General features: G+C 44.9%; 5 protein-coding genes and 1 pseudogene across 5 annotated transcripts; 3 read left to right on the forward strand and 3 right to left on the reverse strand.

Annotated features, from left to right (window-relative positions):
* Positions 1–13,665: 13,665 nt before the first annotated feature.
* Positions 13,666–22,150, reverse strand: RPUSD4 (RNA pseudouridine synthase D4). The gene is made up of 7 exons (XM_054592810.1): positions 21,913–22,150; positions 21,393–21,558; positions 19,700–19,901; positions 16,505–16,598; positions 16,280–16,424; positions 15,057–15,154; positions 13,666–14,606 (listed from the first exon to the last, which is right to left on the reverse strand). The coding sequence occupies exons 1-7, from the start codon at positions 22,099–22,101 to the stop codon at positions 14,367–14,369; spliced, it is 1,134 nt and encodes a 377-aa protein (XP_054448785.1). The 5' UTR covers positions 22,102–22,150; the 3' UTR covers positions 13,666–14,366.
* A 142-nt stretch (positions 22,151–22,292) lies between these two features.
* Positions 22,293–62,458, forward strand: FAM118B (family with sequence similarity 118 member B). Its single transcript, XM_054592655.1, is given in 9 exon segments — positions 22,293–22,343; positions 40,722–40,791; positions 40,793–40,815; positions 44,266–44,518; positions 54,420–54,647; positions 56,303–56,431; positions 57,722–58,007; positions 61,647–61,706; positions 61,955–62,458. Coding segments are annotated over 8 exon segments (1,056 nt in total). The 5' UTR covers positions 22,293–22,343; positions 40,722–40,728; the 3' UTR covers positions 61,969–62,458.
* A 304-nt stretch (positions 62,459–62,762) lies between these two features.
* On the reverse strand, positions 62,763–68,489 carry LOC129086204 (signal recognition particle receptor subunit alpha). Its single transcript, XM_054592658.1, has 14 exons — positions 68,263–68,489; positions 67,566–67,649; positions 67,110–67,273; positions 66,767–66,924; positions 66,359–66,509; positions 66,081–66,234; positions 65,814–65,905; positions 65,615–65,733; positions 65,386–65,472; positions 64,930–65,102; positions 64,631–64,844; positions 64,083–64,246; positions 63,900–63,998; positions 62,763–63,763 (listed from the first exon to the last, which is right to left on the reverse strand). Exons 1-14 carry the CDS (start codon positions 68,377–68,379, stop codon positions 63,635–63,637), a joined length of 1,905 nt encoding a protein of 634 aa, XP_054448633.1. The 5' UTR covers positions 68,380–68,489; the 3' UTR covers positions 62,763–63,634.
* Positions 68,490–68,681: 192 nt separating this feature from the next.
* LOC129086334 (signal recognition particle receptor subunit alpha-like) lies at positions 68,682–74,407 on the forward strand. The gene is given in 15 exon segments (XM_054592797.1): positions 68,682–68,908; positions 69,522–69,605; positions 69,898–70,061; positions 70,247–70,404; positions 70,662–70,812; positions 70,937–71,090; positions 71,265–71,356; positions 71,437–71,555; positions 71,698–71,784; positions 72,067–72,239; positions 72,325–72,538; positions 72,923–73,047; positions 73,049–73,087; positions 73,172–73,270; positions 73,407–74,407. Coding segments are annotated over 15 exon segments (1,905 nt in total). The 5' UTR covers positions 68,682–68,791; the 3' UTR covers positions 73,536–74,407.
* A 155-nt stretch (positions 74,408–74,562) lies between these two features.
* Positions 74,563–114,993, reverse strand: LOC129086336 (protein FAM118B-like). Its single transcript, XM_054592798.1, has 8 exons — positions 114,967–114,993; positions 96,496–96,591; positions 92,672–92,924; positions 82,523–82,750; positions 80,739–80,867; positions 79,164–79,449; positions 75,466–75,525; positions 74,563–75,217 (listed from the first exon to the last, which is right to left on the reverse strand). The coding sequence occupies exons 2-8, from the start codon at positions 96,582–96,584 to the stop codon at positions 75,204–75,206; spliced, it is 1,059 nt and encodes a 352-aa protein (XP_054448773.1). The 5' UTR covers positions 96,585–96,591; positions 114,967–114,993; the 3' UTR covers positions 74,563–75,203.
* Positions 114,994–115,208: 215 nt separating this feature from the next.
* On the forward strand, positions 115,209–121,060 carry LOC129086312 (pseudouridylate synthase RPUSD4, mitochondrial-like; annotated as a pseudogene).
* The last annotated feature ends 2,712 nt before the right edge of the window (positions 121,061–123,772 follow it).

Here is a 123,772-nt window from a genome sequence, read left to right on the forward strand (position 1 = left end):
CAAAAATTAATTCAAAATGGATCTAAATGGAAGAGCTAAAACTAGAAAAACTCTTAGCAGAAAATACAACCATAAATCTTTGTAATCTTGGTTTAGACAGAGGTGTCTTAGATATAACACCAAAAGCACAAACAAGAAAAAGGAAAATAAATTGGGCACTATCAAAATTGAAAACTTTTGTGCTTCAAAGGATACCATTAAAAAAGTGAAAAGACAACCCATAGAAAGGGAGAAAATATGTACAAATCCTGTATCATCTAAGAGACTTGTAAATAAAGAACCTATAACTCAATAATAAAAAGACAAATAACCCAATTTTAAAATGAGCAAGGGATTTGAATCAGCACTTCTCCAAAGAGGACAGACAAATGGCCAATATGAGCACATGAAAAGATACCCAACATCATTCGCCATGCAAAAAATTCAAGTCAAAACCACAATGAGATACCATTTTGCATTCACTAGGATGTCTAGAATCAAAAAGACAAATCATACCAGCGTGGGAGAGGATGTGGAGAAACTGGAATCCTCATGCACTCTGGGAGGAATATAAAATGGTGCAGCCTCTTTGGAAAACAGTCTGCTGGTTGCTCTAGCCATGAACTTGGGCTCTTGGCTTTCAGCGCCCTAAACTTTAGAAGAGTCTCAAAGAAAGGAAGGGTGACCGCAGTCCCTATTGCCGGCAGACCGGCTTGGTTTAAGCGCGCTGCGCTGGGTGATTATTGAGGGCCACCTTTTGTTCTCAACAGGGCCTTGGTTTGGAGGAGACAGTCGCTCCCTTATCCAAAGGGAGGATGGCCATGGCTTCCTGGGGGTGAGGAGCCCTTCAGGGGTCCCAAGGCCACCGCCTGCCTGCGGAAGGGTTCACGGGAATGTTGCTCAGTAGTAACACGTAGCTATTTGACTGCTCGGGGATGGTACCCTTAACCCCTGCGTTGTTCAAGGGTCCACTGTATTTACCACCTATTTGAAAAGTGTTTTTATTAAACACTTCCTATGAACCAGGCCTGCGCAAGGTCCTGGGGATGTAGCCATGAACAGGCCAGGAGTCTCCGCCCCGTGGGGCTGTCTTGAATCATAAAGTCTCCAGCCGCCCTGGGGCTACAGCACGCAGTGAGACCATAACCTTGGGCTCCTCTGCACTGGACACCTCGGTGTTAATGGTGGCCCTCGCACAGGTCAACAGGGCGATGGGACAACCTCTGCTCCACAACAGAGCGTTTTCAAACCTTGAGTCTGTATCCCCTGGGGCAAGTTATTTTATTTCCATCCCACTTGTGAAGGGCAGGGAATGCTATGCACCTGGCAGAACTGTATGGAGGGCCCAGTGGGTCCAAGACAATGGTTGTTAAATTTGCTGAGTTTGAGAATCGTCATGAAGCCAGGGCATGTCCAGGTAGCAGATTTCCCAGCAGCCTTTGGGCCAGGCTGAAGGGTCGGGGGAAGAAGAAACCAGTGCAGGGAGAACAACTGGCCCCAAGTGGCTTCCGATTGCTTCTTCCCCTCTTCCCTTTCCTTTGCTGATCAGTTTGTAGTTTCTGTACCCACAGAAGTTTCAGGCAGTTTTAACAAAATGAAAGTAACTTTTTCATGGGGGAGGAATGGGGTGGGGATGGTGGAGCCGAGAGCTGGGAAGGAGGTCAGAGTCCCCAGATAGTTTAGGCATCTTGAGGGGCTGGATTCCCTCAGGACCCTCCCAGGGGCCCAGTGAGGAAACTGAGGCCCAGACAGGACAATGGAGTTCTGAGGGGTGGAGGCAAAGCCAGACCCCGCTTCCAGACTAGTCTCCTCCCCGCCACTGCACAGGGACCCTCACCAGGAGGCCTTCCCTGGGACCAGCCCTGCCCAGGAGGCCTGGAGCCAAGAGATAATGTGAAATACCAACTGTGGAGCAAAGGCAATAAAAACCTCTTTTTAGGGAAAAAAGAATCACCAAGGAAACTTTAAAAAAAACACACAGATTTCTGTGTCCTCCAAACCTACTGATCCAGACACTCCTGGGACAAGGCTGGGGAATTTGCACATTTAGAAGCCTCCAACCTGCTGCTCCCATTTTCCAAAGCTCTGCGAGGGAGAGTGGAGGTGCAGGGCTCCAAGGAGCCCCGGGATCCAGCCTCCTCCCCTCCATGCCCAGGGCGGGGTACCGGGCCAGCGCTGCCAGCCCCAGGCTGCGGTGGGTCCCCTCCGAGTGAGGCAGCTGCCGGCAAGCTCCAGATGAAAGGCCAGACAGACAGGAGGGGTCAGAGTTCACACAAGTTGCTCCGCCTTCTGTTTCATTTACAAGTGGCAGTCACCTCATTAAACCCGGTCCCCCCTCCCCCACAGCCCCCCCCCCACCCCGCAAGCCCACCGGCCCCTCCTCCCTTCAGCCCCGGCCAGGTGTCAACCCAGACCCTTGGTTGGAGAGCAAGGCAGACAGGTGACATCCTGAAGATGCCCACCCACACCCGCTTTGGCAAGTCCAGGCCCCCAAACCAGCGCAGTGCCTGATGCGGACAACGTGCTCCACAAAGGCTTGCTACCGTCAAGGGCTCACAGACGCGGGAAGCTGGCGTCCCCGCAGCCATAGCACAGCTTGTCCTCGGGGATCAGCGCTGTGGCCTCCAGGCCGAGGCCTGAGGAAGTGGAGGGTGTGGGGAGGGACCCAGGCGCCCAGAGCGACTCCTGGCAAACGCCAGAGATGTGCTGTGAGCCCTGGGCTGGCTTTGCACCTCCCGGATCCCGGGCACCCTCCCCTATGAGAGGGAGGCTACTGAGATGATCCAAGGGGGTCGACCGTCCGATTAAAGAGCCCCGTTTCGTGACTGGCACGCGGTGGATTTTCAGGAATCATTCCTCCCAGGGCCCACAGGGGGCAGAGTTGAACAGGGACACACACATCGCACAGAGGTAAGTGCGTTTGATGACTGCGTGGCGGCGAGGCCCAGACTGTCACGCCACGTAGAGAAGGACCTATGGTCATGCAAGGGTGGGCGGCTGTTCCCCAAGATACCAAGGGCTGAAGAGGGGGCTTTAGCCAAGCCAAGGGGCAATGGGGGTGCAGAGAGAAGACACACAGAGGGAAGGTGAGTGAGGTGTTGAGCAGGGACAGGGCCAGGCCACGTTTGGGGTCTGGGGACAGAGGAGGTGGCGTGACAAATGAGTGAAGGGAGCAAGGTAAGGGCCTGAAAGAAGGCAGCTGAGGGAGCCCTTCTGACTAGAGGGCACGGGGACTGGTCTGGAGACGGTGGCAGAGCCCTGCACTTGTGTTTGGGTTGTATTACTTGGTGGAGAGATTATGAGGGATTAAGGCCCCGCCCACCCCCGGCCACAGAGCCTCCGAGTTCCAGGAGCCAGAGAAGAGGGCGCCATTCACTCTACCATCTCTGTGGAGGCGTGCCCTGGCTGGGACAAGCGAGCCTGCCACTGGCCTCTGCCAGCGAAAGGGAGACAGGATAGAGGATGCGGCGGAAACTGCCACCCAGAGGACAGAAGGGACACTGACCCAAAGGAAAGAGCCCGTAAGAAAGACCAAGCGAGCCCGGCCCTGCCAGGAGCCCTCCTGCCCAGCTGCCTGGGAACCAGCAGCGCTGAGTGGAACCTCTGGCTCGAGAGGAGCCAAATTAAAGACAGGGAATTTCTGGATGTTTGATACTGGGAGGTGGCTTGCCCACTGCTGCAGTGACTCTGACTATGAACGACCAGGTCAGGCCCTGACTGGTGTGGAGCATCGTCCTGCAAACGGAAAGGCCGTCGGTTCGATTCCCAGGTGGGGCATGTGCCTGGGTTGCAGGCCAGGTCCCCAGTAGGGCACATGCAAGAGGCAGACAGTGAATGTTTCTCGCGCACATCCCTGTTTCTCTCCCTTTCTTCCTCCCTTCCTCTCTCTCTAAAAATAAATAAATAAAATCTTTTAAAAAAACCCCAAACACCAGTAACATGCCCTTTAGTCACCAGCTGAGGCTGATTGGGAGCCCCAGGCTCCTGGTCTCCCACAGTTCTGGGCACAGCAGCCTCTGCCCCACCACAGAGCTGGGCTTCCTGGTTTCTCCCCCGCTTGCCCCCTCACCTGCTAGTTGGAGGCCAAGATCCCTGCTCTCTCTTCAGCCCCATCCCTTCCTGTCCCAAGCCCTGAGCTCCACATACACCCCACTAGTTGCAGACCTAACAGTAAACCTGCCACTCTTTCCTGGTGGGGGGTACCCTTCCCTTCCTCCTACCTGGCGATGCCCCGATTCAGGCTGCACCCACACTTCCTCGTGGTCCCATGGCACCCTGTACACATCTGGAACGTGGGCTCAAGGATGGGGTTGCAGCTTCCTCTCTGCAGCCACCACTGCCCGGCACAGGCCCGGGTCCTGCCGGTGTCGTGAAGGGAGGGCAGGCGAATGGTTATGACCGTCACGATCAGATGCCACTGCTCGCCAGTTACTCCGGATGGGCTGCTCTTCATCTTGGTCTTTGTAACCAGACTGCACACCCCTTGGGTGCAGGGACTGCACGTTGAGCTCCAGATGCCCCTGTCCCAGCTCAGATGCTTGCTGACAGGAGGAGGAGTCCCTGTCTTGCTGTGTCCCAAGGGACTTGCCTGAATTCTCTGAGGCGTCCTCAGGGCCCTAAGCTCCTGGGGGCCAGGAAGGTGCAAGCTCCACCTGGGGCTTCACCCCTTTGCGGGGACTACAAAGTCAGTGAGGCCCCATCCTGTTCCCCAGACCCTGGCCTGGAGCTCCCCTGGTTGATTTCAGAAGGAGGAGCAGAGTTGGAGAACTGGTGCCAGGGGCACTTTTCTTTGAAAAACACTGAGCTGGTTAGAGGAGGCGGAGAGCCGTTCACACGCCTGCGTGCGTGCGTGTTTCCCGCTGAGAGTGCCCCAGGCGCCATCGAGGGTGAGGCCGTCTGCAGCTGTGGCCCTGTCGCCCCCCCTGCCCCCCGCCCCCTACAGTGGCAATCACCTGGCCTTATGGGCTTTGGAATACGACGGCCTGGGCCCAGGGCCCAGCACCTTGGTCCCAGCGCTTCCTCACCAGACAGCAGCTTGAGCCCCGAAGGCCGCTGCTTGCTGAGGGAAGTCAGGCCGGCAGCCCCGGAGGCCATGGCTGGAGGGAGCCCGAGGGGTTTTCTCCCATCTCTGGCTGGGCTCAGCTCCCGCCAGAGAGAGGGGTCCTCCCAAGACAGGGCCCGTGCATGGCTCTGGATGTCACCGGGGCATCCTACCCGTGACAATGTCTCCCACCAGCTCACACCTTCCTGACTCCAGCTTCTGGCACCTGGCATGACGCCCCGCAGAGGCTGATGGGGAGGGTAGGACAGGGCCAGTGCCAAGACAGTCAGTGTCACCTGCATGGCCTTGAAGCTCGTCCCGGTCCTCATAACCCGGGACAAGCTCTCCGGGGAAGCTTGGTGTCTGTCCCCGAGAGAGGGTGACGTGGGAGGGCAGGGGTGGCAGGGGGGAGGCTGAGGAGGGTCACAACGTTTCAAAGCCCGAGTGTGAGGAGGCAGGACAGGGACCGAGTCCCCAGGAGGAAGAGGCTCACAACCATCGCTGGTCAGGTGCACACAAAGGCTGCTGTGTCCCCAGGTGCCCACGCCCCACCCGGGGCGGGCGCTGCTCCCTGCTCTGTCAGCGCTGCCTCTCCAGGTGTCCGGGGCTGCCGGCCTCGTCGGTGGTGGCTGGGGCAGGATGGCAGCACGGACAGCTCTCACCGCAGCCCCCGGACCTCATTCAGGCCGGGGAGGCGAAGACAGCTTAATTCCCTGTCCAAGACACAGGCCTGCTTGCCAGAGAGGGTGTGGGGCCACGGCTGAGCACCCCCTCCCTAAAAGGTGGACACGGGGAACAAAGCTGCCGGTGTCCCCCATGCCCCAGGGCTCTGCCCTCTGCCCCTCCTCCTGCACCAAATAGCAGCAGCCCTGTGGCAGCTAAATTGCCCAGATGAGTGATGCTGGGTGCTGAGTGAGCCTGCTTGGGTTGACAGGTCCACCCTAACCCTCCGATCCGGGGACAGGGAAAGGAACCGATGCCAGATCGTGGGGTTTCCTTAGCCCTGGTAACCTGGGCTTTTGGGCCTCAAATCAGGAACCAAACAGCCCTGGCTTCGTGAGAGCACCTTCCAACAGCCCCACACTCCTCAAGGACCGCCGGTCCTCAGGGCTGCGGTGATGCCTGCTCTCCACCACGCCTGCGCACTCCACGGCCGGGGCCGCGGCTTGGGGCGTCTGCCCCATCTCCCACTTCCACGTCCGGGGCTCCAGCTCCACCCCTGGTGGACAAGGCAGCCTGGGAAATACCTGCGTTCCCACCACCACCCTGTCCTCAGGGCAACCTCCTGAGTGACCTCGGGGCTCTAGCCACTCAGGCATGGCCTGGCCTCCCCAGGCAAGGCCGCCTCCCACCCAGCTCGGAGGTCCAGGCTTATACACCCTGGGGAGGATCCACCTCCCCGCCCTTTCCTGCAGTGGGGATGGCTAGTCAGGGCAGCTCCGCGTGCCCTGGAGACTCTGGGAAAACACCCTCAGGGCCCAAGGAGCCTAACCGAGGCCCGCCTCCTCTCCAGAACAATCGGTGGGAATCTAAGACTGCCTCTGAGACCGGGCAGCGCCCTGGCACCACCGATGAGGATGTGCTCTCAAATCTCAGCCCCTCACTCCCGAGCTGCGGGCTGCTGGGCCAGCGGCTGAACTCTAAGGTCCTGGGCCCTGAAATGCTCCCTTGGTGGAACTGCTGGGAGGGTTTGACAGTATCGTCCAGATGGGACACAGCACGGTGCCCATGCACCGTAAGGGCTCAACACAAGGAAGTCGCGGTGCCCCACGGTCCTCCTCAGTAATGGCTGCTGTGACCACCCCCTGCCCGCGCGCGGGGTGGGGGGCGGCCCCGGTGCTGGGCAGCGCAGAAAGACCCTGTGCTCGGGGCTCTTCCGGGCCGCTCTGCCTCCAACGCCAGGCGACACTCGTGAGGCGGAGCCACATGTGGAGTTACTGCGCTGTCCTCATCTGAGAGGCTGGATTTGTGGGGTCTCCGCAAGGGGCGGTGGGCACTATTTCTTCTCCCAAACCAGTCATCTCGGCACAGTCAGATTTGGGGGCCTGCGACGAGAAGGGATCTCAGAGATTGTCTTGGCTGGAGCCTGAGGTCGCAGACGTCGTTTCATCCCAAACACCTTACAGGTGAGGGCCCGAGGCCCAGAGAGACCGGGACCCAGCCCGCCAGCGGCAGGAGGAAACCGGAACCTCCCCACTGACATGCCGCCCCCGTCCCAGGCACTCACCTCGCCCACGCTTCCCTTCAGGGCTGCTGTGTGTCGGAGGACACCTGGGACATCTTTGTTGACCTCCAGGACACCTGGGTCCCTGGGGAAGTGAAGGTTAACAAAAAGACTCCAAAGGTAGGCAGACTTGGGCCAAAACCTGGTTCTGCTGTATAACCACATGAAACCCCAGGGATCTAGGTCCCGCTCTGGGCCTCGCGGCCCTCATCCGTGACACAGGGATGAGCATGAAGAAGAGCCGTCTAGTCCCAAGGCCTGATCGGAGCTTTAAATTAGCTAATACGTCGAAGAGGCTCGGCCTGGGCAACAGCTGTGGAATATTGAAGTTGCCGGTACATTCTGTTCCTGGAACCCCAGTGTAGGTGAGAAGAAGGGAAGGGTCAGCTTTGGGTGTGCTCAGTGGCCCTCTGTCCTGCTTTCTTTCCTTCTTTGCTTTTCTTCCCTAGTCCAGAAAAGTAGGGGGATAGGGGAAATCTGGTTTATAACTTTAGGGGGAAAAAAAAAAGAAACAGGGAAACTTCTGGAAAATTCTGCAATGTTAGACAGGAAAAAGGCCAGACTCCCGGCTGGGCCAGGATGAGCTGGCAGCCTTTCAGGCCTGGCTCGAGCAGGCCCTGGGGCGTGTGCGCATGTGCATGCCTGTGTGTGTGTGTGTGTGTGTGTGTGTGTGTGTCCCAGGATGGCCAGGAGCTCAGGGGGACCAGTGGCTGTCCCCCTACCTGTCCTCTGACTTCTGTCTCCTCTTCCCCTCCCTATTCCTCTCATTTTCTCCTCCCCCACCGGGGTAGTGGGGAACCCCAGGGGGTGGTGAGCTCCTTGTGTTAAGCCCTGGCCGGGCAGCTGCCTGTCAGCCATGCAGCTGAAGGTAGAGAGACCTCAGGGACCTGAGGCCCCTCCCCTGAAGCCCCTCCTGTCACTGAGCCTCTGGATCCCAAAGGGAAAAAACCCTCCTCTCTGATGCTCAGAGCTGGGTGTTTCACACATGGAGTGAATACCACGTGCCCCTTAGAATGAAGGTGATGGCTTGCCCCCACCCCAGGGGCTCCCTCGCCAGCACCCCTTGTCCCCAGCTGCCCCCCAACCCTGTCCCACGTCCCCCTCCAAAAAGGTATGTGAGCGGGCGATGGGGTCACAGGCAGGACACAGGCCGGAAGTTTGGGGCCAGGAGAGATCAGAGATGGCCTCAGGAATGGAAGCACTGGAAGAGGGGAGAAGACAAGCTGGCGTCTTCGTGGACGGAGATCTCTGATGGGAGAGGAGATTGTCTGGGCAAACCTCCCCCCGGCCCTCGCCTCCTGCTCCCTCGCTGACCTCACGGCTCACATCAAAGTGGGGACCCCTTCCCCTTGCTCTGCTCCCTGAATGGGTCCAAGTCATCACTCCTGGTTTTTTGAAGCTGCTGATGGACGGACGGTAACAGCTCCGAAGCGCTGACAGACAGGTCAGCACCGGCCCTTGCCTGGCTCCCTGTGTGGGGGAGGCTGCCTTCCCCCTTCCCTGCGCCCCAGCCTCTCAGCCCCTCAGGACAGCCTGGTTAGTGTGTGTCAGGAAAAGGGGGCTTGCAGCAGCCCTGACACCGGAGTCCAGAGGCCCACAGATGCACGAGGGAGGCGCGCGAGGGGCGAGGGCCTGAGGACACGCACATCTTTGTCAGAAAGGCTGTGGGAGCAACAGAACCCTGTGGCAGGACGGCTGAGCCGGCCCTGGGTGAGCTCCCCACCCAGGAGGAAACGGGCAGCAGGAGATGCACGTTTGAGGCACCCAAAATGTGTCATTGTGGCTTCCAAACGTGTCTCCCTTATTTTCCCTCTGGTAAGACTTCGACCTGTTTTGATGAGCCAAAATCAGTTAAAACTATCCATCAATGCTTCTGATTAACCAAGCGGTTGCAGTTTTTTATGACACTGAGCCTAAATAAAATCATCCGAGAGCTAAGAACTCTGCATATTTTAGCTAAGCTGTGCAACCACATGGTAGGTAATGCGTATTTCCATGAGGCTTTTTGATAGTTGGGAACAGCTTGATTGTGTATTCCATGGTTCTATAATGAATGTGTAGTGCTCTTATAACTGAGTGTGTGGGAATCACATTGTTTCAAATTGACTGGGGTAGTCCAAGCCACAACTGGGGAGCCCTACTACCTCATTCCTCCAGAGAACAGAAAACTCCAGGTTTTCTACTAAAAAAAGTATGGGACTGCAATTTATAATGCTGGAGTGGCCCAAGTTGGAGTTACCAGGAGATTAGAGAAAGACAGCACAAGACTCTCCGGGAGCAAACTCCATGCTTGATTAAAACCTGTTGCTAATTTTTAGAGCAGCTCTGCCTGGAAAGGGATAAAACCTGGGAGAATGCTGCCATCTCGTGACCTAACTAGAAACTATGGCTATTGCTCGTTTTGTTCCATTCACATTAATACTACTGTAATAAAACTAAAATGTACCCTATGAAATTATCTATATTCGACCCAGCATGACCCTTAAAAAATGTCAGTTTACCAAAACAACTTCACAGGGGGAGAAGAATAATCTTTTCAATAATCGGTGCTGGAACAGCTAGACCCACATGCAAACTTGGACACCTTCCTTACATCATTCAGAGCAATTAAACTGGATCATCGACCTAAAAGGGGAGCTAAAGCCAGGAAGCCATCAGAAAAAACATACAGGGGAGTCTCTGTGGCTTTGGATTGTGCAATGTTTTCTCATATATATGACACAGGAAGCACAACCAACAAAAAGAAAAATAAACTACATCAAAATTAAAAACTTCCATGTTGCAGGTGATAGAATCTATAAAGTGAAAAGATAACTCACAGAAAGCAAGAAGATGCTTGCAAATAATATACCTGGTAAGGGACTGGTATCCAGAATATATAAAAAAATCTTACTAGTTAATATTAAATGACCCAATTTTAAAAATGGGCAAAAGACTTGGACAGACGTTTCTTCAAACAAAATAGGGCATTACGCTTAGTGAAGTAAGTCAGATAGAGAAAGACAAATACCAAATAAGCTCATTTATGAGGAATCTAAAAATAAAACAAAATAAACAAGCTCATAGATACAGAGAACAGATTGGTGGGTTTTGGGGGGTGGGAGTTGGGCAAAATGAGCAAAGCTGTCTGAAAGTACAAGCTTTCAGTTATAAAATAAACAAGACACAGGGCTATAATATACAGCACAGTGACTATAATTCATTATACTGTAGAGCGTATTTGAAAGTAGCTGAGAGTGAATCTTCAAAGTTTCTTGTCTTTACAAGAAACACAATTTTAAACTATGTGTAGTGACGGATGTTAACTTAGTGTGGTGATCATTTCACAATACAGACAATTATTGATTTATTATGTTGCACACGACACTAATGTGTCAATTATCCCTCAATTAGAAAAACAGAGTGAGGACACATGTCACACCCACTAGGACGGATACCATCAGAGACTGGCGAGAAAATGCTGGCGTTAAACTGGAACCCAACACATTGTGGCTGGGAATGTGAACATGGGGCGGCTGCTCTGCAAAGGTCTGGCAGTTCTACAGAGTGTAGAGCAGAACTATCGTATGACTGAAAGTTACCGTGTGATCCAGCAGTTACCCTCCTAGGTATGTACTTCAAGAGAAATGAAAACATAACATTGACATAAACACACACACATGGATGTCCATGGCAGCACCATTTATAACAGCCAAAAAAGGGAAACCACCACCAACTGATGAACAAAATTTGACATTTATACAATGAAATATTATTCAGCAATAAAAAAATGAAATGATGACACACGAGCATTTTACATGATGAACCTAAAAAACATAATGCTGAGTGGGAGAAACCAGGCACAAAAGGTCACATTGTACGATTCTATTTATATAAAATGTCCAAAAATAGGCAAAACTATGGAGACAAAAAGTAGATGAGTAGGTGGCTGTGGGTGGGTGAGTGGGAATGGGGAGTGAGAGCTAAGTGGGCTTGGGGTTTCGAGGGTGAAAATATTCTACAATTAGACTGCAGTGCTGGTTGTCCAATTTTGTGACTATACTCCATCCACTGAATTATATACTTCAAATGGATGGATTTCATGGTATGTGAATTTTATCTCAGCAATATATATTTAAAAGGCTAATTTCATCTTTTTTAGCCTAATATATTACATTAATTGCACTCTTGCCATCTGTCAGGAACTCTTCTGGGAACTTAGTATGAATTAATTAATGTAACCCCTAAAATACCTAATACAGGTACTGTTTTGCAGGGGCGTGAGCTGCTCTGACCCAGGATCCGGGGCGGGTCTCAACACTCCCTCCTGCATGTGGCCGCTGGGGGGCACTAGCAGGCTGCCTCTGACCCTGTTTCCTAACCCACGAAGCCTCCACGTTCCAGAGCTTTCCTGTCACTGTTGAAGGGGGTGGGGACGGGGGGCGCAGGGAGTGTGAGGAGGGTCCTCAGGAAGAGGGTGTCAGATTAAAGCAGGAAGAGTGTTTTCAGAGAAGGGTGAACTACAGCAGCGGGGATTTGGGGCCACATGGGAGGGAGGCAGGGTAATTCCCAGGATAGTGGTGATGCCGTTCAACTAAGGCAGGGGTAGGAGGAAAGGACCCCGTCCGGGGCAGTTTGGCTGTGATCCCAGGGAGTGGACAGGGCACACTCCCAAGGGGCAGCGACCACGGGACAGACGGGGTCAGAGAGAGATTCATGTGAGGGCTCAGCATTACCAGCGGAGGTGCCCAATGGCATCCGGCTCTACGGCCAGGCCCCAGGGGGGACGAGTAGCACACGAAGACCAAGTGCTGGGGACACCAAGGCTGCAGCCCTTCGAGGGCCTGGAAGGAAATGAGATGCAGAGCAAGTGCAGAGCCCAGGGCAGGAGAGGTCTGGTCACTGAATTTACAGACAAGGTTTGGTAGGGAGACAGAGAAAACCGCTTTCCCGGCTGAGGTCGCACGTGCCCAGCCTGGAAAAAAGCTACCTGGTCACTGGTGGTGCCCTGGAGCTGCCCCCTACCCCACCCCCACTCCCACCCCGGGGAGCGCGGGAAGCTTGCCCTCCTGCCTCCTGAGAACACGACTAGACCCCCACAAGCACCCAGGGGATATTTGCAGGAGACTGAAAATAAAAGCTCCAGATGGGCGAAGAACACTGGTTTTCATTCTAAGCTTTTTGGGTTTTGATATTTTAGGTCAATTGCATGCAGGACTTGAAGAAGAATGAAAACCGTTTTCTTGTATTAATTATATGACTTCACGGTAAACCCAACCTTTTCACTGGCTCTGACCAGTATTCCATGTCAGGCACAGTCCAGCCTCCCTTGCTGTGCAGCCCCAGCTTTGCAAGGGGGCGAAAGTCCTCTGAAGTTATTTTCAGTGATGAAACACAGCTGCTATATACCCAGCCAGACCAAGAAAACTCAGGAAAAGGCGGAGGGTCCTCGTTCCTCAGTCCCCACCCCCACACCGAGGCTCCGGACACCGCGAGCACAGCAGGTGCGCCCAGCCGGGGCCAGCCAGCTGCCCACGCCCTTTGGGGCGGCTCCTTGGGCGCTTGGGGTCTCTCCCAACACCCACCAGCCCAGGGGTCCTCTTCATTTGTCTCCCAGAATCCAAGTCAATCATCGCTATTTCCGAAGTGTCACATGCTTGTACCCTTGAGCAGCATGGTTTACTAGTAGAAACAATAACCAAAATGTTGAAGTCTTGCATACAAATGTACTCACCTGCGCTTTGGAAGCTGAACCCCTTACACAGCCAAACGGGTATTGTGGAAACGGGGCGGGTTGGCAAAGCCGGGTGGACAGCGGAGGGCACAGCAAGGCTGCGCTTGGGCTTTCCCCAGCCCAGGCCAAAATGAAGTACGTGTATGTGCTGTGAGAAACAAGATGGGAGCTGGCAGGGCAACCGAGGAGGGAGGACCATCTCCATCCCCAGTCCTGCCCAGCACGGCCACCTCCCCAAGACCCACGGACAGAAGGCTCACTTCCAAAACCAGGCAGCTGTAAAGCAGGGCAGCACCCTCGTGACCACACGTACAAGTTAACCAAAGCTCCACCGTAGTCTCGAGAGGGCATGTAGCTAAAACGCCAACCACTGACCCGGAACTTTATTATTTTTTTAATTGACTGTAGAGAGAGAGGGAGACATCGACTTGTTGTTCTACTTATTTATGCATCCACTGGCTGATTCCTGCTTGTGCCCTGACTGGGGATCGAACCTGCCACCTTGGTGTATCAAGACGATATTCTAGGCCACTGAGCTACCCCACCAGGGCCTGATCCAGAACTTTCTGGATGGCAACTTTCACAGAGTGCAAACAGGCAGCCTGCAAACCAAATTCAATGTGATTTGCTTGGGTGCCTAAGAGGTTTTTTAAAAATTGATTTAGTTACCACCACACCGGGAAATTTCACATAAATATATTTCCTGACTCTGAAAAAAAAAAAAATTACAAGATCTGTTCCCACACAGCAACAGCCTGATGGAGCTGACAAGTGCCCACTTCAGACGGCCGTGCGTGCTCCTCGCTCCAGCACCACACCCAGCCGGCGCCACTCCTTCGTGTTTCCTGCCTGCTTCCCTTGCTGGCAGTGAGCACCCTTCACAGGCCCCACGGCTCCCATGCTGGCACGAAGGGAGCCCGAGTTCTGACGTGCATGGCCACCCACCCCAGGACAAATGTGAAGGAGAAGAGGTTTGCTCACAGGCGCTGTGGCTCCCTGAGCAGGGTAACGAACTGCTTCTGAGTTTCTCCACAAGTCAGAGAACAGCCATGCTCGTTCCAAGCACAGGAACCTTCCTGATTGATCAAGAACTTTACTGCTGGATGAAAATGGTCCCTGCTTTTAGATTCTATGCTGTAGTTCCCCTTTTCCTATTATTGACCCAAGCTGCCTGGACCCAGGCTCTCTTCCAGCTTGGCAAGATGACCTTGAGGCAGGGAGACTTCCCACAGGTTTTTCCAGAGTGTGGTCCAAGTATCGGCAAATAAAAAAGACTTTAGTTCCCAGGAAAAGCCCTGGAACAGCTGGGCTTCTTCAGCTTCTCACACCTGGCTCTTCTGGAGTCTGACCCAAGGGAGCAGTCCACTCGACAAAGCGAACTCGGGGCCAGCCTGCTCAACCGTCTTCATTCACTGTGTTCCCAGATGTCCAGCTCTGGCCTCCCCGTCTGGATTCCAACTTGGCATCTCTAAGCCCAGATGGCTCAGAGAGCGAACAAAGTAGCGAGGAAGCCTGCAGACCAAGCTGAGCTCCTCCTCCCTGGACCCCAGGGCGGGCAGGACCAGCTGGCGGGCGTGCAGGTGAAGAGGGATGTGGCGGGCCTTCGACTGCGGCAGCCCCAGCCTCTTCAGTGTGCCGGCAGACAGCTTCTGCAGAGAAAGGACGGACCGTGAGAGCAGCGCCCGCAGCGCTTCACTGCGGGCCAACATGCAGGTCAGACGACCTGCACTCGGAGGGGCCCGACGCCGACACCCTGGAAGCCTGCCTCAGCGGGAAGGGTTCAGGACCCAGGCAACAGACCTCTGCCTCTCGAGGGAGCCCCTAATGGCCAGCTCTCTGGCCTTCCAAGAGAATGGGCTGGAACAGCGCAAGACACCGTTTCCCCCGTGGCTCTGTCGCAGCGGCAGGAAAGGCAGCTTTGAGCCTTCTAAAAGCCTCCTTCCCTGCCCGCAGCCTCCCGACAAAATCTGAGACTGAGCACATGAAGCAGGAAGGTTTGCTAAGAGATGCTGAGCCCCACGAGAACAGCAGCTGACTGCGTCTGTTTTTCTGTGGGCTCAGTAACTGGGGTGGCAGCTGCTGAGTCAAACCCGTATTACCTGGGGGGCCAACCTATTCCAGTCGGAGTACTTGTGATCACCAAGGATCGGGCAATCCAGTCCAAAAGACAAGTGAACTCGAAGCTGATGTTTTACCCCTTTAAACAAAAGAGAAAGAGAGAAAACTTACACGTGGTTCCAGAAAGAGTACCACTGGCGGCAGCTGCTTCTACTCATGTGAAATCGAAGCACAGTAAACCGGCAAAGCCCCAACTACGTTAAAGTAATAAAGAATAATCTAACAAACTGTATGCTCTCAGGACGTAAACATCATAAATACTGTCCCACCTCCCGTCTCCCCTCCCCCTCACAGCTCCCACTTTCCACGGAGAGAAGCATCATCACCACCTTGGTGTCCGCCACTGCCATGCTGGCTTTGTTAATAGTAATTTTATTATATGACACCAAATAGTTTTGTTTTGCACATTTATTTTTTATTGTGGCAAAATATTCCTAAAATGTACCATCCGAACCCTTTTTAAGTGTCCAGTCCAGTAGCCATAAGCACATTCACGTTGTTGGGCCACCACCCATCTCCAGAAATTCTGCGTCAGCCCAAACTGCAACTCTAAACCCCGAGTCCCCACCTCTGCCCCGCTCCGGCCCCTGGTAGCCACCCCGTCTCCACGACATTGGCTGCTCTAGGCATCGCCTATGAACAGAATCATACAGTGTTTGTTGCCCTTCCCTGTGTCTGGCTTTTTTCATTTAGCACGATGCCCGCAAGGTTCATCCCTGTTGCGGCATGTGTTGGAATTTCCTTCAGAAGGCTGAATGATGTTCCACGGCGTGGATATACCACATTTTGTTTATCATTCGTCTGTCAGCGGACATTTGGAATGTTTCACCTTTTGGCGAATGTGAATAGTGTGCTATGAACACTGGTGTACAACTATCTTTTTGAATCCCTGCTTTCAATTGTTTTGGATGGATACCCAGGGGTAGAACTGCTGGATCGCATGGTAGTTCTATGCTTAATTTTTTTTGAAGAACCACCTGACAAATTTTTAGATAAGTGTAAACAAACTGCTATATTCTTCTGCTATCTACTGTTTTTTAACTTTCATCCCTACTGGAGCTCCCAGTCTCTGACTAGCACCAGACGCACACTCTCAAATGAGTCAGCTGCAACCCCAGCCCCAGGAGCCCCGCTGCTGCCAGCCCCAGGCCCAGGATGCAGCTCAGCACCACTGGGGTGCAGTGCCGAACGGCGGCCCTCTCACCAGTGACAGGCTGGAGCTCCAAGAGGGCGGAGGAGGCCGTGCTGCTCAGCACCCGGTACTGAGTCACCGCCATGTGCGCGTTCCGGCTGGTCCGCACTTTCACCATTTTCCCGTTGTCCATACGGTAACTCGGGGATAGCGTCATCTGAAGCCAAAGATATCAGGATGTAGTTTCAAGGGACGAGCAGAAAGCCCATCCCTCCGGGCCCAGCTCAGCTTGCCCACCTTGTGGTGCTGCTGCTGCCCTGGCACCTCCTTCTCGATGATGGGGATATCCACAGCTCCTGCTGCGGGCACTGGGACGCGCGCCGTGACAGCCCTGGGGTGACACAAAGACCTTTGCTTAAGCCACAAAGGTAGGTGAGGCACTCTTCAGATTTGGCTACTTAGAGGTTTTTACAGTGGACCTACGGTGGTTAGTTCCTAAGATCCAAGGGTTCCAATAATCTCTTGGTATAGCGCTTAGCTGAGAGCTCGACACTACTCTTACAAACGTACCTTTTTTGACTCCTAAAGTAATAGATGTTAATGGTGGGATATTTGGGGAAAAAATTATATTAATAACATGGTCTTTCATTCCAGCCTTTAAAAATGAGTATGTATAATTTAAAATAAAATTAGAGTAATATGGCTTTTGCACCCTGTTTTTCTTTTTTAAATAATAAAAGAGGGTAAGTTCTGAGTGCATATGAAATACATAAAAAAAGAATGAAGTAAAAGAAATATTCACAGGACCATTCTGCCCTATTTGCCAGGTAGGTAGAACAGGGAGGAGCTGTGCTCAAAGAAGTCACAGAAGCCCCAACAACTCAGTAACTCATTCGGAATCACTTTTGCTGGAGGACTCTTGTCATCACGTCACAGGCAGGTAGAAGACAATTTAATCTGTCCCTACGTTCACACCTCTCCAGGTCAATCCGAGGAACCCTCCTGGGTACCAGGTGGCCTACCACAGAGGCACTGACCGAGGGGCGAAAAGCCCACTCAGATGTAACATCTCACATCCTGGACGCCCCACTTCAGGCTGGTGGCAGTTTGGGCTGCTATCTGATATATCTGATTACACTTGAACTGAGTTATAACTACTCAATCACCCTTCCTGGTTGCCTAACATGACTGCTCAAAAAATGGTCAGGCAGTAAATATTTACTGAATGCAAACAGGCACCGATTCAGAGAGGTACTAATTCTACGTAGATGAACAAGACAAAAATCCCTGCTGTCAAGGAATTCAGAGTCTGGTGTGAAGATTCAAACAAATAGCTATAACGTAACAAGCTGCTATCAGCAAAAGCTAATCATTCCTCCTATGTGCTACTTGTAACTTCTACTTCCTGCACCTGTACTTAGGGCCATCACTGCGTAGGTGCCAAGCCTACCCTTCCAGCTCTATCTGCCACCACCTGCCATTCCAAACTGGAGTGTGTGCCGCATCCTCCGCGCATGCCCCTCTCCCACAATCTAGAACATTTTCCTTCATCTTGTCACCCAAATCCTATTCCTTCATCAGGAGCCAATTAATTGACTTCAATTCTTCTACGAAGCCTATTACTGAGAATGGTTATCAATCCTGAACTTTCACGAACAATTTTCAAACAATATAACAATTTTTTTATAGATTTACAGTTTGATTACTTGTATATATAATGATAGTCTTCGTTTTCCAACCTTCAGCCTTTACTATGAGCTCAGTACTGTGTTAAACACTTCGCATGCATTATCTCATCCAAAATACAGAAAGAATGAATACTTACAAATCAGACATAAAATAACGAACCCAAAAGAAAATGGGCAAAAGAAATAGTCTATTTACAGAAAGGGAAACTCAAAATAGACAATAAACACAAAAAACAGTCAACATCAAAAATATATGGGAAAATTGAAAATAAAATGTCATTTTTTAAAAACCTAGCTGAGTGGCAAGCCTTTTAAAAATGCATCAGGCCCTGGCCAGGTAGCTCAGCTGGTTACAGAGTCATCATGACACACCAAGATTGTGGGTTCGATCCCTGGTCGGGGCACATACGGGAAGCAATGAATGGATGCATAAATAAGGGGAACAACAAATTGATGTTTCTCTCTCTCCCCCTCTAAAATCAATAAAAAATAAAAATAAAAATTTAAAAGCACCTTGGTCAGCCTAAGAGGAGGTGGACACTCACCGCTGCTAGTGAGAATAAAAACTGACATAACCATTTTGGAGAGTGATCTGGGTAGTAAGGATTCAAATATTAAATGTGTGTACCCTTCAACTCAGCAACTCCATTTCTAGGAATCTGTCCTGAAGATATACTCACATAACCTTTGCAATAGGTCCTGAAAAAAATGGGAAATTCCCTACACATCCGTCAATACGGACATTATGATATATCCACACAATGGAATACCACAGAGCCTTTAAAAAGGAGCTAGCTTTCAATCACACCACAAAATGCTGAGATATTGTCTGAATGAAAAAAAGTAGTATGCAAAGCAGTGCACAATATGCTGCCATACGGGACCATGCTTCTACATGCCCAGTATAACTCTGAAAGGTCACACAGGACACTAGTGATTGCCCCTGGAAAAGGACACTGAGTAGATGGGAGACAGACGTAGGTTTCATTTTTGCTCCTGTATCTTTCTTCTATTACAAAAGACAGAGGCAGCCCTGGCTGGAGTGGTTCAGTGGGATGAGGGCCGGCCTGGGAACCAAAGGGTCGCCAGTTTGACTCCCGGTCCAGGGCATGTGCCTGGGCTGTGAGCCAGGTCTCTGGCTGGCGTCATGTGAGAGGTTGACGCCAGCCAGAACAATCCATGTTCCTCTCACACATTGATGTTTCCCACCCTCTCTTTCTCCCTCCCTCCCTCCCTCGCTCTCGAAAAAATAAAATCTTTAAATAAAAACAAAACAAAAAATGAAGGTGAACCTATATGTAGTAACACAGAAAGATTCTCCAAGACACAGAGTTAAGGAGAAAACAAAGTACGATGTACGTTGTACAATGTGATACATGTCTATACACCTGTGTCAATACACACGCACACATACTATATATACCAGATACATAGATACATATGTTGGGTAAGAGCCAAAGAAATAAAAACCGAACTACTCCAAGGGAAGGGACAAAAATGACAAGAATAGGTGGATTCTCCAGGAGTTTTTTGCTCTTTGTTGTTTGACTCTTTTACCACAGAAATCATGTATTCCTTCTATAATTAATTTTCAATGATTTTTATGTACGGCCATTATTAGGAATCGCAACTGTATCAGACTCTAATGTTCTAAGCACTAAATCTGGCTCCTATACCCTTTAAGTGCCCACAGGTCCTAGCACAGTGCCTTCTGTCAATAGGAGCTGCTGCTGTATGAATGCATGAAGAAAAGAAAGAAATGCCTGTATTCCTACCACCCCGCCGCTATCCGTGGGCTTCATACCAGTACTTCTTTGTCACCTGGCGGGTTCTGAACAACTCTTGGACTTGGTGCGCCACTTCCTTCTCCCAAGCCAACACCATCACACCTGTAGTTTCCTTGTCCAGCCGGTGGCACAGATGCAGTGGCTCTGCCTTGTGGCCATGGAGCATCTTTGCCAGGATAGGCAGCACATCACTGATGCAGAGCTGGACCCCAGGGCCACCTAAGAAGGGGAAAGACAGATGTGAGCGCCCAGAAGATCCCACCAAAGAACTCTACGTGGGGGAAAAAAGCCCTTCTGGGATTAACTATCAATGCTATCTAGAGCCTTATTACTGGAGTGTGGCCCAGGAACTAGCAACATCTGTGTGTCGAAAGAGTTTGCTAAAAAGGCATCTCAGGCCCCCAACCCAGACTATTAATCAAAATCTGCACTTAAGAAGACGGCCAGGAAATTCATATGCACATTAAATTTGAGAAGCATTGCCCTAAAGCACAGAGCTTTCTCCTGAGGCATAAATATTCTTCAATCTATTTATGTACATGTACTCACAATAAAATCAGCAATTAAAATGAGATCTGATATTTTATGGTATAAACAAAGGCCTGAGAATCTGCTAAGTAAACTGTAGGGAGAGATGCCAGATCACGAGGCCCTCCTGAAGCATTACAGAAGAGCTTTGGGTGAGCTATTTCTAGGTTCTACTCTCTGCACTCTCCTAACTAGCCATTGACTTTGGGCAGGTTACTTAATCTTTCTAACTTTGTCTTCTCATCTATAAAATGTAAATATCTGTATTGTAATTATCTCATGGGAAATGAGAAGGCAAAAAACTATTGTGAGAGCCAACAGAGAAAAAAATCCACACAAGGCACTTGGCAATGTTTAATTCCTTGCCTTTATGTGCAACCTTCTCCATAGCTGCCCGAGAAGCATCATTCTTCTAGCAAAAATATGTCTTTTCCCCCAGCAAAACCGTTTCTACAAATTCATTTTTTCCCCCCTATCATCCCTGACTCACTCCAGCTGTCTCTAACACCTACAATCAGCATGTATTCAAAACCATTTGCCTGTCCATTAAGTTCTAGGTGCTCTGGGGTTTTGTTGGGTATCCTCCAACACACACACACACACACACACCCCACCCCCACCCATACCCCCCCATATACTTTTTTCTTTCTAAACTGTTATTTTTCTTTTTATTGATTGGGGGGGAGGGGCACAAGAAAAAAAGGGAGAGAAACATCAATGTGAGAGAGAAACATCCATCAGCCGCCTCCGGCACTTGCCCAGACTGGGGACTGAACCCAAAACTCAGGCCTGCGCCCTGACCAGGAATCCAATGGCGACCCTTTGGTTTAGGCAACAATGCCCAACCAACTGAGCCACACCGATGAGGGCTATAGTTTTTTCTTATGTGTTATTTCCTTAAAAACAAAGCACACGGCCTTCATATTCTCCTATAGCAATCCCTGAGGTCTGCACACAGCCTATTTCATAAACCGCTGCTGACTGCCAAACGTCTGGAGGGTGGAAACTGCCTTATTTATCTCTGTAGCCTCAATAGTGCCTTATATAGGACAGTAGTCCACAAAAATTTAAATTATTTTGAATGCAAGGCTTCTGAGAACCCCGGAAGCGATGCATGAGTGTTGTCCCTCGTTGTCGCTGAAAGCGGCAGCGGTCTTCCTCCCTTTCCCCCGTGGTCCTTACCATGCACAGGGAGACCATAGGGCTTATTGATGACCACAAGGTCCTGGTCCTGATGGACAATCCCTCGCCTCAGTGCCTTAGCGAGCACGTTGGGGTGGACTCTCTGCAGCTGCTGTGTGAACCGCACTAGTTCTTGCACTCTCCGCTGGACAGGGTTTGTGAGCACCTGCCGGGAAAGAAAAAACGATGGGAATGCCTGGTGGGGAAGACCTTCCATAAGTCTGGGCGAGAGTCTGGGCAGGGAGGGAATCCGTGCATCTTTGCATTACACTCGCCCCTTCCCCGAGTAGTTTGAGAGCGGGGATGTTCTTAGCACCGAGCCCTGCAACAACCCAAGACCCAGTCCGCAGGACTACACCCTACCCCGCAGACCCCTTCCTCCGCATTCTCCTCCCGCACCCCAGTCTCCCACCGCGGACCTGAGGGTGGACTTGCAGGGTCTCAGAGGACCCTCCCGCCTCGCTGCCCGCCACTGAGCGCATTGTCTCTTGGGAGCTGTAGTCTTTCCCTCCAGACTCACCGGCCCCTTCTTCGTCTTTTGTTCCTGTTTCTGGGTTCGGAGCCTCTCCGCTAACTGCTGGGCATCCAGGGGCCTAGAGGCAGCAGCGGCTGTGCAAAATGGCTTCGAGGCGAGAGAGAGGACATTACCCACACGCAGCCCGGAGCCCCAAACCCAGAAGCGCCGCGCGTGGCAGCTGAGCGCCACCATCTTGCCGAGGAGGGCGAGGCAAGGCAACACCACCTGACTTGGGAGGTGGATTGGGCGACTGGAAGACTCACGTGGGTCCGTGCTTGGGCTGGGAGGAGGGGGTGGCAGAGGAGAAGGGGGCGGAGGTGGGCGTGGGGAGGTGGGCGGGGCAAGCCTGGCCCTAGTCACGTGGCCGTGCAAGCTAAGTGCGCCTGCGCGGGTGGTTAACTGCAGTTAGAGCGGCGGCGTGTGGAGCGACCCCGGTAAGTGTGTTTGGGAACCCGGCTGCGGTTGGGAAATGCCGGCTCCTCAAGCGTTAACTTCGCGTCTCAGGATCTTTGTCTCGGGGAGCCGTGCCCTGGGAGGCCCGTATCTCCCTTTGGAAGAGATCCCCCACCGCAAACCCCCCTCCGCCCCCCGCAGAGCGATGCCCTCAAACGCTCGCCCCGGAACCTCCTCAGGCGCCGGCTCGTTCATCTTGGCAGCCACGTCCCCGGAGTTTGACCGGTCCCGGGGACGCGTCCTGTCCCTTCCCGTCCGTTTGGTTACCGCTCGGTCCGCGGAGATGCTCGGATCCCCGTCACCTCCCGACTCTCAGACTCTTTGTTACACGTTGGAACCTGTTCTCTCCCTAGGGTGACGGGGAGCCCTCGCGTTATCCGGGGGCCCCGGCCCGATTTCCTACCTAGGGAACCCCTTCAGTTTCTTCTGTCCTTCCTCAAGAGTTCATTTCCTGCAGCCTCCTCTCCCGGTACATACCCTTTCCCTGGGACTCCTTCCGAAGAAAAAGGCTGAGGGGGTACCCAGCACGGACTTTCCCTTTCTGTTCCTTCACGTTCCCTTCCATACTTTGCAACCCACTTCTCTCTCTCGCTCATGCAGGGGGGACCCCCGGTGCCCAAACTGCAAGCGACTCTCTCTGGTTTCTCTGTGGGGTAGCTGGGAAGATGAACATTGGTTGGGATGGTGATGTTAAAAATACCTTGAAACATACCTACCATTTGTTAAAAAGAAAGCTGTTGCCGAGTTGTGAAAAATGATGGGTCTGTACTGACGATCGAGGAAAGGATTTCTTAAGACTGCTTAGAGTGAAGGCTGCCTGAGGAGTCAGAGCAGGCGCTCGAGGTAGGTTCGCCTGCTAGCCGCACGGAGCGTGACAGAAATTTGAACAGGCAAGTGGAGCCAGCCTATAGACGACTTTAAGGTGAAGAAGAGTTTGAACTAGATGTGACAAGTAGTGAGAAGTCTTTGGAGCTTCTTGAGCAGGAGGGAGACTCCTTGCAAGGGGAATTCTAATGAATCTGGCCATTGAATGCAGGGACAGATTGAAAAGGAAAGGGCTTTGATAGCAGGGAAATCTGCCAGGGTGCCGCCGTCGAGGCAGACAGTGTGAGATCATCCTGCTTCATTCAGTGGTCTTTTCTCCCTACACTATACTGTTCCCTGGAGTTAGAATTGACTTTGAGTTGAACAAGTCAGAATGCACCATTGGCTGCTGCTGTTCAACTGTGAGTCCCTTATAGACTCGTTCATTTTCTTATTCCTACATCTGGCACAATAACCTCACAGATACTCATTAGATGAGGTGCATCAGAGGCGTGTTTTAGGTACGTGGGAACGCTTTGATTTGTCTTAGTTCCGTCATTTTTTTGACCTGAAGAATGGAAGTGGGAGTAACTGTGTTTGTAAGGAGTGGGAAAGAAGACTTGTGCGTGTTTCTGTAATAAGATGGGTGATTGGGATAGAATTGCAAAGAATTACACGTGAGTTTGGGGAACGACTTGTTTCTCTCCTTCTGTCCACACCCCCCACCCACAAATTCACAGGTAAGACATAGATCCGTGATAGCTGAGAAGTTCCACTCTACGAGAATTATTGCCTTTTACTGATACGCTCCAGACCCAGGTTTTAGTTTCACTGAAAAGTCACACATCATGTATTACTTAGGTACAGGAAGCGTTTTTTCCAGGGACTCTGAAATTTGGACATCAGGATTTTAATTCACATCACTGCATTAATTATAATTACTGTTTGGGGTATAATACTTTTATGGTTTTGTGGGGGCTGGGGAAATCTATTTCTACCTTTATCTGTCCTTAATGGCATTAAAGAAATGATACGTGTTCCTGAAGAATTGGCCTGCTGTGGCAGGAAACAAAATGAACAACCAACTCAGATGTCATTGCTAGGGACACAGAGCTTGTGTTCTTGGGTTTCAGTTTAACCCAAGATAACACTATAGAGCCTAAGAATAAAAAAGAAAAAAGGCTGGTCAGTTTTCTGTGGAGAAGGATCTTTTAGGTTTTTCCTGCTGAAACATTACCAGAAAAATTTGAAGAATTCCAAGTCTTTGTTTCCTTGGTATCAGTACAGTCTTAGCCAGTATGGGTACAGAAGTTGCAGCTTCCTGAATGTTTCCCCTATGAGTCTAGGCACTTGGTGATTTAAAGTAGAACTGCTCTCTAAGTATACAAGAATTTATGCAAACATGATGACTGTCTTTTGTTTTCTTAATGCTCTGTTGTCTCCTTCCTCACTCAATTGATCCTATCTTAGGCAATTTATTTTTTCCACTTCTGCACCAATCTCACATTCTCTTTTTGGTTGAGAATTCCTCATCTGGATTGTTTGCCCTGTACAATGAAGAATATTCTATTTGTGGTGTCTTCATTTTTATAGAGTTCAAACATGGCATATTTACATATTTTTAAAATTTCATCTGTTGGGGTAACATTGGTTAATAACAAATTTCAGGTGTACAGTTTTTTAATACATCTGTGTGCTCATCGCCTGAGGTTTAGTCTCCTTCCGTCAGCATGTATTTCCCCTCCTTTACTCTTCCCGTCTGGCAACCACTATTCATAAGATTTTGATATATCGTAATATATCAAGTGCCGCCAAAACAACACTATAAAGAACTTAATATATTTTGAAGGATATTTCCTGATCTACGCAAAAGCAAAGCTACATTTTTATTTCCTAGATACGAATAAGGACCAGCTAACAAAGGAACTTGTGTTTAAATAAAACAAGTTTAAGTTTAATTAATGGCATATGGTTCAATTCTGGCTTCTCAAACAATGATTTGCAGGTTGCAGATTAACCAGCAATTCGGTCTCCCTGAAGAGCAGGAAGTACTTGGACATTGTCTTATGGTTTTAGAGAGAGTGAAAGTAGCAACCAGCAGGAGCTTGCTGGACCTAGAAGGTGCAGTTGTGGGGAGCGGGGGGGGATCTGGGGACTAGCCCCAGTTTAGCTGCTTCTGAAGTTAAATAATTTGGGCTTCAACTTTTTCTTTTAAGAAAAGATCCTTACAACTCTAAGCTGCTTTCTATAAACCTTTTCCACTGACACTTAAGTGTTTCTCTTAACAAGTAGAATTTATTTCAGACTTACCTTAAATACATTTAGCATTAGCATGGGCAACCAGGATTCTGCTTTTACCCCAGACTTTGAGCTTATGCCAGGTGAGCTAACATTTATATTTGAAGGTTACTTTATTGAGTAATGTTAGAATATACCTTAAGATTTCCTATGTGGGGCATGACAGAGGGAGGAGTGCAGACAGAAAACGACAAAGATATTAGAGCCCTGGTCGAGTAACTCAGTTGGTTACAGCATTGTCCTGATACACCAAGGTTGCATGTTTGATTCCCAGTCAGGGCACATAGGAGAATCAGCCAATGAAAGCATAAATAAGTGGAAGAACAAATCAATCAATCAGTCAATCAATCCCCCCTTTCATCAGTCAGTAAAATTTTTTTTTAAATATTAGAAATCAGTGGTATAGACCTTATAACATGGCTGTTCTTTTTCCCATACCAGCATTTTAGAGATATTCTGTTGTACTAATGCTCCTCATTATACTTTTATTCAGCTTTTGAGTAATAAACCAGAGCAAGTATAGCTTAAACCAGTACTTCCCAAACTTTTTTCATATCGTGGTACAGCTAGAAGCAATTGGTGCTTCATGGAGGAAAACTGCAGGCAGGCCACAGAAGACAGCTGGCCTGGAAGCTGTGCCTGTCCCTAGTCCTCACATGACTGTACCTCATCCTGCTTCTTCATATGAACAGTGGAATTAATCGCATCTAATAAGATTGCTGTGCTGGACCACGGGATAAATATATGTGGTGCCTAGCACGTAGTAGATACTCAAATTATTAGTAGCATTTCATGACTATAAGTTAAAATAAGACCATTACATTAGAGCATTGTCAAGACTATAGAGAGCTATGTGTTTATAGCATTTATGATAATGAAAATGATCAAGGTATCTTAGGGGAAAATATGCACTGGAAGGATGAACATAGAGACCATGTTTCCAGAACATGAGCAATGGAAAATTGAGGGATATTCACCATGTAGGTGGTTAGAAGCCAGAGGATATCAGGATCCCTGGAGAAATTCAAGACATTTGCAACATACAGTTGCTTAAGTTGAATAAACCTATGCTACGATTACCTGAAATTTTAAGCAATAAATTGTAGATGTGGATTGCTATGTTTTCATTCTTAATGATTGGAGCATGCTGTGTGGCCTTTTTTTTTTTTTTTTAATTTTATTTTTAGAGAAAGAAGGGAGGGAGAAAGAGAGGGAGAGAAACATTGATTGGTTACCTCTCTCATGCCCCCAACTACGGATCTGGCCCTCAACCCAGGCACGTGCCCTGACCAGGACTCGAACCTGCACCCTTTCGGTTCGCAGGGCAGCCCTCAACCAACTGAGCCACACCAGTCAGGGCTGCGTTGATTTTAATGATACTGTGAATTTAATGACATTAATGACATTAACTTCTAATAGCTGTTACAAGGAGAGCTGAGCTGTTGTTAACTGATTTGGAAAACCAGATCCACAGTGAGTTATTGATCCCAGTATTGGCTAAGACTCTACTGTGATACAAAGCAAAGACTTAGTGCTTCGGATTTTTCTTAGGATGTTTCAACAAAAAAACTTAAAAGGTTCCTTCTCCAGAAAAGTGACCAGTGCTTTTATTCTTAGGCTCTATAGTGTGTATCTTGGGTTAACCTACTAGTCAACATTTTCCCAACTTGCTTGGTGATAAGAATGACCAGAGATGCTTGTAAATCTACAGATCACCCTTCTAGAAATGTTGACTGTAAATTCTGAGTTAGGACCCAGTGATCAGTATGGCTTGATCTTTCCTGCCCAGCAAGCACTCTGGGGGCCTGGACTAAAAGTTCTTTTGTTTATAAATATATCACACAAAAGGTAAGATTACTGAAAAATGTAGAGAGAAAAATGGCAAATTTTAAATGTTGCTGTTTTTCCCTTTTTATTTTTTATTTTTTTGAAAGACTGTATTTATTTTTAAAGAGAGGAGAGGGAAGGGAGAAAGAGAAACATAGATGTGAGAGGAAAGTATCGATCCCCTACGTGCCCCATTGGGGGACCAAGCCTGCAACTCAGGCATGTGCCCGGAGTGGGAATCAAACAAGGAACCCTACGCTTGGCAGAAAGAAGCCCAACCAATTGAACCACACTGGTCAGGGCTTACTTTGTGTTTGATCAAAGTAATTCATGTATATGGTTTAAAGTCAAATAGTATTAAAAGACTTAAAATGGGAAAAAACCCCAAAACCATTCCCTCTATTCTTCTCACCTCAGGCTCATTTCCTAGAGGCAACCAGCATTTATTTCCCTCTTTTTGCAGGTGTTACCTTCCTATTTCTAACTCATCTGCTATGTTAGTAGTATGTTGTCTTCCCCTCCTGGTTGACCCCTTGATGTCCTGCTGTGGTAGTTTAGGACTTAGTTCTTCCCGATGGTTCCCTACCATATCCTCCACCCCTACCATGGCTGTATAGTAATTTTTGGTTAAAACAAGCAGTGTTCATGTGTTTATACCTCTGCCAAATATCATTCAACCATCGAGGTAGGCGGCCTGCCTCAGTTCCATTCTTCCTTGTGTTTAGGTTGACCTTGCCTGGTTTTTGTTTTCCCACATTATCTACTGCTAATTCTTCCCCCAAATGCTTCAAAATATTTGTGGCATTCTTATCACTAACATTTTCTATGACCTCAGTTGTTTCACTTCCACTTTTTTTTATGGGGGCCCTGCATCTTCCTCCTCCTCCTCCCCCTCCTCTCTTTTTTATCAAGAGCTCTGCCAGATACAATACAGGAACTTGCCTTTGCTCTCCTCCTGACTGGCACCATGGCGTCCCATTTCTTGGCATGCATCCTTATGTACTAAGAAGTATTTGGATAACTTTATTTTGCCCACAGACTTGCTAGATGGTTTGGAAAAGTTACAGAATACTAGGGTGAAAGTTATTTTCCCTCAGAATTTTGAAGGCATTGTCTGTTTCTGTGATTGCTCTAGATGCATAGTGATTCAAATCCTTTTTATGTGGCCTTATTTTGTTGGGGTTTTTTTCTTTTCTTTTCTCCTTCACTGGAAGCTTTGAGGACCCTGTCTGTCTCTGGTGTTGCGGAATATCGTGGTGCTGGACAGTGGGGACGAGGGATGTCTTTCCTCCTCTACCATTCTGGGTCCTCAGTAGATCCTGTCATTCTAGAAATCTGAGTCCTTCAGTTCTGGGACATTTTCTTCTGTTATTTCTCTGATTTTCCTACCCACATGTTCTTTTTCTTTGATCCTTCTTCATGCCTGTTCTTGTTATATGGATGGGATAGCTTCAAAGAAAGCCCATTACAGTTTTTTAGTTTTCTGTTCTGCATTGGAGCAGGTTTGGGCATAAACCCTAAAGTAGTGGCAGGGCCCTATGTGCGGTGAGAAGCTAGTGCTCCCCCCACAGCTTTCTAGACCCCGCTGCGTCATACCCGTGGGTGCTGGGGAGGGTCGGTCTGCCCTCTGCCCGCTCCCCCTAGTGCCCTGTCTGCCCGATGGGCTCCCTGCATTGGGCACTGCAGGTGTGCCTCTGCTTTCTTTATTCTGCTGTGGACATGTGCTATGTATTTTTAAAAGTCAATATTACTGAGACACTAAGATAAATAAGGGGGGAAAAAAGTGTTTTTTTAAAAACGGAGAAGATGGATTTACATATAAGAAAATCCGTGGTGGAAAAGCAGGGGCACGCCCTTGAGAGTACAGTTGTTTTCAATCCACAGGAACATGACACCAGGATGCTTGCGTGGCTTTCAGCTGCTTTCCGACTGCTTCTATCCACAAAAACCAAACCATCAAAGCAGTTCTGTCTCCCCGTGAGATTGCAGGGCGGTTTTCATGTGCTCGTTCTCCTCCACTGCACCTTACACATTTCCCACACCGCCTACAGCAGACCCGTCTCTTTTCCAGTCGGGGAGGCTAGCTCCACGTCCCTGCGCCCACGCTGCCCAGCCCCCGTGGCCGCTCTTGTGATTTTTCCCTTGGTCTTGCGCTGACCTCCTTCATTCTTTAAGAAAGTAAGTTACTAGGTCTCTTTAACCTGTTTTTCTCTCGCTTATTTTTTTTGGCTCGGTTATTTTTACTGGCCACTTCTTGGGACACATGCTACCTGCAGCAAAGCAGTGCTTTTAAAGCAGCTTCTTCTAAGTTAGTCTCACGTTTCTAGTGGTTCTGGTGACCTCTATGACTGGCAATGCCTTTTTTTTTTTTTTTGAGCTATCAGATTTTTGTTTCAAGTCTAAACAGTGTTTTCACCTCTCAGTTCATTTGCAGATTGGAGAGAATATTTTTCAGCTAGTTTCTATTTTAAAAAATATCCTGGAACGACTGTCCAGCTAGTTAAAGGTGTCAGGCTTAACCACTTTCCTAAATTTCCTTTGGTCCATCATTTCCTGGTTCTTCAAGGGGTTATTGGAATTGATGCAAGGAATGTGCTTTCAAGGACCTTGCTGAAGGACCTGACGGTCTTTCAGAGTCAATAAATGCTTGTGTTGGTACTTGAAACAGAAAGAGGGAAATAACCACCTATAGTTCTCTCACCCAGAGGTTGTTTCTGCCCTTCCGAGACCTACAGCACATGATAAGCAACAGGTCGTTTCGCTGGGCTGTTTTTTGACCTTTAAGTTTGAAGTATTGTACTATCTTAAAGCACCTTTGCACGTGAGGCTGTGAGTAACCGAAACTTTTTGCGTAGGAATCTCCTGGGTCTGAAACACAGGAGAGGTCTGAGCTGAAGATATCAGATTTGGGAGTCATGAACATTTTGTTCATATTTTAATCTTTTGGTGGATGAGGTGGGGGGAGGGGATATGGAGCGAATAGACTGGAGAGCCCAAAGTAGACTCTGGACTCGGCATTTTAGGGTTGGGCAGAGGAAGAAGAGCTTCCACTAGAAGGATGGGAGGGAAGCCAGGAAAATACAGCATCCAGAGGAGATAAGAAATGGAATGTCATATGCTTCCAACAGGTAAAGGAAGATAAACACTAATGATTTCATTGAATTTTGCCGTAAAGGTATCCATTTCGCATAAAGCTTTCCTTGATCTTCCTCAAGCACAATTGTTAATCTCCTCTGTACCTCAGGCATGCATATTGAACTTAGCACTTAATGTAATAAACATTTGGTGACAGTTCTATTTCCCATAAAAAGTAGAGACTTTTTAAGGGTGTGGCCCTCAAGGATATGGTTTTATGGTCTTTATCATCTTTGATGAGACAGTATTGCATTGTATCTTCACAGCATGAACTTGAATCAGCATCCTATGTCTACTGTGTAATAGCTGTGTGTCAAATAGCTTCAGCAAGACTTAACATCTCTGAGCTCTGATTTCAGTATCTCTGATATCTGTGATGTGTGATGATAATATCTACTATAGAGAGGGATGAACATTTGTAAAGTATCGAAAACAGTGCCTGACATTTAACAGATATTTAAATATGAAAACTCCACAACTTGTGATTAATACAATTCCAATCATTCTACTCTACAAGCATATATAGAATACAATCATGGCCAAGCCATAGGAAAACTACAGAAGTGGACTAAGTTCAATGAAATGCATGTAGCTCTGTTTTGTAAAACAACTCTGTGTACATTTTGCAAAGTACTATGTGATCTTAGTTTCTTTTCATGTAGTTGGGAAGGAGAAAATGAAAAGATTAAGAAGACTGCCCCCAAAGCAGATGGGAATTTTTATGTGTAGAGATAAACAACTTAAGTAGGTGAGTGGTGCGTATAAGTCGCAGCATGTATTTGACTTAAAAGAAAAAGTACTACAACTTCACCCATTCATCCTGTTTTTCTTTTTCCCTTCTTAGAAAATTTTTCCATTACAGTTAACATACAATATTATATTTCAGGTGTACAACATAATGATTAGATATTTATGTAGCTTACAAAATGATCACCCTGATAGGTCTAATCTCCATTCGACACCATACACAGATTTCACAACATTATTAACTGTATTCTCTATGCTGTACTTTGCATCCTGTGACTTTTTGTAATTGGCAAGTTGTACATCTCTATCCCTGCATCATTTTCGCCCACCCCCTTAACCCTCTTCTCACCTGGCAGCCATCAATGTATGGTCTGTATCTTATCAGTTTATTTCTGTTTTGTTTGTTATTTAGCCTCCACGTGTTTGTGTTTCCCACTTTTCTTGTAATTGATTTCTAGTTCATGCCATTGTGGTCGGAGAAGATGCTTCATATGATTACAGTCTTCTTAAATCTATTGAGGCTTGTTTTGTGGCCTAACCTGTGGCCTATTCTGGAAAACGTTCTATGTGCATTTCAAAAGAATGTATATTCTGCTGCTTTAGGGTGAAATGCTCTGAAAATGTCAATTAAATCCATCTGGTCTAATGTGCTATTTATGGCTGCTGTTTCCTTGTTGATTTTCTGTCTGGATGATCTGTCCATTGATTTTCTGTTAAACCAACCAAAGGTTTCCAGGGTGTTTCTTATGTGGGATATGTGTGCCCTCCTATTGTAGTTGATCCTTACTTGCTGTTGTCAACTCATAGGGTGGGGTTGGCCCTCAGGCTGACTGCCTGTCTAGGCTGACCGTGACCGCAGTGGATGAGCTGTTGTATAGGGGCTGATCCCATGAAGCAGGAGTCACTTCAGTGGGGCTCTGGTGCCAGTAAAGTCTACCCTTTGAGTGTGTCATTTGTGGGGCCGGTTGGGTGGTGCTCTGGTGTGGTCTGAAGCTGGCCAGGGGTGTTGGGTCTGGGGCCTCTTGGGAGGGGCTCTGGTGCAGGCCACGGTTAGCCACCACTTGTGTCTGGCTTGGGGCTGCCTAGTAAGATCTAGAAAGTGATCTGCAGTTGGTTGCCGCTGCTCTGAATTTGGAGATGCTTGGCAGAGGCCATGCTGTGAAATGAGGCCAGCTGCCACTAGCTGCAGGCTTGGGACCATTTGGCGGGCACCACGACATGACCTGAGGCCAGCCGCCACTTGTACCAGCGTTGTGACTGCTTAATTGAAGCTACATTCCAAGCCGAGACTGGCCACCCCTTATGCCAGGATTGTGACCGTCGGGTGGAGTAGAGACCTGTTGCTGTTTGTGTCACTGAACTCGGGTTCACCAGTTGTAGTGTTCTATTCAAGAACAGGATGTGGTTGTCCTTGGGTAGTTTTATTTACTTGCAACAAGTAAAGGAGACAGGATTCATACCCAAAGCTGTTTCCTTGAAAGGGAGGCTTAGCTATTGCTTGTACTCCCTATTTGGGTATTTTCTTCTTTGCAGTTGGCTGCCATTTAGCAAGAGTAGCATTTAGTAACAAATGCCCAGACCTTGAGACCCTTGTCCTAACACTTGTGTTGGACTTGGGCTCACTTAGCAAGAGGTACAGGGCACTCTGAGGACAGCTGCTGCTTGTTTGGGGTTTGTGGACTTTTGAGAGATTTTCGGAAAGTCTGCAGAACGACCCAGGACAGGTTGCCTGTGTGGAAAAGCTGTTGCTTTTTTTGAAAGTGGTGTTAATGGAGACTCAGATGTGGCGCCTGTCATCTGGGATGGAGGAGCACACAACAAAGGAACAGTGGTGTCTGTCAGCATTTCTCTCCCTGGAGAGAGCTCCCCTGAACCCCTACTGCTCTGGCCTTGACCTTGAAACTTGTCAGTTCCTCCCTGTGTGCTCCTGGCACTGTTTGAGCTGCTGCCCCTGCACTGGAGCCCAGAGAGAGTGAGTGCATTCCTGAGCCTCTCAAGAGCAGTGCCTGGTCTCCAGCAGCGCTGTCTCCTTTGAATGCAGTCCTCACTGGTTTCCATAGCCAGGTATTATGGGGACTCCTCTCCCCAGCACTGGTGTCCTGGACTGGGAAGCCCAGTGTGGGTCTAGGACCTCTCACACCTCAGGTGGGACCTCCCCAGTCTAATACTCCTCCTGATTCTTAACCACCAGACATGGATGTGGGACCTGCCAGTTTCATATCCCTGCCCCTCCTACCAGTCTCAGTGTGGCTTCTTGAGTATATCCTTAGTTCTAGGGATTCTGTTCAGCTAGTCTCCGGGTGGTTCACGATGATGCTTGTTCTATGATTTCATTGTGGCCGTAGGAAGGGGCAAGCGCAGTGTTTACCTACTCCACCATTTTGACCATAAGTCCTCATCCTTTTTTTTTTTTTTTTCCTTCAGCTCATGAAATTTAAAGTATCCGTTGGTCTCCTAGATTTTAAGTCATGGTAGGTACACAACTCGTGCGCGGTCAGCAAATACTTGAATATTTCGCTCACTGTGTAAACTGTGCTCAGGGCTGTGGACATGACGATACAAATAAGACAGATCCTGCACTTGCCCTAAAGGAGCTTGTATTCTTGTGGGAGACACCAATAATCGCAAGTGTTAAGAGGAGCAAGTAAGGAGCTGAAGTATAAATGCAGCACTTGGGGCGAGAGGGGTGGATGACCGCACTATGTAAAGTAACATTGGCGCTGAGACTTCAAGGATGCGCTGGGGGCAGAGGCACTTGTAGAATATGTCAGTCTAAGCCAAGTTGTGTGTGTGAGCCAGGCAAGTTTGGGACATGTCCTGTGCGGCTCCGAAGCCTGGGGAACGCTACAGAGGCTGGATGGGGTGCTGCAAAGTGAACTGCAGGTGCCCGATCGCGCCTGGGCTCTTACTCGTGATGGGGAGTTTTACTAAACATGGTGAGAAGCCATTGAATGATTTTTAACCATGATGTAATCTAGTTGTGTTTTAAAATGCCTCATGCTGCTACAAAGCTTCTAGTCGTAAAATACTTTAGATTTTATATGTAAAATCCAAGAAACTGATTTCTTAGCCCTACATACTGATGCCTTTGAGTCATTTGCCAGACAGAGTTCTTTCCTTAAGAATACGCCTTTAAAAATCAGTTTAAGTCTTAGCCCTGGCCCAGTGCTTCGGTTGGGGCATTGTTTTGTGCACCAAAAGGTTGTGGAGTCGATTCCCCGGATTCCCCGTCGAGGCACGTACAGGAGGCAACCAACCCATCCATCTTTCTTCCTCCTCCTCTCTCTCCCTCCCCCCACCCCCGCCTTCTCTCTTCTTTCCTCCTCTCTCTCTAATATCAACAAACATATTCTTGGGTGGAAAAAAAATGTCAGTTTACATCTTAGATATCAGAAACTTGAGTTATAAAAATGAAATGATTTCTGTATAAAAATATTCAGTTAGTGTCAGAGGATAGGTCTGAAACCCTTTTGCCTGCTAGAATCAGATTACCTTTACTCAACAGTTGGCGTATCTGGAATATGGTAGTTTGAATATTGGTTTACTGTGCACACAATTTTCACAGGAATTTGTCTTTTCCCATTTTTTTCCATTTTTTACACGTGGCCTTTTATGGTTCTTACTACATTGAAAGCAGTAGTGAGGTGTTTCTTTTAATAGGAAATGCTTTCTCTGTTGCACAGTAAATTTCTTTCCTGTAATTGTAATCATGAGCAACATCCTGCATTTGAGTTAGTTCATTCAATAAATATTTGAATACCTACTATGTGCCAAGCACTGTTCTAGGGTCTTGGGATACATTGTGAACTAACCAGAGAACACCACCTTGGAGGAGTTTGTATGCCAGTGAGAGGAGGTAGGTGACAAATAAACATAGTTAACATCCTTATTATACTACTAACATAGTGTGTTAGAGGGTGGTACATGGTATGAAATTAAGTGTAGAACAACTATTGCAGTGTCAGGGAGGTGGCAGTTTTGAATAGGGTGGTCAGGGCAGCGTCACTGATAGGTATGGTTTGAGCAGAGGCAGGCTACCTTGTGCAGAGACCTGGGGGAAGAGCGTGCCAGGGAGAAGGAACAGCCAATACAAAGGAAGGTCGCAAGGCCAGCGGGGACCAGGACTGTTTGAGGGACAGTGAAGAGGCCGGTGTGTCCAGTGGAGGGGAAAGGAGCTCCTCAGCTTTCTAGGAATGGGTTTTAAGTAGCTCATCGGCCAAAACAAATGAGCAATTAGGCAAAGAATTTCCATCCCATGAATGTTCTGCAGGTGATAACCTATAAACCCTCAGACTCTGTCTTAACTTGAATTAGGTAATTTCAGGAAACACAGAAGTTTCTTTACAGCCGTGCCATAAGGCAACTAAACAAAAATCAAACTTTTTTTTCCTGTAAATAAAAAACCTGATACTGGATCACATGCGTAGAAGACCTAGCATTTAGTAAAAATGGAACGTTTTACCATCCTAATTTATAAACCTCCCAGTTAAAAGCCAAAAGGTTTTGTTTCATAGTGGAGGACGGCCAAAGTGTAAAATGCACGTGTTTCTAACGGCAGCAGGGATGGGGTAAAGATTGTGCTCCGTCAGGGGAAATGGCTCTGTAAGAGCAGGTTTTGTTGCTTCCCTCACTTCTTTCCTGCTTAGTGACTCAGTCCTTTTTAACGTTTTTATTCGGTGGTTTGTATTTCTGTTCCTTGACCCAGTGAAATTTTGCATGTGCTTCTTAACTTTCCAGTCTAAATCAGGCATACTACTTTCCTGAGGTCCTAGTCAATGACTGATACAGACTATTCCCAAAGTCACGTGCATGTCAAGTATATGATGTTGGTATGTATCTTCACTATCTTCTTTGTTTCAAATGGACAGCACTCTTTATAAAGAACCACCTCCCTTTGTCCACTGAGATCACTGGAGCTGTTCCAGCCCTACTTGCCCATGCTGTTTCTGAATTTTATTTTATTTTTCATAGAGCACACTTTTATAGTTTCTTAAACTTTCCTTCTCAATTTCTTTCCTAATTTGTCATGGTTATTTCACTTTGGAGTCTTACCTGTGAATTGCTGTGTATTTCTTCTCGCGTATTTTTCCCATGAGGTTGAAGCTGAGGTGAGACTGCTCAAGAAAATGCCGAGAAGCCACGGGCCTTTGACTTTGTTCTCACAGTAAAAGGGAAGGTGGTACGAGTTTTCACAAAACTGCGTGTTAGAAGCGTCCTTGAAAAATTTGCCAGGTCTTTTTCTTCTTCCTTTAGATTGGACGGTACATGACTCACCTCCAGGTTGCAGTCTACCCTCTTTTTCTTTAAAAGGAGGTCCTTCTTCTCTCCTCAGTGGGAAGGTCAAGAGCCCAGCATTCAGTAGACATTTAGTAGCTTGAGTGACAAAATCAAAAAGAATTTGAATGCATTAAATAAAAGCAAGCTTATTTTTCTTGTGGGACGGTCAAGAGCCCAGCATTCAGTAGACATTTAGTAGCTGTTGAGTGACAAAATCAAAAAGAATTTGAATGCATTAAATAAAAGCAAGCTTATTTTTAAATCCCTCTTTATTGGGCATTCTGATAACTGAGTTTGAAAACATAATTAATAACCTAAGATGGGTGTCTGTTCACCTATTTTGTGTGTTATGCCTAAGATACTGTGTACTTGAACTAGAAAGTAATGAATAAATTAGACTTGAGTGACTTTTTGGTTTATCTGGATGTCGAAGAACATTTTATTTTCTTTTTAGTTAACTCTAAGAATAATTGCAAAACAGATTTACTTTACACCTCACATTCTGTCCTCAGCTTTACTGTTGGGGGTTTGGATTGCGTGGCCACAATGCAGAGGCCTCCGAGGTGTAGCACCCGGTACTGACACTTGGCACTGTTACTCAGCTCTCCTTGGGGTTTTTAATCCTCACATTTGCCATGCTTCATGTTGTCAAAGTAGACCTTTTTTCCTAACTGTCAAACTCAATACTGTTTAAGTCAAAAATCTCCCAGAAAGTGAAAAGGGGTGGAAATTAGTTGGGATATTCTTACCGAACATGCATATTATTATTGTGATGGCAGTTGTACACCGCATGTTGTGTGAATTCTGTCAACATGGAAAACAAGCAGTCGAGGGCATTGCCGTACATAACTCACACTGTATTAATAGGAGGAATTTAGTTTTTAAGGACTCCCCAGAACATAAAACCTTGGCCTCAAAGGTGTATTTAATCTCATTTTTAACCAGTGGCCTATGTCATTTGTGATGAAATTGCGTGATCATACTACTAGATACATGGAAACTGTACCTTTTTTTCTTTATCTAGTATTTCTGTTAGCACCCGGTGTCGTCGTTTGCAGGACTTACCTTCTCAGCAGTTTCTCAGGAGGGAAAGCCGTGACAAGGAAGTTCTTGTTCTTTGCTCAGTAAAGTCATCAGCTTCCATCGCCAACTGCTAATTAAGTCAGGTTTTCATTTGGGTCTCCCATTATTCTTTCTTGAAGCAGGTTTGTTTTCTTATGCATGGTGTGTTTACTTTGGTTTTATAATTAAAACTAGCTAGTATAAGCAACATGCGAGTCCTTCAGCCCGGAATAAGAAATGGAAAATTTGTTTTATACACTGCTGGGAAAGGCTGCAATCTACAGTATGGAACTGAATTTACCAGCTTCCTGAGTAAAATAGTTTATTTGCTACTTGTCAGCACGCTTGTTGGGTGCTCTTTTATAGTACCTTACGCTGGGTTTTTCCTTCCTCCCTTCACCTGTAGTTGCTGAAAACCAGATGTGTTGGAATTAGTCCAAAAGCCACAATTAGCGGGACTTAATTTCTTCAAAGTCAGAGGATGGCTGTCTTTTCCCCTTAGAAAATGAACTTAACCCTTGTCTATGTTCAGGTTAGAGAAATAAGCCAGTGTTTATTCTTGTCATGGTTTTTTTGTTTTTGTTTTTTAACAGACATGTTCGGGGGGGCTTTTAAAGCAAGAAATGTACCGCCTTCTTAAGCTAGTCATTGTTGCCTTTTACTTCCAGGCAAAAATGCCATTATTAGAACTTTTTTCTCCTGGCAATGTATTTCATCTGCCCATATACCAACGTGAATTACTCTTGAGTTCCCTGTGGCCAGTCGCTTGTTGGAGCTGAAGACTGCACACGGGAAGCAGAGGGAGAGGTGCGAGCGGGCGGGATTGGCAGGAGGCGCTCAGGCTCGCTTGGCCTCCTGCTGACTCTGAAAAGGAAAAGCCATCAGATTTTACCATTCTGGCTGACACCAAGATCCCCCAAAAGCAAGAACCACTGGCCTTTGATATGTCGAATCCACAAGTCCTCTAGTTTGTACAAACGGCATTTCATTCATTTTGCCAGTCTTTTTTCTCTTGTCCTTTTTTCATGTGTCTTAATAGGTTTTTCCTAGAACACGTGCCTTGGTTTTCCCCCTTTCCATCCACCAGATACAAACATTCTAGTTCCTGCCAGGCTGACAGGTTTCAAAGTCTGTCCTGTCTTCGATGAAGACTTAGATCTTAAAAAACTTATTACTGAGGTTGCTGTTACTTTCTCAGCACGTACCAAGTATTTGACTGTTATTTTTCTGAACTCTATTGGCCTTGGAGGATTTCTCTGTGCTTAGCAGTGACTGGAGTGATGAAGACATTTCCATAGATAATTGTCTTTGTTTTCCTGTGGCAGAAAAGCTTTTTCCACCTGGGCCACACATAACGTGTCCCACTAAAATGAAAACTCAAATAATCACATATAAGAAATTGATGTCTAAAGTAGTTGATTGATGCATGTTAGGAATTCACACTTAGCTTGGAAGCTCTTTAATAGTAATTGCATATTGTTTAGGGTAAAATGCTAAAAAAATATATTTTTTTTGTCCTGAAGCAGTACTCTAGAAGGAGTAAGATACGGTTTATGCTTAGATGCCACAGGGCTGTACATGTAAGATTGTGTCCTCTGAGAAGTCCTTTACTTAGATCAAAGACGTGATGATGTCCTGTTAGAAAACAATGTCTGTATGATCAGATATGATGTGAGCATACTGATTTTCATCTTTCTCAATGCATGGTATTTTTGACATGGATGTAATTTGTTCAGGCACTGGGCTTACAGAACGATATTTCAGGAGAAAGCATAAGCACATTTTTTATGCTATACTTGTAAAAAATCTCCCCAAACTGATGCATTATCCCATATGGGGGAGAAGTAACCACTCTCCTACAACTACTTCTTCAGTCTAGAGCAAAGACTCTAGAGTAGGGAATAACCTCACATAAATTAAAATTCCATGGAAATATTTTAATTATGATTACCTCCTGACCTTTGGTGTTAGCAAACTGGGAAGTGGTTAGGTTGCAATAAATGAGGCCTCCCACTTGGAGGAACAGAAGGTGACGTAAATGTAGGGTGCCTAGTTGTGCACCCTGCATTTAGCCAAAGAGCTGGAGTGCAGAAAACTTGATTTCACTTAGGTGTTTCCTACTTGCCTCATCATAAGAATCCCCTGAAGATTCTGGATACTGTGGTTCAGTAATGTGGGATATGAGCCCAAGAACACACAGTCTTTAGAATTAGCAGACCAAGAGACAAATGTATTTGAAAAAAATAAATAATTAATTTAAAAATATATAACTACTATTAAAAAAAAAAGAATTAGCAGACCATTATTAAGAACATGCACTTTTAACAAGCATGTCACATGATTATTAAGTTAAGGCAAGATTTGCTGTGATAAGTAATTTCAGCTGTCTTCTCTGAACCCCGCCTTTCTCACCAACAGAATCAAAGATCTGACTAGAAGGATAGTCTGCTTCCTAAGTCATGTCTGTGATTTTGTGATTCCTGTTTTCTCCTGATGTGAGAGAGAAACATCAAAATCCTACCTTCTTGCATGTGTGACCGGGGATCAAACTCAACAACCTGGGCATGTGTCCTGGCCAGAAATCGATCTGGGGACCTTGCGGTCTACGGGACAACGCTCCAAGCAACTGAGAGACACCAGCCAGGGCAATTTATCACAGTGTGTTTAGCTAGAGAAACATGTCCCACTACTTGTGAGGACACAGTTGTCCAGCAACAAGGAATGTCTAACAGGCAGCAAATGAGTGTTGGTTGCTCCGTCCTTGACCTGCGAATTTTTTTCTTTGGCTGTTAGGGAATGGGTGATTGGGAACTATTAGCACACTTACCTGTGGGTTGTCGTGTTCCAAGTCTTCCCCTGTTTTCTGGGAGAATAAAAGGTATTTCTTAGACTCCACAAAATGACAGCCAGTAATTGACATGAGTTGACTCTGGTTTGGGGTTTTTCAGAGTTGGGCGGGGAGGGGTGGGCCTCTCAGGAACAGAAGCATAATGGCAGTCTGGAGTACCAAATTCATCCTTTCAAAGTTACTTTCTTTTAGGTGAATTTAATTCTTTAAGTTTGGGTCACTCGTGAATTAATGAATTCCTGTTAAGCAGGGTTTACCTTTAGAACATCTTTAGGGTATATAGCTTATTAAAACTGTTTAATGTATATGCTATTTTGAATGGTACATCTAATTGTGGTCCATGGTGTTTAATATATTTTAGAAACTTGATGGCTTCTACAGGGAGCCAGGCCTCTGATACAGACAACATTTTTGGATTCTTCAGTGATGGCGCACCCCCCCACCAAAAAGCCCAGGTAAATAGGGGAGGGGAATCTGAGGAGCGAAGCGCATTACCAGTGATGGTAGTTCACAAAAGATCACAGACCTGCTCTGTAGCCTCGTAGTTTTCACTAATTAATGTTGCCCTTTATGTAAAATTAAATTTCTTTTTTGGATCTAATTTTATTTTTTATCAAGATCATGAATGTACATAGTTTTAGAAGCCAGTACTTCAAGGCTCACGATGCCTCACTCATTCCCCCTCAGACACTGTCACTTTCAACTTCTTTATGCGTTTCTCTTGTAGTTACATCCGTGTTTTTAAATGCTGTGTGTACTGCTATATTTCAGTGTTTTGGTTTTATTACTATCTATTTCCGGTTATGGAAGATGAGAATTATGCTTGCTTTCATAGATCTCCCTCCTTGTCTCCCCCCCCCCCCCCAGTATGTTGTATATCACGTTTTTTTGGTTCTTTTTAATATTTACATTACATGGCTTTATAAATAATATTCTTAGATGATCCTAATAATGTGTTATGGTTATATTTCTTGTCCATTTTTGCCTCGAAGTTATTAAAGATTGCCTCTTTTTTTTTTTAATTTAATTTTTGGTTCACTTTGTTTTCTGTGTTCCTGTCAATTTATCTTCAAACTCTGTGACAAAACAGTCAGTCTCCTAGACACACTGACACCTGAGTAACGCACTAGTTATATTTGTTCCGTGGATTCTTCCTCTGGACTGTGCTCCCCTCTGAGCAGCTCCTCTCATGCTGACTGTGCCATTTTCCTTTCCTGTCACCCTGAGGATTCCTCATTCGTCCCTCCGGCATTGGATCCTATTTCCTGGATCTCATGTCTGCGGTGGTGTGCCCGGCATTGATCCTATTTCTGGCCTCTCTTGTGTGTGTGTGTGTGTGTGTGTGTACTTCATTTAGCTTCCTCAGTAAGGATGCATAGGAGAAAAGTGTTTGGAAACATTTGAAAAATGCCTTTACTGTACACTTAAATTTATTTGATGATTTGGCAGAGTGTAGAATGTTAGGCAGGAAATTGTTTTCCTTAGAGTTAAGAAGTTATTGCTCATTCTCTGCTAACTCCTAAGTGTTTCTGCCAAAACAGCCCCTCTATGCTGATTCCTGGTCATTTGTGTTATATGACCTCTTTGTGTTTTTGTTTTTTTTTTATTAGAAGCTTGTAAGGATGGTTATTGTCAGTAACCTCAAAATTTATCAATACATCATTGTGAAATTTTCAGGTTGCTGAGAGTAAAATCATCTAGTTATCAGGTGTTTGTCCCTTTTTATAGCATTCTGTTCATGTTTTATAGATGTATTTTGTGAATCTCTATGAAGATGTCATTGTTTTCTTCTCAGTTTTTCTTCTCTTTCCTTTATTGTCTCTTGTTTCCTCCAAGTTCAAGTTTATCTGCTAGTTTTGTTTTGGTGACATGTTTGTGTTGTGGCCTTTGCCCAAATATAAGGCGACCTTTATACGTCTGCTTATATTTAAAAAGCCAACCAGAGATTGTGTGTGTGCCTAAGGGGCTTGGTCGCTGATGGGCCTCACTGCGGGTATCAAGTACGGGGCAGGCTCCCCCTGTGAGCAGCTGGGGGCGTCTCCTCTGGGGCTGGCCATTTCCCCCTTGAAGGAGTCCTCCAGCCTCCTGACCGAGTGGGGAATGGGGCACAACTATAAGGCTCACTGCCGGTGTGTGGCAGCCTTCCTCTGGGAGACGGGGGCTGGGGAGAGTCTTCTGTTTCATACACAGACCTTTCCTTGCACAGTGTCCTCACATTGAGAATCCTCTGGTTCAGCCTTTCTGGAAGGCAAGCTCCAGTCTCAGAATTCTGCCCACTTGGTACGGCCTTGCCATGAATTTGCCTGTTTGGGCCCTGCCAGCCCCCCACCTTCAGGTACTCCCGGACAGCCCCAGGGTTCTGCAGAGGGCAGCAGCTCTGACCCTACGGCTTCTAAAGTTGTGGCCACCTCTGTTGTCTGCTCTCAGCGTTGCCAGTTCCACTTTTTATGAATTGATGTCTTCTAAAAAAATTTAATATTATTTAGTGGTTTTAGAAAGAACCAGAGATGAAAAGCAACTGAAATTTTTTCTTTTTAATTGAAAGTCTTAAATTAGGAAAACATACCTCAAATCTATAATGTAGGAGGTAAAAATTTCAAACAGTACAGCACAATCAAGTGAAAAGTAAAATTTTTTTCTCCCCAGTCCCCAGAGTGACCCACTATGTACAGTTCTTGTAAATCCTTCTAGAAATTTTCTGAGTCTATATTTGTGTTTGCTTCACTGTCTTGATTCCCTTGAACTGAAAATCATTTTTCATCACTTGCTTCTAATACCTAATACCATCTTTTCCAATAAAATTGTGAGATTAGGAGCTCCATTTTGCTCATAAATACATCCCTGGTGCCTATGATACAGTGTCTGGTACTTTATACATTTTTCATATTTGTTGAACGACTGAATGCAGGAGTTAGGGATAGGGAAGTTATTTACTGTTTTCCCAAAGCTTAAAGTGTTGTTCTTTCTTAGGTTATGCCAAAATGCTGATCCTGTTTCCCTTTATTTTATTGTTTGGACAGAAGGTTGACAAAGACAGTTTCTTGGGGGAGAAAAATATGCCTCAGCAAAAAGTAAAGCATATCAGTATATTTCAAACAGATTGGATTATAGCCTGCAGAATGAAGGGGGTGGAGAACAAAACACAGAACCTGTGCCCGGTCTGTCTCGCAGGGACACGTCAGGACAGAACTCTGTGCTCACCCTGGTGAGAAAGTGATGGTTTTCACTTTATGTCATATCCATTGAAGAGTTATTTCTATGTTTATGTAGGTTCTTGAGGCTCCTCCTGTGTTTTTAGAATTCTCTTGGCCACTTTTTTCTTTCCCTTTGGCCTGAGGACACCCAGACCAAATTGAAGGCAAACTTGTTCCCACGTTTGACTGTCCTGCTCAATTTTAGTCAAGCTCATTTTTATCTTAATAATGTTCACAAAATTTGGGCTTAACATTTTTCATTGGCCGCCTTTCGTCTCCTGCTTTGTTTCTCAACAACAGTAGTTAGATTTGTATGGGGTTCTGTTCTCTCAGGAATCTACATCAGACATGTTCTTTGAAATATAATGCTGGTTTAAAATATAACGTAGCAAAACTCAGCTGAGTTGTAATATAATTGGAGTTTTTCCTGGTATTAGTGGGTTTTCTTAGATTGAGAGGTCTGTGAAGAAGAAAATTGATTTTAAGATGCCTTTTTAGGATTCCTGAAAAAGGTTTATGACTGTTTTTCAGCAGGCTGGCACAGCACTCTGGTCTTTGTGCATAAGCTGTTTTGGAGAGGTGTCAGAAACTGGCACTGGCCATCTTTGCAGCTATAAAAGTCACAGCTGAAAACTGTGGTTTTAGACAGTCTGTCTGTGTGCCCCGTATCTGTTGGATGTTCCCCATCCTCTCTTTTGTTAACTTTTTTAGGAAGCTACTTCCAAGCTTAAAAAGTAAGAAGCCTCAGGAGCTCGTGCTGGTGATCGGGACAGGCATAAGTGCTGCGGTAGCGCCGCAGGTGCCAGCCCTGAAGTCCTGGAAGGGCTTGATTCAGGCCTTGCTGGATGCTGCCATTGATTTTGATCTTCTAGAAGATGAGGAGAGCAAAAAATTTCAGAAGTGTCTCCACGAAGACAAGAATCTTGTTCATGTTGCCCATGACCTCATTCAGAAACTCTCTCCTGTGAGTACCCTGTCATTTGAACTTTGCCAAAGCCATCTGATGCATGTGAGTGGGATCAGATATTCATTTCCAGCATGTAGATTTGCATAGCATTTGCCTCTTCTGCAAAATATCTGTTGATGGATCTCATTCATGGTGTTGTCTTTTGATCCCATTTTAGTATGTGGTATATTTGTGTGTGCGCGTGTATGTGTGTTTGTGTGTGTGTGAGAGAGAGAGTGTGGTGATGACGACGATGATGTTGTTGTTGAGGCCTTTCTGTGTAAAAAAATGAGACCACTGTTCCATTGTGGCTGTATTTTGAGTTTACTTTTTCTGCACTCACTACTAAAAAAGCTGTGTTCACTGGCATTCATGCTTTTTAGGAAACGTCAGAAAGATTAGGGATAGTTCTCATTTTATGGATGAAGCAATACAAGTTTTTAAGGTTCTTTTAAAGGCAGTCACTCAAAATACTTATAAGGAATTTTGTCTTGCTTGATCAAACTGAGTTGGATGCCAAATTCCTAATGGCTAAAGAGCCTCCTTGTCTTGTTCTGTCTTATAAATGTCTTAAAAATAAGGATTTACTTAAATATTTGGAAATAATAGAATAGCCAAAGTATAAGTCAAGTGCACCTTAAATATGTATGTGTATGAACTGTTACTCCTTGAAGAGTTAGTTATCAGTGTTTACCTGCCCCCTCCCCAACCCACGCAGTCCTAAGTCCTATAGGAAAGAAGTGTCATGAAGAGTTAGCCTAAAAGACATGGATTTAAAAGTAATTTCCTCCGGGTTCATGACTCATTTTAGAAACTTAGGGCCTTTTTTCACTTCTTCTTTTCATTTCCTTGTCCTTAATTGGGATAAGTTGTTACTAACTTAGAACAATGTAAAGAATTAACAGGCTGTAAAGAGCTCATGGTACCTTCATCTTATACCATATACAGAAATTAACTCAAAATGGATTAAAGACTTAAATATAAGAGATAAAACTATAAAACTCTTAGAAGAAAACAAAGGTCTAATACTTTATGACCTTGGATTTGGCAGTGGTTTTTTAAACATGACACCAAAAGCACACACATGTAACAGAGGAAAAAGCAGATAAACTGCACTTCACCAAAGTTAAAAACTGTTAGGCTCCAAGAACACTACCAGGAAAGTGAAAATACAGCCCCAGAATGGGAGAAAATATTAGCACTTCATATATCTCGTAAGGATGTAGTACCCAGAATATATAAAGAACTGTTCCATTTTAACAGTAAAAACGCTAATTCAGTTCAAAAATGGCAAAATATTTGAATAGACATTCCTCCAAGGAAGATACACAGTTGGTCAATGAGTACATGAAAAGATGCATGACATCATTAGTCATTAGAAAAATGCACATTAAAACCACATGAAATACCATTAGGATGGCAGGAATGGAAAAGTCAGTAAGTGTAGGCAAAGATGCAGAGAAATGGGAAGCTCCATACACTGCTGGGGATGTGAAATGGTGCAGATAATGTGGAAGACAGTCTGGCAGTTCCTCAAGTAATTAAATATAGTTACCATATGACCCAGCAGTTCCACTTCTAAATATATATACCCAAGAGAAATGAAAACATATGTTCATAATAAACTTGTATGTGAATGTTTATAGCATGACTCATAGTAGCCAAAAGGTAGAAATAACCCAGATGTCCATCACCTGTCAAATGGGTAAACAAAATGTGGCATATTCATACAATCGAGTATTGACCATAAAAAGGAATTAAGTACTAAGAGATGTTACAACATGAACAGACTTTTAAAACATTATGCTAACTGGAAGTCAGTTGTGAAAGACAACATATTAGATGATTCCATTCATAGAAAATGTCCAGAACAGGCAAATCCATTAGGGGCAAGGAAGTAGTTGCCTAGGGCTGGCGCAGGGCTGGAGGGCAGAGGGATGGTAAGCGGTGCAGGGGCTTTTTTGAGATGATCAAAATGCTGTAAAGTGGACTGGTGACAGTTGCACATATTGGTAAATCTACAAATAATCATTGAACTGTACGGGTTACATAGGCAATTTGTAGGCTATGTGAATTGTATCTCAATAAAGCTGTAAAAATAAAGCTAAAAGGTATATGATTCAGTAGAAAGTGAGAGTAGCTATATTAGTATCTGTTAAAGTACACTTGAGCAGAGAGGAAGGAAAATGTATTTTTTTAATGTCCCAAAATATATGAAATTATTGTCATATAAAAGGTAATTTAAGAGTATAGATACAAAAAATGTAAGGGATTAAAATATTAAAGATGTGTGTGAACCAGTTTATTAATAAAAATGCTATTTTTCTGGAAAGAAAAGAAAAAAAAAAGAGCTCATGATGGAAAGAAGAAGTACTAGTCCCAAAAGACTAGATGTTAAGAAGTCGAATTTCAGACTAGGACCCTGCAGTTTTGCTTTGCCACCCTATTATCTTGTCTGTAGTTGTCAGTTATCCATTCAAAAGATCTCCTGAGAAGGGAAAACATAATTTCCCTAGTTTGGGATAAAGTAATGAGAAGATTTAAAGTCAGTGTCACTAAATATATACCAACCAAATATGTCAAAGTAAGATCACTACCTATCTGTGGATGATGATTTATCATTGACCTTAAATTATAGTTGTAGAATAGTGTCAGTCCTAATAGAGTAGCAATTGTTAAACTTTTTTGGGTCAAGACTCCAAAATTAAAAATTAAAATTGAGAAAGTTTTAAAATAATTCATTTTAAAACAATAGTAAACTTATTATATGTTAACATGAATGTTTATGAAAAATAACTTTTTTTAAAACAATTTGTGAGAAGAGTAATAATTCACAATTTTGCAAATCTCTTAATGCCTGGCTTAATAGAAAACAGCTGGGTACTCATACCTGCTTTATATAGTCAGTCTGTTATATTTGTGTTGGTTTGGTTTAATATAAGTAAAAAAAAATCAGGTCCCACAGATGCATAGCTGGAAAAGAAAGAAGTATAGATATTCTTTGTTTATACTACACCAGAAATTCAGTAAGTGGTGGCTTCCTAAAGATTAATAACAATATGGATACTTCCAGTCAAGATGGCAGCATAAGCGGACATGGCTCACTTCTTCGCACAATCACAGCCAAATTACAACTAAAATGTAGACCACCCATCTCTCAGAACTGACATAAATTGAGTTGAATGGAAGTCTGACAACTATGGATTTAAAGAAACCACATCCATCTGCAATGGTAGGAGAGGCAGAGATGTGGAACAGGCTGGTCCCATATCCATGTGTGGTGGGTAAAAATTTGGGAGGAATATCTTGGAGGAGTCCTGGCCCAACTCCAAGCCCCCCAGCCCAGGGTTCCAGTGCCAGGAAGATAAGTCCCCACAACTTCTGGCTGCAAAAACCAGCGGATTGAGTCAGTGGAAGAAACTGCTGGAGCCCCAGGCATTTCCTCTTAAAGAACCACACACAGACTCACCTACTCAGGCTCAGTCCCTCTGAGCTGCGGCGACGGGGTGGCAGCCTGAGGGGCACCTGTGGCGTGCAGGGGGAGACTGAGGTGTCTGGTACCAAGGAGAGCAGAGGCCTTTGTCCCTTTTCTGGGCCCTTCCCCCATAGAGCCAGCACACTGGTGCCATATCTAAGATTCCATAAGCCTGGCTAACACTGTTTGACCCACTTTGGAGATCCCTAGGTACTCTCCCCCCTGCCAAACGCCCCCCGCCCCCGCAACTTACAGGCCCACCCAAGCTGCTTTTCCATGTGGATGGTCTTGGTTTGCACTTCACTACTTCTTAAATCCTCTCAAACAAGCAGCAGCTGGCCTCAGTGAGCCCCAGACCCAGAACTAGCAGCCTAGATTCACAGCTTGGCCTCTCCTGGAAATCTCCAAGCGCAGCACAAGTAGCAGCCATCTCAGATGGCTTTATACCTCAGGCAGGGTGGCCCGGGCAGAACAGAGGTGGGGGCTGACCTTGGCCTGCACCACCCAGGAAACCCCAGAGCCTGTGCACCCAGTGGACAGCTACAGACCACCACACCTGCCCCTGCCCAGATGATCCCTCATGGAGGGTGAAGGTCAGTGGTAAGTGGTAAGTCCTTGCAGCTGACTGGCCTGGGTAAATCCCTCCCATTGATCTGCCAACAGCAACCAAGACTCAACTACAAGAGGAGGGTGTACTCAGCCCACACGAAGGGTGTACCTCAAACACCCAGCTTGAGTGATAGGGGAGGCTGTGCCACTGGACCCTGCAGGACACCTACTACATTAGGCCACACTGCCAAGACACGGAGTCAAAGCAGCTCTACCTAACACATAGAAATAAACACAGGGAGGCTGCCAGAACAAGGAGACAAAGACACATGAAAGAACAGATCAAAACTCCAGAAAAAGAGCTTAATGAATTGGAGATAAGCAATCTACTAGATGCAGAGTTCAAAACCCTGGTTATAAGGATGCTCAAGGAACTTAGTGAAGACCTTAACAGTGTAAAGAAAATCCAGTCAAAAACAAAGGGTACATTAATTGAAATAAAAAACAATTTATAGGAAACAACAGTAGAGCAGATGAAGCTGAGAATCACATCAATGATGTGGAACAAAAGGAAGCAAAGAACAACCAATCAGAACAAGAAGAAGAAAAGAGAATCCAAAAAGACGAGGATAGTGTAAGCAGCCTGTGAAACAACTTTAAGTAATCCAAGATTTGCTTCATAGAGGCGCCAGAAGGAGGAGAGAAAGGACAAGAAATTGGAAATATATTTGAAAAATAATGAAAGAAATCTTCCATAATTTAGTGAAGGGAATAGACATGCAAGTCCAGGAAGCAGAGTCCCAAACAAGATGGATGCCCACCCTAAGACACATCAGAGTTAAAATGCCGAAGGTGAAAGATAAAGAGATGGGAGGGCGGGTATGGGAGAATGGGTGAGAGAGGTGAGAGGATTAAGAAGTACAACTAGGTGGTTACGGAGTAGCCTTGGGAATGTCAAGTACAGTGTAGGAAAGAGAGTAGCCAAAGAATTTACTGAACGAGGTGGGGGGATTGCCTGAGGGAGGGGGCGGTGCTGGGTGGAGGGAGGATAAGGGGGGGGAAATCAGGACAACTGTAATAGCATAGTCAATAGAATAGAAAAAATTTTTAAAAAGATTACTAACAATATGGAACCTGAAGTCAAATCATATCCATATTAATGGTTATCTGAATTTGACCTTTTTCCATTCTGTTGCATTAGGTAAATCCATCGGTCTATCTGGCACATAGAATGAATCTTTTACCCGTATGTGATTTTGTAACATGCATTGGTCATTTGGAAAATACTAGTTCACTGAGTTATACATGGCTTCCAAATGTTGAAACATTTCACTGCACAATAAAACAGTGCACCCTAATACTGCCACCAATCTCATCGCAGAGATTCGAAAACTGTCTAGCTCATTGTGGCAGATAAAAGTTTTCTAAAATGCCTATTTTTGCTTGAAACCTGAGATTTCATCATAGGCAACAGTGACAGCAATCAGTACTTGTTCATCATAGGCTCCTGTTGTTCATTTTTGAGAAAAGTGCCTGAGAATACCCAAATCGGAATAACCGTCATTTGTCAGTCACTGAAGTAAAAGTGTTTGATGAAAAAGAAGATGGCTAGTTCAGTTAACAGTTCAAATAATCACACAAGTGTTTTGCCTTGGAGACAGCCATCATACTTCAGTACATAGAAGTGCTTTGTGCAGATTTCCTGTTTCTTCCTACAGAATATTAGAAGGACAAGGTACTCAGGAGTCAAGATTTAATACAGTTAATTTTTTACTGCGTCATGAGGGACATCCTTAAGTGAAACTGGTTTTTTCCATACTGAAAGTCTTCGGTAATGAAGAACACAATGGTTACTGGAGTTTGCCAGAGCCAAACTGACGACCGCGAGGAGCAAATGCTTTGAGAATGGCAGTTTTGCAGCTTATTTCATACATTAGAATCAAAGGAGGAGACATAAGCGGTTATGTGAAATCCATTGGTGACAGATTAGGGAGGCAGGACAAAGCAAAGCAGGGGGAATTTCTGGGGTTGGATAAAGAGTAAAACAGATACAGACACGCTTCTTTTCCATTGGTGGGTATGGGATAGTTGATAACACAGCACATAGAGAGGGTGCGCGTGGGGGTGGTGGAGGTACAAGTTAACAATGAAGGGTTCTCTGGTCTCCTGCTCTTGTGGGGAGTTGCGCCCTGAGGAGTGTGGAAAAGGAGGATTACTCTGACCTTCCAAACGTCTATTACCAGAGGAAAAAAAAAGATAGACATGCTCAGTTAATGTAAATACTGACCTTTGCCCAGGAAACTACAGGCATGACTATGCGCTATGACTCACTTTCAGTTAGGAATTGTGATGTTCAGACCATCCTGTGTGGTTGCTTTCAGTGTCTGAGTTTGTAAGCCGGCCATACTGACCTCCCCTGAGCTTGTGAGGTTTGGTATGTGGCCTCTTTTGGTTTACATAAGAAATTAATAGTATTGCCTTTTTTTTTTTTAGCTTTGATAATGGTGTTGCTTGTTTTGTTTTATCTGTAAAGGGGAGTCCTCTTTTCGGGAACCTACTGAAGTATTGGATGAAATGATATGATACCTAGGAATCGCTTTGAAAAATGTAGTGAAGTGGGGAAGGGGGGAAGGTGGATGGGATTTAGGTTAAACCAGATCGGCTGTGGTGTGATTATCGTTCAGACGGGCTGATGGGTATGTGGTGGTGGTTTTTAAATAATCTTTTTACTTTTGTGTAAGTTTGAAACTGTCCATATTAAAAACACACACAGACACACACAAGAATCTAACAACAGTAACATGGAGAGAGTTAACAGGCCCATCTACTGAGCCAGTTTCTTACAGCAGGGAAGTAAGTAACATTGTCCTCAATGCAGAGAGCATTCAGAATCAGAAAAAAATGCCATTTAAGGAAGCCCTGGGCAAATCGTTTTACTTCTCAGAATCTCTTGGCACCTATGAAACTGGGGTTTTGTGAAGAATAAGTGAGATAACGAATATAAAGTGTCTGGCACATAGTAAATGCTCTATAAGTGTTAGAATATAGGTGAAGGAGTCAGGTTTATGTTTGTTTTCACTTGGGGATCAGAAGGATGAGAGGCACAGGGCAGAAGGAAACGAAGCAGCATTGGCTTCAGTTTCCTGTTTGAAATGAATGAGAAAATATTCATGGAAGTTGTGTGGGAGTTCGGCATTTCCTTTTGACCGTGGAAATGCCTTTTGTTTTCATTCCTTTGTCCTGATTCAGAGAGGCCACTGGTGGGAAATTTAGTTCCGAGTCACCTGCTTCGAGAGATAAAAATGTTCATTTCTTTTTTAAGTCCAAAGAAATCAGTGAAATGACGGAAGAACCTCTTTTCTTCCTTTCTGTGTTGATACACAAAATGTAATATTAAAGAAATAGGACTGAAAGACAGCTAGCTAAAACAAGTGACTCGTGGCATTTATTTCCAGGCTTTAACCTTTTGTATTTCTTTTCTTAGAAGCAAGAAAATACATTCCACACCCATGATTAGCTGATTGTATACCCAGGCGTTTTCATCTGTGTGCATAATGATTAAACTGGTGCTTGAATATAGTGTTATATAACTGTGTGTGCATGAATTGGAGTCCAAAATAAGTTATAAAACACAAGAAAACTAAACATATTCTTAATTTTAAACGTAATTTTGCTTTTTTGAATAGGTATTGTTTATACACATTGCCCGAGTCCAAATGAGGTGAAAAGGTTTATGTGCATCACAGTGCCCCCCCCGCCCCCCGCATCGGTGCCTGCCTCCTCTCTGCCCAGGCTCGCCCCCCAATAGGTCCCCAGTCTTGCCAGCTCTTTGAGTGTCCTCCTTGTGTTCTTTCTGCAAAAAGAAGCAAACAGGACTATATTCTCATCTCACTGCCTTCATCCCCTGTGTCAACAGGTAGCACTCTAGGCACCCTGCCCTGTACCCCCTTTGTTTTGCTTACCAGGGTGTCCTGGCAGTCTTCCCATGCCAGCCTCCTGTGTGTGCGCGCTGGGCTTCTCTCCGTCTCCTACTGTTGCAGATAACCAAGCAGTGGTAACCTTGTATATGTCATTTCATTTGTTTGCAATTACATCTGTGGGATATATTCCTAAAAATGGAACTTCAAAATTATAAGGTAAATGAATTGTAATTTTGATAGACATTAAAGGGGCACTGTATTTTTCATAACAAACAGAAAAGTGCCTGACATTCAATAGTAATTGACTCTTGTATGTAGTGAAAATCAATAATTGAGGTTATAAATTCTTCACTGTTTATTACTGATCAGAGTGCTCTTTTTTTTTTTTATTGTATATCCAGGTGTTTCTTTCTTTGTGCATAATGACTAATAACTGGTGCTTGAATATAGTGTTATATAACTGTGTGTGCATGAATCAGAGGCTAAAATGAAGTTATAAAACACAAGGAAGACCTTTAAATAACTGTATTTACTTAATTTTAAATTTGTTAGAGTCCTCTGTTGGTTGTCTGTGGGCTGCTACAATATGTGATGGAATTATTTGTGCCCTTATGTAATGAGAATGGACCAAAGTTAAAATACATTCTTAGCCACATAAATTATGGGCCATGTATATTTAGCACTGGAAAAGAATCTTTGAGCCCCCTGACAACAGGGTGCAGTGAGGAGCCTGTCTAGTAGTAGGTGTCACATGGACCAGGGACTGACATCTGAGCGTGTCACCACCACGGAGAGGCACTGTTTCACCTCTGCTCAAATTTTTCTTCTGTGGATGTATTTGATCAGCATAAATAATTGATAATTTTATAATATACTTTGAAAAAGGAGGAAAAGGATTTGGTAAATTGAAGTATGTTTTACGAATCTGCTTCCATGGTTCTATGGAAACAGGTCTTTATCTTGAGCATTGCTTATTAGAAATATGCACAAAGAGAACCAGAAAGGGAGGGAGACCAGCATCTAGCAGCAAAGCTCAGGGACTTGGGAGTTTGAATGGGGAACACTGGGGCCTTTCTGACATCACCTAAGGCGATGATATTGCAGGAATAGATAGGGAGCAGGTCTGTATTACAGCATATTACAGAGCCACTTTCCCTTTCAGATTCCTTTTGTTCCAGGGGCCACTTTATCTTTCCACCTGAGATTGGTATTGTGTTTCCTCATTAGTCCACAGAGATATTTACATATATTCAGAATGAATCTGGGAAAGCAGTTATTTAAATAAACCATATGTTAAGAAATAGGGAATCTGCTTAGAACTGACATTTGGTATTTTTAACAGTTGAAAAATGAAGATGTTTGAGAGCCTTTCTAAATACTAAATATTCTTCCTAGTAATACTAAGTATTCTTCCTGTAAACAAATCGCTAAATTATGCAAGGGAAAAAAACAGGCAGGGAGAAAGTAAGTTTTTGCATAGCATCCATAGCATAAACATCCAAATCCGTAGGCAGCTGTAAAAAACTCCTGGGATTAGAAAAAGAGGTGCTAAACAACATTTAGAGGTGTCTCATATTAGTTATTCCCTAGTTAAAGATTACAAAAGTACGTATTGTTTTCTTTCCTAGGGGCAAATTAGAGGGCAGTTGGTGCTGTGCTCTCTCCCCCAGCATTGCAGTTAGCCCTGGTAGTAACTGACATCTCTTGGCCATGCCCATTTCTTCATTCTGTGAAAGTGTCTGTTTGCAGAGCTGGTGCTTGTTTGCATGTGATGTAGTAGTGCGATGCTCCTGGGCATTGTGCTGGGAACTTTGCATGTATCATCCTATTTTCCTTATAACCTGTGAGGTAGGCAATATAGTAACCCTTATTTTAGGAACAAAGTATCTTTCAGAAAATTGCTATTACTGTTACTAAGGCAAATGATGTACCAAAACACCTCGCATTAATTTTTCTCTTTCAACTCCCTCCCCAGCGTACTAGTAATGTTCGATCCACGTTTTTTAAGGACTGTTTATATGAAGTATTTGATAACTTGGAATCGAAGATTGAAGACTCTGGGAAACAGCTGCTACAGTCAGTTCTCCACCTGATGGAAAACGGAGCCCTGGTGTTGACTACAAATTTTGACAATCTCCTGGAACTGTATGCAGCAGATCAGGGAAAACAGCTTGAATCCCTTGACCTTACTGATGAAAAAAAGGTAAAAAGTAAAGCATTAGTCTATGCTTCAGGCTCATGGAGAAAACCTGTTTTCTGGTTGGTACAGTGTGTAGTACTTGCATTTATGGAGAGGTAGAACAGAAGCTTCTCCCAGGCTGGAGTTTGTTTGGGTTTTTTTGAGATAAAATCAACCTACAGTAAAACTCACAGATCTTAAAAGAGTTCAGTTTCTGAGTTTTGACAGTTTCACCCAATTTTAAAGCAAGAAGCAGGAAGTCATTTGAACTATATGATCTCTGTAATACCTGATATTATCAGGTGAGTATAACGTTGACTTAGAATTTTGTCTTAGAATATGTTCTTTATGCCAACTTCATCTGGAAATGAATGAAAACTACATTATGACTCTGGAAGACCACCTTGTGTCCGATGTTTCTTTCTCTCTCTCTTCTCCTTTCCTCTCTCTCAAATTACTAAATATAAATTTTTTAAAATAAATGATTGAATGAAAATCAGAAATTAATGGCTAGAAAGTGTCTGCACTGTTTCTGATATAATCCTAAAGAGCTTGCCCAGCATTAGAAGCATCAGGCCTTTTCAAAGTGAAGGATACCTATCAGGACATTTTCCCTCTCATTTTCATCCTGGATTGCCAAGATTTATTTTGTATTTTTAGTCCACATTAGGGGCAATATTAAAGTTTAATAGTTAAAGCCATTGACTGGTAGTCAGGATGGGGCCTAATAATATTCAAATTTTAAATCCCTGTGTCTCTTGACTGTTTTTCCAAATTCATACCTTATTACTCTAGGATGTTACATGAATAAATTTTACTGTCGCGAGTCCTTGGGAAAATGGAACTATGGAAGTCAGGTGGCGGTCTGAATGATTAATCTTCATTGGTAGCTTTTTAGGTAACTCAAGTGACTGAACTGATAGCTTTACTGTTCATCATTTGCTGCACAAGAAACCACTCTGAAACTTTGTGGCTTAAAACAACATTTTATTTCCCCACAGTGATGGGAATTAGTCTTTTGAGCCGTGCTCAGTGGGCAGGTCTTTCGCTGGTTATGCGGTTACCATCGTGCCTGCAGTCATCTGGTGGCCAGGCCACAGCTGGCCGGGTGGCAGAAGACGGCCTCGCGTCTGTGCCTGCCGTTGCAGACAGTTGGCTGGACCCTGCATCTCTGACAGGCTAGCCCAGGCTTCTACACAGGGCAGCTGGGTTCTAAAAGCAGCAAGAGAGAAATAAGACTCATTGTGCCAACCTTTTTTTAAGCTTCTGCTCGCGTTGTGTTGATTGATGCCCTGGCTGAAGCAAGCCATGAGGCCAAGTAAGTGTGAAAAGGGACTACACAAAAAGCTTGATTTCTTGGGGATTGTTCCTGAAACAGTCATTTGTTTCTCTCATGGGTGTCCCCAGTGGAAAGGGCCCCTATCGTTTCTGCAGTGATGACAAATACATTCTAGTTTTTGATTGTTGCTTTCCATGTGGTATCACCGGACTTGCTGCCATCAGTCCTAACAGTCATGCCTGAGATGGAAGCTGAAGCCACATCAGGTTTTGCCCTCTTGCTCTGTGATATATCATGAAACTAGAGAGTTACGTCAGAAGCCTTGACATCTTGCCCATTGGGACCTTGAAGCCAGTGTTCAGCCCTGCCACCCCGGTTGAGCTGTATTTGTGTTGTGCAGGTCCTGGAGTGGGCACAAGAGAAGCGGAAGCTGAGCGTGTTACACATCCACGGGGTCTACACCAATCCTAGTGGCATCGTCCTTCATCCCGCTGGGTATCAGAACGTGCTCAGGAATGCTGAGGTCATGGTGAGTGGTGCCGATCTTGCTGGTCTTCCTGGGAAACCTCTTAAGTGTTCCATTGGTCTTCAGGGGGTGACATTTTCTTTTCATTGATTAAAAGTTGGAAGGTCACATTTTGTGTCCTGTGCCCTCAGCCTGTTGGTATGCATGCCATCTTAGGAAATGTCCTCTCCAGGTACCAAGCTGTGCGGTTTTTGTTTGCTGTTGGGTGACAGCTAACTGGTGGCACTTGGTCATGGTCACCATCTTCACAAATGAAAAGTACATTATTTCCCTTATTTATTGTTTGGTTTATCATAGTATTAATAACTCTCTCTCTGCCAATAATAATTTATGTAGCTTTTTATTGACCCAGTAGCTACTAAAGCATACATTCTAAAGTACTTTTGTGTAAATGATGATGGGTTTGTATTGAATTACCACACTTACTCAAACTTACTGCTCAGTGGGAAAAAATTTGGATGAGGTGATGAAGAGGAGTTTATCTTCTTTGTTGATCTTCGGAGATGTAAGTTTTAGACTTGCTCACACATGTATCTTCGAACCCAAAACCTCTCCCATGCCAGTCATATGTGGGAGTAATTCATTGGCCCCCAACTCTGAAACCAGTATATACTAGCAATTTCAGGTCTGGGTCACTTAGAATGATTGTATCTACGTGATGTGGCAAAAGACAGACCATGAGAGAAAGTGTAAAAGCCTTCTTTTTTTCCCCACATACTGTTTCCCTGACATCTGTTGGAACTGCATTCATCACTGACACTGAGTGATCACTTAAGCAAAATAATTTCTAATGTACTTATATTTTAAGCAAGAAGCAGGAATTCATATTAATGTTTTCATAATAATGTTTTCAGTATCAGACTTCCCTAGAGAAAATCTGGTGATGAAATTATCTTCACTGGTTCAGTTTCTAAGGCAAATATAGTCCAGAAAATGAAAAGAGTTAAGATATAGTGAAGACCTACTGGTTGCCTTATGGCCTTTGGGCACATCGTTCTATGCAATAAACTGCAAGGTCACTAGACCCGTGCTAACCCAGAGAAACCCTGAATAGAGAGCCAGCAGGAGAATGCCAGGTAGGGATAAGCTGTAGACCAATCCTCAAGTTATAGTAATAAACAAGAAGGAGGTCAGATTTGGGGACTTATCTGTTCTTTAAAATCTTGGTTCAATGGGGACCACAGTTTTTTAAAGGGAGCGGTTTCAACGATGGCCCTGTTGACTTCTTTATTTCAGACAGGCCTTGCGTGTGTGTTCATGGCGTTGTTAATATGTTGTTTCTTTTCCTGCAAGAGAGAGATTCAGAAACTGTATGAAAACAAGTCATTTCTCTTCCTGGGCTGCGGCCAGACTGTGGATGACACCACTTTCCAAGCCCTCTTTCTGGAGGCTGTCAAGCACAAATCTGACTTAGAACATTTCATGCTAGTTCGGAAAGGAGATGTGGATGAGTTCAAGAAGCTTCGAGAAAACATGCTGGACAAAGGGATTAAGGTTATCTCCTATGGCAGTGAATATGCTGACCTTCCAGAATACTTCAAGCAGCTGACCTGTGAAATCGCCATGAGGGGCCGATCAGGTGAGAGGCACCCTGAGGCCAAAGGGTCTGAGAGCAGCAGCTCGTCAGCCCTGCGTGTATGTGTCACGGGTGGAATCATTACCAAGATGAGGCTGAGGTGTATCATCCTAACCAAACTGGGGGCGAGATTGGGTTTGGTCTGCAGGCTTGACCTAACGTGGTGTTTGGATAGGAGGAAAATAGGCAGATCGAGTACAGAAGTGGGGAAAAATAAAAAAAAAATTCAGCCTCATTAGTTATCGCTGAGATGTGATTAGAATTTAGATTTCAAAATAGAAAAGAATGGTGACTCAATTTTGGCTGTAAGGGAAAAAACACATTCATGTTGGAGTATGTTCAAACTTTTCAAACCTTCGACCCAGAAATTCCATTTGATACAATTAATTTTAGGAGAAATTTCTTATCAATGTTGTATATAATGGAAAATATTGGAAGCAACCTAAAATGTTTTACTTAATAGGGAAATCTGTAAATACTCCAGTATTTATTTAATTGATAAAATACAGTGAAGCTACAAAAGGGGAAATGTTTTTATTGTCCAAAAAGATGTCAGAGACATAATATTGTGAGTGAAGCGGAGGAAGCAGGTTGGAAGACACCGTGGTCAGTCGGTCCCATTCATAGAAAATTATAGACACTCTTTTTTGTTTGTGTGTATAATAGAGAAATATCTGCAATCATGGTTACTAAATTAACTGTGGTTATCTTTACATTCTAGGACTTAAGGGTTTTAAAAATATATTTTGTTTCTGTGTTAGCATTTTCTGTTGTACAGTGATTACACACGATCTTTATAAAAACAGGTGGAAAAAACACGCACTTTCAGATGCCCTTTGGAAAGTGTTATGGTGGTGGTAAAGTCAGAGGTTGGGGTGCCCCTCACTCTACATTTTACATCTGGCTTCTAATAAGAAAGCCAAGTGGGGATTAAAGGTTCAGTGATTAATGGTGCCAGGCAAGTCCAACAACCCTACAAAAATATGAAACTTTATGGTATCAACTAAATTGAAGAGTGCTTTTTAAAACCTTACTTTGAATAAAGCCAGGCCCCAGGACATGACCATTCTGACCCAACACCAGATTCTAAACAAACTTTGCTGTTGTACTTTAGATTATATACTCGAAAAGTTTCACATTAATGTGGATTTTCATCGTCAACCTGAATCTGTCTTAGGCTGCCTCGTAAAGGACAGGTAATTTAATAGAGAGAGAACTTTTCCTACATCTAATAATCATTCCCAGCTTTTTTTTCTGAATCAGGTCGCTCTAAGTGGAATTCTTTGTAATGAGAAATTCCACAAGCTCTTATCGCCGTAACTGGACACTGAAAACCATGTCTTCTCTTTCTCCAGAAGACAGACCTTTCGGTTTCTCTCTTGTGAGAACAGTTTGTAGTTCTTTCTTGGGGAGGTGCTTTCTGCCACCCCGCAGTGTTTGATCTTTATGCTGTTTAGCCAACCCTTAGGACTTTCAGCAGGTTTTCCTACGGAACACCTTCCCTTTTCATTAAACAAGAGGTACATACCCAAACTCAGTGTATTTCTTTTGGTCTCCTTCTGCTATCTTCTACTGAGGGAAGATGCTAAAATTGAAAATCACAAAATCCCTCTGGACAGCTGTTCCTATTACACTCAACCCTTTCTTGACAAAACTCATCTGAAGTGATACAAATGCTTTTTTAACTGTGTAGGCTTCCTACTAGAGTGGCTTTCCCCAGAGTTAGCACTAGTTAGGCATTCGGAATTTTTAAAAATCAAGAATTTTCAATAGGGCCTAGGACTTTATTAAAATGGTTAGCTGAGTTAGTTTGTGACTTGAAATCTAGCGGAGCAGTTATGGGTTAAACACATTTCATTTTGAGACAAGTCAAGTTTATCTGCCGTGGTTGGTTATGCTTGGAGTCTGTAGGTGCATGCCGATAAGAGGTGTTCTGTTGTTTTGTGTAGTGCTGAGTGTTTGCTCTGTGCCTGGTGTTGTGCTGGGTACTCATTTAGGCGTAGTGAAAATTATTTGGGTTCAGAAGAGTGTAAGATACTGTACATTTATTTCAGAAAAATCAAGTAATGAGGAAAAGAAAAATAATTATTTTATAATTCATTACCATCATACAGGTGGCTATTTTGGTATATTTCCAATTAATTTTTCCTGTGCATTTACAGTCTGGGTACTTTTTAGTCAATGGTATTTCATACAAAGCTACAGGCTTTGTAACTGGTTCAAGGTTCCTGTGCCCTATGCTTCAAAGGCCAATAAAAAAAAATCAGAGTTTGGAGAAAAGAAAGATTTATTGATCAAGAAGGTGGAGGGGGGGCATCTTAAGGATTCGGCAAACCCATATGAAGAGAGCCTAGAATTCAAGCATCCTTTATGTCCAGGGAAAGGAGGAGGGGCCCGGACAGCTAGACATCCCAAGGGAGTCAGGGAAAAGCATGAAATCTCCAGATCTCTTTGTCTCTGGTCAGTACATGGAACACCGCCTCCCTCCTCGACGGCTGAGTCCAGTCTTGAGACTCCTGTAAATCTGTGATAAACAGTCATTATTTTGTACATATTTCCCCACCTATTTGGGAAGTACTTTCTGACAAGGGGCTGTTCTTGCAAAGGCTCAGGCCTCACACATAATTCCTCTAGTTAGCATATCTGTAGCTGGAGCTCTAAGCTGAAGCATGGAAGAAATGCAGTCAAGAATTAAAGAGTCAGGAAAGTGAGCGTTTCACTGTTAAATTTTCATAACCATTTTTTGTAATGGCTCTTACAACCTATTGTGGCTGTTGGTTTACCTAATTATTTCCCTCTTAGGCGATTTTTAGTTTTTTTCTAGGTTTTTTCATTGTAAGAATTGTTGCAATGAATGTTATTTTTACCCATAGTTTTTCCTTTTGCCAGTAATTCCCTTAGTATACATTTTCAGTGTAATTACTAGGTCAAAAGGCATGAACATTTTAGAGGTTGATAAATATTGCTAACTCACTTTCCAAGAAGGAAATAGCAGTTTTGCATGTTTGAGTGCTTTTATTTGTACTTTAATTGGCCAAATTCTTTTCTTCCATTTGTTCTGTTTTATACTTTTTCCTACACCATTATCTATCCCAGTGCTGGCCAATAGAAATACTGTTTAGTACCATAACCATGTCACATGTGGCCATTGACTATTTAAAATTGATGAATGTGACAGAGGAACATTTTTAGTGTACGAGTCAGCCACACCTGGCTAATGGCATGGTGGGAGTATTTTCTATTGTCCCATTTCCCATCGTGGGAGTATCTGCTACTTCGCAGTCTTCTGCTTGGTTGAATTTGCTCACTTGCATGCCACTCCCCTTCTCTGGTCAGACTGAAGTTTTTCCCCTCATCTTGGACTCCTAAACTAGGTCAGGACAGCAGGCACACTTTGTCCATGTAAATATTTTGTTTACAGGCAATATCAGTGCACTCAGGGACTTAACTGTTTCCGTTATTTAATACAACCATTTGAAGTCTAATTGAGTTTATTCTCCTCACCTGTCTTCTCTGTGCTGTGTTAATGCCTCCTTCTTAGTGAGAACACGTGCTTTCTCATCTCCCTTTGGTTGGTTTTCTTTCTGCTATAGTTGTGGCTTTTTTAGTCTGACAGCTGATACCGATGTTCATTCTATTTAGCAGGGACGGCGAGAGAAGGTCAGCTAAATGGTTCATCTGCAGCCCACAGTGAAGAAAGAGGTATACTATTTCCTGTACTACTCTTTGCCAGTTTGTCAGCAGAAAATGTGGTCCTTGGACCTAGTCGAGCGAGACCTTGGAATATGATAACTGATTTACCTCTGCTACCTGGATTTTGTGTTTTTCTATCGAGTCTGTTACAAGATTCCTATTATCCCCTATGTCTTGTCTTCTGAAGCTGGTTAGCTTTAGATGTGTAAACCTGTTTTGTGAAACCTTTTTATTTTCTACCTTTTCTCTCTCCACAGACCATAGTACATGAGAGGGCTGCAGAAGTCACCACCATCAGATCAAGCTCTAAGGCCCTATCGTGGACAGTGTTTAACAGTAAACTTACAAGAACCCAATACAGCTCCTAGGAAGAACCAAAACCCAGAAGTTGAAGGCTGGGGCTTCAGACAGTAGGGGAGGGGACATTCCAACAGTCCTTCCTGCGGCTGGTTTTTGGTCTTTGTTTTGTTTGCTTTCCAGTTCTTGGCCTTATGAGGCGTGTTCCAGTTTGAGAAAACGCAAGTGCCAGTGGGACCCAGATGCAGCTCCCCTCCCACCCCCAGGCTGGACACTCGGCTTGTGTCCACGCAGATCAGCATGAGGCCCACTGAGGAGGCTGCTGCTCCACACGAAGGACTTGGCGTGTAGCTGCCACGGGCTCACCATGGCCCTTGCTGCAGTTTTGTACTCTACTTGGTTTTTCAATGAAGTTTAATCACTGTTTTTTAAAACAAGACTTGAAGCTTGAAGTTTCTAGACCTTTTACAGTGTACAGTATTTTACTTACCTGAGCTGTATTAAAAGCTTGTTCATTTACTTCCCAGGGCCCTGGTTCTACTTTTAGCCTCTTTACAAAACTGACAAGCCTAGCGTTCATAACTCCATTTAAATTTTAAAAGGTCTGTCGCTGTACCTGGGGGGAGGGGGGCTCTCAGCAGAGCCATGTTACCACGTTCCGCAGCCTTGCTTGTTCCTGCTGCTTCCCTTCTTACCGTAAACCCATTAATGTGATGTGGGATTTTAGTTTTGAATCCTGTATAAAGTAACTCCAAGACTAAAAGGCAATTTATTTATGAAATTTATTTTCTTATATATAAATTACACTCTTCTCTGGGCAGACAGCCTTCCCCTTATTGCACTAATAGCACATCTGTAATACCAAGCTACAGGACAAGTCTCAACAAGAGGTTTGTATTCTTCAACGTAGCACTTGTCTACCAGGCACTGTAGGGAGGAGGCAGGAAAGCCAGGGTCCCTCAGGGTGAAGAATTGGGAGGGGATAACTTGATACCCTTCTGACAGCTGGTTTTCTCCCAGGAAGGGGAACATGCAAAGCTCACATCCAGGTTCTGGATGTGGGAAGAGCAGGAGGGCTGAGAAGCCCAATGCAACACCTCAGCTCAGCTCCCCTTCTCTGAGGGAAGAGGGGACTCCTCCTCTCATTTGTAAAAATTCTTTCTGGCCTGGCTGATGCTTTGCAGAAACGAGGAGGATGAGGTCATCAGAATTAGCAGCAATTAAGAACAGGCCATACATTGCCACAGTATGCTTACTAAGCTCAGATGTCCCTATGACCACACTAATTAGTGAAGTTCTGATGTTGGATCTTCTGGCCATTGGTCAAAGCTGTAGTGAGACCGAGTCTGCAGGCAGAGTGGCGGGGATGCCCAGTAGGAAGGGGGGAGACCACGGTGACGGGGTGGAGGGACGAGCAGTGACTGTAACATGATTAGGCCCTCCTTGCAGACGGAAGCTGGACGGAACAGGGGGTCTGGGGTTAGGGGGAGCTGCACACTCAAGGAGCTCCCCGCACTCTGCCTCTGTACTACACTGAAGACAAGTTTCTCACACAGTCTAAAGCACATTCTTGATACAGGAACCAGGGACTTTGGGGGTGGGGGGTGGGGAGCGGTGATTTGGTATTGGGCAAGAGCATGTCAAGCCTTCATGAGAGCAGCCACCACAGCCTTGGCGTTGAGACTACGTAGGTCACAGTAGGTCTGGCCAGTGCCCACAAACACGATGGGTTTGCTTGTGATGTAGGTCATAGAAATAGCAGCTCCCACCTGACATGGAGAAAGGGTGCCTGGTGAGGACCTTCTACTCACTCCCCCAGTAACAGGCAGCGTTGCCGCTCACGTAGCCTCAGCTCCCTTGTGAAGGACGGCTACTCCCCACCCTCCCAGCAGCACTCCCATTTACCTTGTCATCAATGGTATCAAATTTGGTAAGGACAATGCCATCAATGAGCCGAGGTGTTTGAGCCATAGAATGGTCAGCCAGGGCTCTGTTGAACTTGACCTGGAAAGGAGAAATGGCATGTAAGTGTATAAAGCACCTAAGTGGCCAAAGCTGAGGTGGGAAGAACCACACCATAGCCCTCACCAGCTGATCCACGGCCTCGTTGCCCACTAGGGCCTCCCCCACAAACAGCACCAAGTCGGGCGTGTTGACAGTAATGAGCTTGGCCAGGGCAGTCATCAGAGGGGCATTGTCTTGCATGCGACCAGCTGTGTCCACCAGCACCACATCGAAGCCCTGATTGCGTGCTGGAGAGGAAAAAGCGGTCAATTCAAAACCCCTGGACTGTCACACTGACCTCCAGCTTTCTCAGGAAGTCCTGGCCTGACGACGTTAAAAGTCTGTCAGTTTGCCTTCTTGGGCTCCGGATATGGTTACAAGGTAGTGGGAGGGACAAAACTCTGCTTGGACCTCAAGGCAGTCAGGAAATGGATGGCAATTTGATGAAAGTGACCAAATAGAGGCTGCTTCAGATGGGATACATGAGCTCGCAACGCCACCCATTACCCCCAGCAGAGCACGGCAAGTCACCAATCCTGACTTGTTACTGCGCAGTCTTGGTAGGAGGGCAACCCTGATGCTCGAGGAGGAGAGGGGCCCAGGCAAGCTCCCCCACGCGGTGTGCCCCGTACCGAAGGCAATGGCTTCCATGGCGATGCCAGCAGCATCTTTGCCGTAGCCCCTCTCAAACAAATGCACCATGGTGCGACCACCGTGACTCTCAGGGGGATGCAGGACACTCAAACGTCGGGCGTGTGTACGCAGCTGCTCCACAGCCCCGGCACGAAATGTGTCACAGGCGGCAATGAGGACACTGAAGCCATTCTCTAACAGCCAGAAAGAAATCTGCAAGAGGCAAAGGAAACTGTCACCTAGAACCAGAGCTCTTAAGACATGAAGAAATGTCAGACTGATGGGGAACTGCACCGACCTTGGCAAGGTTAGTAGACTTCCCCACTCCATTAACCCCACAGAAGGTGACAACATAAGGGCGCTGATGACGCTGAGCATCCATGATATCCCGGAGCATGTCTACACGACGCTGTGGCTGCAGAATCTGTACCAGGGACTCTTGTAGAGCCTGCTTTACTGTGGAAGTCACGGCTGAAAGGGGGAGGAGGTGCAGCCATGAATCCCAAAGAATACTCTCAGAACACTCAATAGCTTCCTGCGCTAAGGAAGCTAGACTCTGGAGGACAACATAACCAGGGTCTCGACCCAGGAATTCACACGGCATCTGATCTTAACAAATACTTTACAAGCATTCACTCATTTAATAGAAGTTTAGAACTTAAGGGATTTGCCAAAAGTCAGGAAGGTCAATGCTCTGGTGCTTCCCGGTGTGCGTTAACGCTGTCCACACATACTGCTTTAGGGCGATACTCACTGCTGAATGTCCCCATCACCTTCCCTTCCAACTTGTTGGCCACGGATTCACAGAGCTGGACTGCAATGTCTGCTGCTACATTCTTAGCTGAGAAGAGAGGGCGACAGGTGTGGTGTGAGTGCCATGTCAACAGTCAACACCGCCTATGGTACAGCTAAGAAACTAACTTGTTCTGCTCTCCGCTATCCCTACCCCATCGACACGAGTCTACCTGTTCCTTAGGACTTACCAATGAGGTGATCACGCATCTTGTCCAGCACAGATTCCATGTCTTCACGACTCAAGCTCTTGGAGCCCACAAGGCCCTTCAGCATCCCAAACATGCCACCCAGAGTCCCCTTGGTAGCACTGCAGGCACAGGAGAGTGGGCGGAATCAAGTCTCATGCATCCTGGAGTGACACACCACCCTCCGCCTGAGATGTCCTACCTAGGTTTGGTAGGGCTTTGAGCAGCCCCCTCATCATCTGAGCTGCTGCAGTCCAGATCCTGAAGCTGCCCCCCAGGCCCAGTCCCTCGGATCTGCAGGGTATGGGGAAAGGAAGGAGACAGGATTAAGCATATTGAAGGTTCTGGGTAGGGGGGGTCCCCAGGATTTATTGCCCTGTCCCCTCACTCAAATACTGCCCTCTTCCTCTCTACTTCCTCCCCAACTCTTTTTTCATGGCGACCTTCACTCTGGCCCGTTAACGCTTACCAAGTTGATATCCTCAGGTGGGGGAACATCGGGGGCTCCGTTGGTGGTCGGAGCGCTGTAATCCAGGTCTTCCTTGTTAACACAGCCGCCTGGTGCCCACACCCGAGGTGCTTTTTTGCCCTTCTCCTTTGGGGCATCTGACTTCGTGGACTTGCTGAAACGGTTACAGCACAGGTTATGATGGAGAAGCAAAAGAGGAAATGTCCACCCAAGAGCCAGAGACAAGAACGCCCCTGGCCCCAACATGGCTAGATCATGGCAGAGATTAGGACGCTCACCCGGATTTCTCTATACCCTTCCCATGTTTCTGAATGAACTCCTCTCGCTTCCTCCGTATCAACTCTTCTTTGGAAAGTTCTACCCCATTCTCAGCCCCCACTGACTTCTCTGCAGGGACTGTTTTGCTGGTAGCCAAGGGGGCATCCAAACCTGTTGGGAGAAAACACACTATAGAAAAAGGACCAGACCCCAACAAAATAGAAAATGGGAAAAACATCTTCCAAATCCTTGAAGAGGAAACTAGGAGCAAACATCTTGGGACTCAAAGGACTGGCGATGCTAGCGAGGATGGTGGGCATTTGAGCGAGGGACACGGGCAATGACAAAGACAAGGATGGGGAACCGCTTCTGTGCTCAGTACCACGTTAACTTTTCGTGCCCCATATGTCCAAGGAGCTCAAACTAACCTTCCTTCTTGGCCCCCTTGGTTTTTTTCTTTGCTTTTTCCTTGGGTTTTTCACCCCGTGTCTCAATCATGGATCTTACAGGTTTCTTGGCCTTTTCAGAATCTTCATATTTCTTCATGGTAGCCGGAACCCGGACCTTACTGCTCTCCTCTGCTTCACTGAAGAGAGAAAGAATGGTTGAAGTCCAGAGAAAGGCCCCTCACACCAAAAGAGTAACTTAGAACTGGGTAGCTAATTTAGAAGTGTCTTTCAACAAACAGTTTACTGCCCTGGAATGGGCCTCAGGAAGGGAGGGAGCTCATCAAGTCATGGAAATTGGTTTTGGAGCAGGGAAGCCTCTCACCGAAGGAGCCGCAGAAAGTCATTTTGGAAATCAAAAGTGCCATTCAAAAGACTCAAAGCACTTTGCTGTTGGATCTCTGTGCGGTACTTGTCCCGAAACAGCCGGTGCACATCATCTATCAATTTGTCTACATACGTCAGTGTTAGGATCTTCTGAAAACCAACCTGTTTAGAGGAAGAAACAGAGCCAGGGGGATCTGCTTACATGCCATCCCAGAACAGCTGGAAGCCAACTCAAGCCAGGCCCCCAGATTGGCTAGGCCGTCTGGCAGGTGTCCCTGACCTGAGGGGTAGCCAAGCTCTCCGACTGGGCCCCAGAGTTTCTTCCCTTTACCCTCACCCTCCTTGTCCTCTCAGTTACTTCATCATATAACACTTTCTGCAGTTAATCAGGATTCTCTTACTAATCAGGACTATGTTGAGGATGCACTCGTCTCTCTAAAATACCCCCACTTACCACAAACACCAGCTCAAACTGGTTGTCCAGTTTATACTTGAGTGTGAGCGCTTCATGGGTGAAGGAGTTGTTGCCTCCCCTTTCCTGGAAAGACAGTATGTCTCTGAGTTCAGACTATTCCCCCGGAAAATGCAGTCTTGGGCCCCTCAAAGAGTACCTTTGGGAAATAACCACATCTTTTCCCCCAGAGTCAAACCTGTTCCAGGACTGGTGGATGTGGGGCATTGCTCTCTAGCATTCCGCCAGGGAGAAAAGGAGCTAAGCTGGGGGCTGGGGAAAGAGGTGATAGTGGCAAGGCATATGGAAGCCACAAGGGAAGTCGTCATGTAAACAATCAGGTCTACTAGCAGCTGTACACCATTTACAGTTTTAAAAGGCATTTTCCCATCCATCATCTCACCCATCCTTCGAAACAACAGAAAACCAAGCTGCCAGAAGCGAAAGGAGGGAAGGTGATTAAGTCTGAAGAAGCGCCCACTCCTGCTAGAGTCCCAGAAAGCGGAGGGGGAGGGGGAAGGGGCGCCGCAAAGTTGCTGATGGTCCGACGGGGGCGGGAGAAAGAAGTAGAGTGCCAGCCACCCGCGAGCGGCCAGTTCTCGGGGCGGACAAGGCGGGAGCGAGGCGCGGGGTCGGTCGAGGGGGACTACGGATCGGATGGGGGGACGAGCCCGCAGTTCTGACCCCGCGGGGGCGGTACCTGCAGCAGCACAGAACGAATCAACGCGTTAACGGGCCCGGTGCAGGAGTCGCTCACGCCCTGGAAGCACCAGAGCACGAGCCCGCCCTTCGAGAAAATGGTGAAGAAGTCGAGCATGGCGGCAGCGGGAAAGGAGCCCGGCCAGCGCCGGGAACTGAGGCCGCGATCGCCCGACTTCCTGCTGCGCCAGGCGCGGGACACGTCACACTAGCGGCCCCGGAAGCCGGCTCAGCGGTACTTCCGCTCCGAGCCACGGGTTCCCTACCTTCCTCCGCCTGAGGGCGCTCAGCACCGACGTAGATGGCAGACTGGCCAATGGCGAGCGGGGAAGGGCCTGGGCGGGGCACTAGGGAGGTGCTGAGCGCCCTCAGGCGGAGGAAGGTAGGGAACCCGTGGCTCGGAGCGGAAGTACCGCTGAGCCGGCTTCCGGGGCCGCTAGTGTGACGTGTCCCGCGCCTGGCGCAGCAGGAAGTCGGGCGATCGCGGCCTCAGTTCCCGGCGCTGGCCGGGCTCCTTTCCCGCTGCCGCCATGCTCGACTTCTTCACCATTTTCTCGAAGGGCGGGCTCGTGCTCTGGTGCTTCCAGGGCGTGAGCGACTCCTGCACCGGGCCCGTTAACGCGTTGATTCGTTCTGTGCTGCTGCAGGTACCGCCCCCGCGGGGTCAGAACTGCGGGCTCGTCCCCCCATCCGATCCGTAGTCCCCCTCGACCGACCCCGCGCCTCGCTCCCGCCTTGTCCGCCCCGAGAACTGGCCGCTCGCGGGTGGCTGGCACTCTACTTCTTTCTCCCGCCCCCGTCGGACCATCAGCAACTTTGCGGCGCCCCTTCCCCCTCCCCCTCCGCTTTCTGGGACTCTAGCAGGAGTGGGCGCTTCTTCAGACTTAATCACCTTCCCTCCTTTCGCTTCTGGCAGCTTGGTTTTCTGTTGTTTCGAAGGATGGGTGAGATGATGGATGGGAAAATGCCTTTTAAAACTGTAAATGGTGTACAGCTGCTAGTAGACCTGATTGTTTACATGACGACTTCCCTTGTGGCTTCCATATGCCTTGCCACTATCACCTCTTTCCCCAGCCCCCAGCTTAGCTCCTTTTCTCCCTGGCGGAATGCTAGAGAGCAATGCCCCACATCCACCAGTCCTGGAACAGGTTTGACTCTGGGGGAAAAGATGTGGTTATTTCCCAAAGGTATTCTTTGAGGGGCCCAAGACTGCATTTTCCGGGGGAATAGTCTGAACTCAGAGACATACTGTTTTTCCAGGAAAGGGGAGGCAACAACTCCTTCACCCATGAAGCGCTCACACTCAAGTATAAACTGGACAACCAGTTTGAGCTGGTGTTTGTGGTAAGTGGGGGTATTTTAGAGAGATGAGTGGATCCTCAACATAGTCCTGATTAGTAAGAGAATCCTGATTAACTGCAGAAAGTGTTATATGATGAAGTAACTGAGAGGACAAGGAGGGTGAGGGTAAAGGGAAGAAACTCTGGGGCCCAGTCGGAGAGCTTGGCTACCCCTCAGGTCAGGGACACCTGCCAGACGGCCTAGCCAATCTGGGGGCCTGGCTTGAGTTGGCTTCCAGCTGTTCTGGGATGGCATGTAAGCAGATCCCCCTGGCTCTGTTTCTTCCTCTAAACAGGTTGGTTTTCAGAAGATCCTAACACTGACGTATGTAGACAAATTGATAGATGATGTGCACCGGCTGTTTCGGGACAAGTACCGCACAGAGATCCAACAGCAAAGTGCTTTGAGTCTTTTGAATGGCACTTTTGATTTCCAAAATGACTTTCTGCGGCTCCTTCGGTGAGAGGCTTCCCTGCTCCAAAACCAATTTCCATGACTTGATGAGCTCCCTCCCTTCCTGAGGCCCATTCCAGGGCAGTAAACTCTTTGTTGAAAGACACTTCTAAATTAGCTACCCAGTTCTAAGTTACTCTTTTGGTGTGAGGGGCCTTTCTCTGGACTTCAACCATTCTTTCTCTCTTCAGTGAAGCAGAGGAGAGCAGTAAGGTCCGGGTTCCGGCTACCATGAAGAAATATGAAGATTCTGAAAAGGCCAAGAAACCTGTAAGATCCATGATTGAGACACGGGGTGAAAAGCCCAAGGAAAAAGCAAAGAAAAAAACCAAGGGGGCCAAGAAGGAAGGTTAGTTTGAGCTCCTTGGACATATGGGGCATGAAAAGTTAACGTGGTACTGAGCACAGAAGCGGTTCCCCATCCTAGTCTTTGTCATTGCCCGTGTCCCTCGCTCAAATGCCCACCATCCTCGCTAGCATCGCCAGTCCTTTGAGTCCCAAGATGTTTGCTCCTAGTTTCCTCTTCAAGGATTTGGAAGATGTTTTTCCCATTTTCTATTTTGTTGGGGTCTGGTCCTTTTTCTATAGTGTGTTTTCTCCCAACAGGTTTGGATGCCCCCTTGGCTACCAGCAAAACAGTCCCTGCAGAGAAGTCAGTGGGGGCTGAGAATGGGGTAGAACTTTCCAAAGAAGAGTTGATACGGAGGAAGCGAGAGGAGTTCATTCAGAAACATGGGAAGGGTATAGAGAAATCCGGGTGAGCGTCCTAACCTCTGCCATGATCTAGCCATGTTGGGGCCAGGGGCGTTCTTGTCTCTGGCTCTTGGGTGGACATTTCCTCTTTTGCTTCTCCATCATAACCTGTGCTGTAACCGTTTCAGCAAGTCCACGAAGTCAGATGCCCCAAAGGAGAAGGGCAAAAAAGCACCTCGGGTGTGGGCACCAGGCGGCTGTGTTAACAAGGAAGACCTGGATTACAGCGCTCCGACCACCAACGGAGCCCCCGATGTTCCCCCACCTGAGGATATCAACTTGGTAAGCGTTAACGGGCCAGAGTGAAGGTCGCCATGAAAAAAGAGTTGGGGAGGAAGTAGAGAGGAAGAGGGCAGTATTTGAGTGAGGGGACAGGGCAATAAATCCTGGGGACCCCCCTACCCAGAACCTTCAATATGCTTAATCCTGTCTCCTTCCTTTCCCCATACCCTGCAGATCCGAGGGACTGGGCCTGGGGGGCAGCTTCAGGATCTGGACTGCAGCAGCTCAGATGATGAGGGGGCTGCTCAAAGCCCTACCAAACCTAGGTAGGACATCTCAGGCGGAGGGTGGTGTGTCACTCCAGGATGCATGAGACTTGATTCCGCCCACTCTCCTGTGCCTGCAGTGCTACCAAGGGGACTCTGGGTGGCATGTTTGGGATGCTGAAGGGCCTTGTGGGCTCCAAGAGCTTGAGTCGTGAAGACATGGAATCTGTGCTGGACAAGATGCGTGATCACCTCATTGGTAAGTCCTAAGGAACAGGTAGACTCGTGTCGATGGGGTAGGGATAGCGGAGAGCAGAACAAGTTAGTTTCTTAGCTGTACCATAGGCGGTGTTGACTGTTGACATGGCACTCACACCACACCTGTCGCCCTCTCTTCTCAGCTAAGAATGTAGCAGCAGACATTGCAGTCCAGCTCTGTGAATCCGTGGCCAACAAGTTGGAAGGGAAGGTGATGGGGACATTCAGCAGTGAGTATCGCCCTAAAGCAGCATGTGTGGACAGCATTACACACACCGGGAAGCACCAGAGCATTGACCTTCCTGACTTTTGGCAAATCCCTTAAGTTCTAAACTTCTATTAAATGAGTGAATGCTTGTAAAGTATTTGTTAAGATCAGATGCCGTGTGAATTCCTGGGTCGAGACCCTGGTTATGTTGTCATCCAGAGTCTAGCTTCCTTAGCGCAGGAAGCTGTTGAGTGTTCTGAGAGTATTCTTTGGGATTCATGGCTGCACCTCCTCCCCCTTTCAGCTGTGACTTCCACAGTAAAGCAGGCTCTACAAGAGTCCCTGGTACAGATTCTGCAGCCACAGCGTCGTGTAGACATGCTCCGGGATATCATGGATGCTCAGCGTCATCAGCGCCCTTATGTTGTCACCTTCTGTGGGGTTAATGGAGTGGGGAAGTCTACTAACCTTGCCAAGGTCGGTGCAGTTCCCCATCAGTCTGACATTTCTTCATGTCTTAAGAGCTCTGGTTCTAGGTGACAGTTTCCTTTGCCTCTTGCAGATTTCTTTCTGGCTGTTAGAGAATGGCTTCAGTGTCCTCATTGCCGCCTGTGACACATTTCGTGCCGGGGCTGTGGAGCAGCTGCGTACACACGCCCGACGTTTGAGTGTCCTGCATCCCCCTGAGAGTCACGGTGGTCGCACCATGGTGCATTTGTTTGAGAGGGGCTACGGCAAAGATGCTGCTGGCATCGCCATGGAAGCCATTGCCTTCGGTACGGGGCACACCGCGTGGGGGAGCGTGCCTGGGCCCCTCTCCTCCTCGAGCATCAGGGTTGCCCTCCTACCAAGACTGCGCAGTAACAAGTCAGGATTGGTGACTTGCCGTGCTCTGCTGGGGGTAATGGGTGGCGTTGCGAGCTCATGTATCCCATCTGAAGCAGCCTCTATTTGGTCACTTTCATCAAATTGCCATCCATTTCCTGACTGCCTTGAGGTCCAAGCAGAGTTTTGTCCCTCCCACTACCTTGTAACCATATCCGGAGCCCAAGAAGGCAAACTGACAGACTTTTAACGTCGTCAGGCCAGGACTTCCTGAGAAAGCTGGAGGTCAGTGTGACAGTCCAGGGGTTTTGAATTGACCGCTTTTTCCTCTCCAGCACGCAATCAGGGCTTCGATGTGGTGCTGGTGGACACAGCTGGTCGCATGCAAGACAATGCCCCTCTGATGACTGCCCTGGCCAAGCTCATTACTGTCAACACGCCCGACTTGGTGCTGTTTGTGGGGGGAGGCCCTAGTGGGCAACGAGGCCGTGGATCAGCTGGTGAGGGCTATGGCGTGGTTCTTCCCACCTCAGCTTTGGCCACTTAGGTGCTTTATACACTTACATGCCATTTCTCCTTTCCAGGTCAAGTTCAACAGAGCCCTGGCTGACCATTCTATGGCTCAAACACCTCGGCTCATTGATGGCATTGTCCTTACCAAATTTGATACCATTGATGACAAGGTAAATGGGAGTGCTGCTGGGAGGGTGGGGAGTAGCCGTCCTTCACAAGGGAGCTGAGGCTACGTGAGCGGCAACGCTGCCTGTTACTGGGGGAGTGAGTAGAAGGTCCTCACCAGGCACCCTTTCTCCATGTCAGGTGGGAGCTGCTATTTCTATGACCTACATCACAAGCAAACCCATCGTGTTTGTGGGCACTGGCCAGACCTACTGTGACCTACGTAGTCTCAACGCCAAGGCTGTAGTGGCTGCTCTCATGAAGGCTTGACATGCTCTTGCCCAATACCAAATCACCGCTCCCCACCCCCCACCCCCAAAGTCCCTGGTTCCTGTATCAAGAATGTGCTTTAGACTGTGTGAGAAACTTGTCTTCAGTGTAGTACAGAGGCAGAGTGCGGGGAGCTCCTTGAGTGTGCTGCTCCCCCTAACCCCAAACCCCCTGTTCCGTCCAGCTTCCGTCTGCAAGGAGGGCCTAATCATGTTACAGTCACTGCTCGTCCCTCCACCCCGTCACCGTGGTCTCCCCCCTTCCTACTGGGCATCCCCGCCACTCTGCCTGCAGACTCGGTCTCACTACAGCTTTGACCAATGGCCAGAAGATCCAACATCAGAACTTCACTAATTAGTGTGGTCATAGGGACATCTGAGCTTAGTAAGCATACTGTGGCAATGTATGGCCTGTTCTTAATTGCTGCTAATTCTGATGACCTCATCCTCCTCGTTTCTGCAAAGCATCAGCCAGGCCAGAAAGAATTTTTACAAATGAGAGGAGGAGTCCCCTCTTCCCTCAGAGAAGGGGAGCTGAGCTGAGGTGTTGCATTGGGCTTCTCAGCCCTCCTGCTCTTCCCACATCCAGAACCTGGATGTGAGCTTTGCATGTTCCCCTTCCTGGGAGAAAACCAGCTGTCAGAAGGGTATCAAGTTATCCCCTCCCAATTCTTCACCCTGAGGGACCCTGGCTTTCCTGCCTCCTCCCTACAGTGCCTGGTAGACAAGTGCTACGTTGAAGAATACAAACCTCTTGTTGAGACTTGTCCTGTAGCTTGGTATTACAGATGTGCTATTAGTGCAATAAGGGGAAGGCTGTCTGCCCAGAGAAGAGTGTAATTTATATATAAGAAAATAAATTTCATAAATAAATTGCCTTTTAGTCTTGGAGTTACTTTATACAGGATTCAAAACTAAAATCCCACATCACATTAATGGGTTTACGGTAAGAAGGGAAGCAGCAGGAACAAGCAAGGCTGCGGAACGTGGTAACATGGCTCTGCTGAGTGAGAGCCCCCTCCCCCAGGTACAGCGACAGACCTTTTAAAATTTAAATGGAGTTATGAACGCTAGGCTTGTCAGTTTTGTAAAGAGGCTAAAAGTAGAACCAGGGCCCTGGGAAGTAAATGAACAAGCTTTTAATACAGCTCAGGTAAGTAAAATACTGTACACTGTAAAAGGTCTAGAAACTTCAAGCTTCAAGTCTTGTTTTAAAAAACAGTGATTAAACTTCATTGAAAAACCAAGTAGAGTACAAAACTGCAGCAAGGGCCATGGTGAGCCCGTGGCAGCTACACGCCAAGTCCTTCGTGTGGAGCAGCAGCCTCCTCAGTGGGCCTCATGCTGATCTGCGTGGACACAAGCTGAGTGTCCAGCCTGGGGGTGGGAGGGGAGCTGCATCTCGGTCTCACTGGCACTCGGGTTTTCTCAAACTGGAACACGCCTCATAAGGCCAAGAACTGGAAAGCAAACAAAACAAAGACCAAAAACCAGCCGCAGGAAGGACTGTTGGAATGTCCCCTCCCCTACTGTCTGAAGCCCCAGCCTTCAACTTCTGGGTTTTGGTTCTTCCTAGGAGCTGTATTGGGTTCTTGTAAGTTTACTGTTAAACACTGTCCACGATAGGGCCTTAGAGCTTGATCTGATGGTGGTGACTTCTGCAGCCCTCTCATGTACTATGGTCTGTGGAGAGAGAAAAGGTAGAAAATAAAAAGGTTTCACAAAACAGGTTTACACATCTAAAGCTAACCAGCTTCAGAAGACAAGACATAGGGGATAATAGGAATCTTGTAACAGACTCGATAGAAAAACACAAAATCCAGGTAGCAGAGGTAAATCAGTCATCATATTCCAAGGTCTCGCTCGACTAGGTCCAAGGACCACATTTTCTGCTGACAAACTGGCAAAGAGTAGTACAGGAAATAGTATACCTCTTTCTTCACTGTGGGCTGCAGATGAACCATTTAGCTGACCTTCTCTCGCCGTCCCTGCTAAATAGAATGAACATCGGTATCAGCTGTCAGACTAAAAAAGCCACAACTATAGCAGAAAGAAAACCAACCAAAGGGAGATGAGAAAGCACGTGTTCTCACTAAGAAGGAGGCATTAACACAGCACAGAGAAGACAGGTGAGGAGAATAAACTCAATTAGACTTCAAATGGTTGTATTAAATAACGGAAACAGTTAAGTCCCTGAGTGCACTGATATTGCCTGTAAACAAAATATTTACATGGACAAAGTGTGCCTGCTGTCCTGACCTAGTTTAGGAGGCCAAGATGAGGGGAAAAACTTCAGTCTGACCAGAGAAGGGGAGTGGCATGCAAGTGAGCAAATTCAACCAAGCAGAAGACTGCGAAGTAGCAGATACTCCCACGATGGGAAATGGGACAATAGAAAATACTCCCACCATGCCATTAGCCAGGTGTGGCTGACTCGTACATTAAAAATGTTCCTCTGTCACATTCATCAATTTTAAATAGTCAATGGCCACATGTGACATGGTTATGGTATTAAACAGTATTTCTATTGGCCAGCACTGGGATAGATAATGGTGTAGGAAAAAGTATAAAACAGAACAAATGGAAGAAAAGAATTTGGCCAATTAAAGTACAAATAAAAGCACTCAAACATGCAAAACTGCTATTTCCTTCTTGGAAAGTGAGTTAGCAATATTTATCAACCTCTAAAATGTTCATGCCTTTTGACCTAGTAATTACACTGAAAATGTATACTAAGGGAATTACTGGCAAAAGGAAAAACTATGGGTAAAAATAACATTCATTGCAACAATTCTTACAATGAAAAAACCTAGAAAAAAACTAAAAATCGCCTAAGAGGGAAATAATTAGGTAAACCAACAGCCACAATAGGTTGTAAGAGCCATTACAAAAAATGGTTATGAAAATTTAACAGTGAAACACTCACTTTCCTGACTCTTTAATTCTTGGCTGCATTTCTTCCATGCTTCAGCTTAGAGCTCCAGCTACAGATATGCTAACTAGAGGAATTATGTGTGAGGCCTGAGCCTTTGCAAGAACAGCCCCTTGTCAGAAAGTACTTCCCAAATAGGTGGGGAAATATGTACAAAATAATGACTGTTTATCACAGATTTACAGGAGTCTCAAGACTGGACTCAGCCGTCGAGGAGGGAGGCGGTGTTCCATGTACTGACCAGAGACAAAGAGATCTGGAGATTTCATGCTTTTCCCTGACTCCCTTGGGATGTCTAGCTGTCCGGGCCCCTCCTCCTTTCCCTGGACATAAAGGATGCTTGAATTCTAGGCTCTCTTCATATGGGTTTGCCGAATCCTTAAGATGCCCCCCTCCACCTTCTTGATCAATAAATCTTTCTTTTCTCCAAACTCTGATTTTTTTTATTGGCCTTTGAAGCATAGGGCACAGGAACCTTGAACCAGTTACAAAGCCTGTAGCTTTGTATGAAATTCCATTGACTAAAAAGTACCCAGACTGTAAATGCACAGGAAAAATTAATTGGAAATATACCAAAATAGCCACCTGTATGATGGTAATGAATTATAAAATAATTATTTTTCTTTTCCTCATTACTTGATTTTTCTGAAATAAATGTACAGTATCTTACACTCTTCTGAACCCAAATAATTTTCACTACGCCTAAATGAGTACCCAGCACAACACCAGGCACAGAGCAAACACTCAGCACTACACAAAACAACAGAACACCTCTTATCGGCATGCACCTACAGACTCCAAGCATAACCAACCACGGCAGATAAACTTGACTTGTCTCAGAATGAAATGTGTTTAACCCATAACTGCTCCGCTAGATTTCAAGTCACAAACTAACTCAGCTAACCATTTTAATAAAGTCCTAGGCCCTATTGAAAATTCTTGATTTTTAAAAATTCCGAATGCCTAACTAGTGCTAACTCTGGGGAAAGCCACTCTAGTAGGAAGCCTACACAGTTAAAAAAGCATTTGTATCACTTCAGATGAGTTTTGTCAAGAAAGGGTTGAGTGTAATAGGAACAGCTGTCCAGAGGGATTTTGTGATTTTCAATTTTAGCATCTTCCCTCAGTAGAAGATAGCAGAAGGAGACCAAAAGAAATACACTGAGTTTGGGTATGTACCTCTTGTTTAATGAAAAGGGAAGGTGTTCCGTAGGAAAACCTGCTGAAAGTCCTAAGGGTTGGCTAAACAGCATAAAGATCAAACACTGCGGGGTGGCAGAAAGCACCTCCCCAAGAAAGAACTACAAACTGTTCTCACAAGAGAGAAACCGAAAGGTCTGTCTTCTGGAGAAAGAGAAGACATGGTTTTCAGTGTCCAGTTACGGCGATAAGAGCTTGTGGAATTTCTCATTACAAAGAATTCCACTTAGAGCGACCTGATTCAGAAAAAAAAGCTGGGAATGATTATTAGATGTAGGAAAAGTTCTCTCTCTATTAAATTACCTGTCCTTTACGAGGCAGCCTAAGACAGATTCAGGTTGACGATGAAAATCCACATTAATGTGAAACTTTTCGAGTATATAATCTAAAGTACAACAGCAAAGTTTGTTTAGAATCTGGTGTTGGGTCAGAATGGTCATGTCCTGGGGCCTGGCTTTATTCAAAGTAAGGTTTTAAAAAGCACTCTTCAATTTAGTTGATACCATAAAGTTTCATATTTTTGTAGGGTTGTTGGACTTGCCTGGCACCATTAATCACTGAACCTTTAATCCCCACTTGGCTTTCTTATTAGAAGCCAGATGTAAAATGTAGAGTGAGGGGCACCCCAACCTCTGACTTTACCACCACCATAACACTTTCCAAAGGGCATCTGAAAGTGCGTGTTTTTTCCACCTGTTTTTATAAAGATCGTGTGTAATCACTGTACAACAGAAAATGCTAACACAGAAACAAAATATATTTTTAAAACCCTTAAGTCCTAGAATGTAAAGATAACCACAGTTAATTTAGTAACCATGATTGCAGATATTTCTCTATTATACACACAAACAAAAAAGAGTGTCTATAATTTTCTATGAATGGGACCGACTGACCACGGTGTCTTCCAACCTGCTTCCTCCGCTTCACTCACAATATTATGTCTCTGACATCTTTTTGGACAATAAAAACATTTCCCCTTTTGTAGCTTCACTGTATTTTATCAATTAAATAAATACTGGAGTATTTACAGATTTCCCTATTAAGTAAAACATTTTAGGTTGCTTCCAATATTTTCCATTATATACAACATTGATAAGAAATTTCTCCTAAAATTAATTGTATCAAATGGAATTTCTGGGTCGAAGGTTTGAAAAGTTTGAACATACTCCAACATGAATGTGTTTTTTCCCTTACAGCCAAAATTGAGTCACCATTCTTTTCTATTTTGAAATCTAAATTCTAATCACATCTCAGCGATAACTAATGAGGCTGAATTTTTTTTTTTATTTTTCCCCACTTCTGTACTCGACCTGCCTATTTTCCTCCTATCCAAACACCACGTTAGGTCAAGCCTGCAGACCAAACCCAATCTCGCCCCCAGTTTGGTTAGGATGATACACCTCAGCCTCATCTTGGTAATGATTCCACCCGTGACACATACACGCAGGGCTGACGAGCTGCTGCTCTCAGACCCTTTGGCCTCAGGGTGCCTCTCACCTGATCGGCCCCTCATGGCGATTTCACAGGTCAGCTGCTTGAAGTATTCTGGAAGGTCAGCATATTCACTGCCATAGGAGATAACCTTAATCCCTTTGTCCAGCATGTTTTCTCGAAGCTTCTTGAACTCATCCACATCTCCTTTCCGAACTAGCATGAAATGTTCTAAGTCAGATTTGTGCTTGACAGCCTCCAGAAAGAGGGCTTGGAAAGTGGTGTCATCCACAGTCTGGCCGCAGCCCAGGAAGAGAAATGACTTGTTTTCATACAGTTTCTGAATCTCTCTCTTGCAGGAAAAGAAACAACATATTAACAACGCCATGAACACACACGCAAGGCCTGTCTGAAATAAAGAAGTCAACAGGGCCATCGTTGAAACCGCTCCCTTTAAAAAACTGTGGTCCCCATTGAACCAAGATTTTAAAGAACAGATAAGTCCCCAAATCTGACCTCCTTCTTGTTTATTACTATAACTTGAGGATTGGTCTACAGCTTATCCCTACCTGGCATTCTCCTGCTGGCTCTCTATTCAGGGTTTCTCTGGGTTAGCACGGGTCTAGTGACCTTGCAGTTTATTGCATAGAACGATGTGCCCAAAGGCCATAAGGCAACCAGTAGGTCTTCACTATATCTTAACTCTTTTCATTTTCTGGACTATATTTGCCTTAGAAACTGAACCAGTGAAGATAATTTCATCACCAGATTTTCTCTAGGGAAGTCTGATACTGAAAACATTATTATGAAAACATTAATATGAATTCCTGCTTCTTGCTTAAAATATAAGTACATTAGAAATTATTTTGCTTAAGTGATCACTCAGTGTCAGTGATGAATGCAGTTCCAACAGATGTCAGGGAAACAGTATGTGGGGAAAAAAGAAGGCTTTTACACTTTCTCTCATGGTCTGTCTTTTGCCACATCACGTAGATACAATCATTCTAAGTGACCCAGACCTGAAATTGCTAGTATATACTGGTTTCAGAGTTGGGGGCCAATGAATTACTCCCACATATGACTGGCATGGGAGAGGTTTTGGGTTCGAAGATACATGTGTGAGCAAGTCTAAAACTTACATCTCCGAAGATCAACAAAGAAGATAAACTCCTCTTCATCACCTCATCCAAATTTTTTCCCACTGAGCAGTAAGTTTGAGTAAGTGTGGTAATTCAATACAAACCCATCATCATTTACACAAAAGTACTTTAGAATGTATGCTTTAGTAGCTACTGGGTCAATAAAAAGCTACATAAATTATTATTGGCAGAGAGAGAGTTATTAATACTATGATAAACCAAACAATAAATAAGGGAAATAATGTACTTTTCATTTGTGAAGATGGTGACCATGACCAAGTGCCACCAGTTAGCTGTCACCCAACAGCAAACAAAAACCGCACAGCTTGGTACCTGGAGAGTACATTTCCTAAGATGGCATGCATACCAACAGGCTGAGGGCACAGGACACAAAATGTGACCTTCCAACTTTTAATCAATGAAAAGAAAATGTCACCCCCTGAAGACCAATGGAACACTTAAGAGGTTTCCCAGGAAGACCAGCAAGATCGGCACCACTCACCATGACCTCAGCATTCCTGAGCACGTTCTGATACCCAGCGGGATGAAGGACGATGCCACTAGGATTGGTGTAGACCCCGTGGATGTGTAACACGCTCAGCTTCCGCTTCTCTTGTGCCCACTCCAGGACCTGCACAACACAAATACAGCTCAACCTGGGTGGCAGGGCTGAACACTGGCTTCAAGGTCCCAATGGGCAAGATGTCAAGGCTTCTGACGTAACTCTCTAGTTTCATGATATATCACAGAGCAAGAGGGCAAAACCTGATGTGGCTTCAGCTTCCATCTCAGGCATGACTGTTAGGACTGATGGCAGCAAGTCCGGTGATACCACATGGAAAGCAACAATCAAAAACTAGAATGTATTTGTCATCACTGCAGAAACGATAGGGGCCCTTTCCACTGGGGACACCCATGAGAGAAACAAATGACTGTTTCAGGAACAATCCCCAAGAAATCAAGCTTTTTGTGTAGTCCCTTTTCACACTTACTTGGCCTCATGGCTTGCTTCAGCCAGGGCATCAATCAACACAACGCGAACAGAAGCTTAAAAAAAGGTTGGCACAATGAGTCTTATTTCTCTCTTGCTGCTTTTAGAACCCAGCTGCCCTGTGTAGAAGCCTGGGCTAGCCTGTCAGAGATGCAGGGTCCAGCCAACTGTCTGCAACGGCAGGCACAGACGCGAGGCCGTCTTCTGCCGCCCGGCCAGCTGTGGCCTGGCCACCAGATGACTGCAGGCACGACGGTAACCGCATAACCAGCGAAAGACCTGCCCACTGAGCACGGCTCAAAAGACTAATTCCCATCACTGTGGGGAAATAAAATGTTGTTTTAAGCCACAAAGTTTCAGAGTGGTTTCTTGTGCAGCAAATGATGAACAGTAAAGCTATCAGTTCAGTCACTTGAGTTACCTAAAAAGCTACCAATGAAGATTAATCATTCAGACCGCCACCTGACTTCCATAGTTCCATTTTCCCAAGGACTCGCGACAGTAAAATTTATTCATGTAACATCCTAGAGTAATAAGGTATGAATTTGGAAAAACAGTCAAGAGACACAGGGATTTAAAATTTGAATATTATTAGGCCCCATCCTGACTACCAGTCAATGGCTTTAACTATTAAACTTTAATATTGCCCCTAATGTGGACTAAAAATACAAAATAAATCTTGGCAATCCAGGATGAAAATGAGAGGGAAAATGTCCTGATAGGTATCCTTCACTTTGAAAAGGCCTGATGCTTCTAATGCTGGGCAAGCTCTTTAGGATTATATCAGAAACAGTGCAGACACTTTCTAGCCATTAATTTCTGATTTTCATTCAATCATTTATTTAAAAAAATTTATATTTAGTAATTTGAGAGAGAGGAAAGGAGAAGAGAGAGAGAAAGAAACATCGGACACAAGGTGGTCTTCCAGAGTCATAATGTAGTTTTCATTCATTTCCAGATGAAGTTGGCATAAAGAACATATTCTAAGACAAAATTCTAAGTCAACGTTATACTCACCTGATAATATCAGGTATTACAGAGATCATATAGTTCAAATGACTTCCTGCTTCTTGCTTTAAAATTGGGTGAAACTGTCAAAACTCAGAAACTGAACTCTTTTAAGATCTGTGAGTTTTACTGTAGGTTGATTTTATCTCAAAAAAACCCAAACAAACTCCAGCCTGGGAGAAGCTTCTGTTCTACCTCTCCATAAATGCAAGTACTACACACTGTACCAACCAGAAAACAGGTTTTCTCCATGAGCCTGAAGCATAGACTAATGCTTTACTTTTTACCTTTTTTTCATCAGTAAGGTCAAGGGATTCAAGCTGTTTTCCCTGATCTGCTGCATACAGTTCCAGGAGATTGTCAAAATTTGTAGTCAACACCAGGGCTCCGTTTTCCATCAGGTGGAGAACTGACTGTAGCAGCTGTTTCCCAGAGTCTTCAATCTTCGATTCCAAGTTATCAAATACTTCATATAAACAGTCCTTAAAAAACGTGGATCGAACATTACTAGTACGCTGGGGAGGGAGTTGAAAGAGAAAAATTAATGCGAGGTGTTTTGGTACATCATTTGCCTTAGTAACAGTAATAGCAATTTTCTGAAAGATACTTTGTTCCTAAAATAAGGGTTACTATATTGCCTACCTCACAGGTTATAAGGAAAACAGGATGATACATGCAAAGTTCCCAGCACAATGCCCAGGAGCATCGCACTACTACATCACATGCAAACAAGCACCAGCTCTGCAAACAGACACTTTCACAGAATGAAGAAATGGGCATGGCCAAGAGATGTCAGTTACTACCAGGGCTAACTGCAATGCTGGGGGAGAGAGCACAGCACCAACTGCCCTCTAATTTGCCCCTAGGAAAGAAAACAATACGTACTTTTGTAATCTTTAACTAGGGAATAACTAATATGAGACACCTCTAAATGTTGTTTAGCACCTCTTTTTCTAATCCCAGGAGTTTTTTACAGCTGCCTACGGATTTGGATGTTTATGCTATGGATGCTATGGAAAAACTTACTTTCTCCCTGCCTGTTTTTTTTCCCTTGCATAATTTAGCGATTTGTTTACAGGAAGAATACTTAGTATTACTAGGAAGAATATTTAGTATTTAGAAAGGCTCTCAAACATCTTCATTTTTCAACTGTTAAAAATACCAAATGTCAGTTCTAAGCAGATTCCCTATTTCTTAACATATGGTTTATTTAAATAACTGCTTTCCCAGATTCATTCTGAATATATGTAAATATCTCTGTGGACTAATGAGGAAACACAATACCAATCTCAGGTGGAAAGATAAAGTGGCCCCTGGAACAAAAGGAATCTGAAAGGGAAAGTGGCTCTGTAATATGCTGTAATACAGACCTGCTCCCTATCTATTCCTGCAATATCATCGCCTTAGGTGATGTCAGAAAGGCCCCAGTGTTCCCCATTCAAACTCCCAAGTCCCTGAGCTTTGCTGCTAGATGCTGGTCTCCCTCCCTTTCTGGTTCTCTTTGTGCATATTTCTAATAAGCAATGCTCAAGATAAAGACCTGTTTCCATAGAACCATGGAAGCAGATTCATAAAACATACTTCAATTTACCAAATCCTTTTCCTCCTTTTTCAAAGTATATTATAAAATTATCAATTATTTATGCTGATCAAATACATCCACAGAAGAAAAATTTGAGCAGAGGTGAAACAGTGCCTCTCCGTGGTGGTGACACGCTCAGATGTCAGTCCCTGGTCCATGTGACACCTACTACTAGACAGGCTCCTCACTGCACCCTGTTGTCAGGGGGCTCAAAGATTCTTTTCCAGTGCTAAATATACATGGCCCATAATTTATGTGGCTAAGAATGTATTTTAACTTTGGTCCATTCTCATTACATAAGGGCACAAATAATTCCATCACATATTGTAGCAGCCCACAGACAACCAACAGAGGACTCTAACAAATTTAAAATTAAGTAAATACAGTTATTTAAAGGTCTTCCTTGTGTTTTATAACTTCATTTTAGCCTCTGATTCATGCACACACAGTTATATAACACTATATTCAAGCACCAGTTATTAGTCATTATGCACAAAGAAAGAAACACCTGGATATACAATAAAAAAAAAAAGAGCACTCTGATCAGTAATAAACAGTGAAGAATTTATAACCTCAATTATTGATTTTCACTACATACAAGAGTCAATTACTATTGAATGTCAGGCACTTTTCTGTTTGTTATGAAAAATACAGTGCCCCTTTAATGTCTATCAAAATTACAATTCATTTACCTTATAATTTTGAAGTTCCATTTTTAGGAATATATCCCACAGATGTAATTGCAAACAAATGAAATGACATATACAAGGTTACCACTGCTTGGTTATCTGCAACAGTAGGAGACGGAGAGAAGCCCAGCGCGCACACACAGGAGGCTGGCATGGGAAGACTGCCAGGACACCCTGGTAAGCAAAACAAAGGGGGTACAGGGCAGGGTGCCTAGAGTGCTACCTGTTGACACAGGGGATGAAGGCAGTGAGATGAGAATATAGTCCTGTTTGCTTCTTTTTGCAGAAAGAACACAAGGAGGACACTCAAAGAGCTGGCAAGACTGGGGACCTATTGGGGGGCGAGCCTGGGCAGAGAGGAGGCAGGCACCGATGCGGGGGGGGGGGGGGGGGCACTGTGATGCACATAAACCTTTTCACCTCATTTGGACTCGGGCAATGTGTATAAACAATACCTATTCAAAAAAGCAAAATTACGTTTAAAATTAAGAATATGTTTAGTTTTCTTGTGTTTTATAACTTATTTTGGACTCCAATTCATGCACACACAGTTATATAACACTATATTCAAGCACCAGTTTAATCATTATGCACACAGATGAAAACGCCTGGGTATACAATCAGCTAATCATGGGTGTGGAATGTATTTTCTTGCTTCTAAGAAAAGAAATACAAAAGGTTAAAGCCTGGAAATAAATGCCACGAGTCACTTGTTTTAGCTAGCTGTCTTTCAGTCCTATTTCTTTAATATTACATTTTGTGTATCAACACAGAAAGGAAGAAAAGAGGTTCTTCCGTCATTTCACTGATTTCTTTGGACTTAAAAAAGAAATGAACATTTTTATCTCTCGAAGCAGGTGACTCGGAACTAAATTTCCCACCAGTGGCCTCTCTGAATCAGGACAAAGGAATGAAAACAAAAGGCATTTCCACGGTCAAAAGGAAATGCCGAACTCCCACACAACTTCCATGAATATTTTCTCATTCATTTCAAACAGGAAACTGAAGCCAATGCTGCTTCGTTTCCTTCTGCCCTGTGCCTCTCATCCTTCTGATCCCCAAGTGAAAACAAACATAAACCTGACTCCTTCACCTATATTCTAACACTTATAGAGCATTTACTATGTGCCAGACACTTTATATTCGTTATCTCACTTATTCTTCACAAAACCCCAGTTTCATAGGTGCCAAGAGATTCTGAGAAGTAAAACGATTTGCCCAGGGCTTCCTTAAATGGCATTTTTTTCTGATTCTGAATGCTCTCTGCATTGAGGACAATGTTACTTACTTCCCTGCTGTAAGAAACTGGCTCAGTAGATGGGCCTGTTAACTCTCTCCATGTTACTGTTGTTAGATTCTTGTGTGTGTCTGTGTGTGTTTTTAATATGGACAGTTTCAAACTTACACAAAAGTAAAAAGATTATTTAAAAACCACCACCACATACCCATCACCCCGTCTGAACGATAATCACACCACAGCCGATCTGGTTTAACCTAAATCCCATCCACCTTCCCCCTTCCCCACTTCACTACATTTTTCAAAGCGATTCCTAGGTATCATATCATTTCATCCAATACTTCAGTAGGTTCCCGAAAAGAGGACTCCCCTTTACAGATAAAACAAAACAAGCAACACCATTATCAAAGCTAAAAAAAAAAAAAAAAAAAAAAGGCAATACTATTAATTTCTTATGTAAACCAAAAGAGGCCACATACCAAACCTCACAAGCTCAGGGGAGGTCAGTATGGCCGGCTTACAAACTCAGACACTGAAAGCAACCACACAGGATGGTCTGAACATCACAATTCCTAACTGAAAGTGAGTCATAGCGCATAGTCATGCCTGTAGTTTCCTGGGCAAAGGTCAGTATTTACATTAACTGAGCATGTCTCTTTTTTTTTCCTCTGGTAACAGACGTTTGGAAGGTCAGAGTAATCCTCCTTTTCCACACTCCTCAGGGCGCAACTCCCCACAAGAGCAGGAGACCAGAGAACCCTTCATTGTTAACTTGTACCTCTACCACCCCCACGCGCACCATCTCTATGTGCTGTGTTATCAACTATCCCATACCCACCAATGGAAAAGAAGCGTGTCTGTATCTGTTTTACTCTTTATCCAACCCCAGAAATTCCCCCTGCTTTGCTTTGTCCTGCCTCCCTAATCTGTCACCAATGGATTTCACATAACCGCTTATGTCTCCTCCTTTGATTCTAATGTATGAAATAAGCTGCAAAACTGCCATTCTCAAAGCATTTGCTCCTCGCGGTCGTCAGTTTGGCTCTGGCAAACTCCAGTAACCATTGTGTTCTTCATTACCGAAGACTTTCAGTATGGAAAAAACCAGTTTCACTTAAGGATGTCCCTCATGACGCAGTAAAAAATTAACTGTATTAAATCTTGACTCCTGAGTACCTTGTCCTTCTAATATTCTGTAGGAAGAAACAGGAAATCTGCACAAAGCACTTCTGTGTACTGAAGTATGATGGCTGTCTCCAAGGCAAAACACTTGTGTGATTATTTGAACTGTTAATTGAACTAGCCATCTTCTTTTTCATCAAACACTTTTACTTCAGTGACTGACAAATGACGGTTATTCCGATTTGGGTATTCTCAGGCATTTTTCTCAAAAATGAACAACAGGAGCCTATGATGAACAAGTACTGATTGCTGTCACTGTTGCCTATGATGAAATCTCAGGTTTCAAGCAAAAATCGGCATTTTAGAAAACTTTTATCTGCCACAATGAGCTAGACAGTTTTCGAATCTCTGCGATGAGATTGGTGGCAGTATTAGGGTGCACTGTTTTATTGTGCAGTGAAATGTTTCAACATTTGGAAGCCATGTATAACTCAGTGAACTAGTATTTTCCAAATGACCAATGCATGTTACAAAATCACATACGGGTAAAAGATTCATTCTATGTGCCAGATAGACCGATGGATTTACCTAATGCAACAGAATGGAAAAAGGTCAAATTCAGATAACCATTAATATGGATATGATTTGACTTCAGGTTCCATATTGTTAGTAATCTTTTTAAAAATTTTTTCTATTCTATTGACTATGCTATTACAGTTGTCCTGATTCCCCCCCCTTATCCTCCCTCCACCCAGCACCGCCCCCTCCCTCAGGCAATCCCCCCACCTCGTTCAGTAAATTCTTTGGCTACTCTCTTTCCTACACTGTACTTGACATTCCCAAGGCTACTCCGTAACCACCTAGTTGTACTTCTTAATCCTCTCACCTCTCTCACCCATTCTCCCATACCCGCCCTCCCATCTCTTTATCTTTCACCTTTGGCATTTTAACTCTGATGTGTCTTAGGGTGGGCATCCATCTTGTTTGGGACTCTGCTTCCTGGACTTGCATGTCTATTCCCTTCACTAAATTATGGAAGATTTCTTTCATTATTTTTCAAATATATTTCCAATTTCTTGTCCTTTCTCTCCTCCTTCTGGCGCCTCTATGAAGCAAATCTTAGATTACTTAAAGTTGTTTCACAGGCTGCTTACACTATCCTCGTCTTTTTGGATTCTCTTTTCTTCTTCTTGTTCTGATTGGTTGTTCTTTGCTTCCTTTTGTTCCACATCATTGATGTGATTCTCAGCTTCATCTGCTCTACTGTTGTTTCCTATAAATTGTTTTTTATTTCAATTAATGTACCCTTTGTTTTTGACTGGATTTTCTTTACACTGTTAAGGTCTTCACTAAGTTCCTTGAGCATCCTTATAACCAGGGTTTTGAACTCTGCATCTAGTAGATTGCTTATCTCCAATTCATTAAGCTCTTTTTCTGGAGTTTTGATCTGTTCTTTCATGTGTCTTTGTCTCCTTGTTCTGGCAGCCTCCCTGTGTTTATTTCTATGTGTTAGGTAGAGCTGCTTTGACTCCGTGTCTTGGCAGTGTGGCCTAATGTAGTAGGTGTCCTGCAGGGTCCAGTGGCACAGCCTCCCCTATCACTCAAGCTGGGTGTTTGAGGTACACCCTTCGTGTGGGCTGAGTACACCCTCCTCTTGTAGTTGAGTCTTGGTTGCTGTTGGCAGATCAATGGGAGGGATTTACCCAGGCCAGTCAGCTGCAAGGACTTACCACTTACCACTGACCTTCACCCTCCATGAGGGATCATCTGGGCAGGGGCAGGTGTGGTGGTCTGTAGCTGTCCACTGGGTGCACAGGCTCTGGGGTTTCCTGGGTGGTGCAGGCCAAGGTCAGCCCCCACCTCTGTTCTGCCCGGGCCACCCTGCCTGAGGTATAAAGCCATCTGAGATGGCTGCTACTTGTGCTGCGCTTGGAGATTTCCAGGAGAGGCCAAGCTGTGAATCTAGGCTGCTAGTTCTGGGTCTGGGGCTCACTGAGGCCAGCTGCTGCTTGTTTGAGAGGATTTAAGAAGTAGTGAAGTGCAAACCAAGACCATCCACATGGAAAAGCAGCTTGGGTGGGCCTGTAAGTTGCGGGGGCGGGGGGCGTTTGGCAGGGGGGAGAGTACCTAGGGATCTCCAAAGTGGGTCAAACAGTGTTAGCCAGGCTTATGGAATCTTAGATATGGCACCAGTGTGCTGGCTCTATGGGGGAAGGGCCCAGAAAAGGGACAAAGGCCTCTGCTCTCCTTGGTACCAGACACCTCAGTCTCCCCCTGCACACCACAGGTGCCCCTCAGGCTGCCACCCCGTCGCCGCAGCTCAGAGGGACTGAGCCTGAGTAGGTGAGTCTGTGTGTGGTTCTTTAAGAGGAAATGCCTGGGGCTCCAGCAGTTTCTTCCACTGACTCAATCCGCTGGTTTTTGCAGCCAGAAGTTGTGGGGACTTATCTTCCTGGCACTGGAACCCTGGGCTGGGGGGCTTGGAGTTGGGCCAGGACTCCTCCAAGATATTCCTCCCAAATTTTTACCCACCACACATGGATATGGGACCAGCCTGTTCCACATCTCTGCCTCTCCTACCATTGCAGATGGATGTGGTTTCTTTAAATCCATAGTTGTCAGACTTCCATTCAACTCAATTTATGTCAGTTCTGAGAGATGGGTGGTCTACATTTTAGTTGTAATTTGGCTGTGATTGTGCGAAGAAGTGAGCCATGTCCGCTTATGCTGCCATCTTGACTGGAAGTATCCATATTGTTATTAATCTTTAGGAAGCCACCACTTACTGAATTTCTGGTGTAGTATAAACAAAGAATATCTATACTTCTTTCTTTTCCAGCTATGCATCTGTGGGACCTGATTTTTTTTTACTTATATTAAACCAAACCAACACAAATATAACAGACTGACTATATAAAGCAGGTATGAGTACCCAGCTGTTTTCTATTAAGCCAGGCATTAAGAGATTTGCAAAATTGTGAATTATTACTCTTCTCACAAATTGTTTTAAAAAAAGTTATTTTTCATAAACATTCATGTTAACATATAATAAGTTTACTATTGTTTTAAAATGAATTATTTTAAAACTTTCTCAATTTTAATTTTTAATTTTGGAGTCTTGACCCAAAAAAGTTTAACAATTGCTACTCTATTAGGACTGACACTATTCTACAACTATAATTTAAGGTCAATGATAAATCATCATCCACAGATAGGTAGTGATCTTACTTTGACATATTTGGTTGGTATATATTTAGTGACACTGACTTTAAATCTTCTCATTACTTTCAATTATAACTAATCCCAAACTAGGGAAATTATGTTTTCCCTTCTCAGGAGATCTTTTGAATGGATAACTGACAACTACAGACAAGATAATAGGGTGGCAAAGCAAAACTGCAGGGTCCTAGTCTGAAATTCGACTTCTTAACATCTAGTCTTTTGGGACTAGTACTTCTTCTTTCCATCATGAGCTCTTTTTTTTTTCTTTTCTTTCCAGAAAAATAGCATTTTTATTAATAAACTGGTTCACACACATCTTTAATATTTTAATCCCTTACATTTTTTGTATCTATACTCTTAAATTACCTTTTATATGACAATAATTTCATATATTTTGGGACATTAAAAAAATACATTTTCCTTCCTCTCTGCTCAAGTGTACTTTAACAGATACTAATATAGCTACTCTCACTTTCTACTGAATCATATACCTTTTAGCTTTATTTTTACAGCTTTATTGAGATACAATTCACATAGCCTACAAATTGCCTATGTAACCCGTACAGTTCAATGATTATTTGTAGATTTACCAATATGTGCAACTGTCACCAGTCCACTTTACAGCATTTTGATCATCTCAAAAAAGCCCCTGCACCACTTACCATCCCTCTGCCCTCCAGCCCTGCGCCAGCCCTAGGCAACTACTTCCTTGCCCCTAATGGATTTGCCTGTTCTGGACATTTTCTATGAATGGAATCATCTAATATGTTGTCTTTCACAACTGACTTCCAGTTAGCATAATGTTTTAAAAGTCTGTTCATGTTGTAACATCTCTTAGTACTTAATTCCTTTTTATGGTCAATACTCGATTGTATGAATATGCCACATTTTGTTTACCCATTTGACAGGTGATGGACATCTGGGTTATTTCTACCTTTTGGCTACTATGAGTCATGCTATAAACATTCACATACAAGTTTATTATGAACATATGTTTTCATTTCTCTTGGGTATATATATTTAGAAGTGGAACTGCTGGGTCATATGGTAACTATATTTAATTACTTGAGGAACTGCCAGACTGTCTTCCACATTATCTGCACCATTTCACATCCCCAGCAGTGTATGGAGCTTCCTATTTCTCTGCATCTTTGCCTACACTTACTGACTTTTCCATTCCTGCCATCCTAATGGTATTTCATGTGGTTTTAATGTGCATTTTTCTAATGACTAATGATGTCATGCATCTTTTCATGTACTCATTGACCAACTGTGTATCTTCCTTGGAGGAATGTCTATTCAAATATTTTGCCATTTTTGAACTGAATTAGCGTTTTTACTGTTAAAATGGAACAGTTCTTTATATATTCTGGGTACTACATCCTTACGAGATATATGAAGTGCTAATATTTTCTCCCATTCTGGGGCTGTATTTTCACTTTCCTGGTAGTGTTCTTGGAGCCTAACAGTTTTTAACTTTGGTGAAGTGCAGTTTATCTGCTTTTTCCTCTGTTACATGTGTGTGCTTTTGGTGTCATGTTTAAAAAACCACTGCCAAATCCAAGGTCATAAAGTATTAGACCTTTGTTTTCTTCTAAGAGTTTTATAGTTTTATCTCTTATATTTAAGTCTTTAATCCATTTTGAGTTAATTTCTGTATATGGTATAAGATGAAGGTACCATGAGCTCTTTACAGCCTGTTAATTCTTTACATTGTTCTAAGTTAGTAACAACTTATCCCAATTAAGGACAAGGAAATGAAAAGAAGAAGTGAAAAAAGGCCCTAAGTTTCTAAAATGAGTCATGAACCCGGAGGAAATTACTTTTAAATCCATGTCTTTTAGGCTAACTCTTCATGACACTTCTTTCCTATAGGACTTAGGACTGCGTGGGTTGGGGAGGGGGCAGGTAAACACTGATAACTAACTCTTCAAGGAGTAACAGTTCATACACATACATATTTAAGGTGCACTTGACTTATACTTTGGCTATTCTATTATTTCCAAATATTTAAGTAAATCCTTATTTTTAAGACATTTATAAGACAGAACAAGACAAGGAGGCTCTTTAGCCATTAGGAATTTGGCATCCAACTCAGTTTGATCAAGCAAGACAAAATTCCTTATAAGTATTTTGAGTGACTGCCTTTAAAAGAACCTTAAAAACTTGTATTGCTTCATCCATAAAATGAGAACTATCCCTAATCTTTCTGACGTTTCCTAAAAAGCATGAATGCCAGTGAACACAGCTTTTTTAGTAGTGAGTGCAGAAAAAGTAAACTCAAAATACAGCCACAATGGAACAGTGGTCTCATTTTTTTACACAGAAAGGCCTCAACAACAACATCATCGTAGTCATCACCACACTCTCTCTCTCACACACACACAAACACACATACACGCGCACACACAAATATACCACATACTAAAATGGGATCAAAAGACAACACCATGAATGAGATCCATCAACAGATATTTTGCAGAAGAGGCAAATGCTATGCAAATCTACATGCTGGAAATGAATATCTGATCCCACTCACATGCATCAGATGGCTTTGGCAAAGTTCAAATGACAGGGTACTCACAGGAGAGAGTTTCTGAATGAGGTCATGGGCAACATGAACAAGATTCTTGTCTTCGTGGAGACACTTCTGAAATTTTTTGCTCTCCTCATCTTCTAGAAGATCAAAATCAATGGCAGCATCCAGCAAGGCCTGAATCAAGCCCTTCCAGGACTTCAGGGCTGGCACCTGCGGCGCTACCGCAGCACTTATGCCTGTCCCGATCACCAGCACGAGCTCCTGAGGCTTCTTACTTTTTAAGCTTGGAAGTAGCTTCCTAAAAAAGTTAACAAAAGAGAGGATGGGGAACATCCAACAGATACGGGGCACACAGACAGACTGTCTAAAACCACAGTTTTCAGCTGTGACTTTTATAGCTGCAAAGATGGCCAGTGCCAGTTTCTGACACCTCTCCAAAACAGCTTATGCACAAAGACCAGAGTGCTGTGCCAGCCTGCTGAAAAACAGTCATAAACCTTTTTCAGGAATCCTAAAAAGGCATCTTAAAATCAATTTTCTTCTTCACAGACCTCTCAATCTAAGAAAACCCACTAATACCAGGAAAAACTCCAATTATATTACAACTCAGCTGAGTTTTGCTACGTTATATTTTAAACCAGCATTATATTTCAAAGAACATGTCTGATGTAGATTCCTGAGAGAACAGAACCCCATACAAATCTAACTACTGTTGTTGAGAAACAAAGCAGGAGACGAAAGGCGGCCAATGAAAAATGTTAAGCCCAAATTTTGTGAACATTATTAAGATAAAAATGAGCTTGACTAAAATTGAGCAGGACAGTCAAACGTGGGAACAAGTTTGCCTTCAATTTGGTCTGGGTGTCCTCAGGCCAAAGGGAAAGAAAAAAGTGGCCAAGAGAATTCTAAAAACACAGGAGGAGCCTCAAGAACCTACATAAACATAGAAATAACTCTTCAATGGATATGACATAAAGTGAAAACCATCACTTTCTCACCAGGGTGAGCACAGAGTTCTGTCCTGACGTGTCCCTGCGAGACAGACCGGGCACAGGTTCTGTGTTTTGTTCTCCACCCCCTTCATTCTGCAGGCTATAATCCAATCTGTTTGAAATATACTGATATGCTTTACTTTTTGCTGAGGCATATTTTTCTCCCCCAAGAAACTGTCTTTGTCAACCTTCTGTCCAAACAATAAAATAAAGGGAAACAGGATCAGCATTTTGGCATAACCTAAGAAAGAACAACACTTTAAGCTTTGGGAAAACAGTAAATAACTTCCCTATCCCTAACTCCTGCATTCAGTCGTTCAACAAATATGAAAAATGTATAAAGTACCAGACACTGTATCATAGGCACCAGGGATGTATTTATGAGCAAAATGGAGCTCCTAATCTCACAATTTTATTGGAAAAGATGGTATTAGGTATTAGAAGCAAGTGATGAAAAATGATTTTCAGTTCAAGGGAATCAAGACAGTGAAGCAAACACAAATATAGACTCAGAAAATTTCTAGAAGGATTTACAAGAACTGTACATAGTGGTTCACTCTGGGGACTGGGGAGAAAAAAATTTTACTTTTCACTTGATTGTGCTGTACTGTTTGAAATTTTTACCTCCTACATTATAGATTTGAGGTATGTTTTCCTAATTTAAGACTTTCAATTAAAAAGAAAAAATTTCAGTTGCTTTTCATCTCTGGTTCTTTCTAAAACCACTAAATAATATTAAATTTTTTTAGAAGACATCAATTCATAAAAAGTGGAACTGGCAACGCTGAGAGCAGACAACAGAGGTGGCCACAACTTTAGAAGCCGTAGGGTCAGAGCTGCTGCCCTCTGCAGAACCCTGGGGCTGTCCGGGAGTACCTGAAGGTGGGGGGCTGGCAGGGCCCAAACAGGCAAATTCATGGCAAGGCCGTACCAAGTGGGCAGAATTCTGAGACTGGAGCTTGCCTTCCAGAAAGGCTGAACCAGAGGATTCTCAATGTGAGAACACTGTGCAAGGAAAGGTCTGTGTATGAAACAGAAGACTCTCCCCAGCCCCCGTCTCCCAGAGGAAGGCTGCCACACACCGGCAGTGAGCCTTATAGTTGTGCCCCATTCCCCACTCGGTCAGGAGGCTGGAGGACTCCTTCAAGGGGGAAATGGCCAGCCCCAGAGGAGACGCCCCCAGCTGCTCACAGGGGGGAGCCTGCCCCGTACTTGATACCCGCAGTGAGGCCCATCAGCGACCAAGCCCCTTAGGCACACACACAATCTCTGGTTGGCTTTTTAAATATAAGCAGACGTATAAAGGTCGCCTTATATTTGGGCAAAGGCCACAACACAAACATGTCACCAAAACAAAACTAGCAGATAAACTTGAACTTGGAGGAAACAAGAGACAATAAAGGAAAGAGAAGAAAAACTGAGAAGAAAACAATGACATCTTCATAGAGATTCACAAAATACATCTATAAAACATGAACAGAATGCTATAAAAAGGGACAAACACCTGATAACTAGATGATTTTACTCTCAGCAACCTGAAAATTTCACAATGATGTATTGATAAATTTTGAGGTTACTGACAATAACCATCCTTACAAGCTTCTAATAAAAAAAAAAAAAACACAAAGAGGTCATATAACACAAATGACCAGGAATCAGCATAGAGGGGCTGTTTTGGCAGAAACACTTAGGAGTTAGCAGAGAATGAGCAATAACTTCTTAACTCTAAGGAAAACAATTTCCTGCCTAACATTCTACACTCTGCCAAATCATCAAATAAATTTAAGTGTACAGTAAAGGCATTTTTCAAATGTTTCCAAACACTTTTCTCCTATGCATCCTTACTGAGGAAGCTAAATGAAGTACACACACACACACACACACACACACACGCGCGCGCAGACATGAGATCCAGGAAATAGGATCCAATGCCGGAGGGACGAATGAGGAATCCTCAGGGTGAGAGGAAAGGAAAATGGCACAGTCAGCGAACTGAGGAAGCTAAATGAAGTACACACACACACACACACACACACACACACACACACAGACATGAGATCCAGGAAATAGGATCCAATGCCGGAGGGACGAATGAGGAATCCTCAGGGTGACAGGAAAGGAAAAATGGCACAGTCAGCATGAGAGGAGCTGCTCAGAGGGGAGCACAGTCCAGAGGAAGAATCCACGGAACAAATATAACTAGTGCGTTACTCAGGTGTCAGTGTGTCTAGGAGACTGACTGTTTTGTCACAGAGTTTGAAGATAAATTGACAGGAACACAGAAAACAAAGTGAACCAAAAATTAAATTAAAAAAAAAAAGAGGCAATCTTTAATAACTTCGAGGCAAAAATGGACAAGAAATATAACCATAACACATTATTAGGATCATCTAAGAATATTATTTATAAAGCCATGTAATGTAAATATTAAAAAGAACCAAAAAAACGTGATATACAACATACTGGGGGGGGGGGGGGGGGAGACAAGGAGGGAGATCTATGAAAGCAAGCATAATTCTCATCTTCCATAACCGGAAATAGATAGTAATAAAACCAAAACACTGAAATATAGCAGTACACACAGCATTTAAAAACACGGATGTAACTACAAGAGAAACGCATAAAGAAGTTGAAAGTGACAGTGTCTGAGGGGGAATGAGTGAGGCATCGTGAGCCTTGAAGTACTGGCTTCTAAAACTATGTACATTCATGATCTTGATAAAAAATAAAATTAGATCCAAAAAAGAAATTTAATTTTACATAAAGGGCAACATTAATTAGTGAAAACTACGAGGCTACAGAGCAGGTCTGTGATCTTTTGTGAACTACCATCACTGGTAATGCGCTTCGCTCCTCAGATTCCCCTCCCCTATTTACCTGGGCTTTTTGGTGGGGGGGGGTGCGCCATCACTGAAGAATCCAAAAATGTTGTCTGTATCAGAGGCCTGGCTCCCTGTAGAAGCCATCAAGTTTCTAAAATATATTAAACACCATGGACCACAATTAGATGTACCATTCAAAATAGCATATACATTAAACAGTTTTAATAAGCTATATACCCTAAAGGTGTTCTAAAGGTAAACCCTGCTTAACAGGAATTCATTAATTCACGAGTGACCCAAACTTAAAGAATTAAATTCACCTAAAAGAAAGTAACTTTGAAAGGATGAATTTGGTACTCCAGACTGCCATTATGCTTCTGTTCCTGAGAGGCCCACCCCTCCCCGCCCAACTCTGAAAAACCCCAAACCAGAGTCAACTCATGTCAATTACTGGCTGTCATTTTGTGGAGTCTAAGAAATACCTTTTATTCTCCCAGAAAACAGGGGAAGACTTGGAACACGACAACCCACAGGTAAGTGTGCTAATAGTTCCCAATCACCCATTCCCTAACAGCCAAAGAAAAAAATTCGCAGGTCAAGGACGGAGCAACCAACACTCATTTGCTGCCTGTTAGACATTCCTTGTTGCTGGACAACTGTGTCCTCACAAGTAGTGGGACATGTTTCTCTAGCTAAACACACTGTGATAAATTGCCCTGGCTGGTGTCTCTCAGTTGCTTGGAGCGTTGTCCCGTAGACCGCAAGGTCCCCAGATCGATTTCTGGCCAGGACACATGCCCAGGTTGTTGAGTTTGATCCCCGGTCACACATGCAAGAAGGTAGGATTTTGATGTTTCTCTCTCACATCAGGAGAAAACAGGAATCACAAAATCACAGACATGACTTAGGAAGCAGACTATCCTTCTAGTCAGATCTTTGATTCTGTTGGTGAGAAAGGCGGGGTTCAGAGAAGACAGCTGAAATTACTTATCACAGCAAATCTTGCCTTAACTTAATAATCATGTGACATGCTTGTTAAAAGTGCATGTTCTTAATAATGGTCTGCTAATTCTTTTTTTTTAATAGTAGTTATATATTTTTAAATTAATTATTTATTTTTTTCAAATACATTTGTCTCTTGGTCTGCTAATTCTAAAGACTGTGTGTTCTCGGGCTCATATCCCACATTACTGAACCACAGTATCCAGAATCTTCAGGGGATTCTTATGATGAGGCAAGTAGGAAACACCTAAGTGAAATCAAGTTTTCTGCACTCCAGCTCTTTGGCTAAATGCAGGGTGCACAACTAGGCACCCTACATTTACGTCACCTTCTGTTCCTCCAAGTGGGAGGCCTCATTTATTGCAACCTAACCACTTCCCAGTTTGCTAACACCAAAGGTCAGGAGGTAATCATAATTAAAATATTTCCATGGAATTTTAATTTATGTGAGGTTATTCCCTACTCTAGAGTCTTTGCTCTAGACTGAAGAAGTAGTTGTAGGAGAGTGGTTACTTCTCCCCCATATGGGATAATGCATCAGTTTGGGGAGATTTTTTTACAAGTATAGCATAAAAAATGTGCTTATGCTTTCTCCTGAAATATCGTTCTGTAAGCCCAGTGCCTGAACAAATTACATCCATGTCAAAAATACCATGCATTGAGAAAGATGAAAATCAGTATGCTCACATCATATCTGATCATACAGACATTGTTTTCTAACAGGACATCATCACGTCTTTGATCTAAGTAAAGGACTTCTCAGAGGACACAATCTTACATGTACAGCCCTGTGGCATCTAAGCATAAACCGTATCTTACTCCTTCTAGAGTACTGCTTCAGGACAAAAAAAATATATTTTTTTAGCATTTTACCCTAAACAATATGCAATTACTATTAAAGAGCTTCCAAGCTAAGTGTGAATTCCTAACATGCATCAATCAACTACTTTAGACATCAATTTCTTATATGTGATTATTTGAGTTTTCATTTTAGTGGGACACGTTATGTGTGGCCCAGGTGGAAAAAGCTTTTCTGCCACAGGAAAACAAAGACAATTATCTATGGAAATGTCTTCATCACTCCAGTCACTGCTAAGCACAGAGAAATCCTCCAAGGCCAATAGAGTTCAGAAAAATAACAGTCAAATACTTGGTACGTGCTGAGAAAGTAACAGCAACCTCAGTAATAAGTTTTTTAAGATCTAAGTCTTCATCGAAGACAGGACAGACTTTGAAACCTGTCAGCCTGGCAGGAACTAGAATGTTTGTATCTGGTGGATGGAAAGGGGGAAAACCAAGGCACGTGTTCTAGGAAAAACCTATTAAGACACATGAAAAAAGGACAAGAGAAAAAAGACTGGCAAAATGAATGAAATGCCGTTTGTACAAACTAGAGGACTTGTGGATTCGACATATCAAAGGCCAGTGGTTCTTGCTTTTGGGGGATCTTGGTGTCAGCCAGAATGGTAAAATCTGATGGCTTTTCCTTTTCAGAGTCAGCAGGAGGCCAAGCGAGCCTGAGCGCCTCCTGCCAATCCCGCCCGCTCGCACCTCTCCCTCTGCTTCCCGTGTGCAGTCTTCAGCTCCAACAAGCGACTGGCCACAGGGAACTCAAGAGTAATTCACGTTGGTATATGGGCAGATGAAATACATTGCCAGGAGAAAAAAGTTCTAATAATGGCATTTTTGCCTGGAAGTAAAAGGCAACAATGACTAGCTTAAGAAGGCGGTACATTTCTTGCTTTAAAAGCCCCCCCGAACATGTCTGTTAAAAAACAAAAACAAAAAAACCATGACAAGAATAAACACTGGCTTATTTCTCTAACCTGAACATAGACAAGGGTTAACTTCATTTTCTAAGGGGAAAAGACAGCCATCCTCTGACTTTGAAGAAATTAAGTCCCGCTAATTGTGGCTTTTGGACTAATTCCAACACATCTGGTTTTCAGCAACTACAGGTGAAGGGAGGAAGGAAAAACCCAGCGTAAGGTACTATAAAAGAGCACCCAACAAGCGTGCTGACAAGTAGCAAATAAACTATTTTACTCAGGAAGCTGGTAAATTCAGTTCCATACTGTAGATTGCAGCCTTTCCCAGCAGTGTATAAAACAAATTTTCCATTTCTTATTCCGGGCTGAAGGACTCGCATGTTGCTTATACTAGCTAGTTTTAATTATAAAACCAAAGTAAACACACCATGCATAAGAAAACAAACCTGCTTCAAGAAAGAATAATGGGAGACCCAAATGAAAACCTGACTTAATTAGCAGTTGGCGATGGAAGCTGATGACTTTACTGAGCAAAGAACAAGAACTTCCTTGTCACGGCTTTCCCTCCTGAGAAACTGCTGAGAAGGTAAGTCCTGCAAACGACGACACCGGGTGCTAACAGAAATACTAGATAAAGAAAAAAAGGTACAGTTTCCATGTATCTAGTAGTATGATCACGCAATTTCATCACAAATGACATAGGCCACTGGTTAAAAATGAGATTAAATACACCTTTGAGGCCAAGGTTTTATGTTCTGGGGAGTCCTTAAAAACTAAATTCCTCCTATTAATACAGTGTGAGTTATGTACGGCAATGCCCTCGACTGCTTGTTTTCCATGTCGACAGAATTCACACAACATGCGGTGTACAACTGCCATCACAATAATAATATGCATGTTCGGTAAGAATATCCCAACTAATTTCCACCCCTTTTCACTTTCTGGGAGATTTTTGACTTAAACAGTATTGAGTTTGACAGTTAGGAAAAAAGGTCTACTTTGACAACATGAAGCATGGCAAACGTGAGGATTAAAAACCCCAAGGAGAGCTGAGTAACAGTGCCAAGTGTCAGTACCGGGTGCTACACCTCGGAGGCCTCTGCATTGTGGCCACGCAATCCAAACCCCCAACGGCGAAGCTGAGGACAGAATGTGAGGTGTAAAGTAAATCTGTTTTGCAATTATTCTTAGAGTTAACTAAAAAGAAAATAAAATGTTCTTCGACATCCAGATAAACCAAAAAGTCACTCAAGTCTAATTTATTCATTACTTTCTAGTTCAAGTACACAGTATCTTAGGCATAACACACAAAATAGGTGAACAGACACCCATCTTAGGTTATTAATTATGTTTTCAAACTCAGTTATCAGAATGCCCAATAAAGAGGGATTTAAAAATAAGCTTGCTTTTATTTAATGCATTCAAATTCTTTTTGATTTTGTCACTCAACAGCTACTAAATGTCTACTGAATGCTGGGCTCTTGACCTTCCCACAAGAAAAATAAGCTTGCTTTTATTTAATGCATTCAAATTCTTTTTGATTTTGTCACTCAAGCTACTAAATGTCTACTGAATGCTGGGCTCTTGACCTTCCCACTGAGGAGAGAAGAAGGACCTCCTTTTAAAGAAAAAGAGGGTAGACTGCAACCTGGAGGTGAGTCATGTACCGTCCAATCTAAAGGAAGAAGAAAAAGACCTGGCAAATTTTTCAAGGACGCTTCTAACACGCAGTTTTGTGAAAACTCGTACCACCTTCCCCTTTTACTGTGAGAACAAAGTCAAAGGCCCGTGGCTTCTCGGCATTTTCTTGAGCAGTCTCACCTCAGCTTCAACCTCATGGGAAAAATACGCGAGAAGAAATACACAGCAATTCACAGGTAAGACTCCAAAGTGAAATAACCATGACAAATTAGGAAAGAAATTGAGAAGGAAAGTTTAAGAAACTATAAAAGTGTGCTCTATGAAAAATAAAATAAAATTCAGAAACAGCATGGGCAAGTAGGGCTGGAACAGCTCCAGTGATCTCAGTGGACAAAGGGAGGTGGTTCTTTATAAAGAGTGCTGTCCATTTGAAACAAAGAAGATAGTGAAGATACATACCAACATCATATACTTGACATGCACATGACTTTGGGAATAGTCTGTATCAGTCATTGACTAGGACCTCAGGAAAGTAGTATGCCTGATTTAGACTGGAAAGTTAAGAAGCACATGCAAAATTTCACTGGGTCAAGGAACAGAAATACAAACCACCGAATAAAAACGTTAAAAAGGACTGAGTCACTAAGCAGGAAAGAAGTGAGGGAAGCAACAAAACCTGCTCTTACAGAGCCATTTCCCCTGACGGAGCACAATCTTTACCCCATCCCTGCTGCCGTTAGAAACACGTGCATTTTACACTTTGGCCGTCCTCCACTATGAAACAAAACCTTTCGGCTTTTAACTGGGAGGTTTATAAATTAGGATGGTAAAACGTTCCATTTTTACTAAATGCTAGGTCTTCTACGCATGTGATCCAGTATCAGGTTTTTTATTTACAGGAAAAAAAAGTTTGATTTTTGTTTAGTTGCCTTATGGCACGGCTGTAAAGAAACTTCTGTGTTTCCTGAAATTACCTAATTCAAGTTAAGACAGAGTCTGAGGGTTTATAGGTTATCACCTGCAGAACATTCATGGGATGGAAATTCTTTGCCTAATTGCTCATTTGTTTTGGCCGATGAGCTACTTAAAACCCATTCCTAGAAAGCTGAGGAGCTCCTTTCCCCTCCACTGGACACACCGGCCTCTTCACTGTCCCTCAAACAGTCCTGGTCCCCGCTGGCCTTGCGACCTTCCTTTGTATTGGCTGTTCCTTCTCCCTGGCACGCTCTTCCCCCAGGTCTCTGCACAAGGTAGCCTGCCTCTGCTCAAACCATACCTATCAGTGACGCTGCCCTGACCACCCTATTCAAAACTGCCACCTCCCTGACACTGCAATAGTTGTTCTACACTTAATTTCATACCATGTACCACCCTCTAACACACTATGTTAGTAGTATAATAAGGATGTTAACTATGTTTATTTGTCACCTACCTCCTCTCACTGGCATACAAACTCCTCCAAGGTGGTGTTCTCTGGTTAGTTCACAATGTATCCCAAGACCCTAGAACAGTGCTTGGCACATAGTAGGTATTCAAATATTTATTGAATGAACTAACTCAAATGCAGGATGTTGCTCATGATTACAATTACAGGAAAGAAATTTACTGTGCAACAGAGAAAGCATTTCCTATTAAAAGAAACACCTCACTACTGCTTTCAATGTAGTAAGAACCATAAAAGGCCACGTGTAAAAAATGGAAAAAAATGGGAAAAGACAAATTCCTGTGAAAATTGTGTGCACAGTAAACCAATATTCAAACTACCATATTCCAGATACGCCAACTGTTGAGTAAAGGTAATCTGATTCTAGCAGGCAAAAGGGTTTCAGACCTATCCTCTGACACTAACTGAATATTTTTATACAGAAATCATTTCATTTTTATAACTCAAGTTTCTGATATCTAAGATGTAAACTGACATTTTTTTTCCACCCAAGAATATGTTTGTTGATATTAGAGAGAGAGGAGGAAAGAAGAGAGAAGGCGGGGGTGGGGGGAGGGAGAGAGAGGAGGAGGAAGAAAGATGGATGGGTTGGTTGCCTCCTGTACGTGCCTCGACGGGGAATCGACTCCACAACCTTTTGGTGCACAAAACAATGCCCCAACCGAAGCACTGGGCCAGGGCTAAGACTTAAACTGATTTTTAAAGGCGTATTCTTAAGGAAAGAACTCTGTCTGGCAAATGACTCAAAGGCATCAGTATGTAGGGCTAAGAAATCAGTTTCTTGGATTTTACATATAAAATCTAAAGTATTTTACGACTAGAAGCTTTGTAGCAGCATGAGGCATTTTAAAACACAACTAGATTACATCATGGTTAAAAATCATTCAATGGCTTCTCACCATGTTTAGTAAAACTCCCCATCACGAGTAAGAGCCCAGGCGCGATCGGGCACCTGCAGTTCACTTTGCAGCACCCCACCCAGCCTCTGTAGCGTTCCCCAGGCTTCGGAGCCGCACAGGACATGTCCCAAACTTGCCTGGCTCACACACACAACTTGGCTTAGACTGACATATTCTACAAATGCCTCTGCCCCCAGCGCATCCTTGAAGTCTCAGCGCCAATGTTACTTTACATAGTGCGGTCATCCACCCCTCTCGCCCCAAGTGCTGCATTTATACTTCAGCTCCTTACTTGCTCCTCTTAACACTTGCGATTATTGGTGTCTCCCACAAGAATACAAGCTCCTTTAGGGCAAGTGCAGGATCTGTCTTATTTGTATCGTCATGTCCACAGCCCTGAGCACAGTTTACACAGTGAGCGAAATATTCAAGTATTTGCTGACCGCGCACGAGTTGTGTACCTACCATGACTTAAAATCTAGGAGACCAACAGATACTTTAAATTTCATGAGCTGAAGGAAAAAAAAAAAAAAAAGGATGAGGACTTATGGTCAAAATGGTGGAGTAGGTAAACACTGCGCTTGCCCCTTCCTACGGCCACAATGAAATCATAGAACAAGCATCATCGTGAACCACCCGGAGACTAGCTGAACAGAATCCCTAGAACTAAGGATATACTCAAGAAGCCACACTGAGACTGGTAGGAGGGGCAGGGATATGAAACTGGCAGGTCCCACATCCATGTCTGGTGGTTAAGAATCAGGAGGAGTATTAGACTGGGGAGGTCCCACCTGAGGTGTGAGAGGTCCTAGACCCACACTGGGCTTCCCAGTCCAGGACACCAGTGCTGGGGAGAGGAGTCCCCATAATACCTGGCTATGGAAACCAGTGAGGACTGCATTCAAAGGAGACAGCGCTGCTGGAGACCAGGCACTGCTCTTGAGAGGCTCAGGAATGCACTCACTCTCTCTGGGCTCCAGTGCAGGGGCAGCAGCTCAAACAGTGCCAGGAGCACACAGGGAGGAACTGACAAGTTTCAAGGTCAAGGCCAGAGCAGTAGGGGTTCAGGGGAGCTCTCTCCAGGGAGAGAAATGCTGACAGACACCACTGTTCCTTTGTTGTGTGCTCCTCCATCCCAGATGACAGGCGCCACATCTGAGTCTCCATTAACACCACTTTCAAAAAAAGCAACGGCTTTTCCACACAGGCAACCTGTCCTGGGTCGTTCTGCAGACTTTCCGAAAATCTCTCAAAAGTCCACAAACCCCAAACAAGCAGCAGCTGTCCTCAGAGTGCCCTGTACCTCTTGCTAAGTGAGCCCAAGTCCAACACAAGTGTTAGGACAAGGGTCTCAAGGTCTGGGCATTTGTTACTAAATGCTACTCTTGCTAAATGGCAGCCAACTGCAAAGAAGAAAATACCCAAATAGGGAGTACAAGCAATAGCTAAGCCTCCCTTTCAAGGAAACAGCTTTGGGTATGAATCCTGTCTCCTTTACTTGTTGCAAGTAAATAAAACTACCCAAGGACAACCACATCCTGTTCTTGAATAGAACACTACAACTGGTGAACCCGAGTTCAGTGACACAAACAGCAACAGGTCTCTACTCCACCCGACGGTCACAATCCTGGCATAAGGGGTGGCCAGTCTCGGCTTGGAATGCAGCTTCAATTAAGCAGTCACAACGCTGGTACAAGTGGCGGCTGGCCTCAGGTCATGTCGTGGTGCCCGCCAAATGGTCCCAAGCCTGCAGCTAGTGGCAGCTGGCCTCATTTCACAGCATGGCCTCTGCCAAGCATCTCCAAATTCAGAGCAGCGGCAACCAACTGCAGATCACTTTCTAGATCTTACTAGGCAGCCCCAAGCCAGACACAAGTGGTGGCTAACCGTGGCCTGCACCAGAGCCCCTCCCAAGAGGCCCCAGACCCAACACCCCTGGCCAGCTTCAGACCACACCAGAGCACCACCCAACCGGCCCCACAAATGACACACTCAAAGGGTAGACTTTACTGGCACCAGAGCCCCACTGAAGTGACTCCTGCTTCATGGGATCAGCCCCTATACAACAGCTCATCCACTGCGGTCACGGTCAGCCTAGACAGGCAGTCAGCCTGAGGGCCAACCCCACCCTATGAGTTGACAACAGCAAGTAAGGATCAACTACAATAGGAGGGCACACATATCCCACATAAGAAACACCCTGGAAACCTTTGGTTGGTTTAACAGAAAATCAATGGACAGATCATCCAGACAGAAAATCAACAAGGAAACAGCAGCCATAAATAGCACATTAGACCAGATGGATTTAATTGACATTTTCAGAGCATTTCACCCTAAAGCAGCAGAATATACATTCTTTTGAAATGCACATAGAACGTTTTCCAGAATAGGCCACAGGTTAGGCCACAAAACAAGCCTCAATAGATTTAAGAAGACTGTAATCATATGAAGCATCTTCTCCGACCACAATGGCATGAACTAGAAATCAATTACAAGAAAAGTGGGAAACACAAACACGTGAAGGCTAAATAACAAACAAAACAGAAATAAACTGATAAGATACAGACCATACATTGATGGCTGCCAGGTGAGAAGAGGGTTAAGGGGGTGGGCGAAAATGATGCAGGGATAGAGATGTACAACTTGCCAATTACAAAAAGTCACAGGATGCAAAGTACAGCATAGAGAATACAGTTAATAATGTTGTGAAATCTGTGTATGGTGTCGAATGGAGATTAGACCTATCAGGGTGATCATTTTGTAAGCTACATAAATATCTAATCATTATGTTGTACACCTGAAATATAATATTGTATGTTAACTGTAATGGAAAAATTTTCTAAGAAGGGAAAAAGAAAAACAGGATGAATGGGTGAAGTTGTAGTACTTTTTCTTTTAAGTCAAATACATGCTGCGACTTATACGCACCACTCACCTACTTAAGTTGTTTATCTCTACACATAAAAATTCCCATCTGCTTTGGGGGCAGTCTTCTTAATCTTTTCATTTTCTCCTTCCCAACTACATGAAAAGAAACTAAGATCACATAGTACTTTGCAAAATGTACACAGAGTTGTTTTACAAAACAGAGCTACATGCATTTCATTGAACTTAGTCCACTTCTGTAGTTTTCCTATGGCTTGGCCATGATTGTATTCTATATATGCTTGTAGAGTAGAATGATTGGAATTGTATTAATCACAAGTTGTGGAGTTTTCATATTTAAATATCTGTTAAATGTCAGGCACTGTTTTTGATACTTTACAAATGTTCATCCCTCTCTATAGTAGATATTATCATCACACATCACAGATATCAGAGATACTGAAATCAGAGCTCAGAGATGTTAAGTCTTGCTGAAGCTATTTGACACACAGCTATTACACAGTAGACATAGGATGCTGATTCAAGTTCATGCTGTGAAGATACAATGCAATACTGTCTCATCAAAGATGATAAAGACCATAAAACCATATCCTTGAGGGCCACACCCTTAAAAAGTCTCTACTTTTTATGGGAAATAGAACTGTCACCAAATGTTTATTACATTAAGTGCTAAGTTCAATATGCATGCCTGAGGTACAGAGGAGATTAACAATTGTGCTTGAGGAAGATCAAGGAAAGCTTTATGCGAAATGGATACCTTTACGGCAAAATTCAATGAAATCATTAGTGTTTATCTTCCTTTACCTGTTGGAAGCATATGACATTCCATTTCTTATCTCCTCTGGATGCTGTATTTTCCTGGCTTCCCTCCCATCCTTCTAGTGGAAGCTCTTCTTCCTCTGCCCAACCCTAAAATGCCGAGTCCAGAGTCTACTTTGGGCTCTCCAGTCTATTCGCTCCATATCCCCTCCCCCCACCTCATCCACCAAAAGATTAAAATATGAACAAAATGTTCATGACTCCCAAATCTGATATCTTCAGCTCAGACCTCTCCTGTGTTTCAGACCCAGGAGATTCCTACGCAAAAAGTTTCGGTTACTCACAGCCTCACGTGCAAAGGTGCTTTAAGATAGTACAATACTTCAAACTTAAAGGTCAAAAAACAGCCCAGCGAAACGACCTGTTGCTTATCATGTGCTGTAGGTCTCGGAAGGGCAGAAACAACCTCTGGGTGAGAGAACTATAGGTGGTTATTTCCCTCTTTCTGTTTCAAGTACCAACACAAGCATTTATTGACTCTGAAAGACCGTCAGGTCCTTCAGCAAGGTCCTTGAAAGCACATTCCTTGCATCAATTCCAATAACCCCTTGAAGAACCAGGAAATGATGGACCAAAGGAAATTTAGGAAAGTGGTTAAGCCTGACACCTTTAACTAGCTGGACAGTCGTTCCAGGATATTTTTTAAAATAGAAACTAGCTGAAAAATATTCTCTCCAATCTGCAAATGAACTGAGAGGTGAAAACACTGTTTAGACTTGAAACAAAAATCTGATAGCTCAAAAAAAAAAAAAAAAAGGCATTGCCAGTCATAGAGGTCACCAGAACCACTAGAAACGTGAGACTAACTTAGAAGAAGCTGCTTTAAAAGCACTGCTTTGCTGCAGGTAGCATGTGTCCCAAGAAGTGGCCAGTAAAAATAACCGAGCCAAAAAAAATAAGCGAGAGAAAAACAGGTTAAAGAGACCTAGTAACTTACTTTCTTAAAGAATGAAGGAGGTCAGCGCAAGACCAAGGGAAAAATCACAAGAGCGGCCACGGGGGCTGGGCAGCGTGGGCGCAGGGACGTGGAGCTAGCCTCCCCGACTGGAAAAGAGACGGGTCCGCTGTAGGCGGTGTGGGAAATGTGTAAGGTGCAGTGGAGGAGAACGAGCACATGAAAACCGCCCTGCAATCTCACAGGGAGACAGAACTGCTTTGATGGTTTGGTTTTTGTGGATAGAAGCAGTCGGAAAGCAGCTGAAAGCCACGCAAGCATCCTGGTGTCATGTTCCTGTGGATTGAAAACAACTGTACTCTCAAGGGCGTGCCCCTGCTTTTCCACCATGGATTTTCTTATATGTAAATCCATCTTCTCCGTTTTTAAAAAAACACTTTTTTCCCCCTTATTTATCTTAGTGTCTCAGTAATATTGACTTTTAAAAATACATAGCACATGTCCACAGCAGAATAAAGAAAGCAGAGGCACACCTGCAGTGCCCAATGCAGGGAGCCCATCGGGCAGACAGGGCACTAGGGGGAGCGGGCAGAGGGCAGACCGACCCTCCCCAGCACCCACGGGTATGACGCAGCGGGGTCTAGAAAGCTGTGGGGGAGCACTAGCTTCTCACCGCACATAGGGCCCTGCCACTACTTTAAGGTTTATGCCCAAACCTGCTCCAATGCAGAACAGAAAACTAAAAAACTGTAATGGGCTTTCTTTGAAGCTATCCCATCCATATAACAAGAACAGGCATGAAGAAGGATCAAAGAAAAAGAACATGTGGGTAGGAAAATCAGAGAAATAACAGAAGAAAATGTCCCAGAACTGAAGGACTCAGATTTCTAGAATGACAGGATCTACTGAGGACCCAGAATGGTAGAGGAGGAAAGACATCCCTCGTCCCCACTGTCCAGCACCACGATATTCCGCAACACCAGAGACAGACAGGGTCCTCAAAGCTTCCAGTGAAGGAGAAAAGAAAAGAAAAAACCCCAACAAAATAAGGCCACATAAAAAGGATTTGAATCACTATGCATCTAGAGCAATCACAGAAACAGACAATGCCTTCAAAATTCTGAGGGAAAATAACTTTCACCCTAGTATTCTGTAACTTTTCCAAACCATCTAGCAAGTCTGTGGGCAAAATAAAGTTATCCAAATACTTCTTAGTACATAAGGATGCATGCCAAGAAATGGGACGCCATGGTGCCAGTCAGGAGGAGAGCAAAGGCAAGTTCCTGTATTGTATCTGGCAGAGCTCTTGATAAAAAAGAGAGGAGGGGGGAGGAGGAGGAGGAAGATGCAGGGCCCCCATAAAAAAAAGTGGAAGTGAAACAACTGAGGTCATAGAAAATGTTAGTGATAAGAATGCCACAAATATTTTGAAGCATTTGGGGGAAGAATTAGCAGTAGATAATGTGGGAAAACAAAAACCAGGCAAGGTCAACCTAAACACAAGGAAGAATGGAACTGAGGCAGGCCGCCTACCTCGATGGTTGAATGATATTTGGCAGAGGTATAAACACATGAACACTGCTTGTTTTAACCAAAAATTACTATACAGCCATGGTAGGGGTGGAGGATATGGTAGGGAACCATCGGGAAGAACTAAGTCCTAAACTACCACAGCAGGACATCAAGGGGTCAACCAGGAGGGGAAGACAACATACTACTAACATAGCAGATGAGTTAGAAATAGGAAGGTAACACCTGCAAAAAGAGGGAAATAAATGCTGGTTGCCTCTAGGAAATGAGCCTGAGGTGAGAAGAATAGAGGGAATGGTTTTGGGGTTTTTTCCCATTTTAAGTCTTTTAATACTATTTGACTTTAAACCATATACATGAATTACTTTGATCAAACACAAAGTAAGCCCTGACCAGTGTGGTTCAATTGGTTGGGCTTCTTTCTGCCAAGCGTAGGGTTCCTTGTTTGATTCCCACTCCGGGCACATGCCTGAGTTGCAGGCTTGGTCCCCCAATGGGGCACGTAGGGGATCGATACTTTCCTCTCACATCTATGTTTCTCTTTCTCCCTTCCCTCTCCTCTCTTTAAAAATAAATACAGTCTTTCAAAAAAATAAAAAATAAAAAGGGAAAAACAGCAACATTTAAAATTTGCCATTTTTCTCTCTACATTTTTCAGTAATCTTACCTTTTGTGTGATATATTTATAAACAAAAGAACTTTTAGTCCAGGCCCCCAGAGTGCTTGCTGGGCAGGAAAGATCAAGCCATACTGATCACTGGGTCCTAACTCAGAATTTACAGTCAACATTTCTAGAAGGGTGATCTGTAGATTTACAAGCATCTCTGGTCATTCTTATCACCAAGCAAGTTGGGAAAATGTTGACTAGTAGGTTAACCCAAGATACACACTATAGAGCCTAAGAATAAAAGCACTGGTCACTTTTCTGGAGAAGGAACCTTTAAGTTTTTTTGTTGAAACATCCTAAGAAAAATCCGAAGCACTAAGTCTTTGCTTCGTATCACAGTAGAGTCTTAGCCAATACTGGGATCAATAACTCACTGTGGATCTGGTTTTCCAAATCAGTTAACAACAGCTCAGCTCTCCTTGTAACAGCTATTAGAAGTTAATGTCATTAATGTCATTAAATTCACAGTATCATTAAAATCAACGCAGCCCTGACTGGTGTGGCTCAGTTGGTTGAGGGCTGCCCTGCGAACCGAAAGGGTGCAGGTTCGAGTCCTGCTCAGGGCACGTGCCTGGGTTGAGGGCCAGATCCGTAGTTGGGGGCATGAGAGAGGTAACCAATCAATGTTTCTCTCCCTCTCTTTCTCCCTCCCTTCTTTCTCTAAAAATAAAATTAAAAAAAAAAAAAAAAAAGGCCACACAGCATGCTCCAATCATTAAGAATGAAAACATAGCAATCCACATCTACAATTTATTGCTTAAAATTTCAGGTAATCGTAGCATAGGTTTATTCAACTTAAGCAACTGTATGTTGCAAATGTCTTGAATTTCTCCAGGGATCCTGATATCCTCTGGCTTCTAACCACCCACATGGTGAATATCCCTCAATTTTCCATTGCTCATGTTCGGGAAACATGGTCTCTATGTTCATCCTTCCAGTGCATATTTTCCCCTAAGATACCTTGATCATTTTCATTATCATAAATGCTATAAACACATAGCTCTCTATAGTCTTGACAATGCTCTAATGTAATGGTCTTATTTTAACTTATAGTCATGAAATGCTACTAATAATTTGAGTATCTACTACGTGCTAGGCACCACATATATTTATCCCGTGGTCCAGCACAGCAATCTTATTAGATGCGATTAATTCCACTGTTCATATGAAGAAGCAGGATGAGGTACAGTCATGTGAGGACTAGGGACAGGCACAGCTTCCAGGCCAGCTGTCTTCTGTGGCCTGCCTGCAGTTTTCCTCCATGAAGCACCAATTGCTTCTAGCTGTACCACGATATGAAAAAAGTTTGGGAAGTACTGGTTTAAGCTATACTTGCTCTGGTTTATTACTCAAAAGCTGAATAAAAGTATAATGAGGAGCATTAGTACAACAGAATATCTCTAAAATGCTGGTATGGGAAAAAGAACAGCCATGTTATAAGGTCTATACCACTGATTTCTAATATTTAAAAAAAAATTTTACTGACTGATGAAAGGGGGGATTGATTGATTGATTGATTGATTGATTTGTTCTTCCACTTATTTATGCTTTCATTGGCTGATTCTCCTATGTGCCCTGACTGGGAATCAAACATGCAACCTTGGTGTATCAGGACAATGCTGTAACCAACTGAGTTACTCGACCAGGGCTCTAATATCTTTGTCGTTTTCTGTCTGCACTCCTCCCTCTGTCATGCCCCACATAGGAAATCTTAAGGTATATTCTAACATTACTCAATAAAGTAACCTTCAAATATAAATGTTAGCTCACCTGGCATAAGCTCAAAGTCTGGGGTAAAAGCAGAATCCTGGTTGCCCATGCTAATGCTAAATGTATTTAAGGTAAGTCTGAAATAAATTCTACTTGTTAAGAGAAACACTTAAGTGTCAGTGGAAAAGTTTTATAGAAAGCAGCTTAGAGTTGTAAGGATCTTTTCTTAAAAGAAAAAGTTGAAGCCCAAATTATTTAACTTCAGAAGCAGCTAAACTGGGGCTAGTCCCCAGATCCCCCCCGCTCCCCACAACTGCACCTTCTAGGTCCAGCAAGCTCCTGCTGGTTGCTACTTTCACTCTCTCTAAAACCATAAGACAATGTCCAAGTACTTCCTGCTCTTCAGGGAGACCGAATTGCTGGTTAATCTGCAACCTGCAAATCATTGTTTGAGAAGCCAGAATTGAACCATATGCCATTAATTAAACTTAAACTTGTTTTATTTAAACACAAGTTCCTTTGTTAGCTGGTCCTTATTCGTATCTAGGAAATAAAAATGTAGCTTTGCTTTTGCGTAGATCAGGAAATATCCTTCAAAATATATTAAGTTCTTTATAGTGTTGTTTTGGCGGCACTTGATATATTACGATATATCAAAATCTTATGAATAGTGGTTGCCAGACGGGAAGAGTAAAGGAGGGGAAATACATGCTGACGGAAGGAGACTAAACCTCAGGCGATGAGCACACAGATGTATTAAAAAACTGTACACCTGAAATTTGTTATTAACCAATGTTACCCCAACAGATGAAATTTTAAAAATATGTAAATATGCCATGTTTGAACTCTATAAAAATGAAGACACCACAAATAGAATATTCTTCATTGTACAGGGCAAACAATCCAGATGAGGAATTCTCAACCAAAAAGAGAATGTGAGATTGGTGCAGAAGTGGAAAAAATAAATTGCCTAAGATAGGATCAATTGAGTGAGGAAGGAGACAACAGAGCATTAAGAAAACAAAAGACAGTCATCATGTTTGCATAAATTCTTGTATACTTAGAGAGCAGTTCTACTTTAAATCACCAAGTGCCTAGACTCATAGGGGGAAACATTCAGGAAGCTGCAACTTCTGTACCCATACTGGCTAAGACTGTACTGATACCAAGGAAACAAAGACTTGGAATTCTTCAAATTTTTCTGGTAATGTTTCAGCAGGAAAAACCTAAAAGATCCTTCTCCACAGAAAACTGACCAGCCTTTTTTCTTTTTTATTCTTAGGCTCTATAGTGTTATCTTGGGTTAAACTGAAACCCAAGAACACAAGCTCTGTGTCCCTAGCAATGACATCTGAGTTGGTTGTTCATTTTGTTTCCTGCCACAGCAGGCCAATTCTTCAGGAACACGTATCATTTCTTTAATGCCATTAAGGACAGATAAAGGTAGAAATAGATTTCCCCAGCCCCCACAAAACCATAAAAGTATTATACCCCAAACAGTAATTATAATTAATGCAGTGATGTGAATTAAAATCCTGATGTCCAAATTTCAGAGTCCCTGGAAAAAACGCTTCCTGTACCTAAGTAATACATGATGTGTGACTTTTCAGTGAAACTAAAACCTGGGTCTGGAGCGTATCAGTAAAAGGCAATAATTCTCGTAGAGTGGAACTTCTCAGCTATCACGGATCTATGTCTTACCTGTGAATTTGTGGGTGGGGGGTGTGGACAGAAGGAGAGAAACAAGTCGTTCCCCAAACTCACGTGTAATTCTTTGCAATTCTATCCCAATCACCCATCTTATTACAGAAACACGCACAAGTCTTCTTTCCCACTCCTTACAAACACAGTTACTCCCACTTCCATTCTTCAGGTCAAAAAAATGACGGAACTAAGACAAATCAAAGCGTTCCCACGTACCTAAAACACGCCTCTGATGCACCTCATCTAATGAGTATCTGTGAGGTTATTGTGCCAGATGTAGGAATAAGAAAATGAACGAGTCTATAAGGGACTCACAGTTGAACAGCAGCAGCCAATGGTGCCTTCTGACTTGTTCAACTCAAAGTCAATTCTAACTCCAGGGAACAGTATAGTGTAGGGAGAAAAGACCACTGAATGAAGCAGGATGATCTCACACTGTCTGCCTCGACGGCGGCACCCTGGCAGATTTCCCTGCTATCAAAGCCCTTTCCTTTTCAATCTGTCCCTGCATTCAATGGCCAGATTCATTAGAATTCCCCTTGCAAGGAGTCTCCCTCCTGCTCAAGAAGCTCCAAAGACTTCTCACTACTTGTCACATCTAGTTCAAACTCTTCTTCACCTTAAAGTCGTCTATAGGCTGGCTCCACTTGCCTGTTCAAATTTCTGTCACGCTCCGTGCGGCTAGCAGGCGAACCCACCTCGAGCGCCTGCTCTGACTCCTCAGGCAGCCTTCATTCTAAGCAGTCTTAAGAAATCCTTTCCTCGATCGTCAGTACAGACCCATCATTTTTCACAACTCGGCAACAGCTTTCTTTTTAACAAATGGTAGGTATGTTTCAAGGTATTTTTAACATCACCATCCCAACCAATGTTCATCTTCCCAGCTACCCCACAGAGAAACCAGAGAGAGTCGCTTGCAGTTTGGGCACCGGGGGTCCCCCCTGCATGAGAGAGAGAGAGAGAAGTGGGTTGCAAAGTATGGAAGGGAACGTGAAGGAACAGAAAGGGAAAGTCCGTGCTGGGTACCCCCTCAGCCTTTTTCTTCGGAAGGAGTCCCAGGGAAAGGGTATGTACCGGGAGAGGAGGCTGCAGGAAATGAACTCTTGAGGAAGGACAGAAGAAACTGAAGGGGTTCCCTAGGTAGGAAATCGGGCCGGGGCCCCCGGATAACGCGAGGGCTCCCCGTCACCCTAGGGAGAGAACAGGTTCCAACGTGTAACAAAGAGTCTGAGAGTCGGGAGGTGACGGGGATCCGAGCATCTCCGCGGACCGAGCGGTAACCAAACGGACGGGAAGGGACAGGACGCGTCCCCGGGACCGGTCAAACTCCGGGGACGTGGCTGCCAAGATGAACGAGCCGGCGCCTGAGGAGGTTCCGGGGCGAGCGTTTGAGGGCATCGCTCTGCGGGGGCGGAGGGGGTTTGCGGTGGGGGATCTCTTCCAAAGGGAGATACGGGCCTCCCAGGGCACGGCTCCCCGAGACAAAGATCCTGAGACGCGAAGTTAACGCTTGAGGAGCCGGCATTTCCCAACCGCAGCCGGGTTCCCAAACACACTTACCGGGGTCGCTCCACACGCCGCCGCTCTAACTGCAGTTAATCACCCGCGCAGGCGCACTTAGCTTGCACGGCCACGTGACTAGGGCCAGGCTTGCCCCGCCCACCTCCCCACGCCCACCTCCGCCCCCTTCTCCTCTGCCACCCCCTCCTCCCAGCCCAAGCACGGACCCACGTGAGTCTTCCAGTCGCCCAATCCACCTCCCAAGTCAGGTGGTGTTGCCTTGCCTCGCCCTCCTCGGCAAGATGGTGGCGCTCAGCTGCCACGCGCGGCGCTTCTGGGTTTGGGGCTCCGGGCTGCGTGTGGGTAATGTCCTCTCTCTCGCCTCGAAGCCATTTTGCACAGCCGCTGCTGCCTCTAGGCCCCTGGGATGCCCAGCAGTTAGCGGAGAGGCTCCGAACCCAGAAACAGGAACAAAAGACGAAGAAGGGGCCGGTGAGTCTGGAGGGAAAGACCACAGCTCCCAAGAGACAATACGCTCAGTGGCGGGCAGCGAGGCGGGAGGGTCCTCTGAGACCCTGCAAGTCCACCCTCAGGTCCGCGGTGGGAGACTGGGGTGCGGGAGGAGAATGCGGAGGAAGGGGTCTGCGGGGTAGGGGTGTAGTCCTGCGGACTGGGTCTTGGGTTGTTGCAGGGCTCGGTGCTAAGGAAACATCCCCGCTCTCAAACTACTCGGGGAAGGGGGCGAGTGTAATGCAAAGATGCACGGATTCCCTCCCTGCCCAGACTCTCGCCAGACTTATGGAAGGTCTTCCCTACCAGGCATTCCCATCGTTTTTCTTTCCCGGCAGGTGCTCACAAAACCCTGTCCAGCGGAGAGTGCAAGAACTAGTGCGGTTCACACAGCAGCTGCAGAGAGTCCACCCCAACGTGCTCGCTAAGGCACTGAGGCGAGGGATTGTCCATCAGGACCAGGACCTTGTGGTCATCAACAAGCCCTATGGTCTCCCTGTGCATGGTAAGGACCACGGGGGAAAGGGAGGAAGACCGCTGCCGCTTTCAGCGACAACGAGGGACAACACTCACTTGCATCGCTTCCGGGGTTCTCAGAAGCCTTGCATTCAAAATAATTTAAACTTTTGTGGACTACTGTCCTATATAAGGCACTCATTGAGGCTACAGAGATAAATAAGGCAGTTTCCACCCTCCAGACGTTTGGCAGTCAGCAGCGGTTTATGAAATAGGCTGTGTGCAGACCTCAGGGATTGCTATAGGAGAATATGAAGGGCCGTGTGCTTTGTTTTTAAGGAAATAACACATAAGAAAAAACTATAGCCCTCCTCGGTGTGGCTCAGTTGGTTGGGCATTGTTGCCTAAACCAAAGGGTCGCCATTGGATTCCTGGTCAGGGCGCAGGCCTGAGTTTTGGGTTCAGTCCCCAGTCTGGGCAAGTGCCGGAGGCGGCTGATGGATGTTTCTCTTCACATTGATGTTTCCCTCCCTTTTTTTCTCTTGTGCCCCTCCCCCCAATCAATAAAAAGAAAAATAACAGTTTAGAAAGAAAAAAGTATATGGGGGGGTATGGGTGGGTGGGTGGGGTGTGTGTGTGTGTGTGTGTGTGTACACCCAACAAAACCCCAGAGCACCTAGAACTTAATGGACAGGCAAATGGTTTTGAATACATGCTGATTGTAGGTGTTAGAGACAGCTGGAGTGAGTCAGGGATGATAGGGGGGAAAAAATGAATTTGTAGCAAACGGTTTGCTGGGGGAAAAGACATATTTTTGCCTAGAAGAATGAGTGCTTCTCGGGCAGCTATGGAGAAAGGTTGCACATAAAGGCAAGGGATTAAACATTGCCAAGTGCCCTTGTGTGGATTTTTTTCTCTGTTGGCTCTCACAATAGTTTTTTGCCTTCTCATTTCCCATGAGATAATTACAATACAGATATTTACATTTTATAGATGTGAAGACAAAGTTAGAAAGATTAAGTAACCTGCCCAAAGTCAATGGCTAGTTAGGGAGAGTGCAGAGAGTAGAACCTCAGAAATAGCTCACCCAAAAGCTCTTCTGTAATGCTTCAGGAGGGCCTCGTGATCTGGCATCTCTCCTACAGTTTACTTAGCAGATTCTCAGGCCTTTGTTTATACCATAAAATATCAGATCTCATTTTAATTGCTGATTTTATTGTGAGTACATGTACATAAATAGATTGAAGAATATTTATGCCTCAGGAGAAAGCTCTGTGCTTTAGGGCAATGCTTCTCAAATTTAATGTGCATATGAATTTCCTGGCCGTCTTCTTAAGTGCAGATTTGGTGATTAATAGTCTGGGTTGGGGGTCTGAGATGCCTTTTTAGGCAAACTCTTTCGACACACAGATGTTGCTAGTTCCTGGGCCACACTCCAGTAAGGTCTCTAGATAGCATTGATAGTTAATCCCGGAGGAACTTTTTCCCCCACCGAGAGTTCTTTTGGTGGGATCTTTCTGGGCGCTCACATCTGTCTTTCCCCTTCTTAGGTGGCCCTGGGGTCCAGCTCTGCATCAGTGATGTGCTGCCTATCCTGGCAAGATGCTCCCATGGCCACAAGGCAGAGCCACTGCATCTGTTCCACCGGCTGGACAAGGAAAAACCACAGGTGTGATGTGGTGTTGGCTTGGGAGAAGGGAAGTGGCGCACCAAGTCCAAGAGTTGTTCAGAACCCCGCCAGGTGACAAAGAAGTACTGGTATGAAGCCCACGGATAGCGGGGCGGGGTGGTAGAATACAGGCATTTCTTTCTTTTCTTCACTGCATTCATACAGCAGCAGCTCCTATTGACAGAAGGTACTGTGCTAGGACCTGTGGGCACTTAAAGGGATACTTAGGAGCCAGGATTTAGTGCTTAGAACATTAGAGTCTGATACAGTTGCGATTCCTAATAATGGCCGCATAAAAATCATTGAAAATTAATTATAGAAGGAACACATGATTTCTGTGGTAAAAGGTCAAACAACAAAGAGCAAAAAAACTCCTGGAGAATCCACCTATTCTTGTCATTTTTGTCCCTTCCCTTGGAGTAGTTCGGTTTTTATTTCTTTTGGCTCTTACCCAACATATGTATCTATGTATCTGGTATATATAGTAGTGTGCGTGTGTATTGACACACAGGTGTATAGACATGTATCACATTGTACAACGTACATCGTACTTTGTTTTCTCCCTTAACTCTGTGTCTTGGAGAATCTTTCTGTGTTACTACATATAGGTTCACCTTCATTTTTTGTTTTGTTTTTATTTAAAGATTTTATTTTTCGAGAGCGCAGGGAGGGAGGGAGAGAAAGAGAGGGTGGGAAACATCAATGTGTGAGAGGAACATGATTGTTCTGGCTCGCGTCAACCCTCTCACATGACGCAGTCAGAGACCTGGCTCACAGCCCAGGCACACATGCCCTGGACCGGGAGTCAAACTGGCGACCCTTTGGTTCCCAGGCCGGCCCTCATCCCACTGAACCACTTCAGCCAGGGGCTGCCTCTGTCTTTTTTGTAATAGAAGAAAGATACAGGAGCAAAAATGAAACCCGTCTGTCTCCCATCTACTCAGTGTCCTTTTTCCAGGGGGCAATCACTAGTGTCCTGTGTGACCTTTCAGAGTTATACTGGGCATGTAGAAGCATGGTCCCGTATGGCAGCATATTGTGCACTGCTTTGCATACTACTTTTTTCATTCAGACAATATCTCAGCATTTTGTGGTGTGATTGAAAGCTGGCTCCTTTTTAAAGGCTCTGTGGTATTTCATTGTGTGGATATATCATAATGTCCATTGACGGATGTGTAGGGAATTTCCCATTTTTTTTCAGGACCTATTGCAAAGGTTATGTGAGTATATTCTTCAGGCACAGATTCCTAGAAATGAGTTGCTGAGTTGAAGGGTACACACATTTAATATTCTGAATCCTTACTACCGATCACTCTCCAAAATGGTTATGTCAGTTTTTATTCTCACTAGCAGCGTGAGTGTCCACCTCCCTCTTAGGCTGACCAAGGTGCTTTTAAATTTTTATTTTATTTTTTATTGATTTTAGAGGGGGAGAGAGAGAAACATCAATTTGTTGTTCCCCTTATTTATGCATCCATTCATTTGCTTCCCGTATGTGCCCCGACCAGGGATCGAACCCACAATCTTGGTGTGTCATGATGACTCTGTAACCAGCTGAGCTATCCCGGCCAGGGCCTGATGCATTTTTAAACTTGCCACTCAGCTAGGTTTTTTAAAAAAATGACATTTTATTTTCAATTTTCCCATATATTTTTGATGTTAACTGTTTTTTGTGTTTATTGTCTATTTTGAGTTTCCCTTTCTGTAAATAGACTATTTCTTTGCCCATTTTCTTTTGGGTTCGTTATTTTATGTCTGATTTGTAAGTATTCATTCTTTCTGTATTTTGGGTGAGATAATGCATGCGAAGTGTTTAACACAGTACTGAGCTCATAGTAAAAGTTGAAGGTGGAAACGAAGAGACTATCATTATATATACAAGTAATCAAACTGTAAATCTATAAAAAAAAATTGTTATATTGTTTGAAAATTGTTCGTGAAAGTTCAGGATTGATAACCATTCTCAGTAAGGCCGTAGAAGAATTGAAGTCAATTAATTGGCTCTTGATGAAGGAATAGGATTTGGGTGACAAGATGAAGGAAAATGTTCTGGATTGTGGGAGAGGGCATGCGCGAGAGGAGGATGCGGCACACACTCCCAGTTTGGAATGGCAGGTGGTGGCAGATAGAGCTGGAAGGGTAGGCTTGGCACCTACGCAGTGATGGCCCTAAGTACAGGTGCAGGAAGTAGAAGTTACAAGTAGCACATAGGAGGAATGATTAGCTTTTGGGTGATAGCAGCTTGTTACGTTATAGCTATTTGTTTGAATCTTCACACCAGACCTCTGAATTCCTTGACAGCAGGGATTTTGTCTTGTTCATCTACGTAGAATTAGTACTCTCTGAATCGGTTTGCCTGTTTGCATTCAGTAAATATTTACTGCCTGACCATTTTTGAGCAGTCATGTTAGGCAACCAGGAAGGGTGATTGAGTAGTTATAACTCAGTTCAAGTGTAATCAGTATAAATCAGATCAGCAGCCCAAACTGCCACCAGCCTGAAGTGGGGCGTCCAGGATGTGAGATGTTACATCTGAGTGGGCTTTTCGCCCCTCGGTCAGTGCCTCTGTGGTAGGCCACCTGGTACCCAGGAGGGTTCCTCGGATTGACCTGGAGAGGTGTGAACGTAGGGACAGATTGAGTCTGTCTTCTACCTGCCTGTGACTGTGATGACAAGAGTCCTCCAGCAAAAGTGATTCCGAATGAGTTACTGAGTTGTTGGGGGCTTCTGTGACTTCTTTGAGCACAGCTCCTCCCTGTTCTACCTACCTGGCAAATAGGGCAGAATGTTCCTGTGAATACTTCTTTACTTCATTCTTTTTTTATGTATTTCATTATGCACTCAGAACTTACCCTCTTTTATTATTTAAAAAAGAAAAACAGGTGCAAAAGCCATATTACTCTAATTTTATTTTTAAATTATACATACTCATTTTTAAAGTTTGGAATGAAAGACCATGTTATTAATATAATTTTTTTTCCCAAATATCCCACCATTAACATCTATTACTTTAGGAGTCAAAAGTCCGTTTGTAAGAGTAGTGTCGAGCTCTCAGCTAAGCGTTATACCAAGAGATTATTGGAACCCTTGGATCTTAGGAACTAACCACCGTAGGTCCACTGTAAAAACCTCAAGTAGCCAAATTCCCGAAGAGTGCCTCACCTACCTTTGGTTGGTCAAAGGTCTTTGTGTCACCCCAGGGCTGTCACGGCGCGCGTCCCAGTGCCCGCAGCAGGAGCTGTGGATATCCCCATCATCGAGAAGGGAGGTGCCAGGGGCAGCAGGACCACAAGGGTGGGCAAGCTGAGCCGGGCCCGGAGGGATGGGCTTTCTGCTCGTCCCTTGAAACTACATCCTGATATCTTTGGCTTGATGACGCTTATCCCCGAGTTACCGTATGGACAACGGGAAAATGGTGAAAAGTGCGGACCAGCCGGACCGCGCACATGGCGGTGGACTCAGTACCGGGTGCTGACGCAGCACAGCCTCCTCCGCCCTCTTGGAGCTCAGCTGTCACTGGTGAGAGGCCGCCGTTCGGCACTGCACCCCAGTGGTGCTGAGCTGCATCCTGGGCCTGGGGCTGGCAGCAGCCGGGGGCTCCTGGGGCTGGGGTTGCAGCTGACTCATTTGAGAGTGTGCGTCTGGTGCTAGTCAGAGACTGGGAAGCAGTAGGGATGAAAGTTAAAAAACAGTAGATAGCAGAAGAATATAGCAGTTTGTTTACACTTATCTAAAAATTTGTCAGGTGGTTCTTCAAAAAAATTAAGCATAGAACTACCATGCGATCCAGCAGTTCTACCCCTGGGTATCCATCCAAAAACAATTGAAAGCAGGGATTCAAAAAGATAGTTGTACACCAGTGTTCACAGCACACTATTCACATTCGCCAAAAAGGTGAAACATTCCAAATGTCCGCTGACAGACGAACGATAAACAAAATGTGGTATATCCACGCCGTGGAACATCATTCAGCCTTCTGAAGAAAATTCTAACTACATGCCGCAACAGGGATGAACCTTGGGCATCGGGCTAAATGAAAAAAGCCAGACACAGGGAAGGGCAACAAACACTGTATGATTCTGTTCATAGGCGATGCCCTCGTGTGCCAATGTCGTGGACGACGGGGTGGCTACCAGGGGCTTCGGAGCGGGGCAGAGGTGGGGGACTCGGGGTTTAGAGTTGCAGTTTGGGCTTTGATGAGAATTTCTGGAGATGGGTGGTGGCCCAACAACGTGGTCTTCTTCTGGCTTATGGCTACTGGACTGGACACTTAAAAAAGGGTTCGGATGGTACATTTTAGGGAATATTTTGCTCACAATAAAAAATAAATGTGCAAACAGAAAAAACTATTTGGTGTCATATAATAAAATTACTATTAACAAAGCCAGCATAGCAGTGGCGGACACCAAGGTGGTGGTGATGATGCTTCTCTCCGTGGAAAAGTTGGAGCTGTGAGGGGGAGGGGAGACGGGGGGTGGGACAGTATTTATGATGTTTACGTCCTGAGAGCATACAGTTTGTTAGATTATTCTTTGTACTTTAACGTTGGGGCTTTGGCCGGTTTACTGTGCTTCGATTTCACATGAGTAGAAGCAGCTGCCGCCAGTGGTACTCTTTCTGAACCACGTGCAAGTTTTCTCTCTTTTTGTTTGTGCAAATATCAGCCAGGTTTACTTTTTCCTCTTTGGACTGGATTGCCCGATCCTTGAAGTGAATACAGGTATGCGACTGGGAATAGGGTTGGCCCCCAGGTAATACGGGTTTGACTCAGAGCTGCCGCCACAGTTACTGAGCCCACAGAAAAACAGACGAGTCGTGTTTGGGGCTCAGATCTCTTAGCAAACCTTCCTGCTTCTGTGCTCAGTCTCAGATTTTATCGGGAGGCTGGTGCGGGCAGGGAAGGAGGCTTTTAGAAGGTGCCTGTAAAGCTGCCTTTCCTGCCGTGCGACAGAGCCACGGGGGAACGGTGTCTTGCGCTGTTCCAGCCCATTCTTTCTTGAAGGCCAGAGAGCTGGCCATTAGGGCTCCCTCGAGAGGCAGAGGTTGTTGCCTGGGTCCTGAACCCTTCCCGCTGAGGCAGGCTTCCAGGGTGTCCGGCCCCTCCGAGTGCAGGTCGTCTGACCTGATGTTGGCTCCGCGTGGGTGGGGCGCTGCTCTCACGGTCCGTCCTTTCTGCTGTTGCCGGCACACACTGAAGAGGTGGGGCTGCCGCAGTCGAAGGCTCCGCCACATCCCTCTTCACTCTGCACGCCCGCCAGCTGGTCCTCCTGCCCGCTGGGTCCAGGAGGAGGAGCTCAGCTTGGTCTGCAGGTTTCCCGCTACTTTGTTCGCTTCCTCTGAGCCATCTGGGCTTAGAGATGCCAAGTTGGAATCCAGACGGGAGGCCAGGAGCTGGACATCTGGGAACACAGTGAATGAAGACGGTTGAGCAGGCTGGCCCCGAAGCCCGTTTGTCGAGTGGACTGCTCCCTTGGGTCAGACCCAGAAGAGCCAGGTAGAAGCTGAAGAAGCCCAGCTGTTCCAGGCTTTTCCCTGGGAACTGAAGTCTTTTTATTTGCCGATACTGGACCACACTCTGAAAAACTGTGGGAAGTCTCCCCGTCTAAGGTCATCTCTGTGCTGGAAGAGAGCTGGGTCCAGGCAGCTTGGGTCTAGTTAGAAAAGGGGAACTACAGCATAGAATCTAAAAGCAGGGACCATTTTCATCCAGCAGTAAAGTTCTTGATCAATCAGGAAGGTTCCTGTGCTTGGAACGAGCATGGCTGTTCTCTGACTTGTGGAGAAACTCAAAGCAGTTGCCACTGCTCAGGGAGCCACAGCGCCTGTGAGCAAACCTCTTCTCCTTCACATTTGTCCTGGGGTGGGGTGGCATGCACGTCAGAACCTCGGGCTCCCTTCGTGCCAGCATGGGAGCCGTGGGGCTGTGTGCTCACTGGCCAGCAAGGGAAGCAGGCAGGAGCAGGGGGGAGTGGGCGGTGGGTGTGGTGCTGAGCGAGGAGACGCAGGCGTTGAAGTGGGACTGTCAGCTCCATCAGGTGTTGCTGTGTGGGAACAGATCTTGTATTTTTTTTTTTTCAGAGTCAGGAAATATATTTATGTGAAATTTCCCAGTGTGGTGGTAACTAAATCAATTTTTAAAAACCTCTTAGGCACCCAAGCAAATCACATTGAATTTGGCTTGCAGGCTGCCCGTTTGCACTTCAGAAAGTTGCCAATCCAGAAAGTTCTGGA

This window comes from Pteronotus mesoamericanus, unplaced genomic scaffold (assembly GCF_021234165.1).
Source record: "Pteronotus mesoamericanus isolate MK-2021 breed Mesoamerican mustached bat unplaced genomic scaffold, CSHL_Meso_final scaffold_371, whole genome shotgun sequence".
Lineage (NCBI taxonomy): Eukaryota > Metazoa > Chordata > Mammalia > Chiroptera > Mormoopidae > Pteronotus > Pteronotus mesoamericanus.

What these genes read in the sequence shown, in the direction of transcription:
- LOC129086336 (XM_054592798.1), bottom strand. Translation starts at nt 96,584, where the DNA reads ATGGCTTCTACAGGGAGCCAGGCCTCTGATACAGACAACATTTTTGGA. An exon ending in TCAGGAATGCTGAGGTCATG is followed by an intron (nt 79,450 to 80,738) that starts GTGAGTGGTGCC and finishes TTTTCCTGCAAG; the next exon opens with AGAGAGATTCAGAAACTGTA. An exon ending in CGCCATGAGGGGCCGATCAG is followed by an intron (nt 75,526 to 79,163) that starts GTGAGAGGCACC and finishes CATTCTATTTAG; the next exon opens with CAGGGACGGCGAGAGAAGGT.
- RPUSD4 (XM_054592810.1), bottom strand. Translation starts at nt 22,101, where the DNA reads ATGGTGGCGCTCAGCTGCCACGCGCGGCGCTTCTGGGTTTGGGGCTCC. An exon ending in GGCAGCAGCAGCACCACAAG is followed by an intron (nt 16,425 to 16,504) that starts GTGGGCAAGCTG and finishes CTTTGGCTTCAG; the next exon opens with ATGACGCTATCCCCGAGTTA. An exon ending in GGAATAGGTTGGCCCCCCAG is followed by an intron (nt 14,607 to 15,056) that starts GTAATACGGGTT and finishes CTTTCTCTGCAG; the next exon opens with AAGCTGTCTGCCGGCACACT.
- LOC129086204 (XM_054592658.1), bottom strand. Translation starts at nt 68,379, where the DNA reads ATGCTCGACTTCTTCACCATTTTCTCGAAGGGCGGGCTCGTGCTCTGG. An exon ending in AAGGGTATAGAGAAATCCGG is followed by an intron (nt 66,235 to 66,358) that starts GTGAGCGTCCTA and finishes TAACCGTTTCAG; the next exon opens with CAAGTCCACGAAGTCAGATG. An exon ending in GGTGATGGGGACATTCAGCA is followed by an intron (nt 65,103 to 65,385) that starts GTGAGTATCGCC and finishes TCCCCCTTTCAG; the next exon opens with CCGTGACTTCCACAGTAAAG.